We start from the raw sequence: 144,179 nt of genomic DNA on the forward strand, positions 1-144,179 counted from the left end.
CCCTCAGGTTGAAATGCTTGGGAAGATTTCCAGAAGGGGAAGGGGAACAGCACAGAATGGAATCAGAAAATCACACAATTTCTGTAAATGTGGCAAAACGATTTAATTTCTCTGGGTCAATTTGACCTGCTTGTAAAATGAAAGGCTATTTCTAAAAATGAAGAAATGGAGGCTTAGGAGAGGCAAGTACTTGTTCAGGCATCATTTGATTGGAGGGAGTAGAAACCAAACAAAACTAAAGAACAAGGAAAATCTTAAGGAATAGAATGACAGAATGTTGGCTGGGGTGTGGGGGTGTGGGATGCTGGGGAGGGCAGTAACAAAGTGACCAGACTGCTCTACCTGGGTCTTCTCCCCCTAGGCTGTGTGATCGATTGGCTCATAATTTGTGAAGTTTTTAAAAATATACTCACCAGCCGAGGCCGGTTTGGCTCATTGGTAGAGCGTCGGTCTGCGGACTGAAAGGTCCCAGGTTCGATTCCGGTCAAGGGCATGTACATTGGTTGCGGGCACATCCCCGGTAGGGAGTGTGCAAGAGGCAGCTGGTCGATGTTTCTCTCTCATTGACGTTTCTAGCTCTCTATCTCTCTCCCTTCCTCTCTGTAAAAAAATCAATAAAATATATTAAAAAAATAAAAATATACTCAGCAAATATTTATTGGAACATCTACATTGTGCCAAAAACACGGATGTGTACTTGGGATCCCCTGGCGTACATGGATGTGGTATAAGCCCTGACAGGTTCCTCGGTTTTACAGAACAAATGCCTGACTTAAGCTTTGATTGCATCCACTTCAAAGGGGCTCTCTTGAATAAACACATTGGCAGTTACATGCAATGCCCCCCTCTCTTACACCCCAAGTTTCCTTTGTTTTAAAGATCTTGATTGGTTTCCATAATTGAGAATTTGAGTTACTTTTTTGTGTTTTTTTTGTTTTTGTTTTTTCTTCCCAAGCTTTAAATTCATGCTCTTATGTTTTAAATTCATCAGTAAAAAAGTGAGGCCATGAAACCCTAGGCCCAACCCTTGAACCTAGTAAAAGCAGAATCCCAGGCCTGCGTATTCATTCTCTCTCTCTCTCTCTCTCTCTCTCTCTCTCTCTCTCTCTCTCTCTCTCTCTCTCTCTCTCTCTCTCTCTCTTTCTCCCTCCCTCCCTCCCTCTCTCTTTCTCCTCTTCCTCCTTTCACCTCCACCCCACTTCTTAATGACCTGGCTATATGGCCTCAGGGGTGCCATGCATTTTTGAGGACCTGTTAGTAATAAGCCTTTAGTATTCAAAGTTTTATGATGCTTATTGTTGAAAGGTGTCTTACAATCATAATAAGAACCACAAAGGCGCTGAAACCGGTTTGGCTTAGTGGATAGAACATGAGCCTGCAGATCGAGGAGTTGTGGGTTCGATTCCGGTCAGGGGCATGTGCCTTGGTTGCATGCTCATCCCCAGTAGGGGGTGTGCAGGAGATGGCTTGTTGATGTTTCTCTCTCATTGACGTTTTTGAATCTATCCCTCTCCCTTCCTCTCTGTGAAAATCAATAATAATAATAAAGAACAAAGGCTGGTCCAGCCACTACACTGGTTATCTACAGGCTGAGACAGGCACAGGTTGGTGAGCTGCTGTTATGGGAAATGGGGAGAGACAGGTGATACCCAAAATAAACACACAAGAAAATCTCAGATAAAAGGGAATGCCAAACAGAAAGGATTTCATATTAATGAGTTATTAGGTTACTTCTGATATTCAGGAGTCAGTGATAACCTCTTTACATATTTAACATTTAAGATAATTAAATATACAAAGGGAGAAATTGGAAATGCAAGCAATATAGAAATCAACTTGGAATAAAATCCCTGAGATAAGAGAGTTTCTCCCTTTCACAAAGCAGCAGCCCTAGAAGGCTCTTGGTTTGTGTCCCAGTGTACCAGGCTCTCTGCTTAGCTAGTCTGTAGCTTATTTCCCAACTTAAAAAAACAAGAGGATCTCTTTAGTTCCATATAGCAGGTGGCTTTGTGGAGCAGGGTCTTCATCCATCAACACAAATGTGTAAAACACATGTGGCTTCTTACTGTTTATCTGTATCATAGGTGTGCTTTTTTATTTGGATAGGGATTCATCAAAAATGGAACTAATTATAATAAATATAAAATGCTTATATATTTTTTAAATTTTATATTTTGATGACAGTTTAAATTCATTATTATTATCCAGAGCAGCCAACTCCTAGGTAGTGGGGAGCACAGAACAAACTAAAAGACAATCATGTTAGCACAGCCAGGATAGTCTGTTTGGTGCAATGATGGACATACAATATTTTACACTTGATCTTAGCCAAAAGGCTGAGAAGCGATGGACATACAATATTTTAAACAAGACATCCTTGTTTGTATAGATAAGACATCCTTGTTTGTTGGAACGAGATTAAACACTAGCTATTAGAATACTATAATATTATTATAATTCATCATATTATAATAAAAATGGTTGAAGAGTATTAAAATTTTAGTATTGGAAATATGATCGCCTAAAATAATTAAAACATAAGAAATTAAAAAAAATAATTATCTGTACATTCATTGAATTTTGTAACATCTCCCTTTCCTCAACTCTTTGAACAACTAATATAAATTCTTGGGTGATTAAGCTCTTGAGAATGTTGGCTTGTCCTCAAATTATGAATGTTTAGTTACCTTGACCCCCCAATTCCAGAGGTCCTATATGTGTTACTCAAAAACAATTCTTCTCTGTAGTGGTCACCACCAATGATGACGTCTCTCCTATCTTCAGTTGCCTGTGGAGATGATCATGCTTTTTTAGGATGACTATGGTATGTGATCAGAAACACTGTCCCTAAGAAACAATAGGCTCAGAATTTCACCCACCCTTCTGTCTTAATGTCATAAACAACGTAACTATTTCTCCTTTCTTTATTGTGAATATTGCTATAACAATTTAATTCCTTGCCATCAACTTGTTCTGCTCTGTGATAGCTGGATACCTTGGACCCACCAAGGAGTATGTCAACTATAGGCCAATGTTAAAGAGAAATGCAAACGATATATTTTAAAACATCACCCTTTTTTATATTGTTTCTATCAGGAATTGCCTGATAATGGGAGAAATTATTATATAAGGTTACTCTTTCCAGGCATTAGACAGGCAGGTATTTAAAAAAGATATTCATTTGGAGAGAACAATATGGGCATATGAAGTTCACTGTTTTTTGTTTGTTTGTTTGTTTTGTTTTTTTTTGTTTTTTTTTAATATGTCCTAGTATTGCCAAGTGATTAGAAAAGCCATAACCTTAGAAATCATCACATCTGGCGCTAGATTTTGCTATTAAATTGGAGTTCTCACAAGAAAATTTCAGACCATTAGAGAGCTGGACTTCTCCCTATGGTTATTCATATAAGGGGTATGCAATTGGGAGTTGGTAATTAAGAGGTTTCCAGGGCAGGGTGAATGTGGAGGGGAAAGAATGCATTGGAAAGGGTCAGGTATTCCCGAGGAGGACAGAAGCTGAATAGCTGACATTCAGGGTAGTCAAGAATTTTGCTTACTTACAGTAGGAATGAAGCCAACTCTGCACCAAACTCAGAGGTTTTGAGCAGTAACCTTCTTGTTGTTTAAAAGTTATCAGGAGCAAGATTCTTCCTCCAAAGAAATTGGAGCCAAGAGACTGTCTGATAAGAGCTGGAGAATGCAAGTCCCTTGGGTTGACAGGAGCAGATTAATTAGCATCTCATTTTCTACCAGAGCTAATTAAGGGATAGCTTGCTGCATTCTGCCTCAGCACCCTTCTGTCTCAGAAGCACAGGGCTGCCTGTTGAGCCTGAGGCCTGATGTCCTTTACCCTCTGCTTCCCTACAGCTAGAAGTTGATTTTCCCCTTGAAAATAATGGGGTGAGACAGGCTCCCGAAGGGCTGGGAACTTATATGTGATGAAATCCTTTCCTAGGCTGCTGGTTCCCACAGAGATGCAGCAATTCAACTGAGACTGGGTCAAGAAAGGATGTTAAAGGCAAGTTTGATGTTTAATTTCAGGTCACCCCTCATCCTTTCATATATCTGGGTTGGTTGAATGCTTAAATAATGTAGTGAACACTGTACTAAGAGTTTTACATTCATGAGGTAGAGATTCTCACTTGTAGTGTTCACAGCACTAGGAAGTTATAGCTTGAATTCAAAACCAAATCAGTTTGAATCCAGAGTCAGTGCTCTATCAAATATAGTCATTGCTCTTATTATCAATTAAAACTCCCTTTCTCCCAGTTCTCTTTAATCTGAGAGGCAATGACTCTTTTTCTGCTTTTTAGTTCACACCTAATAATGATATACAAGAACTGGTAAATCCACTCTATTTAGCCATTTAAGATCTATCTACCTACCTACCTATCTATCTCAAATAATATTTTACACCATATATACGTATATGAATATGTATATATTTTTCCGGTCACATTTACAGGGGAAAGAGGTAAGAAAAATCACAGCCACATCAATGAATGCAATTTTCATGATGACTGGGTAAAGTCAACTCCTTTAGGTTCACACTGAGTACTTACTTCTTCAGGATGATCCAGTTCCAGCTCATGTTCATGATGACACTAAGGCTTGCTAAGGTATTTAATCATCAAAGATACTATTGAATTCCTTAGAAGAATTTCAGCATATGACTATACAGCTTGTGAAGATTTTAAATCATAATTATTGAAGGACATTTATAGTTATCTCTTCAAGACTCTTATAATCTCATTCCCACACTCCATTTCTAAAGCATTCTAGAAAATTAAATCTTACTGTAAATAATTTGAATAATGCATTAAAAAATCTTTCCTCTTCCTTTAAATAAAAGGTTCCGTGTAATAAGGATATACACACATATATACATGTATAAATAAGTGTGTCTGTGTGTAATAATTAAGTGATCTAACTCTTGACACTATCGGATCTCAGCATAAATCCCAGCACTACCACTTACTTGCTATGTAAATTTGGGAACATTGCTTAAACTTTGTAAGCTTCACTTTCCTAAAGCTGTGAGAGCCACTGGAGGGATCAAATAAAATAACTAAATGCAAAGCACCGAGCTAGTGTCTGGCTCTTGATAAGCAAACCTTAAATAAGCTGTTGCTATTAATTGTACTTTTCCTTTGGAATCACAGCTTGCTCAACTGGTCCACCTTATTCATCCTATAAGAACCCGGAAAGAAGAAAAAGGGTTTCTGTATTTTGTTTTTTATTTTTATTTTTTTTCATTTGTGATGGCATCACTCCTCATTTCTTCCTTCTCTGGTCATTTGAATGATCTTTATCTCTCTGCCTATAGTATTAACAATTTTTGGTATTGTGTATAAAGAAGAAAAACACAAATGAGTTTATTAACCATGTTGTTTTTCTTCTTCTTTTTTTTATTCCTGCATTCTGCTGCTTTGACATCAAGGATCTTGCTGACTCTAGAGCAGTTGTTCTCAACCTTTCTAACGCCATGACCCTTTAATACAGTTCCTCATGTGGCAACCCCAACCCTAAAATTATTTTCGTTGCTACTTCATAACTGTAATTTTGCCACTGTTAATGAATCATAATGCAAATATCTGTGTTTTCTGATGGTCTTAAGCAACCACTGCTGTAAGCCTAAAGCCATCAGAAAACACAGATATTTACATTATGATTCATTAATAGCTCCCATACTCTGGGCCACTATCCACTTGCTTTAGATACCTCATGGGCAGGTAACAGATGACTAGGGACATTCCTATGCCTTAGAGCCCATAAAATTATTCAGACTATCCAATCTTAAGCACATTTCTTCTGCCTCTCCCATTCCTTCCATTGAAAATCTCTATGTAGATTTAGGTAAGATGATGCAGACTAGAAAAAAAATATGCACTAGGAATTCAGACAAATCTGCATTAAGCTGCACTGACATTAGTTGTGTCATATTGGTCTCTGGCTTCACAATCCCCACCTCAAACATGGAGATGATGAAAATAATATCTGGTAAATTCAGATTAAATAGAAGAATGCAGGTACTTAAAAATTAGATTCTATATATGGAAAATTTGAGAAAGAATGGATCAAAAAGATTATTGAGTGTCCTGTCTAGTCATCCTCTCCAGATTATGTTTAGCTTTTCATTCTTTTTGAACTGTGTTAAAACTCTGTCAGTTCTAGGAGACTGATAATTATGCAGACTCTTGTCTATAATAATGTAAGTTTTCCAGTGAAGATTCAGTTGGTTGAATCCATGTGGAGATTGACAGTTTTGCCAATTCTGCATCTATTTAAGCACATTAATTTCAGCATTTCTGATTGCCAATATAGTCACCTTCTCTTTAGATTTTTCTTTGAGAATTTTAATTAACATATCACTGTTTTTTCCCCTTAATTAATGAGTTTTATACAAGCTTTGACATGTGTTTATTTTATAGCTTCATGATTATACCCTCTTTTGAAAATGCATCTTTTAAATACCAGTACTATAAAAACAAAACAAAACAAAATGCCTGGGGAGGAGATTAGATTAGTAACAAAGGCATGTCCCCTAGTACTGATGCCTGTCTAGATGACTAATGTGATGGACTCATGGACTCTCCTAAGGCTCAACTCAGGAGTATTTCCTCCTACTGAACAGTGAGGCTTTTCCATTCATTCTTCCAAGGAATGTTCATTATTTCCTCAGCAGCTTCTTTCTAAAGGACTCCCTGAACTAAGCCCCTGTAGCTTCCTTCCCAGGCTGCCCCTTGAAACATTTCCTTTCAACCCTTTGAACAACAACTTCTGCAATTACCCTGCATTTAGAAGATCCCACAAAAAACAATCAAACAAACAAACAAACAAAAAAACTGCATTGCATTGCTTTGTGCACAACACTCTTCTATTTCAGCAGGTATAGAACCAATTACCAAGTCAATTCCCCCAGCATATTTGTTTTAGAGATGAAACATAATAGTATTATTTCTACTTTGTATAGTATATTATTATTATTAATATTATTATTATTATTCTTTTTGTATAGTATTTTAAACTGCTGTTGTATTCCACTGAATTGTGCTGCGAGTACTTATGATGATCTTCAAGGCTTTATGAAGTGGTGCATTATTTGTTCAATGAAATTCAAGGTCTGTTCTAAACAACTTCAAATCAGAAGTTGCTGACCACCTGAAACAGTGACAAATACTCCTCTGTCCTGAGCTGATTAGTGAACTAGACAGCCACCTCTGGGCAGGATAAACTACATTTCCCTAAAATACAATGTGCTTTTGCCTTAAATGGAATCAAATAATTGAAAAAAATATTAAAACTAACCAGAGGCTAAGAGAAAGAAGTAGCAATGACTGCTGAAATGATATACCAAATAATGCAATATGTTTACTATATTCTGTTTGGGAGTTAGTGGGTATTGACCTTAGGTGATCTTAGATTTAGTTTAAAAACCTTCTGTTTACTAGCTGTGAGATAAAGATGTTTCTAACTATTTTAAGCATCAGATTATTCATCTGTAAAATTAAGATAACAATATTAAATTCCTGAAGTTTTTTACAAGGGTGAATTTAAATGAGGCATGAAAATGCTTAACATGGTGTTGGCATACACTAAATGTATAATAAACACTAGCTATTTTAATTTAATGTATTAATTAAAAATTCAGATTTTAAAGTCTGATTATATGTCTCCACAGATTTCCAATGCCCAATGCAATACCTGTACATAATAAACAATCAGTAGTATTTCTTGGCCAAATAAATGATTTACTCCATTCCTGAATATAAGAATACATTTTATTCTTGAGTATAAGAGGCCAAGCAGTGCTGGGGAATGACATTAAAAGAAGAGAGGGAAAATGAGACAAAATATAGTAGTAAGTCCTCAATGTTTTGCCACTTTTAGCAAAAAGATGTATAATGAAATCAATTTTACAATAGGCTAATTGATATAAATAATAGTTAAGTTCTTATGGCATCGCATTAACTTTATGACAAAACAACTTGAATGAAACTTTATTCAAAGACTTACTGTACAAGTGTGAAGAGCAAACCAGTTGGTTCCTATTGAGGCTGGAGGCTGAATTTCCCAAATTACCCTCTATGTGTAATTGCATGTGTCAGAAAGTCCCTCCGAAAAAAGATATAAATGTGAGTAAGAGGTGGGTGAAAGAGAAAGAAAGGAATGAAATACAAAGCATTTCTATTTTGGGAGTGAAACACTAAAACAGCAAATGACTGACTAGATAAATTATTATAGACTGTAATCAGAGCAATCTTCATGATTTATAAATAAGTTCATTGGGTAATGAGGCCTACACATTAGAGCTGACAGAGTTAACAACTCTCTGAAAAATCCTTCTTCTGCCTTTTGAATTTGTGTGGTAGTGGTCTCATTTTCCTATCCTCAACAGAACACACAGGTAGGACTCTAAATAGAATGTTAACAAAATAAATGGTGTCTGTATGAGTGTGTGTGTGTGTGTGTGTGTGTGTGTGTGTGTGGTCGTTAGAGGTAAAGGAATCAGAACTACAAGTATCCTCTGTCCCCTCCCCACTTGTACCATTTAATATACTTCAATTTCAGGAAAGACCCTGGCAAGGACCAGAATATAGAAAGCAGTAATAAAGGGTCACCAAAGCAATAAAAATATTGCCAGAAATAAAACTGCATGTCACTGTGTGGGTGGAATGGATAGTTGATCCCTTGTTTCTTCTTTGTCGTTTTTTCAAAAAAACTATATTTCGATTTCAGAGCAGAAGGGAGAGCGAGAGAAACAGAAACATCAATGAAGACAGAGAATCATTGATTAGCCGCCTCCTGCATGCTCCACACTTGGGATTGAGCCAGGACCCAAAGCATGCACCCTGATCAGGAATCGAACCTTGACTTTCTGGTTTATAGATTGACTCTCAACCACTGAGCCACACTGCCCGGGCTACTTTGCCTTTTTAAAGAGGGTCACAGCCAGCCTGGCAAAGAGAGTGCTAATAATAATGGTATTGTTACATAATATGAGATGTTTTAGTCCTTTGATTCTCTCTCTCTCTCTCTCTCTCTCTCTCTCTCTCTCTCTCTCTCTCTCTCTCTCTCTCTCTCATATCTCTCATATCTCTCTCTTTCTCTCTCTCCACCCCCGGCCCCTATCTTCTGGGGCATACACTCAAACAAAACATCTTACTTGGTTCTCCATTATATTTCCATTGCCAACATCTAGGCCCTACCAGATATGCAGTTTTTATTGACTGAATGAATTGAATGAATAAAATGGCAGTGCTTTGTCTCAAAGCAGGTGTTGCAACAAACAGAAAACCTGTTCCAAATAGGCCTCAATGGCTAGTTTGTTCACAATAAGTTCAGTATTACTGAATAGAACTTCCTGTCAAATTCGTACTACAGAAGGAAAGTATGGCCTTTGCAAAATATTTATTACAGCCCACAAAAAGGGAAAAATTCTAAAGAAGCAGAGGAAAACTTTTATCTGAAAATGATTTTGTTCTAAAATAAAGAGGGAATATAAATGATGTCTAATCTGTGAAATTAAAGCAAGCAGATGTGAAGTGGGGAGAAATGTAAAATTTAGAAAACTATATTCGATGAGCACATAATTACCAAACTACAAATAAAGATAAAGTTAAGCAAGTATAGAAGACAAAATTGAAGTATTTACTGAAATCCACAAGATAAGAATCTATAATAATAAAAGTGTAATATGCTAAATAAACTAGATGTCCTTCCGGATGACCTTTGGACAAAGCATGGCTGCCAGGGCCAACCCCTTTGCATGAATTTCATGCATTAGGCCTCTAGTAGTGATATAATAGTTAAAAGGCATTACCTGGCTGGTGAGGCTGTTGATTGGCTGTCATTCCATGAACTGAAAGGTTGCTGGTTCCATTCCTGGTCAGGGTACATGCCTGCATTGTGAGCTTGATTCCCAGAAAAAGGTGTGCAGAAGGCAGCCAATCAATGTTTCCCTCTCATGTTGAAGTTTTTCTCTCCTTATTCCTTTCTCCCTCTCTAAAAATCAATTAAAAATATATTTTTTAAACAAAAGAAATGCATTAATAGATAAAGGACTTCTTGTTTCTATGTAGGAATTACTAGATTTGGGGTAAGGGTAGTGTTGGAAATAATGGACAGAGTAGGTGAAATACTCAGTGAAATAATAATTAACAATATGGATAATAATAAAGTTTATCCTGAAATATATGTAGATAAAAAAGAGCCCACAAAGTTAAAAATATTCAGACCTAAATATTACATTCAAGTATAAAAAAATGTAACCTTTATATATCAACAAGGGGGAAAAAAGCTATATATATATAGGGAAAATAGCTCTCTTATATTTTTTCTTTATAGTATGAAACACCAGAAGGCAATGCAATGATGTTGACAGTTTTGAGGAGGAAAAATAATTGTTACATGTGCGCAATATGTAAAGCATGTATGTGTTTATTTGCAGAAATCTTAGGAATAAACAAGTTAACAAAATCCTTATATCTGCTTCAAATCCTTTACAATAGAAACACAAACACATGCATATATATCGCTGTCTTTAAAAATGAATTTGAATATTCAAGATTAGGTTAAGTGACAGTTTAAAATAATTGATGGTTATTTTATTTGAAGCCAGCTATTTCAAGTGTAATGTTGTAAATCTGAATCTTCTCTAGATACAACTGTTTTAAATTCAAGAGGAGAATGGAGGAGGAAGCCTCATTTCAATTTCCAACTTAAGCCACCTTGTCCAACATTCAGAACCCCCTTGTTTAGTGAGCTAGAGAGTACTGTTCTAAAGTAAGAAAGCAGAATTCTATTTCTCATTTCCATATTCATCCTTAAATATACTCTCTCCTAATTTAACAATTCCAGGGAGCAGAAGGACTCAGTGTTGCCCACCTTTACTGCAAGCATGCAGCTGATAGGGGACTGTTCTTTTGGAAATATAAGTAACCTGTCACTATTGAATCAAACCCCTCTCCACATCACTCTCAATATTAAAAAACAACAACAAACAGCTTTTTAAAATTAGAGCTTTAAGTTATGCATTTTGAGAGTATGTTAATTAAAGCTGGGGACAGTGTAACAAGGGCCTAGGTAGAAGAAGCAGCAGGAAAGAGACTAAGCAGGGCTGCTTCAGCTCTCTAGAGATGTTGTAGGAAAGAAATGAGCCTAGGCTGGGCTGCGTTGGCTCACTGGGAAGTCAGAGAAAGGGGGCCTTGGGGACAGATGCAGGGGGTTAGCCCAGGATGAGCTGCTGCCGCCCATGGCTCCCCTAGCTGCAAGTCTCATGGGATCCTTGAGAGTTTAGAAGATGCATGGTTATGGGGGAAGAAGGAAGGGAAGGGGAAAGCACAGTTGTGCTCCCAGGAAGGAGAACACACCTAAATCATGCATTTTTTAAAATGTAGCCTTTTCAGTTTCCCTGAAACTCTAGAGGTCTTGCCATGAGAAAGGACACTTTTGGTTCATAGGGAACTGAAAATGCTGCATTGATGTCCTCTGGGAGTTCTGTGAAAAGATAATTAGCCACAAGAGTACTGTATAGAAAAGGGCTTTAAGCATTTAGTTAAAGTAAGAGATTTCTATGAAAAAGAGCTTGTTCACTGTATACTTCTGAACATGGGCATTTGTTATAAAACTCAGCCCAATAACTTACCTGAATGTTTTGCATTCATGGTGACATCATACCAGGCTTCAGAGTGTGAGAATTCTTGGTTATATAAAGAATTTCTTGTTCTTTTCCGAAAGCTAAATAAATAAGGAGAGGTATACTAATTTCAGAATCCAGAGAAGGCAATTAATGCAAGGTTTCTGGCTTTTAATAGAATTGCTTTTGGATGAAGAAGATAGAAAATGCTGAGGGAAAGGGAGAGAAAAATGATGGAGAAGAAAGTTGTTGAGAAAATAATGATGATTCCTGTTGGTAAATAGCTATGCTTGGTCAAAATCCAAAGGAAATATTTTAAAGCTGGGCTTTATTTAACACTATGAAAACTAAAATACTAAAATGGACTATAACAGAATACACTGAAAAATGTGAATGGAGGATAACTGCACTTCACTTCATGTAATTAATCTTGTTAGTTTTAAAAGCAATCCTGAGGATCTTCATAAGTCTTCTCATAAACAAGAAGATGATAGCTTTCCAATGATGTTTCTTAGCCTCTGCTGGATTTAATTGCAGTTGGGCAACACTAAACTCATTGGCAAATGATTTTGATATATCATGCATCGGTATACGATGTAGTGAATGATGATGTTGACCTTCAGCCTTTGAGATGGGGCGGGGGATAGAGAGAGAAAGAAAGATGTTGTGTTAATGAGGTAACTTTTGCAAAGCACCTAAGGATAGGAGCTTGTGGCCAGGAGAACCACCCATGTGATTAGAGAGTTAAAACATTCAGTCCCTACCACCCCCTGTCCCGCAACTCTGAGGAGGGGAGAAGAGCTGGAGATTGAGTTCCATTGCCAGTGGCCAATGATTTAATGAAATGTGCAATGTGATGAAGCTCCAGAAAAACCCAAAGGGCATGGGTTAGGGAGATTTGCGAGTTGCTGAAGATGTGGAGATTTGGCAAGAGTGTGCACCTGGAGAGGGCACAAAAGCCCTTTCACCACACCTTGACCCAGGCATCTCTATGTCTGGCTGTTCCTGAGTTGTATCATTTTATTATAAACTTGTGATCTAGTAAGTAAGATGTTTCTCTGAGTTGTGTGAGCTGCTCAAGCAAATTAATCAAATCCGAGAGAAGACAGTAGTGGAGACTTCTGATTTACTGGTACACCAGGTAAACCAGTTAATAATGTGGGCTTTGTAATAAAAGAAAACACAGTAATTTTAAAAGAAACCTCAAAAGTGCTTTATTAAAAGTAATGTCCATGACTAGCTACACATTTCCCCCATCTTTCAGGTAATTTGTGGATACCGTCCCAAATAGAACTTTTCTTATTTTGAGGCAAACCATTCAGAGACCCAGTTTTCTGATTCATATGTTTTGAAGTGCTTCACTGAAAGTGCATGTGCCATCAATCAGAAGAAATGGTTAACTGAAGTAGCAAGGTCTGATGAATATGATGGGTGGGTTCATACTTCCCAGGCAAAATCTTTTAAGGTGTCTTTAACTGGTTTTGAAGTGTGTGATGGTGCGTTATCATGAAGCAAAATTACTTTGCCCTGCCTTCTGGTACATTCTGGTCATTTTGTGATCAAAACATGTTCAAATTTGTTGGCCATAGGCACCTGGTTTTAGAAGCTCATAATCCACCACACCTTCCTGATTCCACCAAACACAGAACACTGTCTTCTTTCCGAAGCGATTTGGACTTGTGGTTGATGTTGATGGTTGACCTGGATCAACCCATGATTTTGTGCATTGAGATTGTCAAAAATAAATCCACTTTTCATCACCAGTCACAATTCGATGCAAAAAGACTTTCTTTCATGCCATTGAAGCAACCTTTTACTGATGACTTTTTAATTTTTCATTTGTCTTTCGTTCAGTTGACATGGCACCCTTTTTTCTTTCTTTAAAAATCTTTCCCATTGCTTGTAAACAATAGGAAATTGTTTACTGAGTAATGTTTAATCTTTCTGCAAGTTGTTTTGAGTTTGACATGCATCTTTATCCAATAATGTTTTAATTGTTGGTCTTCAAACATTTCTGTTTGACCTGGATGTTTTTTGTCTTGCACATCAAAATCATAACTTTTAAAGTGTTTAAATTAAGGTTCACAAGTATCTTGAGATGAAGCACATTCATGATAAGCTTCCTAAAGTATACAATAATTTTGAGCAGCACTTTTCTTCAAAATAAAGTAATGAATTAAAACTTCCCACAAATGCTCCTTTTTTGGCACAAAATTCAGCATTTTTAAGACTAAAAATATCTATGATGTTAACACCTTCAGAAAATTTAACATATGAAGTGTTGAAGTTTACTGTCAACACAACAGAATAGCATAGGTATCAAATCGCATATATATCAATATATGTGTACCTCCAAAAAAAAATCCACATTATTTACCAGTACATCTGGTAGCTGGTTGGTCAGAATCATAAGTAACAGCCTGGGCTTGCAATTGACAGCTGAACTGGGAGGAGGAGAGGAGGGTTGCAGTCTTGTAAGACTGGACCCTTAACCTATGGAATCTGATGCTCTCTCTGGGTAGATAGTGTCTGAGTTGAGTTAAACTCTTGGGGTTAAAGGTGTAACCTTCCTCCAACATTGGGGTTTAATGATCAAGAACCCCAAAAACTCCCCAACAAAATAAAGAGAATACCTCTGCCCTGGGATAAGCTTTACTTACTTTATCATGGTGGAAAGAAGAGAAGATATTGTAAGGATGTAAGAATAGAATATGAACAGGATATGTGCAAAGAGGGGCAAGTTTAAAACCTGCTCTATGATAATAATAAAGACGGTTTATTTTGTATTTATTATATGTCATGGATAATATACTGAACTTAGCTTATGGTCTGGATAGAAAGTAACTCCTAAGTTTGGACAATTGGAAATGTTAGTCTCCTTCTGTTTTTATAGCTAGACTATCCCTCCAAAGTCACATTCTATGGTTAGTATTTCCTAGAACCAAAGGGAGAGCATCTGACCTCTTTGTTGATATCTATCAGTGTCTCTTTAAGGTGGGACTAGCTCTGTATACCTTGAAATTAATCTATGAAGCAATAGATGAAGATCAAATTTAGAACCTCAGAGTTATCCAACAGAGAAATGGTTTCTGTCTCTAGTCCTAGTATTTTTCTTGGCATCTATTATTCTTCAACCATGGAATGTCTCCATTTAAAACTGCATGACTTTCATCCTCAAACATAGATGGAGAATATGTAATATCTAGCAACAATACTAGCTGTGCTCGATCAGTTTTATAGGACTATAAAATATTTCCTGGTGATTAATTTTATTGTTTGGTGAGGTCTATAGTATTTTTTATAAAACATGGTAATCTTACAGAAGAGGAGATTAAAATTGACTCAGCCCATCCAATGATTTTCCTGGTGAAGATGAATAAATCAGTTAAGAGGCCTGTAATACAGACACATAAGAATTAAAAAGGCATAATTTAATTTATAAGAATTAAAAAGACTCATAAGAATTAAAAAGGCATTCCCCCCCCCTTACCACACACACCACACACACGGTATAATTTTTAATAATTGCAATTCCATCATAAAACCTTTTTGTAAACAATTTCATAAGCAGTGCAGCATGTAGGGATAGAAAACAATTAAGTGGATGCATGTGAATTGGTCCCCTTTCTGATTCATGAGTTACACTGTCTGTGCTGTGTAGCTTTCTTATGCCCTTAGATCATTCTCCACTTCCGTGCTCTCTGCCTCCAAAGGCTGGCCTTTATGGGTCGTTTTGTCTCTTCCATTGGATTGACAACTGAAGAGATAGATAGATGATAGATAGATAGATGATAGATAGATAGATAGATAGATAGATAGATATCATTCAGGGTATTTATTCTTCCAGCTGTATGGTTTCTCATTGGCCTGACTGCATCCCTTAATTAAAGGTCAGTCAGATCTCCTCCCCAGGTAGCCTTTCCACATGGTTCTTTAACAATATCTATAAATGTTCTGCCTACTCCCCACTTCAGGGGTGCAAACAGCCCTGGTGTTGACCTGATCACATCTTTGTAAATAGTCCCTTTGGTAAACTCCTTGAGTTATCCTAATTTGAATGTGCCATCTGTTTCTTGCTGGCACTCTGACTATTTCCAGATCTCAAAAATCAGTGACACTAGGTAGCTTCTGGGTGAAAATGGAGAAGGGATTATGCAAAATAAACAAAACAAATAAAAATACATCGTAGACACAGACAACAGTGTGGCAACTACCAGAGGGAAAGGGGGAGTGAGGATAGAAGAAGGTAAAGGGGGGAGAATTGATGTTGGAAGGAAACGACTTTGGGATGTGAACACACAATACAATATACAGATGATATATTATAGGATTGTACATTTGAAACTTACGTAATTTTATTAACAATATCACTCCAATAAATTCAATAAAGCATTTTAAAGAGAATTTCCATAATAAAAAGTTTAAAAAGATGTATTTAATGAAGTTATATGTTAAGGAATAAAAAATAAAGGATAAGTTAAAATGCATTATTTTCTGGGAGAGAAAAATACTTTGTAAATGAGTATATGTATTTATCTTTCCAAAAGTAAGGTGAAATAGCTTTGCTTAAATAATTCATAGACTAACTATAAGAGGTTCCTTATATTTCACAAGTCATAGCTAATACAGCAAGGGTCTACTTGCTTTGCTAGTTACATACTAACATTCTAGTCTCTTTATTTTGGTGTTACAAGGTTTTTAAAAGTACTCTTTTGAAATAAAAAATAATTGAATATCCTACTTCATGCCTTCTTATACCATCCACAGGCCCCAAACACCAACCTTCACAATTTTAATTCTTTCTCTTCATCCTTTAGAATTGGTTTCAATGTTCCATGTATGAAAAACCATATCAGATTTTGTTAACCAGTCTCACTATGATAAAGTAAAAAAGAAAAACCATGACAGACAGCATAATATTGGAATCTGTGCAACTTTTTTGTGGTTTTTTAAATATGTTATGTTTACTCCAATATAGAATGTATTTAAAAACATTGAAATTATCTATTTAACTACTAGTTCTATCCAGATATACAGTGAGACCCTTGAAGACAAGAACCCTATCTTACTTATACGTGTATCCATTATATCTACCCCATTGCCTGACTCAGTAGTCACTCAATATCGTGGGATGGAGTCCTGAACTTAATAAATTTGGATTGGGTTTAACTAGAATTAAACTACAACTCAAATTATTTCCCTTAACTTGAGAAGACACAATGGAGATTATAGAGCACCCCAAGTCTTATTAAGTAATCTTTCACACTCCCCATGCCTTATATAATTATGAAATATTAAAAAGTGTGACACCTATGTGTTGGGGGTTCTAGGCGAATATCATAAATATAGTTCATCGAGCTAGTGTTGAAGTAATAGAGAAAATATAGTGATTGGATGATTGTTTCTATAGGATGTTAATTCTGTTACTGTTCCAAAATTTTCTGAACGAATTAGAATTCCTATATTTCATGGGGAACATATTTTATTTTCAGTTCCTGCATAAATATTAAAATATATTTAATCCTTAATGTGAGTTCTTCTTTCAATAGCTCAACAGTTCATTCTGCCTAACCAAACAATAGATAAACATAAGTGTTATTGAAAGGACAGATTTCCTGCTATTTATCAGTTTAATGTACTGTAATAGAGGTCAGGGTTCAGAGGGTTAAAAAACAAGAATGATACTGAAAACAGCTAATTGTCTCTCATTAACTATGGTCAGGGTATTAGGGTTGCTGATGAGAATCAAGCTTGATTACAGTTATAAAAATAGAACTAATGACAATGATCAATGCTACCATACTCTTCTAGCTTAGTACAGCACAGGAGATTGGGGCTTAAAGTTGACATTAATTCTAATGTGTCCTCACTTATAGAATACAGAGCAATGCAAGAAGCCATCAAGGTGGGTGATCCCGCAGTGCAGTTCCTGTGGCAATAGGGTGGGAGATGAGTGGCAATCAGCAAGGAAGGTCTCTGTTAGGCCCCAAAATGATACTCTGTAGTTGGGAAATCTACAGAAGAGGCTGTTGTCAAACTTTCCCCCCCACCTGTTTTGTTTTGCTAAGATACAACTTTTAAAATTAAATGTGTTGGGGTGACATTGGTTAATAACATAAGTTTCAGGTATACAGTTCTATAACACATCTTCTATACATTGCATTTTGTGCTCACGACTCAAAATCTAGTCTCTTTCCATTGCCACATATGTGACTGCCTTTAACTTCTTTCTCTTCCCTCCATCCCCTTCTCCTCTGGTATCTAGCATACTATTGTCTGTGTTTGTGGAGTTTCGTTTGTTTGGTTTGGTTGTTGCTTTCTGTTTTATATCCTAGATATGAGTGAACTTATGTAGATTTTGTCCTTTTCCATCTGACTTGTTTCATTAAGCATGATAATTTCAAGATTACATTTTATAATTCTCAACATTACATCATTTTTTTATGGCTGAGTGTATTCCATTGTATATATGTACAACATCTTCTTTATCTAATCACCTTTCAAAGGACACCTAGGTTGTTCCCATGTCTTGGCTACTGTGAATAATACTTCAGTGAACATAGGGGTACATATATTTTTACAAATAAACTTTGCTGAAAGCAACTACATAGGTTAAAAGACAGAATATTGCAATCACATTTGAATAAAAGGAGCCCAAATATTCTAAATATGCATGATGTTTGAGGCAATTCTGGGTGCATCTGGCTAGGACTTGATTTAGGAATCTTTGGTTGTATGCCTAGCAGGAGTTAGCACTAATAAGAACCAGCAGTAAAAGCTAAATATATTTAGAAGGCATGCATGCTGGCTGGGACTTCCTCTTGCAATGGGCATAGGATGAATGATAATGCAGTGGGAGTTGTGGCAACAAAATTGTAGGTAGGAAAATTGGATTAACAGTGTGGTTGATATAACTTGATAGTGGTGATAGTTAATATAAATACCAATTTAATTTTATTAGATATCACATGTTTAAGTGCCAAATGAATGTATATTGATCATAACCTATGTAGATTCTTAACATTAAGTTTATATTTTGAGAAAGTTTTAAGGTCAATAATTATTAAATTTGAAGATGCTGTCCTTCCTGAGAAATAACACAATAAAAACAAAAGAATATTTTTTAATTGGTCTCTCCTTGAAGCATGACCAAATGTTCAGCACATAGTATTTACAATGTTTATTTAATGATGGAATATATTATTAAAATATCTGATATATCACAAAACTGGGATGGATTGGCTAATTCCATTTTTTACTTTTAATGAGCTTGATTACTAATATCATTAAGGACCCATCCATTAATAATGTCATAATGTTCACCAATGGATTATGTTTCTGTCCCTCCCTCATCACCCCTTGCTCATGAATGGCTTACAAGGTATTTAATTATTCTGGATTCTGTTCTCCACTGAATATAACTGTTCCTCCTCCACCTCCTCCTTTTATTCCTCCTCTTCTTCTTCCTCCTATTCCTCTTCCTCTACCTTCATGCCTTTAACATTTGTTGATCCCTACAGTTACCCATGTTGCATATTCTATTAATCTCTTTATTTATATTACTTAAAAAAAAACAACCACATAAGGTATCTAAACATGTGCTAAGACAATTATGTTTAGGAAAAATCAAGTAGTAGTCCATGGTAATAGTACTCATCATTAGTTCCCAGAAAGCACAATTTTGCTGGATCAATCTATGTGTCATATTTGTAAGGAGACCTCATTGAAATAATTTTCTACTTTGAATGTTTTCACATATTAAGAGAACAACATATTGCAAAAGAGAGGAGGTGGGGATCCTTTTTTATTTAATAAATTTATTTACCCCTCTGGCTGTGAAAACAGGATCTAAAGCTATAACAAGTATTTAATTGGAAAAAAAAAATGTTTCTGGTTCCTGTTTCTTCCTGGGCACAATATCAGTTTCCTCTGGGGCATTGAAAAAGCACCAGTTGGGAAGGCCAGAATGAACAAATAAAGAACTGGCAAACAGTCTAATCATATTTTTATATTGTGTGAGTGTTAGTGAAGCCATCTAAGAAAATGAAAATTGATCTCTGTGGACTCTGAAGTCCATCTTGGTACCCACAGGCCCTTTGTAGAGGCATACTTGGCTGTTAGGTATTGGGAGATGTAGTTCAACAGCATTAACTGAGTCAGAATACAACTCATCCTGGCCTGGCAAAGGGAGGAATAGGGGTCAGTTAGTTACTGCCAGAGGTAAAACCATGACCCTGACTCCCCACCCTCCCAGAATTCAATCCATGTGTGATAGTCTAAAGCTGTGTAATCTAACTCATGTGCTTGCCCATGTAACTTTGGAAACCATAGTGTCATTTTACCTACAGCTGAGCAAGGATGAGGTCCAGCTAACAGGGACAAAGGGAGAAAGACCACACTATTGGAATCAGTGAAAAGTGTAGCTTCTGGGGAAATATGTTTTTCATTTCCAAAGTGTTTTCTTCAGATGGTATAGAGCAAAAAAAATTTTGACTTTTTAATATTTTCTTGACAAAAAAAAAAAAAAAGAAGCTATTTCAGAAATCATCTCAATGCTGTTTGCTCAGTCAATCATTCACACCAGGCAGAAATTCTGTCAGAACTTGTCACTTTTATTTAAGCAAGACCCTGACACCGAGCAACTTTATTCTAATCATGCTCACATTCAATTTGACAGTTTTAGAATATCCTGTATGTCCGTTGTGCATGCTCAGATAGATAATTTATCACCAAACATTTCTCTTTTGGCAACTCTGATAGATTCTCACCTTCTTTTAGCTCAATTTCTGGGGAGCAAAAAAGCCTACATTAAAAATATCACTATTTTCCATTTCTTTATAGATAGTGTGAGAAGACATATTATAGAGACAAACACAATTTAGTGGAAGGGAGAAAGCCAATGCGAAGTAGCGTAAAAAGATATAGTGCTCACAGGGAATTGAATCCTGAACTTTTTGACTTTCATTCTGAATCTGATTTATCCAAAGGAATAAATTACATTCACCCAGTTGGTTATTTGGAGTTTACAAAACACCTTAAAATGCAGTTTTAAGTGCTATATTAACAATTATATGTAAAGTTAATCTTCTAACCACATTTAGCATATCAAACACTAAAGATTAGAGAAAAACATTACTGAATAATTTGCCTAATTGGTGTTCAGTGAAAACCATTGTCATGATCATACTATTAGCAGTTCTTATTTTTTGAATGTGTATTATAGTTCAAGCATTTGATTTGTTCTAGATATATTATTGTATTTCATATATTTCTAACATCTACCCTAGGAAGCCTTCTCTCTCTTTGCAGTAGAGGAGAATGAGCCTCAGAGAAATTAAACTTCTCAATGTAGTAGTATTGAAGATGGACCATTGGGATGGTGATTAGGTCATGAGCATGGAACCCTCTTGAATGGAATTAATGCCTTTATAACAGGGATCCCAGAGAACTCCCTTGCCCCTTCAGCCTGACAATGCAGTGAAAAGATGGTCAGCTATGAATAAGAAGAGGGGTCTCAATGGACAACTCTACTGGGCCTTTGGTCTTGGATTTCCCAGCCTCTAGCACTCGGAGAAATAAATTTATATTGTTTATACACTACCTAGCCTAGATATTTTGTTATAGCATCCCAAACAGACTAAGATACTGACAATGATATTAACAGTCTTTATATTTATATGGATTGGTAAATTTGTTGACTGAAAGCTCTCTAAAATGTTAATTAAAAAGTAAAACACTCTCCTTCCAAGATCTATCAGTTATGTTATTATCTTCTCGACAAACCACCTTCCTATTTCATCACATCTGCACTTATTTATTTATTTATTTATTTATTTATTTATTTATTACTCCTTCTTAAGTTATGATATGAAAGATGTTTTTCTTGCCCCTGCACACAGGATCCCTCTGCAGTCTTCTTAAGTTTGGATCTTAGTGATAAGATTTTCTTTGTCTTCAACTTTTATTTTTTTCTCTATCTCCTTCCCAATAGCACTTAAACCTGTGAAATTCTCTCCCATCTTTAAAGGATAAATATTTCCATTCACCTCTTTTAAACCCCCTGGAGCTATTTTCTTATCTCTCTTCTTTCCCTTCAATACCAAGTGTCTTAAAAGAGATGTCTACAAGTATTGTCTCCAGTTTTTCACCTTCCATTTGTGCTTCAGACCACTACTACCACCTCCACTAAGATGAAATTGTCATAGACAAAATCACCATGACTTCTTTGTTACTAAATTCAATAGAAATCTCTCAAGCCTAGTTTTAGTTAGCCTTTCTGCAGAATTTAATCTGTCCCTGAACTTCTCTTTGCACTGCCCTCTATTTTAGAGGAGGCAAGGGTACTCCGATACCACACACTTTACTATGTCCTTATTGGAACTTCTTTTTGTTTTCATCCTAGTTATATTGTTTCTCTTTCTCTCTTATTCTAAACACTTTCCCTCACTAATACTATACATTTTCTGATTTTCATGTACTATTTTATATCCTAACTAGAGGCCCAGTGCACAAGATTTGTACACTGGGTGGGGGAGGAGGGGGGTTCCTCAGCCTAGCCAGTGCCTTCTTGCAGTCTGGGACTCCTTGAGGGAAGTCTGCCTGCTGTCTTAGGCCCAATCCTTAGGCCGGCAGTCAGATATCCCTCTCACAGTCTGGGACCCCTCACTCCTTACTCCCTGCCATGAGCCCAACTTCTGGCTGAGTGGCACTTGAGTGCCTGTCCCCTTGTGGTCAGTGCGCATCATAGCTGCCATTTGGGCAATTTGCATATTAGGGTTTTATTATCTTACCTAATAACAGAGAAACATGTAAATTGACCATACCTTCAGTACTGCCCACAGCCAGTCAGAGTGAGTAAGCAAATTAACTCAACAAAGATGGCAATTAATTTGCATATATACCTGGTTCCTGGGAACCTCCTTGGCACCTAGGTCACTCCCAGCTGGCCATTGGAGGGGTGGGGGGCGGAGGGGGAGCCCTTCCCAAACCTAAAGCCTCAGGCAGAGGCTTTAGGCTTAGGCAAGGCCCAAGCCTGGGATCAGAGGGAAGGGCAAAAAATCAATGGAAACATATCTTCAGGTGAGGACTAAAAAAAAAAAGAAAGAAAGAAAGAAATGTCATACTCTATTAAAGACACATCTTGAAAATGCCTAAAGAAAGTTGTCCTTTTTTTCATGGTGAAGAGACTGGAGTCTGTGTTGATGAAAGTACCTTGGTGGCTGTGGTGACTGGTAGTGGCAGCAGCAATGGGGTGATGTGGCTGGTGCTTTCCCCTGATCAGCCAGGTCACATCCTGCAAAGGGAGCAGGCCTAAGTCATCAGTAGGACATCCCCTGAAAGCTCGCAGTATGTGAGAGGGGGCAGGCTGGGCTGAGGGACCCCTCCCCAGTCCATGAATTTTGTGCACCAGACACCTAGTATACGATAATCCTGTATGAAAAATGGGTTCTACTGAAAGTAATCTCAGAGTGGTTTGATCATAAATTTCTAACTGGGCAGGTCATTGTGGGTGGTCATGCCCCTGGCATATAACTTCTTTGGTAAAAGGTTTTTATCTTTGGCTTAAGCAAATCCTGTCCATTGTTTTTGTGCATCTGTGCTAACACACCTTTGAAATAATCTAACCATCCTTAAGAGAGCACATAATCTTGTTAACTCTCCTGTAATCCAGTCCCTGCCTTGTTTTATTCTGGACATTTCTTGTAATTTTTCTTAAGGCCCCTCCTTAATTTCAAATGCCTAATAGAAATTGCAAAACTTTTATTCTCAGGAGCATTTGAGATCTTGGTTCCAGGTAATTATTATCAGTCTAGCTAACATAAAACCTTATAGAAATTGTTTACAGGTTTGGACATTTCTTATGTAAATATACTGTAGATGACATTTTCAATTTATATTTTTCTTTGGCTCCGCTCTAAATAGCCAAGTATCTAATGCATATCACAACCTGGATCATAATACCGCTATTAAATGTAAGGATCATAATAATTGAAAAATACCTGTGGACGAGCCATTCTGCTAAATCTATTCTATGAATTATCTCAAAGTTAAAAAAATAGCTTCAAATATTATTCCCATTTTAAGAGGAGTAAACTGAGGCTTAGAGATATTTATAGAATCCCATATGTGCTTGATCCCTAATCTCATGCAGTTAACCATTTTTTATACCAATTTGACTCATATATATGTAATGCATTCTCCACCAACATTCAAATCCAGCAGGCCCTAAACTGAACTCTTTCATTTGACTTATTAACCCAATGATTTTTAAACTCTGAATCAATTTAGACAATGAAGAAACTGTTCTTTTTGTTTTATAGACCATAACTAATAAATCACAAATTTTTGCTATTTATTATAAAATAACTTCTACTTCTACTCCCCTAGCACCTGAAAATACAGCACTTTCTACCCATCTCTGCTGGCCAGAGCACCAGAATCTTCCCTTGAATCAATGTAGCAGCTTTCTGACTGATGTCCCTGCTTCAGGTCATGGCCCCTCCCATCCGTTTCTCTCCATGCAGGCTGACTGTTTTTCTGAAGTCAAATCTGTTCATGTCATTTCCTTGCTGGCTTAAAGCCTGTCAATGCTATTTGGTCCGCTCTCAGGATAAAGTCCAAACTCAGGGCATGCAAGGTCATCTGTGACGGAGCCTCTCCAAGCCATGGCATCTTCTATTCAAGCTACTCACGTCACTCTAAATTCCAATTATGAACAGATCTGTGAGCAGGCTATGCTTTTATTTTGATTCTAAGATTTTAAAAAATTATTTTTGTCTTGCTGAAAAATTGTGTCTTTCTTTCCCCATTTCTTTCCCCAATTAAAATGAGTTTTAATTGCATCTCATCCTTTACATTCTGCTTAGATGGAACTTACTCTTGTAATCTTTCTCACTCCCACCAAGATCCTTCTATGTTCTCCCATGGTGCTTAGGCATAATGAGCTTAGACATCATCATTACCCATTTGCTTGCCTGACTGTCGCTACACTTTACTATGCCCCTTCAAGAGTAGCCATCATGACTTTATTTTTGTTTTCTCCACAAGCAGAGTCTGAGGGAATGGTTCAATTATAAATAATTTTGGAGGTGATCGCAATAAATACTGGAGGCAGGCTGTAAAGAAGTGAGGCGGGGAAGGAAAGGTAGTCCACGAAGAGCTCAAGCCTATTACCAGTGTGGGTTAGTGGAGCTTAATATCCTGAGGCACTCTGGGTCCCAGTGTTAATAAAACCTGCACTCAGAGTTACCCCACATGAGAGAGTTAGCATTTTCACACACTATCCTGGTTCCACTGACAGTTATGGTTTTAGCCCAGAGTAACCCCTGTCCTGAACAAACCATTGTAGTTAATCACCCTACCACCAGCTACTATCAATTACTGGTTGAATGCAGCTAAAGGGAGAGCAGGTAAGTGGAGGAGAGGGTTTTGATTCTCTGACACTTCTAGCCTGCTATGTAGGAAGCACAATTAACTCCAATAACACAAAGGCCCCAAATAAAGAAATCTAAGAGCTGGCAGCTGAAGGTTGAATCCATAGCATCTGCTGCACCCTAGTTTATGGTTCTAGACTTAATGCCTGACAGTGTTTGATATATAGTAAGTACTCAAAAATATTTATTAAATAAGTGATTGGGGTTTTTTTCTAAAAAAGAAGGGAGAAAGTTTTGGTGACTTGTTTATGGTTGAATCCCCAGTTTGTAGCACTTAGTAAGCTTAATAAATATTTTAAATGAATGAATAATTGGTTCGAGCTCTCACTGAATGAAGTAGATGATCTTCAAGGTTCTTGTAAGCTGTGAGATTTTATAATAATAAAAGAAATCAATGTGCACCTTGCATAGAGTCCTCTTGAAACATGTCACTTTATAGTCTTGGTGTGGGCACTGTGGAGAGCAAAGCACTCTACTGAACCATTCTTAACCTCAGGGAAGAACACTGCAATGGTTTTTCATCACTCTCACAGCAGAGTAGCTCTGACTAATTGGAGGACGACCACCATGACCCAGTTTGGGACCCTGTCACTTGAGAAACATTTAAAACCACATTGTGGAATGGTGCAACATAGACTGACTATTGCCTCCTGAGCTCCAATAATGACAGAAATGTAAAGATCCATTGTTCTGACACTCCCCATGAACATCGTCTGTTTAGAAAATAAAAATAAAAAGGAATTGAAAGTGAGGTGTGGATGTGGAATGGGCTAATATTTCAAATAGCTTCCTGAAATAAAAAATTTTATGGGGTGTGTGTGTGTGTGTATGGTGTATATGTACCACTGAGGCCTGCTTTGCTAGTAGTAATTTTTTAGGTAGAATTTCTTGTTCTCTAAGCTTTCATATACTGACCACATATAATGCATTTTTTTTAAAATCCAGATAATAGCAATTTTCTAATTTAATAGCATATCCCTTTTCTGATTACTAAATTAATTTATCTGTATAACTGAGGAGTTTAGGAAATAGTTGAGGATTTTTTTGGGGAAAAAAAAGCACCAATAATCTCTAATGCTCCAAACAGCATAAATATATTTAGCTTCCCCTCCTCATACCTATCTGTTTATTATCTATTTATCTGTCTATCTATCATCTATCTATCTATCATCTATCTATCTATCATCTATCATCTATCTATCATCTCTGTCTATATCTGTATCTATATCTTTCTATCATCTTTTCTTTCATTTATCTAATCCATGTACCAAATTTGGAAGCTGTCTTTATGATTTTCTGATTTAAAATATGCTAAGTGGCATAGTTAAAATTTACTCTGAGGAGCCCAGGGTTAGAAACCCAGAGAGATTGCAGGTCATAATTTGCTTCACACATGCATGACTTTTGTAGCCTGTTCTCAGACGGGTGGCAAAATACTTTAGATTCTCATTGGAGAGCTTTCTTTGAGAGCTGGCTTTCAAAGCAGCTGAGATCTAGGCACAGCTAGAGGGCCATGATACTCTGGTCAGAGGACCTAAATAAGCATAACAGTTCTACTAATACTCAACAAACCATATATATTCTTCATTCTTTTTCAATTGTTTATATAAAATACTAGTGGCCTGGTGCACGAAATTCATGCATGGGGAGAGGTGTTCCTCAGCCTGGCCTGCACCCTTTCTAATCTGGGACCCTTTGAAGGATTTCCTACTGCCGGTTTACAGGGATCAGGCCTAAGTCTGCAGTCGGTCATCCCTCTCACAATCCAGGATGCTGGCACCAGCCATTCACCTGCCTGCCTGATTGTCCCTAACCACTCTGCCTGCCAGCTTGCTTCTCCCCTACTGCCCCCTGCTGGCCTGCTCACTCCAAACTGTACACCCCGCCCCCCGTCCTGATCACCCCCAACTGAACCTCCTGATTGTATGCTTACCCCCAAAAGCCCCTGCCATCTCATCCTAGTCTGATCACCCCCAGGCAACACAAGGTCCCAGCCCCTCCTTTTTTTCTTTTTCTTTTTTATATATTTTTTCAGTGCCTCCTTGAGCAGAGGCCAAGGCTAGCGGGAAGCAAGTATCTAGGGTTTATTTATCTTCTATAATTGAAACTTTGTAGCCTTGAGCATAGGTCAGGACTGGCCAGGGCAGGTGGGAAGCTTGGCTTCCTCCATTGCTGGGGAAACCCAAGCCTCCTGCTTGCTCCAGCTCTGTGGCCAGTGCCATCTTGGTTGGCTTACTTTGCATACTCACTCCTGATTGGCTGGTGGGCGTGGCTTGTGAGCATAGTGCAGTGATGGTTAATTTGCATGTTTCTCTTTTATTAGTGTAAATAATAAATAAATTTCAAGTTAATATGGTCCAAATCCCTCATGAGAACATTCTGATCCCCCTGATGTCACAGTGTCAGATAGTTGCAAAAACAGAGCTAGACTAAAATTTGTTTTTCTATTAACATTTTTTCTATTGTGCCCCATGACTTCACAGCCAAAGGATTAATAATGTTTGTAGATAGATAAGAATGAATATGAAATATGAATATGTATAAACATATCCCTTTAAATATTTAAAAGTATGTATAATACTAAAAGTATATATTTTAGTATATATATTGAAAAGTACACTGATAAATAATTTTCACACAATGTCCAATCTCTGTACCCAGCATCCATATAATGAAACAGTATTAACAGTATCCCAGAAGCCTCTCTTTTGCCCAGGAATTCTCTCCTCCTATCCTCATACACCCCCTAACCCCACAGATATACACACACACAACACTCATAAGAATATTCTCTATTAGTACTTCTGCCCACAGATTAGTTTGGCTTTTTTTTTGAATTTTATATACATTGAATCTTACAGGTGCTTTCCTTTGAGTTTGTCATTTGGCTCTAAATCACAGATGTGGATTCATCTGTATTATTGCTTGTAGTTTATTTAATTGTTGTGAATTCTACTGTGTAGAATGTGCTATGTGAGAGTATATCAAAGCTTTTTTTTTTTTTATCTGTTCTGCAGTTGATAGATATTTAAGTAAAGCTATTAAAAATAGTGGCATGATGAATATTCTTGTAACCATTTTCGTCTTAGGGAACAAAATGCTTTTAGGAGCAGAATTGCTGGGTCATTTGGTTATGAATAGTTTATCTTTAGTAGATTCTTTAAACAGTTTTCCAAAGTGCTGTGCAATTTACACTTCTACAAGCAGAGTGTGGGAGTTTCTGTTGCTCCATACTAGCCAATGCTTGACATTTTCTTTTTTTAAATTAGTTTCAGCAGTTGTTTAGTTACGTGGAATTGTAGTTTTAATTTACACACCAGTGTGGACTACATAAAATTATTTGAGTATCCTCATTTGTGAAGAGAGCCTGTTCACTTTTTGCCCATTTTTTTTTATTGGGTTGTTGTTTTCTTACTGACTTATTTGACCTCTTTTTAGAATTTGAATGGGTCATTTGCCATAGTAATGTATTTCAAACAATTTCTAGTTTCTCTATAGGTTGCTTTCTTAAATTTGTCTTTAGAAAAAAAGTTCTTAATATAATTCAATTCGTCACTGTTTATATTATGGTTAGTACCTTTAAAAAAAAATCTTAACTAAGACATCTTTTCTTCCTTCAAGACCTCTTAAATATTTAAAATTTTTGTCTGAATTACATAACACAAAACTCTACAAGAGATTATTTGTTAGGAGAAAAATAGAATACTTTGGGAATGTGCAAAGATCTAAAATATCAATGTCTGTGAACTAAACTGTATAACAATAATGTGTATCAAAATATAGTGGCATATCTGAAATATAGAAATATGTGTCAACTTTTGTCATTATTAATTGTCACTAAAGCAGGCATTTATTGAGTAACATCTTTGAGCAGCATACTGTGATTAAGCTTTATGTCATAAATAACAGAACATTTTGAAAAATTGTGAAATATTTTCTATTAAATATATAAATATAAGTGCTTAAATTATTGCAAGTGGTAATATGTAAATTTTAATAGCAAAAAATCAAATCACATATGACAGAATTATTACATTTAGAATTCTAGTTAGATTACTCCCCACATTAATGGATTGATAGTCAGGAAAGTATGGATATCTTTATCCTTCCCCCATCCTTCATCTTTATAACTTGTTATTAGTCTTGTTCTTACTGTCACTCAGAAGACATAAAGGTGACCTAATTATTATATCTCATATAAACTGTATGATGTAGTAAAAATAATTATTTGATACGGAAGTTATATAAAATAATCATTAAATAATCATGTCTTTATTTTCTTATTTCTGATTAGATATTAGAACATTAGGTATGAAAAATAAGAAGCCCATGAAATTGGTTTTACAATTACTTAAAAAGTTAATTAAGAAAATTATAAAGAATAGCTAACTTATCAGGAAGAAAATAATTTCTAGTTTTGACTTTTTTTTGGACAGACTCTTCCTGGCAAAATTTAATTTAAGAAAATATTACATTTAGTTTTCCCCAAAAACTAATTCAGTCTATTGGTTGTCATTGATGAATAATTAGTAAATAATAAAAACAACACACATATTTTAGGAAATCTTATTGTTTCTGTTGCTAGATATTGGCTTTGATGGTGGTTTTAGATTATGTGTGTTTTTTTAAATCTTCATCAAAGAATTATTTTCTCACTGTTTTTTTTTAGAAGTGAGAGGGAAAACCAGAGAGAAATACTAATGTGAGAGAAAGACATCGATTTGTTGCCTAATGCATGGGTCAGGGCCCAGATCAGGGAAGAGCCTGCAACCTAGGTATGTGCCCTTGTCCAAAGTTGAATGCAGGACCTTTAGTCTGCAGGCCGATGCTCTATACACTGAGCCAAACTGGCTGGGGTGGAAGATTACTTTTGATGTTATTCAAGTTAGTGTACTCTTCTGAGGGATGGGTTGTGGAAGGAGTGCCTTGGAAGATTGTAGAATTATGTAAATACTAGAGGCCTGGTGCACAGAATTCTTGTATGGCCAGTGATCAGGGCTGATCTGTGGGACAACCTGCAGGGCTATTGGGGGCCCCTGCTTGCACCTGCCTTGTCCTGGTACCACCCACTTGCTGGCCCTACCCCTATCCCCTGCCACTGATCACCATTAGTGGGGGGACCTGCAGGGCAATCAGAGTCCCCGCTGGCACCCTCCTTGGCCTGGCACCACCCGCTCACCTGTTCTACCATGCTGCCACAGTCTGGCTCTTGTTGGGGGCCACTGGGGCTGACAGTGCCTCCACTGCTGCCCCTGCCAGAGCCATATTACCAACACCTGCCATGTTCTGCACTGCCCCCTGGTTGTTAGTGCATGTTTAACTCCTGCTTGGTCGAACTCCTGCTCATGGGGACAATTTTTATCTTAGCCTTCTATTACATAGGATAAATACATGAATAAATAAATAAATACATAAAATTATATATATATATATATATATATATATATATATATATATATCACTAGTATTTTAAGTGGAAATGTCACAAATAATAATAAGTAGCATTCATTTTACAGATTTTGTTTTGAAAACTCTCCTTCATCTCTCAAGTGCCCATTATGGAATAGGACTTTACTAGGCATTAAAGATTCAGAGGTGAAAACTATAGCACCCACTCTTAAGGATTTTATAACTTTACATGAATACCATAAGAAGCTTTATAAGGAAGCTTTACATAGAGAAAATTTATAAGAAATTATGTGTATGCATGATACACATCATGTATTCATTTTGCAAATTTGGTGAAGAGCAATAAGAATTTTGTGATCATATATTTTCTTCTGATTTAATAGTTCTCACTACCTACTGAATTTAAAATCTAATACTTTTATGCCGTTATATGGTATGTAGTGCTTGTGTATTAGTTTGTAACATAAAATGATTTTTGTTTTTTTACTATAGATCAATACAAACTTGAGCCCAGCTGGTGTTGCTGAGTAGTTGAGTCTTGACCTATGAACTAGGAGGTCACAGTTTTATTCCAATGCCCCAATTGTAGGGAGTGTGCAGGAGCAACCAATCAATGATTCTCTCTCATTTGATTTTTCTCTCTCTCTCTTACCTCTTCCTTCCTTTCTATAATCAATAAAAGTATATTAAAATATATAAATAGAATTATACACTATATACTCTTTAAAAAAAATACTAATTGAGAGCCCCAGCTTTCATGGTAGCAGCAGGATTTTTTTTTTTTTACTTCAATAATTGCTACTAATTCTCCATTACCAAATGGGGGAGGTCAGCAACTTAATTTAAAACACTTTTCAGAGCACTTTAAGAATTTCTATTGCTTATTTCCTAAGTAAAAATCACAAATCCTGAAAACCAAAAGAAATGCATATTGGCTGTATACTTCATCTATATTCCAGAAGACTTTTTTGAAGGAAAAAGAGATTAAATGCTGTGTTATATATTGAAAAAGATTCTCTCCTTGACTAAACTGTAATCATATTCTTCTCAACCCTTTGATCCCCTAGGACCAAGCATTGGACATCTGTAGTCATCTTTGTTTTGCCCAGTTTCAACAACAGCCCTCTTGAGTCCATTTAGGAAAAATCCTGCTAGCCTTGCTTGTTTCCCTTTATGTGTTTTTATCCACTAATCCCCACTGTGCTCTTTGTTATAAGTCTCCATTTGTCCTATATTTGAAGTTGAGTCCAATCTCTCTCCCCTACTACAAACCCTAGGTGCAGTATTGAATAAAGTTTTACTTAATGTCTTTAAGTGATTTTTTTAATTAAAAATGTATAATTCTAGTTTAGGGAAACCCTATAACCCATCACTTTTATGCTTCTTTTTTATTTGTAAGATATAAACATATTAAAATTAATGACAGAATACCAGTTTAAGGCAATTTTCCCATATTTATAGTATTGGGGAAGAGATAACTATTTTGTGATCACATCTTTACTTATGCAGTAATAATTCTCACCACCTACTGAATTTCAAATTTAATACTTTTTTTTTGGCATTATATTGTAAACTCTGTAAGGTTAGGCCTATACCAATAGTTTTAACCACAATATTTCTAAAGCTTACTGCATTGCTAGGCATATGGTAGGTGCTCAATATATTTAATCGAATGGAATCACATCTTCATTACTTTGCAAATGCATCAATTACCTTTATTTTTGGGGGGTGGAAAAAAGTGAAAGAATAAAGATAGATTAACTAGAGCCTTAGAAAAAGAAAGGAACTAAATTTAAGTACCAAGTAAAATTGCCCTATACTTCTGTTCAACAGAGTTAAATCAGGTTCTAAAGAGGACTAGTTCCTCCATCTTTTATGGGAGTTGAAGATCTTCAATGAAGATGTCATAATCTTGCATTCTGTTGTACACTGGGTTCAGAGTGTCTACTGAGCTGATCTGGTCCAGCGATAGTCACTTTAGGTTAAGTTGTACCAGTTAAGTTTTAATTGTCCCTGAAGTCATATTGTTTACAAAACCAGGACTCTTGGTATTGCTATTTTTAGCCTTAAACCCAATATAGAATTATACCCTCGGGTTCCCACTGACTCAGAAGGCCTTTCTCTTTTAAAACAGAGCAGATGAGAAGTATTGGCTCAGAAAGTCCACCCTTTGTTACAACAGCTCCAGGCTGCTCTGACTGCAAATCACTGACTGACTTGGCACCCTTGCATGGTGCTCACCAGAGGGCCACAGCTATTAACCCACATTAACTCCCAGAAAGCAGTATTCTGGAGGCATTTGCTTGACTGTTATAAAACCAATTGGAAAGTCATTCATGTTGAACCGAATACATCATATAACATATATAAATCTCTAGTATTCCAATGTGATTACTGTTAAAGACTGCTTTTTTCATGAAACAGGAATCAATTAAAGACCTAAATTTTACCTTTATCATCAGAGTTAATATGACTACCATGCAAATAAAAGAGGCTCTGTCATTCACTGTACGTGCTAATTTTTGGGGAGATAAATGATGTGCTTAGTAGTTAACTTTTTCTAGTAGATGAAAGATGATGTTTTTGCTCTTTAAAATGCTCTATAAGGTTTTCATTTATAGTCTTACAAATGGAAGTTTTAAAGCAGGAATGGGAATTCTTCACATATGGTGGAATGCTCTGTGTGCCAGAAAAAATACTTTATGGTTTCACTAACAATTAGAATAATGATTTCTTTTACCTATAACTATTTTTATGCAGCCCCGTTAGGAATGCTTATATTCTTATCTTACTCCTCTATCAAATTATGGGCATCTTACAGCAGAGAATGCCCTGTATTTTATTTTGTCTTGCACTCATGGTGCAGGTATGTGAGAGTTGCAGTATGTGTTTACAGAAAGCTTTATACTGAATTGAATTTATAGATGCTTAATTGAAACATTTCCATATCCATAAAAATGCAAGTAACAGAAGGAATTATGAGGCAAATTTATAGGAAATACACAGAAGATTCTTAAGATGCAAATGAATGGTGAATTATTTATATCATATTCTTGTCATAGAATTTTTCATTTAAAATATGTATACTGAAAGGATTGGATGAATGTAAGTACTTAGCTGAGGTAAACATTTGGGATTAGGCTACTCAAAAATCACATCAAGTACTGGGAGAGAGAAAAGAAAATAGCCTATTGTACTTTAAGTGAAATTGGAAAGTTTATGGACCAGGTAGAATCTTTAATTAGTGACTATTCTGCCTATTGAGCAGAGAGAGGCATTCTAGGAATATGACACTCTTGGAGAAAATTGAAGGAGAAAACAGGACCGATGAGTGAAGATAGCAGTGTGAAGATATGAAAGAGTTTAGGAGGGTCTGAATGTTAGATGATGATTAATAACATCATACCATAAAAAAGCAACAGAGGAGAGATAGAGTTAAGATATGTTAGAAGAATTTGGAGATAGTATACAAAGGGGGGATAAATGGTGATGGAAGGAGACTTGACTTGGGGTGGTAAACACACAATACAATATACAGATGATATATTATAGAATTGTATACCTTAAACCTATATAATTTTACCAATATCACCCCAACAAATTCAATTGAAAGAAAAATAAAAGGCAAAAGATTTATACGGTCTGAAGAGAAACCAGAGCACCCAGCAAAGCTATCACTCAGAATCGAAGGCCAGATAAAGAGCTTCACCAATAAAAAAAAAGCTAAAGGAATTCATCACCACCAAACCAAAATTATATGAATTGCTGAAGGGGGTTCATTCGGAAGAGAAAGTAAATAAAGATAAAAATTATGAACAACAAATACGTAACTATCAACAAGTGAAACTAAAAACCAAGGAAATTAAAAAAAAAAAATCTGATGAACAATATTAACTGGTGAATATAATAGAATCAGAGGTATGGAAGGGAGTGAACTAACGATTATTGGGGGAAAGGGAAGAGGAGGATGTGGGAAGAGACTGAACATAAACTGTGCACCTATGGATGAGGACAATGGGAGGTGGGGAAAGGGCAGAGGGTGGGATGGGAACCTGGTGGAGGAGAGCAATGGAAGGGGGGGCTGGAGAAAGAGGAACATTTGTAATAATATTAACAATAAAAATTTATTTAAAAAATAAATAAATAAAAGAAAAATAAAGATATGTCAGAAGGATAAGTGACTAAATATCCTCATTTATAGATGAGACTAAGTCTCTTGAGATAGGGATATTTAGGAAAATCCCAGGTGTGACTTGAATTATCTACCTCTAGTCCAGTGCCATTATTATTATTATTATTATTATTGTTATTATTATTATTTGTGGAAAGAGTTCTCAGTAATGATTAAGCATCTTCATGTTCATTTCATTAAGAATTTTGCAAACTTAGCTACAAAATAATATATTGATGTAGTTATATTCCAAAAAACACTACATTAAAATGGCACTACACATCTATTTGTAGTGTTATTTATTTACTTAGTAATTCAATTCAGCATTTCTGTATTTTTAAGGGAAGTCATAATGTTTACTTTTTAAAAATATCTACTTTTGTATTTTCTTATTTATCACATACAGTAATTTAAATGATACACAGTTCCACTTGGAAATGGTTACTTAGCTCTATAATTTCCTTTATGTACATGAATTTTCTAAGTATGGCATAATGTCAGTAAAGATGTTTATTTAAATGCATTCATACATAGTAGAAAACTGTAGTAGTTAAAATAATAAATACTAATTCTTAAACAAGGTAGATTATGATTCTTGTGCCCTTTTATTTCTGATACTTCATATCTGTGCTGAGGAAAATTACTAACATTCAATCATCCTTTAGTAGTAACACAGTTGTCCCTTACAATAAAACTATGAACCATCATTATTCCCATTTTTCAGATGAAGAAACTGAGGCAAAATAAAGTTGGACACTAGGTTTGAACAGTGTCAGGATTTGAACCGAGGTAATCTAGGGCAAAAGCCTTTGTTTTTTTCATTTTGTTATACAAACAATAACAGGGGAAGACTTTCCTAATTAGATGCCAGGTGCATGAAATTTATGTACTGTGGTGTGAGATCCCTCAGCCTTGTGTGCGCTGTCTCAGAGTCTGGGATATCCACCTTGCAATCCGAGATCCCTCTCAAAGTCTGGGACCCCTCACTTCTTACCACCCACGTGCTTGCTGCTCCTTAGTGCTGCTGCAGAGGCAAGAAAGACTTCCACCACCACCACTGCACTCACCAGCCATGAGCCCAGCTTCTGGATGAGCTGGCTCCCCCTGTGGGAATACACTGACCACCAGGGGGCAGCTCCTGCATTGAGCGAGTCTGTCCCCTCATGATCAGTGTGCATCATAGAAACCAGTCATTCCACTGGTCATTCAGTCGATTTGCATATTAGAGTTTTATTATATAGAATTATAGCAAAAGTAAGTGACAATTGGATTTTGTAAGTAGCCTATAATTTCTAACATTAGAATGAATAGTTTAGATCGCTCGCACAACTTTCCTGTTATAGTAGAAAGAATGAGCCTATAGACCAGCCAGAGGAGACTGCATGGTTGTCTAATGTCCCAATCCCTGAGGGCCAACTCTTATGCTGCAATTTTTCATACCACTGTAGATCTCATCTTTCAAACAGAATTTTGAAAACTGTGGGTAACATTCAATATTGACTAGTTATTATATTAGAGAAGAAATGAAATCTGTTAACTCATTTCTGCTGCTAGGTATTTTAAAATTGGTCTTATTGAAATTAAAACAATGAAAGTGAGGTCAAGATCAGCAAATTTGGCAAATCCTAAAGATAGAAGAATAAAGTGTTTCAGAATTTTACTTCCCAATCCTGAGGCACTATGAGGTTCAGAAGAAAGATCAATGCCCAGGTGGCTTTTTCATGTTTGCCATTAACTGGTTGTGTGACCTTAGGAAACCTAACGTGTACTGAGAAAATATAGCAGAGCTCTTGGCCTAGGTCAGTCTCCCTTTTTCCTACATGTTTGACAAGAAACCATAGTGACAAAGCATAAAGAGAGCAATTTTTGACAAAATCCCTAAAGGCCACTTCATTTGGTTGATGTAATTTGACCTTCACCACATAAAAATTGTTGCTATTTGTCAGAATAATGTTGCTACCTTAAAACAGTGTGTGTGTGTGTGTGTGTGTGTGTGTGTGTGTGTGTGTGTAAAGGCCATACCATGAATATCAACTCAGCTAAAGATAAGGGCATTAACTAGAGAACAGACAAGACCTAGCTAAAAACTTTTTCTTTACATGCCTGAGAGGTGGGAAATAGATGTTTAAATTGGATGCTGGAAGCCATGTGGGACCAGGATAATGTCAGGCAGAGGGAGGTTAGAGCAGCTGTGTTTGTAAAAAATGATGCTTTTTTTTTTTAAATTTTAAAGGACTTCAAGAAAATGGGGTTCTGGAGGATAGCTCTCTATGTTTCTAAGTTTCAGGGCTACAGAGAAGGGCTCTTTAGCCTTAAAAAACAAACAAACAAAAACAAACAAACAAACACACAAAAAACAACTAATGTAATGTGTGAGGGGTTTTTTCTTTTTCTTCTTTTCAACAGTAGACTTAGATTTTCAACCTAGATTTTTAAAGAACGTTCGCAATGCGTACTCTTTAAAGATCAAACATTGTGACACAGAGTCACATTAAGGCTGCGTTCCTTTAGGAGAGCTGACCCAACAGAGTGCATGGTTAGCTGAGCACTATAGGCACTAGAAGTGAGGGAAGGGACTTTTGCCCCTTTGTTGAGAGACACTACATTTGTTGGCATTATTGTACCTAATTTATAGCAGGGAAAATGGATCTTCATTAAGGCTGAATTGACAATTGTTAAATAACTAGTAAATGTAGAGTTGGGCACTGATTGGTTCAGTTCAGTGAATAGAGCGTTGGCCTATGAATTGAAGGGCCACAGATTTGATTCTGATCAATGGCATATACTTTGGTTGTGGGCAGGCTTGATCTCCAGTCAGGGGCATGATGAAGGCAACTGGTCAATATTTCTCTTTCATGGGTATTTCTAATTCTCTATCTCTCTCCCTTCCTCTTTGTAAAATTCATAAAATATATTTTTTTCAAATGTAGAGTTGGGATTCCAACTATGTCTGACATTGTGTCCATATTCTTAACCACACCACAAGTTTTGAGGTACAGAAGGCCTGAGCTTTATTACATCATGACCTTTCTACCTTCTGTCCCTAATGCCACACCCAAAATGCATTTCTTAATTCTTGTGAAGTGAAGGGCATCATGATACAAAAAACAATTCACTGTTCACGAGAGAAACTCACAGAAAGGGAAGGCAGTGTTGGGGAATGAGCCAGGAAGAAATGGTCACACTCTTTAAGACATACACGTCCAATCAGACCACTGGGATGCCACCATGGATGAGAATGCAGCATTTTTATTGTAAAAGTCCACATAGTAGGCATTTCCCTTTGCAAAAAGGTTTTCAAATACATAGACAGGGAACAGTTGATAATGAATATTTAGGGTATGTATAATATATATTAATATTGCCAATACTATGCACACATTGGAAAGCCAGCTTTTCTGAGTTTCCCCATTATGGAATACATTTCAAGTTGACAATAATAACGTGTCTCACCATTGAAAATTTGCCAACCACTCTCCCAAGGAGTCAACATTTAATATGTTAACAATCTAAAACAAGAAAATAATTGATTCTATTTACATGTGTTTGAGGTTACACACTAGAGCACTGGTATATTAAACATTTGTAAAATTGGCAGCTAGATGTGTTTCAAGATTCATCCAGATGACATTACATGGATTTATATTAACAAAGTCACTGTCTCTTTTTTTCTATTCTTTTCTACACTTTTTTACTCTATAAAGATTTACTAGCTCTGATTGAATTCTTACTTAGAACAATGATTGCCATAAAGAAGAACTGGCAAAGGATGCTAACTTAGAAAAATAAGGATTCAGGATGAATCCACAAAGATGAAGCTCTACTCATGATGTTTTGAAGTCTGTGACAACCACTTTATGTGATTACAATCTACCTGAATGATTGCGTAGGCTCAGCCTCCTTGTAAGTCATTCATTTGTTTTTTCATTTTTTAAGTTTAATCTTCAGTACATTAAAATTTCCTTTCACAGAGTATAGAATACTATATTCTAAATACTAGTCAGGTATGAGTATTGATCATGCCTGTCATGTGTCCTCAAGGACAATTGTCATAGGTCAAGGTTGACTCACTTCTAAACATGAAGAAATAATATAGAACTTTTAATTATTCTCTAGCAGACTAATTTTTGTATACAAATAGAGGACGTAAGTATTGTTTTAAAGGAATATAGACATTAGCTAAAATAAACTTTTGAAAATGAATATAAATAGCCTAAGTTCTTTGGATCCTTCTGTTTATATCTACAAAGTCAAATATCACTTGACATTGCCAACATGCAAAGATGAGTCACTGGTTCCAGGCCAGCACAGAGAAATACATTGGCATGATATGGGTCCAGTTCACTCCAAACCATACTTGTTGAGCACCGTGTGCCAAGCACTGTGCAAGGTGCTTAGGACCCAAAGAGGACATTGAAAAGGACACTGCCACCGAGGCACTCACAGTCACTACAAGCAGATCTTGCGATGGAGAGTAAGTTCTGTTAAGATCTATAGTCCTAAAAGGAAGGAAAAATAGCAGCAAGCACATACAATCACTTTATACTCTATGAAATTTGGCATATTTAGAGGTGGCAAATATTCAGTCTATATTTTACTCAGAGTGCTTAATATGTCATACGAGGAAGTATAAGCTATTTCAATCTTTATGCAAGAGGGAAATGATAGTGAAAAATTTCCCCTCCAATTCCAATCCCAAATCTTTATAATTGCATTCATGATTCTTTTGTAGCCCAAAGACACAAAGAGTAAAAGACAATGCTTTAGGATGTTAACTTCAATCCATTTATTTTGCCTCTAAAGAGATGCATGCATTAAACTTGAAGCATTCTAAGTTATTGAAATATTTACATCATTGTACATGTGATATGAAGGGAATTTTCTTTCTATCTTGCGATCGAGGTATAATAGGTTTCTTGTCTAGGTTCTTATATGTAAAATGAGTTGTGATTTGTCTCAAATGTGGGAGATATTCTGTTGGGATCAGTTCACTACAACTTGACCCCCCAATGGTCTTAGGGAACAGTTTGGGATATTTTGCATCTAACTGTATTTTGAATGGGATGAGGACACCACCACTGCAAATACTCATTGCTTTTCCTATTTCAGTTCTGTAGCTGGAAATACCTTGTTTGATTTCAATGTTCTTGCTCTAATTTCAACTTGCCCTGCAGGTTTGCAACACAGAAACATTATAGTTTAAATTACACTTATCAAAGGCGAGTTGAGTGCAAACAATATGACATTAATACAATTTACCAGGTTAGAACAGAGAAACAAATTCAGATTATTATAAACCGCACAGAGGGACTATTCAAGTGGACTTTGAAATGACACCTTCTCTCCATGAGATTTAGTAAATAAGACCCTTGTTAACACTAAGACCCCTATCTCTTTACAGGTAGAGGTAGGAGACCCAATAAACCAAATTGAACAAGCAGAAGGCGGTGGGGAAGAAGATCCGTGCATATGAGTCCATCTTGGCAATCCGGATATGTATCCTCCCATGTCTCCAAGCTCCTGTTCGGCAATCTTCAAAACAGCAGAAAAAGCTGGCACAGTCCTTGCCATCCAGACACTCATACCCATACTCTTCATCTCTCTCTTGAAGGTGCGTGGCATTGTTCATTTGAATGGTTGCTGATCTTGGGCGAATATCAATCGTAGGGGCCTGAGGCAGGGGAGGGACAAAGAGGGATCAGAGTTAATTCCACTTGATAAATCCTGGGCTATTCCTCCACGATGTTAGCAAAGTGAATGATGAATCTGAAAATGAGTACTCAGGAAATTGCTATGACATCGTGATCTACAATGGTGAAATTAAACTCAGAAGGATAGCACATTTGCAGATTTTGAATTTTGAGTTTAAGCAGTGCAGCTGAAAATAATACCATCAAGCTTATAGCTGGAGCAAGAAGATTAAACACCAAAAGAACGCAAAGTTTAAAGATTTAAATCAAACAACTACATGGAATCTTATCCTAGTAAATATTAGATGGGAGCTGGGTTACATGAAGGCATTAAATGGTTTTGCATGTGAGTAGAACAGAGAAATAAAAAAATGTATCAATTTTGAAATCAAATTTTGTGTAATGCTTACCTATTGGCAAATAGTAAACCCCATTATACTGAGCAAATTTATTAGATGCTTTTAATATAAAATGTTAAAAATATGAATACTGTAGAAGTTTCCTGAATTTGTACTACAAGAGTATGGCTCATGTTTTAGAGGAATAAGGTACTTTGTGTAATATTCACCATCTAGAAGTTTCAGAATGTCAGCAAGGTTTACCTGCTAGTGAGTGAGATTCAGAAAAATATTCTACTGCCTGTCAAACATTATTTAGCATTTGAGAAAAAAATTAGTACTAATCAGCTGAATCCTGATCTAACTTATGTTTTGGGATGAATTATAAAATTGTTTTAAGACTCAGTGGTCTATTTGAAGTTAATATTGATGACTTAGTTTTACGATAATATAAATATAAATCCCAGTGTCTCTGAATCAGCTGTCAGAATTCAACTGGGAATAGAAATCTTATAATATTGCAAGACAGAGCCAAAAGGCCATCCTAGAAGGAAGGGATAGGTTTTTTAACTAAAGCATTTTAAAGAGAGTATTATTTTTACAGAACAGACAGGTAAAGCTTAGGCCAAAGGAGGTTATTTTTGCATTAGGATTTACAGAACTAAAATTTAAGGGCACATAGGTTATATGTGGTATATGGCAGATGCAGGCAGTGACACTGGATTTCATTTTCATCTGCGAAGAAAGGGTAAGTTTTGGCTTTGATGTTTAAAGAAGCCTTCTTCACTAACAACATCTCCTATTGCTTATAGCTTTTTAGCTTCATGTAAGGTCAAAACCGCTGTGAATTAGCATAGGGTTGTTGAATCAACTCTAGAAATAAACAGAACTTTCGTATTTTCAATGTTTTATCTTTAGTAGAATGCTTAAATGTCTATTCATAAAAAACAAACAAACACCATGTAAGCATTAATACTTAAACTCAGCCGTTGCATGCAGTGAATTTCCATTCCAAAAACATTATACCTTGAAGGAAAACATCCGAAGAAGCTTTGGGTTTGTAGACAGAAAAGAGAATGCATTTCATTTCATTAAAAGAAGAGGAAGAAAAGGGAAAGAAAAAAGAGACAAAATAAGATAAATTAAAATGCATTTTGAAAACATAGTAGGTGAAATAAACTAAAATTATAGGCACAGAAGGACAATTTTGAACATGGAACAAAGTATATGCCTAACGTTGAAAAAAGAGAATTTGGTGACTGCTAGTTAAATCTTTCATAAATTAACCCACAATTATCTAACTACAAAAGCCAGGGTTATTCATTTATGAGGAATCTTCTTATTTTATTTTCTAATTATCACTAAGAAGGTCTTATTAATTGAATCCTGACATAATGAATCAAAGCACATATTAAATGGGCAAATTAAATTCAGCCTCTCTTTAGTACCTTATGTTCTTGCTGCTCTGATAAAGCATCTAATTGACTTAAAAGGGAGAAATGCTTGAAATTCTCAGGTAATTTTATTTTCTCAGTTTCTTTCATCTTTTTCTCTTCTGCCTTGTTTTCTTCTGTCATCTTCATGACCATGGATTAAGGAATCCATATGTTTCTATTTCTGAAACAAAATGCACTCTGCAGTGACCTAGCTATTAGAGAGGGGCAAAGGGTTTTTTCCCAAGGACTCAGAAAAAGAGAGGGAAGGAGGGAGGGAGGAAAAGAGGAAAAGAGAGAGAGAGAGAGAGAGAGAGAGAGAGAGAGAGAGAGAGAGAGAGAGGACTCTTTAGATTTGTTTGAAAGCTAGTCCTCTTGTACCCTTGTAATTACTGGCAGGTAATAATGCTAAGTATCAGTAGAACCATCTTCTTGGGTGGGGGAGTGGAGGGATGAAATGGAAAGTGAAGGAGAGGGAGAAAACAAAAACAATTAGAAAACGAAAATAAGGAGAGAGAAGATGTGAAGGCAAAGAGAGGCAGAACACACAGGGAAGAAAAGGACTGAATAAAGTGTAATGAGTATTTGGGAAATTAGAGATAAGCATTTATTTTTTTATTAATCATAAAAAATGATGCTTCTTTCTTTACCTGTTATAAATTCTTATATTCAAACAAACATATACCGTGTAGAGAATTTCACTGGTGTCCTTGGAGATGCATCGGGATACAACCTAGAATCAGCCAGACTTCCTCATTATAATTCAGTCTCCCAAAGTCCATGGGTCAGAGAGTTAGCCACTATCATATCTCTCATGGCCCTTAGAGCAGATCAGGAAAGGCTATCAGTGGGGTGAATTCCTTGGCCCCTGCCTTGGAAGGGACTTTGACTTTCATGGGCCTCCTATGAGCCAGATATTGTGTTTAGGTAGGTAATTGGGTAGCTATATGCTCTCTCAACATTAATAATAAAAGACAATTGCTTTCGGCATTCATGTTTGTGCTTCATCTTCTCTATTTTAAGTTTGATGGCAAGGTGAAGTCATTCTCTCTGGTTCCAAATCACTGAAATCAATCCAGGTTAGTACTTATATAATCACCCACATCAACCATCATCATCAACTAGGGAATGATAAGAACTTTTATGTGTAAGGTACTATGTAATGCTTTTTACCATTGTTATAGTTATTTTTCATAGTAGCCCTATAACATATTTTATAATATTCTGTTATATATGATTAAAGAAAAACATAGGAAGGCTAAGTAACTTGCCCAAACAATAGATGAGATATTTCTTTTAAAATAAACAGGTGCACAGAGTATGAAGCCAAGAGAAGTCCTCTGGTGGCAACACACACACACACACACACACACACACACACACACACATTTGCAAAAGTGTGATGATTCTTGAAATTTAAAGAATCTTATGGCTTCCTGGTAGAAAGCTTTGGATAGAAAATCTTAATTTAAAATATCAATAATTTTAAAATCTTATAGTAAGGGGGCAGAAAGGTGAAAATAAATAAAAGCTGGAATAATAGCCGTTAGAAGAGAGATGCATCCCTCAGCAATGGTTACAGCCCCCATGAAATGAAGAGAGCAAGAGTCTGCCTTAGTGAATCAGGTATCTCTTAACTAATAACCATAATGAATCCTTATGTTCTGGTCAAAGTCACACATTCAGTTTTCATCTTGGAGCCCAAAGTGTTGAGCCATAACCTGAACATAGACTAACCAAGACAAAATCCAAACAAAACCAGGTGATCTTTTCTGCATAAAAACTTCAGTGGTCCCAGTAGGAAATGATACATACAGGGTTTTTCTTCTTTTTGTCTTTATCCTTGCTTGGTTTCCGGTTGCTGACAAAATAATGTAGGGTGCCATACTCCACCAAAGCAGAGAAGACAAATATGAAGCAGACAGACACAAAGAGATCCATTGCTGTGACATAGGAGACCTTGGGCAGTGACTTCCGGGCGATGGTGCTTAGGGTTGTCATTGTCAGGACAGTTGTGATACCTGAAGAGAGGCACAGTAGAAAAGGTTATGTGACCACATTAGCAAGCTGGGTGACTTAGTCACGATGGACTAAGTTTTGTGGTTTCTGATAAGCAACCTCAGTAATGGGAAAGAAAGTGTAATTAGAATCATAGACTATGTCCACAAATATTTGTTGCCTCTTAAATGCCATTTAACATTGCTGCACCTCTGCTTCCTTAGTTCTAAAAAATGTGATATTTTTTGTAATCATTACAACGACTTCTACATGCTTTAGTTGTGAAGAGTAGAACAGGCAGGGGGTCCATATTGAATATATCTGATTTGTCCTCAATGATCAACTTGTAGTCAATGACTGCTTTTTGCTTAGGGGTCTCTCCCTCATTCTTAGCTTACTCACCTTGCTGCCTTCTCCTACCATGGTCTTTTGCCAGTGAGCACTCATTTAATGAGTAATTAAATGAGTTACAGGAGTGGCCATAAGAGGGATTTTGATAGCAGAACTGTGTACTTCAAGAGAGGAAATCAATTTGAAATATTTTTCTTAAAATATTTGTGGGATGGAAAAATTGGAATGCAGAAATGTATTTGTTCCATCCTAAATAATAGAAGGGTAATATGCAAATAGAACAAACTGCAGAACAACTGAACAACCAATCAAAGTGTAATATGCTAATGATATGCTAAGACTGCTCAGCCACTCACTGTGATGTGCACTAACCACAAGGGGCAGACAGTTGAGTGACTGACCAGTTGCTATGGTGTGCACTGACCAGCAGGGGGCAGATGCTCCAACCAGTAGATTAGCTTTCTGCTAGAGTACTGCTGATCAGAACTGAGCGAGATGGGCTGGACATACCCTGAAGCCCTCCCATGGTCCCTCTCCAGTCTGATCGTGCACCAGTGGGGTCCCTCAGCCTGGCCTGCACCCTTTCACATTCCAGCAGCATAAGCCTCTCCTGATCAGGACTGATTGGGCTCAAGCCAGCTGCAGGCACAGTGGGGCCAGGATGAGTGGGAATGGCAGGTAGGAGCTGCAGGTGGCATTGGTCTGTGGGTTTCAGCCTGATCCCTGCAGGCCACCCAGAGGTGCCCCACCCTTGCATGAATTCTTGCACCATCCTCTAGTTTATTCGTAAGTATACATATATTACTCAAAAATAATCATTGTGCTACCAGCTATGTGCCATGCACTATACTGGGAATAAAAGATATTTGTATGCTAATGTGAGAGACAGACATAGCATGTTATACAGCACATTCTACTCACAGTGACAATTAATCATCCTAAAGTAATAGGCTCACACTATTTTGGGTTTGTTTTAGCATGTAGCATTAGACACTATTGTTGAATAGTACTTGTAACATAAAGTACCACATATAATGGGAAAATCAAAATAACTTTATTTTGAAACAGATGGGAGACTAAATTAGATTTGGCAGAGCACAAATATGCAAATTACATATTTAAAAAAAAATTCCCCAGGAATCACTCTGCCCTCAGGTTTAGTAGCCTGGGACAGATCATTTTGTCAGAAAATGACCACAGTTGCTAACATTGCTAGATCTTACTATGGTTTGTATTCTTTGCATAGAATAACTTATTTAACCTAATAAGTTATTCTATGCAAAGAATACAAACCATAGTAAGATCTAGCAATGTTAGCAACTGTTAGGTAAAGAAAATTATATGTTTTACATGTGAGGAAACTGTAAGGAATAGAGATTAAAGGATATTTCCGGGTCCATACTATAATTCTGAGTTGCCATTCAGGTTTATTAGATATCAAAGCCGCAGCTCTTAGCTATTCCATGATACTGCCTTCCCAGAAAAGACTGAGCAAGAGATGTGGTTCTAATTTCCTCATAGAGGATGAAAGGGATTATGGTTTAATAATTCATCTTTCAATAGCTTTATTCTTAGTTAAATCTTTAGGGAATTTTATGTAGCATAAAATTTTTATTCATGGACCTAGACTCCAATGTCCCTGTGATTATGTGGCTTTCTTATAATCTCTGTGCACCTTCTTCCTCATGTGAGAAAATAAATATTTGAAAACCTGAGACAAATATCACCATTATACAATAGATTAAGAAAACTGAACATAATCTTAAAAGTGGGGAGATGGGTTCTCAAAATTTCATAGGTGATTTTGTCCTCCCCAAAATAATCTTCCTACTGGCTCATAAGTAGCCAATTAACATGTATGTATGTCCTCTAATGTCATCATGATTGTGCATGTTGGAATTAATTAACAGCCCATGGTGTGCTGGTAAAGATGTAACAAATTACTTTAGAAAAAAATGAATGCTTTGATTTTTAGTGTTTGCTTATTTCGATGATATTACTACTTTCACCTTGGCTGATGTCAAGCTGCCAATGTGACATCACTAGAAACACTATTGCGAAAGGACAAATTATCAGTTCTCATGAGTTGGTGTCAGTAGTTCCAGCTTACAGAACTGCCCAAAGACCACAACGAAAAATCTATTGAAATTAGAAGGGTTTTTTGTTTGTTTGTTTGTTTGTTTGTTTTTAGCTAATTTAAATTTATTAAGATAATTTACTGAAGGGGGGGAGCATATTAAATTTGTTAAGAAAAACAGAATTAGGAAAATTTAAACATTTTTCCCTTTTTTAGTATACTAGTTTTCTTTAAAATGAAACAAAGAGCATTTCTATATAGCTGCTGATTGGATTAAAAGCAAATCAATTTGGAAAGGGGGATAAAGATTATGCCTTTTAGGTACTTACCTTGACTAAGTGATGTAAGATGAAGAACTGTGTCTTACCTAGAGAAGTTCTGGCTGGCACAGCATCCTTATTGATCCAGAAAGACACCCAGGATAGAACAACAATGAGTGTGCAGGGGATGTAGGTCTGGATGGTGAAGTACCCCATTCTTCTGCTCAGATCAAAGTAGACACTCATGACCACATAGTCTCCTGGGAACAGACCAGAGATAGCACCATGCAACCCCTTATCAAAAACTGAAAAGCATTTAAAAATGAGCATATGTTCAAATTTCTCACTTTTAAAATGAGAGTTCCATTCAGGGGTATGTTGAAAACCACCTTCTACTAACTTGGGTTTAAAAAAAATTTAAAAAAGCAAAATCTAGCTGAAACTGAAATCTGATCTTTCTAGAAGCAATGTGACTACTAGAAAGAAGGAAGCATTTTTGAGCATATTCATCATATTTTCTTCTTTTAAGTGATTTTTGATGGTGCCTTTTCTGGCTACGTAATAGACACAATATACTTAGTTTGTTTGTTTGTTGGGGAGAGATGGAGGAGAGCTTTTATACTTGCCTAAAATGAATCCTAAGATTTGTAACAATTTTCTCTTGTTCTCACGATCTATCTTCATACAAACCAGAAGGTAATATGTTGGTGCTTAAAACTAGTAAATAACTAGTTCACAATGAAATTCCTATACTGAGACATTTTTTTTCTCATACTTTCATTGAATCATATGGTTTTACTTCGTAGCAATTACTTCAATTAGTAATTTCTCATTTATTTGTGAAGTTGTTTTTGTAATGTTTGTCTCCAATATTAGACTTTAACTGCTTGAGTCCAAAAAGTGCCTATTTTAGCCCATCATTACACTACTAATAATTAGCATCCTGCTTGATTCTAAATAGGTATTTCATAATATTTGTTGAGTAAATGATCAAATAAATGAACACACTTAAAAATGTAAGCATAAAGCAAAACAAACAAACAAACAAAAGCAAGATATCTAGAGTCTGTATTTTTGAACCTTGGATTAAAAAAAGGAGTTTATGTAAATAATCCAGAATAGAGTCATAAAGGAATTAAGGAATGAAAGCTATACATGAGAACAACTTAATAGGACACGATTTGAGGTTTCTAGTTTTTTTTTTTTTTTTACAATCAGGAGTCATGCATTGCTTTTAAAAGTCCATGCCCTGCATTTTACATGGTTCTAAGTGAAATTTTAGGAAATTTTGATTTTTAAGTTTAGAAAATGTACTAGGGGGATATATCCCAGTTATCACAGATTTATGTTTTCTTTATGTGCTTGCAGAACATCAGTTTTAAAGACTATATCTACTCTTACAATGGGAAATGAACACATGAGAGACTGGTTTTCAAATATTGCTTCTTTTCTCTTTACCAAAGTATAATTTGTCTTAAAATGCAAGAAGAATGAAATCCAAATTATGTGTTTCATTTTAATTATTTGGCTTCATGCCCACGTTTCCCTGCTTACTTGGCTGATTTAGATCTGATTTGAAAATAAGGTACTTTAGAAGCCTCTTGCAGACAAGACTGATTTAGCAGGATGAGATATTACTGCTCAGCTCAGTTCCTCCTCCCACTCTCAAACACAAGGCCACACCCTTCCAAGCTGCTGAGACAGAAAAGTCCTCATAGCTCATTTTCAAGGAAGTAAAGACTCTTCCCTTCTAAGTGGAGTTATGAGTAGCTGCTAACCTTGCCTTTGGTGGATTAATGCACTATTGTCTGAGTCAGGCCTGGCCAAGGCAGTAACAATGAGCTGGACACTGGGGAATTTGGCTCTCATTGGTTGAAAGTACAAATTTATTTTATTATTTTTAAAATCCTCTCCTGAAGATATTTTTTCATATATATATATATATATATATATATATATATATATATATATATATATATAGAGAGAGAGAGAGAGAGAGAGAGAGAGAGAGAGGGAGGGAGGAAGGGAGGGGGAGAGACACACAGAGAGAAACATGGATGTAAGAGAGACACATTAACTAGTTGCCTTCTACATGCACCCCGATCAGGGCCAGAGATCGAGCCTGCAACTGAGGTTGCTGCCCTTTACTGGAATTGAACCTGGCATCCTTCAACCCACAGGCCGAAGCTCTATCCACTGAGTCAAACCAACTAGGGCAGTAGTCGGCAAACTCATTAGTCAACAGAGCCAAATATCAACAGTAAAACAACTGAGATTTCTTTTGAGAGCCAAATGTTTTAAACTTAAACTTCTTCTAATGCCACTTCTTCAAAATAGACCCGCCCAGGCTGTGGTATTTTGTGGAGGAGCCACACTCGAGGGACCAAAGAGCTGCACGTGGCTCGAGAGCCACGATTTGCCAACCCCTGAGCTAGGACAAAGGTGCAAAGTTACAAATTCCTTATTGATGTCAACTAGATTTTGATTAGTTCCTTGAGATTATACTTCTCTGTATTGATTTATCTGGACTAAAACTATTTAAAGTCAAACATTTTATAAATGAGTTTGGGCCTCACTTTTGTTTTAATTTAGAATATAATATACAAAGGCTATGATTGAGGATTAAAGACATTTGGGATAATCCCTACTAATGGCTATCTTTTCCACACTCTGTTTCTCTTATCAGAATACCAGAGGCAAATTCAAGATTGGAAAAAAAAAAAAAAGTTTCTTTTAAAATAATAACATTCAGGAGATACTTTTTCTCCCCTTGAGAAAGATTATTTTCCAAGTCCTTGAGAGTGTTCTGCATATTTTAAGTGTGTTAAATGACACTTTAGAAGTTATACTATTTTAAATAAATCTGGACAATTTTAGTAACTTCTTTTTACTCCCTCTCATGAAAGAGAATTTACACTTTGGCATTAATGATTTGACTCTCTGAAAGGTGAACTTTAATTTTTCCTCAAGTAACAAGATAATTATCTCAATTCAATTCTCCTCCTCCCTTTAGGCCAGCTTCTAAACTCCCCTAGCTTTTTAATCCATTGATTTCTATTTTAAGATAATAGCTTCTGAGCATCTTTCATCTTTACCAGCAAATCCAAAACTTTTTTTTCCACTAGAGTACAGATTCAAATTTGGGAATGGCCCATTTAAAAAGAAAGCAGCTTCCCAGTGATAGCCTTGATGCCTGTCTTATCTCTAGGCCTTATCACTTTTTTGTATTTTTAAAAATTCTTGGGCCCAGGAGCCAATGAAATCAAATCCCCTGAGGGTGCTGCATCAGTGATTCACCAAGTCAAAGGGTTCAGTGTCAATTCAGTCTAAGGTAGCTGTTTCAACCACTGCCAATTTATTCTTTTTATTGAATTATTCTAACATAAATATTTAAAGTCATAGCATATTATAAATTATTGTGTTCCCTGCTTTTGTCCCAAGTTAGGACATAATAGGCAAGCTGTGATTGAGGAGAGAAGACATAGAATTTGAAAGACACCCATTAATGTCTATTCTTTATTTTTTGTAAGCTTCTTATGTCTAGTCTCAGGAAGAGACTGTCAACATCAGTGAATAATGAATACCAGTTATTATTTTCTTGGAGTGAAATAACCCATATGAAAGTTTTAAAATTCAAATTTATTAGAGAATTTAGGCTCTATTTCATACATGAAACTACCTCTTAATAACTTGAAGATTCCATGATAGAGAAATATGACCCTCCATTGAACACCCCAAATCAGAAAAAACTAATTACTTTCTAGTTACCAATAATGTAGCCCTACTATGTGCAGACACTGGGCTGAATGATGTGCATATATTATCTCTAAACATACTAATCACTTTGCCAAAATACCCTGTTTCCCCAAAAATAAGACAGTGTCTTATATTAATTTTTGCTCCCAAAGATGTGCTAGATTTATTTTCAGGGGATGTCTTATTTTTTCATGCGCTAGGTCTTACTTTCCGAGGATGTCTTATTTTCGGGGAAACACGGTAATAATAATAAAGCTTTATTTTGTTACTCTCATGATTCTTCCTCCACTTAACTATAGTGAATAGAGTACATTTTATTCCACCAGGTTAACTTTGAAGACATAATTACTATTGTACTCTTTTTTACATTCCTTTCTATAGTCTCATCTTTATTTAAATCAACATATATTTTTAATCTCTGCTATACATAGAACATTTATTTTAGGTAATGTGGAGGTTGGCACCAAAGGAACTGCACAACTAATTCTAAATTAAATGGATTAAATGGGAACAAAAGTATTTTATCTCTGACTACAACTTAGTTAAGTACTATGCTGAGACAATGCATTATATCTACCTTTAGTCTTTCTTGTTAAACTCTTGAATCTAAGGCATAATTCTTAGAAGTTTATTCGACCACTAGCAAGTAGGAGAGTTGGTTACATTTTCATTTGGGGAAATTCTGAAATTAGATCTATACCATACCTAACACACAAAAATAAATTAAAAATGGATGGACCAATGACCCAAAATTATCTGTGAATTTAAATACTGCACATGGAAAATTAAATATTTTTATTGCATGCTTCTATATTTTTTCTGTCTTTATCTGTCCTGGAATCATATCTCAGCTAGATCCCTAACTTATCTCCTCATTCCTTTTCCTCATTCCAACCTTTCAACACTTCCCTTCAACCAACAGACATGTTACTCTCTACTGTGACCAAACCTGTGCTAAGATTAAATAAAAGTTAAAACTTTATTTCCTCAGTTGATTAAGCTTCATTTTATGTGATCCATAGTTACATGTGGCTAGTGGTATAACACTATATTGTGGTATCACAGATTATAGAAAAATTACTTCATTGTGGACAGCTCCTCGCACAGTGCTGGTCTAAACTAATCTTTCTGGAATGAATTTCTGCTCATTTCCTTCAAGTTCTTGAGTATAGAATCCACACTGCTTAGAATATATGATTGTAGTTTATTTTGCCCTGATCCATATTGCACCATCCCAGCTGTGTCTGACATCACTTATGACCTTCCCCATTTTATGATTACCCAACCGGATTTACTTCCTGCTGTCCCAAAGGACCTGCTCATTCGCTTGTCTATCATAGTACCTTGAATTTCTACTCTACTCCTGCTCCTCTAATCATGTCAGACATATGCACACCTTTAAACTGTCATATAATTGCCAGTTGATGTCAGTATACACTAAAAGTCTTTAACATGTCCCATAACTCTCTGTATGGTCATTTCCCTGACCACACCTCCAGCCTAATCTTAAATAGTATTTCTTCACACTCCATCTGTAGTTTTCCTAGTTCCTCCAATGCCCCCTGCCGCCTCTTGCCTTAGAGTCTTTTCACAGGATCATTTCCTTGGTGCAAACTATAATACCTCCATCTTGACTATTCTTTCTCAGATGTCAATTAATTTATCTCAACATTAACAATCCTTATTAGATCAGATGTCCTTAGTAAGATCTCACAGCACCATCTATGACCACATTAAAGGAGATTATACCTGTAGGTATATAAGTGTTGTGCATGTTGGAATAAACTCTAGTTTATAATTAGTCCATGAACTCCATGAGCAAAGTAGCTGTATCTTCTTTGCTCACTGATTTTACTCTCAACATATAGTACATGCCTGATATATAGAAGGAATTCAACAACTATTTATTGAACTAGAGGCCTGGTATATGAATTCATGCACAGGTGGGGATCCCTGACAAGTGACCAAGGTCTACCTGGGCCATCTCTCCCTGTCCTGAACAGGGCTGATCAGGGCTGGCCGCCTAGGGGAGGGACCACAGGAGGTTGGCTGTGGGAGTGCACTGACCACCAGGGGGCAGCTCCTGCATTGAGCGTCAGTGTGTGTCATAATGACTGGTTGACCTGTCATTCTGTAGCTTAGGCCTTAGGCTTTTATGTATATAGATGAGTAAATTTAGCTAAAAGGGCCTTGAAGAAAATTCTGGGTAAATTATACACTAGAAGCAATTAAAATCAAGGCAGAGATCAACACAGACTTCTAAAATATCAAACTTTTACTTTAGAAATTATTGCTTCTGGAAATAACATTACTAGGTACTTTGCTGAAGCCTGCAGATGTACATATAAGGTCAGAGAGAGCTGTTAGCAATATTAACTGCTTGCCAAGGAGAAAAGAGGGAAAGGAAATCAGCTACATTAGAGTGGCTACATTATGCTTATTAAAGAATCGATTGGCGATTTCAGCTTCTCAGCCAGATCCAATTAGTGCCAGACGAGAACAAAGGGCTTGGCTGCTGAAACAGAACCATAAGTCTGCCACATCAAGCCTAATAGGTATGTTTCCATCTCAGAACTGCACCATTTTTATTTCATCTGTTGCTTGCTTAAGCTCCTATGTGAGAAAAAGAACAAAATAACAATTGGGGAAATACATTGGAAAATTAAAGTATAAAATATCATATTTTCCAGGCTAAACTATCCCCAGTGAGGAAAGAGAGCATAAGATGGTGATGAAAAACAGGGGCCACTTCAGGTTAAAGGCAGAACTGAAGTCCAGAGTTCTTTCAAGGCTGATCTGTCACGAAAAGGGGATGAAGGAAGCAGAAAAGATCAGTGGGAAAAGCTAAGCATGATTTATTTCAGCCTATGCAGTGGGACTTTCAGGAGGTTCTGGAACAAACTGCACCACAGAGTTAGTCTCCCCTTCAGGCAGAAGAAGCAGTCATTTGTATTCTGAAGGCTGGATGAGATGTTTCTGTGGTGGCCAGCGGCAATTCTTCAGAGAGGGAGTCAGTAGCAGGCTGGTAGAGACCAACCTCTGCAGCTGCCAGGGTTAAAAAAAACCCTAGTCCTTCACTTCCTGGTTGTGTGACTTGGGGTACATTCCTTAATGTTCTGTGTCTCAACATCTTTGCTAGAACTCAGGGTTATTGTGAACATAAGAAGAGTTAACCACTCTTAGTATAATTCCTTAGTGTAATTCCTGACTCATAGTAAAAGTCCATGCATGTCAGTTATTACAAACTAGTGTAATGTTATATAAAGGAAGCCATTGAAATTCATGGAAAACGATGCACGTTTTATCTTAGGAGATGAAACTGTCAGACCCAAGAATCCCGCTGCCTAAACCAGTACTGCTTCTGGCGTCAACAGCCTGTTCTGATCCCGTGATCAGGATCATAGATGTAAAACAAAGGTGGGTCATTATTGAATGCGGTTAATATACAAAGCTGGTTTGGATAACTGGACACACCAACCACACAGAGAAAAATTCCTTTCATTTCTTCTTGAACCTTATGTAACCACTGTAGTGCTTTTAGGAGGACAAAAACTCATTTGTCTGGAATACCAGACTGTCTGACTCAACAAACCATACTAGAGATTTTTTCTCAGAGAATAGCTTTAGACAGAAGGAGGCTCAATATTTACAGCCTCCAGAGTTTAGTGGTTTTCTCTAGGTTCACAAAGTGAACCTATTGGCTAATATCTCAGTTCTCTACGCCTTTACTAGAGAAGTTTATTAGTGTAATAGCTTCTCTTCCTTGCCCTATGAAAAAGCCATCAGATTATTAGCTCAGGGTGGCCTTTTGTAATACAATTCATTATTGTGAGCCCATCATAAAATTCCAGCAATACAATGAATAAACTCACCTTGGGATTTATAGTAATAAAACAACTTTGGCTCAGAAGTCTAAAGTCGAAGCTACAAATGAATGCATTTTCCACTTTGATCCATCCAAAGGGAACGCTATTTCCCAGCATAATTAAATCTGACTCCTACAAACATCTGACTAGATACTGAAACATGTGTTTATGTAGGAGCAGAGTGGTTTATGGTGGCAGAAAACATACAGGATTCAAGCCTGTGATTCAAACACTAGTGCCATTAACAAAGTGCAAAGACTTGGGTGAGTTATATCCTTCCTGTAAATAGGGATATCATACCTATTGCTAAGGCTCTTGTGAAAAACCACATTTGCTAATGGTTGGGAAAGTGTTTTGTAATCTTTCAGAGACACTGTTTCGATGAGGTGGTACTAGTAGCTTCCTAAGGACAGTTGTTTGTTGTGGAGGGCGGCTACAGTGTTTGGACAGGTTCAAACTTCGAACTAATGAAAGGGCACAGTCCTATCATGGCCACGTGCAAGTCCCAGCGTGGAGAGCAGAGCCCTCCCAGCACAATTAAAGCCAGAAGCTGTAGTTGTAAGCTTGAACCTATGGCCCAAACAGGTGGTCCCACGTGCCTGAGTGATGTGGGCTTGATAGAATTCAGGTGAATATAATTGAGTAGGATGGAAACCCACAAGAATATTGTAAACATCTTGACCACGCCCTTACTTTGCCTCGTGAACCTGCTATAAAACAAAGAGAGGGCTTACAGGCCATGGCACTGTTGCTATATCTCCACCAGAGAAGACAGCGTCTCACCCAGAGCCAGCTTTTATTCTCTTGTCTGTCTTTCTCAATCTTTCACCGCCCCCTCACAGGCTCACTGAACCTGGCTGAGCTGGCGTGGCACATAAGGTGCCCTGGGGCTGCGTATGCCATGGCTGCCATGCCATAGTTTGTAAAAGCGCTTCCATGACATTAGTAGGTAAGTTGCCTGTTGAGTGTGTTTTTGTTTTATTTGTTTGTTTGTTTTCAGCCCTTGTTAAAAGGCTCCCTGGAACTGGTCAAGAATAATAGTAAAGCAGTCAATTTTGTTCTTGTTGATATGAACATCAATGTACCCTTGAACACCATTAGTACCATCACTTAACTATAATTCATAGGCTGGGTCACAAAAATTATATATTCTTTTCTGTTCAACTTGAACTCTGAAGCCTAGAAAAATAACATATGAAAATGGTACTAAAAGGCAACAAAATGTCCTTTTATGTGTGGTTAATCTCTGCTTAGAGTATTATTGTGACACCAGCAGATCTGTTATACATTTGGTAAGCTCTTCTGAATCAAGGCCTGGGTTCATTTCCAAAAGCTAATCTAAAAGTGGTTTAATTTCTAAAAGCTAATCTAAAAGTGATTTAGCCGAAATCGGTTTGGCTCAGTGGATAGAGCGTCGGCGTGCAGACTGAAAGGTCCCAGGTTTGATTCCTGTCAAGGGCATGTGCCTTGGTTATGGGCATATCCCCAGTAGGGGGTGTGCAGAGAGGCAGCTGATCGATGTTTTTCTCTCATCAATGTTTCTAACTCTCTATCTCTTTCCCTTCCTCTCTGTAAAAAATCAATAAAATATATAAGAAAAAATAAAAAAATAAGTGATTTAATTTCTAAAAGCTAATCTAAAAGTTTGTCTTCCTCAATCCTCTCTTTAATAACTCAATAGGTGCCAGCAAGCTATTCGTAGCAAACATGTCGGTCTTACACCCTCACCTGTCCTTTGTATGTTAATACCAAAGATTAGATTTATATGCTGAAGAGTAAGAATCCCATCTGTGACAATAGACGTATTTTCCAAACCAATACTACTAGGAATGAAGATGGCATTTAAACTCTGTTTAATTTATGAATGTATTTTACAAATGGTTCCAAAAATAAGAAGACAAAAAATAGAAATGTTGTTAATGATTATAAGTCAAAACTCAGAAACCTCTTCTGGAGAAAGAAGCATGTTAATAGAAATACTTCATTTTCTCCTTATTTTCACTCTTTCAATGGGCGAGGCATAGCTTTGTGTTTGAAGTGAGACCTGGTTAATCTAAGCCAGGCATTGACATTTTCTTAAAGAAAAGAATCCACAGAGCTTGAGCAACTTAATGCTATCAGAATACCATGCTTTCTAAAATGGCTTTGAAAGCAGCTGGAAAGCGAATGTTTAAATTCAGTATAACTGCAGGCAATGGTTGCAAAAGGTCAAATCACAAAATGTTCCCTGAGATGTGAAGCCACTGCTGGGGATACTCTGCAAAATTATAGGCCTAACACTTGACCTTACTGGCCCTTTCATCTTTGCCCAAGCACTCGATTTCAAAGTATTTTTTTTAATTTATATATATATATATATATATGTATATATTTATGGCTGTTGTTGTTGTTTGTTTGTTTGTTTTTCTCTCTTGGAATTCCCTCCACTAGAAAGTCTTTCATTTTGTAATATTCAAGGTATTTTTTAAGATGTCTATCAAAAATAATTACTATTGTAAAAAAATATATTTGTAAATCACATCATACTACATAAAGTTGATTCTCAAAAGGCTCAACTTCCCCCAATGAAGAAACTTTCTATGTTGATGGGGAAAGGACTAGACTCAAGTCACTAGGCCTGGATTCTGATTTCTGCCTGGCTATGATCTTGTGTGATCTTGAGTAAATCCCTACTCCTTTCTGCTTCTCTTTACTTCTTTTTTACAAAATATAACTAATTCACTTAGATAAAGGATCTTGAGGAAAGCAGACAACTACATCCATTTTCTGGTTACATTTGGGATTCAAACCTCAAGGCTCTTTGAGTTTTCAATTTATATGTGAAAGAATAGGTTCTAGCATTAGCCTGTTTGCCTCATGGTGTGTTGTGTCTCTTTCATTTTATAAAGGTCAGTCTAGATCAGGAGGTTGATGTCCAACATTCTCTGTCCACAGGAAGGATAAGGACAGTGTTTTATTTTTTGAGTAAAATGGCCCTCTGGAAGCAAATGCTTTGAGTGAAGGATCATGTGAACCCATGTATGTGGTATCTGCCTCACATCTGGCTTCTGCTATTGCCAGATTGAAAGGAAATTATCAGAAACCTCTCCAAATCCTCCCTCCCCACCCCTTTTTTTTTCTTTAGTTGGCATTTGCTTTATTTTCACAGCTGGTATTTCATCAAGAACAATGGTATAACACTCTACTCACCAAAACTGACTCATTATACAGGACATTTTCAGTGCTTCTATTATTGAATTAGAATTGGGGTTTTGATTCTGGGTGTCAGGGTTGAAAGGGAATGTGGAGATTTGGCCAGTGTCTTTGCTTTAGATGCAAGAAAGGAGAACTTTGAGGGACCACAGGAGCTTGCTAAAGGCCACCGTTCACCCATAGCACCTGCACCAGAAGCTGGGTCTCTCAGTTTCCCACTGAGTGCTTTATTATACCCATTAACATTATCATTTAAGTACTAAACTTTGAGCTATAAAGTTGATCTGTGGTTTATGCATTAAATATTTAATTAGGTTCTCTCTTTTCCCATGCTTGAGTTCCTGAATATAGTCCAAAGTTAAACAACCATTGCTATGGAGTAAACTGCTCTATGATTTGCAAAGATTAAGATGGAAAACTAATGATACTACTTAATTATAAAATCTGTATTATTTGCTAAAGTACTACTGTTCTCCCAGCACCGAGACAACTTCTCAGCCAGCTGGCCAGGAGAGATTTTTCAGGGAAGATTTGACATTGGCACTAATAAAAATGTAACCTGCTTCAAATCTGTTTAAATAGTGAGAAAAATGTTTTTTTTCTTCCCTTTTCTAGTCTTCCTTAAAGGGGGAAAAATAGCTCACTCTCTTTTCAAGCAGTTTCCATAGGATGTGCACTTTGTAGAATATATTAACACTAATGTATAGGTCTTTCACGCCAACCAATTTCTTAACAACCTATTTGATTTGATGGCACGGAACTACTAATGGAAAATGTTTGTAAAAACCGGTTTGCCGGCTTAGGACATTATGGAACTGAATGAGGCTGCTTTAGGTTAAATATTAGTATCTTCAGTTTTTTAATGAAAGATATCCTTGGTGATGTTTTCAGACTTGTGTTCTGAAAAAGGAGCAGATCCTCCTTTCCATGTCAGCCATCTGTCAGCTTTGGTGAACAATCTGTAATAGTCCCTGATGACAAATTCACTGAGCTTAGGTGTAGCCCGTCTTTCATAGAGCAGCAAAGAAAATTCTAGTGAACTAACATTCCCCATAAACTCTCATTTCCCTCCTGTAGTGTTTGGCCCTTGTTCACACTAAAGAAAGACATGAATAAATACAGAATAAACTATAAACAGACTGCTTTCATTGCAGTTCTGAAATAATTCCTTTTACCACTATCACTTAAGAGTAAATGAAGTATATGTTAGTAAGAAAAAGAGAAAGCATATAGTTTAAACAATGTAGAATTAGAGGGGATCTCCAAAATCACTTAACCCAACTGTAACTAATCAGAGTTAAAATTATATACTCAGGGTCACACCGTTAATTACTGGGAGATACAAAATATAAAATTCCAGTAGCTTGAATCTTAAAAAAATATTTTTTGGAATTTGAAATGTTTTCATAGTGACTTCCCATTAAAAGCATGGCATGCCACTGAAATAATAACACGCTAACATAATCATAGAGATACACAATGTTAGTTATCAACTTGTTCAATTCTTTCATCTTGGGAATGAGGAAACCGAGACCAGAGAGACTGCTCCCTCCCCACCCTTTCTCCTAGAGAACCGAGAGCTGTCAGTGTCCTTGTCAGGCTGCCATGTGTAATGTGGCAGAAGCAGGAGAGTCGAAGAGAGAGAGGAGCTTGGCATTGGGGAAAATTGATGATCTGCCTGCTGGAAACGAAGCTTGGAGTAACAGCATTTGCCAGTGCCGAGGTCTCCTTGCTATGTGTCAGGAGAAGGAAAGCCAGGGCAGTTTCTAGCATTGCTCTTTGAAGAGCTGTGGCATGTTGTTATGTAAAACAAACCCAGACAAGGAAAGGGATGCCAACAAACAGGCTCGCCACACTTACTCAGCTGCCCTCCGGGGAGAGACTGACAGTGTCTCTGCCTGCTCTGCCTCTATGAGTAGAAAGCACGCCACTTGCTGAGTGTAGGTTGAATGACCCTGATGAGAATCTGAGCTGAAATCAATGCACCTCCTTGCTGGGTCTCAGCCAAGGAAAAGCACTTGGGATGGCTCAGCAGAGGAGCATCTTGGCTTGGCATGGAGCCACGTTCTTTAATCACCAGGAAAGGAAGGGCATTCAGGAAACTGGACCGGACTGGCAGTTATAAGAAAATGATGTTTTTCCCCTTTTTTGGTTAATTCTGTGGATCTAAGTAAAAGCATAGTAAAAGCTGAATTTCTATTTCATGGTTCCCCGTTCTCTGCTCTCTTGCCTCGTTGTGTGCTCTGTCCTATGCGATCCACCATCTCCTTTCCTCCCCGCTGCCTAACTTCACACATAGCCTCTTCTTGCTCAAGGCAATGCTTTGTGCTCAACTCGTGTTAATGCAATGAGAACAGTGTAGTCTTTGAGAGCAAATCTGGGCGTGCACCTGACTCTAGTTCTTACGCTATGTATATCATGTTAGGAAAGTTACTGAGCTCCTTGGAGTATCAGTTCCCTCATATCTACACTAATTTCTTCTTCATGTCACATTCCTTCCCTCTGGTTTGACCTCCTTGGTGAATCCCAGTTTTCCAGGCAGAGCTGACCTTCTTGCTGTTCCTTAGACAGTCCAGACATCCTCTTGCCATAGTAATTTGGAGGCAATCAGCAGATAGTATTTAGAAATCTGGGAATCCTAAATTTGTAGAATGGTCTACAGCAGTGGTTCTCAACCTTTCTAATGCCGCGACCCTTTAATACAGTTCCTCATGTTGTGGTGACAAAATTGCTTTCGTTGCTACTTCATAACTGTAATTTGCTGTAACTGTAATATTACGATTCATTAACAGCAACGAAAGCAATTTTATGGTTGGGGGTCACCTCAACATGAACTGTATTAAAGGGTTGCGGCATTAGAAAGGTTGAGAACCACTAGTGTACAGGGTCCCGACAAGCCTTACAGTGCCGCTGTTCTGGGTGTTTGCACTGAGGGCTCTTCAGTGTCTGTGTCACCCACAATGTTGGTGGGAAATAGCTTGGTCACTAGAACCCAGATGCCCATTGATTATTTTATACCCTCCTAAGAAAAAAAAAAGAAAATAAAATCCAAAATGATTTATAAAACTTGATTCTAAGGCAGAAAGGATAACATAAGACAACTAGATAACATTAGATATCCAAAGGATTAAATAGAACTCCAGCAGCAAATACAGCTGGCCCAGAAATTCAACCTGAAGCAAGTAGATACACATTTTAGGAATTATCAATAGAAGAAAAAAAATTAGAGGCAATAGGTTCTTGTAGTTATTTCTCCACCAAAATGTGCAAGTCTCTGGCATCTCAGGATACAGCATATTTATCCCAAGGTCTTATCTTTCTGGCTTTATTTATTCAAACTATTGAACACAATGAGGTATAGTAAGAAAAAAAAATAACAACCCGCCCCCCCTCCCCCATGATCCAAGGTGAGGATCCTTGTCTTACACACAGTTTTTCATATGCTTTGGTGCAAACACACACTCATATTCCTCTATTGCAAAAGGAACAGACTGTTCCTGACTTCAAGACTGTACTTATGTTTATGAAACGCCCTTTCTAGGTGACTTAGAAGCACTCCTGAGCCATTTTGCAGAGAAGAATTTCAGTTCTATTTCATAGCTACTGGGAATTTTTAAGAGGAGCCAGTGCAGCTTGGTTTTCTTATCTGATATTTTTCTAAAAAAGTAATCCAAATCTACAATGGGTTGAAGTCAGTCTTCTGCTAAATAAAATATAAAATGTCAAGCACTGTATTTTGCCCTCCACTTATTTAATCCAAGTAAACTTCCCAGCACATATTTTCTCCATTTTACAGATAAAGGGATGTCTGTTAAAAACAGATAAAATGAATGACTTACTAAACAGCTCCCTTGTGAGTTTGTGGCTTAAACCCCCGTTTTTCCAGCCACTGAGCCATGTTTTCCTCATGCTTGTTTGAAGAACCAGGGCCTGTGGGAACTTAATGACTCTAAGGTAAAAAATTAATACCTATTTAGAGGCTTCCCTTGGAAACATTTGAAGCTCCATAGTATTATTGGACTCCAGAGACCACTTTCTCACCACATGCCTCTTAATAACTAAGAAAGGAAGCACACCTTTTGTCACATTCCTGCTGTTGCTAAAAAGAGAATAGGACTTTCCTCAGTCCCTTGATTTCTCTGAATTAATTTTCTGAAAAAGGTCATGCCTTTTCCTTCTGCAAGGTGCTTTATCAAGACCTCTATTTGGAAACTAAGCCCAGGTGGCAAGCATTGGTGATGAGAAATGTCCAGATAAGTATGTCAGGAACTAAGTAGCATATAAATGCAGTAGGCATCCAGTGGTACTCCTGGGTATAGGAATAGAGAATGCATTCACAGTGTCTCACCTGCAGAAATGTGTTGTGGTGAGATGGAATCACTTGTGTAAGAGGAAATAATGAGGCCAAGGCCAGTGTATCCTTAATATCTGAGGCAGCACTTCTCAAACTTTATGATGCCTAAAAGTCACCCTGGGTCCTGTTTCAGATGCTGATTCTAAGGCTACACTTCTGGAGCTTTTAATTCCACAGATTGAGGTGGGGCCTGGAAATCTGCACTTTGAATAAGGAACAGGAATGATGTTCAAGTACTCATACCGTCCTGTGAGAAACCATGCTCTAAAAAGTCAGAGGGGGAAAATCACATCTGTAATAGTGTAAACATTAAAACTAAAGTAAAAAGAAAACCAGAGGGGTAGAGGACCAATTAACAAAGGTTAGGAACAAGCCAACAGCTGAGGGATTCCAATGCTACCTTTTTCTTTCAAAGCCCCATCATTGCTCTAAAGGGGAAGAGAATCAGCTGTCCCCATAAGTCATTTTAATGACCAACAGGAGAGGATAACACAGTCATCTGGATCAATTGCAGAGCTTTAAGTAAAGACATAAAATCCTTTATCCCATACCTCTTGGGGATTGTTGTGTTTCTGAAGCATTTTTAAATTGATTTTAAAATGGTAACACTATGCATGTGACATGGGTTATGTCTTGTTCACAATTCAGGAAGAGTCTGGGATAGTAGCCATACTCAAACATGCCAATGCTTCTGCTGGAAAATGTATGAATATACTAACAGAGATAAAGTCTATAACAAGTTTTATGTCCTTTCAGGTCAGTTCTTTCTGCCAAATGTGTTGAGATCAGGTTGGTTTAATGGCAATGAAATAGAAGATTTAATATTCCGATTAATGCTGTCACTTGAGATTGAATATTGTGGATAAAACACTATAGAGTTTTAATAGCAACAGTTTATTAAATACTTAATATTTGCCCGGCATTTTATTGTGTTTCACATATGATTGGTTGTTGTTGTTTTCACAATATTCCTCTGGGGGGAAATGGCTTATTGCTCTCATCTCCTCACTCTAAAAGTGAGGAAACTGATGCCCAGAGGGTTAAAGGATTTTCTCAATGACAGGCAAGGGAGGGGCAGAGCAGGATAAGAACATGGCTAATCTGACTATAAGAACCATGAGATAGATCCTTTATACTGTGCTATACTGCTGGCTCCAAAATTGTTTCCTTCACTACTAAATTAAGAAAGAAAAACTGTACTTCAATGGCAATATAAATGCAACTTTAAAATTTCTTCATATTAATTCCTAAAATGTTTTGCTTGTATGCATTCATGTAGTTATTTAATACAGCTCATGAATATTCACCTTCTCTTTGTATTCTGGATCATGGTAGTAAACCCGATTGGAGTTAGGTGTGGTCATGTGGTTGCTAAGGTAGCCTAATCCTGATTATTACAGAACTCACTAATCTGCTACTCTGTTTTATTGCTTTGCATCTATATTATTAACTTCAGTTTCCATTTATAATCTCTAAAATGACCGAAGTAAGCATCCTATAAAATAAAAGCCTAATATGCAAATCAACCAAAAGGCAGAACAACCAGTGGAACGACCAGTTGCAATTATGCGCACTGACTGCCAGGGGGGAGACGCTCAATGCAGGAGCTGCCCTCAGCACACAGGCTCCAGGCCAGGCAGAGCCGGTGCCAGTGGGGGAGAACCCCTTATTGTCCCACAAATCAGCCCTCATCACCCGCCAGGACTAGGAACCCTATCCATGCACAAATTTCATGCATCAGGCCTCTAGTCAATTAATAATGTTGTGTATTAATTTTTCTGTGTCATTACCACTGTTTCCTATCCTGGGCCATTTCTACCAACAATATCTACACTAATAGTAAAATGCAAAATAACCATACCTTTGTGATGCCCACCAGTCAATCAGGAGTGAGTATGCAAATTAACCCAGCAAAATGGTGTTTTAATTTGCATACACAGGTGCCAAGCTGCTGAGGGCGGGGCAGGACACTTGCATCATCGCCATGGCAATGACACAGGCATTATGTACCACCTCAGCTGCTCCAGGCCTCTGGGCAGTGTGGGAAAGCAGAAAGGTAGCTCCATGCAAGAGCAAAAGGCAGCTCCAACCAGAGCAAAGGCGGTGCTGGCAGCTAGAGGAAGGAAAGCCCATTCTTGCATGAAGCTTTGTGCATTGGGCCTTTAGTAAAAATATATTCTGATATATTTTTGGTCTGATAACAAAGATTGCTCCAAACTCTAGGCTTACTTTTAAATATTAAGACAATGTAAAATTGATGATAAACTATTTTTACACTGATTTTTATTATTTATTTTTCTTCATATTAGTGAAATTCATTCTAATCTTTCCTAGATTTAAGAAAATGAGCACCATTGTAATGGAAGTTTACTGGTCATTTACTCAATATCTCATTCTTTCCTTTCTCTTTGGCCAAAATACCCTAATTTCCCTTTAGGAATTTACTTTTCTCTTTTCTCAGCCATTGAATTTGTATAAGCATCTTACTCCTGTGGCTAGAGTGATTCAAGGATGTGAATCAGAACAAATTCAGAGCCAGTAAAGAGACATATCAGAAGCTACAAGCAGAGGCTCTTTTGTTAGTGTGGTGGGAAGATATGAGATCTGGTCTCATTGGATCATTATTACTACTAAGTGAGAAGTTGGATCTTCATGGTGGATCATCCACAGACTAGAGGATGAAGCCAAACCATGGATAGAAGAGGAAAGACAAAGACAGAAGTCAGATCTTTGATAACATTTTTTTGAGTAACTGAATTTGACTTAAATAATCCTCCTGTCTGTCACATACGTTGATTCTCAAAGTAAATTTTGCTTAGAGTACTTTGAGACAAAGGGAATGTGACTGTCTTTAAATAATTTGGAAAATGTGGACCATTCTTTCTTGAGTGGAACCAGTGACCAAGTAGGCTTTAGAACTTCCCCAAGACTGCACTGAGCATCTCTTATGTATTTACTCAAATTCGTGCCACAAGCAGGGGCGTCACTGAATGCATCTTTTTTTTTTTCCAGTGAATTTATAATTATCTATTTGGAGAGGCAACAAACATATATGCAATAATTAAGGAAACACTAAGTGCTTAGCTAATGGTAGTGACTATCAGTGTAATAAAACAGCAGTGTAATAAAACAGCAGTGTAATAAACAAGAGTCAGGGAAGATTTCATGCACACAGTATCATTAGACCTTCGCTTTTGAAAGGCTGTGCATGATTTGACCAGAAAGAAAGGAGCTGAGTATTTTAAGGAGGAGGAATAGAATTGTAGTGGATGGTAATGAAAAAACCAATACTACCCTATCATTCATTCAGTCAGGCCCATTCCCCACATCTGAGGATAATCCTGTGATGTAGACAATATTAATTATATTTTATAAAAGAATTAGTTTAGTTTTGCTTTGGTTTGATTTGGTTTTTATAGGCACAACATTGCACTAGAGATCTAACTCTATGAATTGCATTTAAATATTCAACTCCCTGCCTAATTTTGATCAATGTAACTAATAAATAATAAAATTCGGTGCAACTCTCCGCATAAATCAAAATTACTTCAAAATATGTAAATACATTTTGTCTGATGTGTGTGTGTGTGTGTGTGTGCATGTGCACACACGTTCCTTAATATGTCAGCAAAATATTTCAAGCTCTAAGATAGTGGAATAAAGATATATATGAAACTAATCTCACTCAATCCCACAAATTCTATTATGCTTCTCTGTATAATTTAAAGTTAACAACTTTTTAAAACCCGACTTTTGCCCTCAGTAACACTAAGACATCACAAAGCCAGTAAAAGCATTAATTTATTCATCCGTGCATAGTTCTATCTGACCCTTTGATTGCAACTCTTACACATTTTACAAGCACAGACATTTAAATGCCAAACTAAGATCTTTCAGCACAAACAGGAATTAATTTTCCTGATGTCACCTTCTCACTCTCTGTTGAAGCCAATACTGGTGAGAAGTGCAAGCCTGGAATTTTGAATAGTTTTCTGTGATAAGCCTACAAATAATTATATTAAGCAATACTCCCTTGAACTAGTCTAGAGAGATCACATTGATATTTTTTCTGCTCTGTCCACATTTCTATGCAACCCAGTTTCTCCCTGTTTTCAAGATTCAGTCAAATGCTTGTTTATCCACAATTCTTTGTTTTAGCTCCCTTCCTTTAATTCTACAGTGGGTGGTCATAGAACACCTACTATGTGCCAGGTCCTGAGCTGGCTGCCAGGGAGATGACCATGAAGTTGGGCTTCCATGGCATTTCATCTGCACTCAGGCTTATAAAGGAGATGTCCTGTCATCCAGTACAAAGAGTCTGCAGTAGGTTGTTAACTAGAAGTGATCTATCATCAGGTATTAGTAAATATGATTTATACAATGTTTTAAAATGCATTTTAACCTTAAAAATATACACTTTATCATCATTGAAAAAACAAACAGATCCAAGGCTTTTTTTCTTTGAATAAGAACCTGCCAATCATGTATCACTTTTCATACATGAATCACATATGAATTCATCCAGTTTTAAAATATCAAATGTAAGATTTAAAAAAATATATGTTTATTTTATAATAACTTATAATTAGCCAACAGCTAAATGTATGCCTCTCTGTAGTATTTAATATATTATTAAAATAGTTTAACTTTTACAAACAGATCTGGTTAGAAATTCAGCAGACTGGCTAAATATTAAATTCAAAGAATTTTAAGGACATGTAATATAGTAGCCCATAAGCCTCAAATATTCAAATTGGCTTGGACATCAGTCAGTACTTGCTGCAGAGATAATAGAGAGGGCAGCTGCATAGATTAGTTTGAAGTGAATTAAATAAAGGGAGTAAAGAGCACTTCTACGGTTTTATAAGTATTTGAAGAACTAACTAAAATAAGTAGTCCTTACACTTCCTAAAAGTGAGATGCATGCCTCATATTACTTTTAACCTGTTATCTCCTGACACAGTGTTTTATTTATCACATGTGCTCTGGAAATACTAAACGAATGATGAACAAAGTAACTAACTGAAGAACACCTTGGTTAATGAGAGAAACATTAGATTTTATACCATGTTTAATAGGGATTCTTAATGTAATTTGGCAAGCTTCTTTGCTGTATAATGCTGTATAAATGATCCTATAGAGTTATGTATAATGCTTTGCAATTAAAAAGTCATTTTCACATACATTAATCTCACTTAATTATTATAAAGATTCTAAATAGAATATTTTAGTCCTTATTTATAAGCATGGAAACTAGCTCAGAAACTTACGCTTGTCCATCTAGTTTGCAAAGATGGCACCAGAGCTCTGGGTATCTGCCTCCTCATCCAGAATTCTCCCAGGTCTCCCTCTTTAGCTAGAAAGATGAATCCTTCGAGTAAATGCTACAGTACCAGAGTGCTGATTGCAACTTCCTAATGTCACCATTGCGCATAGAATTCTAGTAGGTATGGTTTCATGTCAGGCATGGGATTTCAATCCTAGAGCTCAATATATATATATATATATATATATATATATATATATATATATATATATATATACACACACACATATATACATACTGTCCTTGACTATGATCTATTATATTCTCCCAGGCCACAGACAGGACTCCTGTGGAACTGATGGTGGATCAAAGGTTGACTGTAGCATCAAATGACTATCATATCTAGAGATCAGAGTTCTTTGGATGCAAAGCTCATTCCTGGAACTTCCATGGGAGAGAAACACAAAAAGCAGGGGAAGACAAGCAGAAACCTTACAGCATCTCATTCACACAGCTACAGAAACCTAACTCTGGCTGAGTTTTTAGTGAAGGCTCCCCAGGCAAACTCCATTTCTCAGAGTGTGGCTGGCAGCTGGTCTCTGCAGACACTTCTCTCCCACCAGCTTCTGCCTGGGAGGCACTCAGCATTGCAGGCCTGGGGGTGAGCATCCCTGTTGCCAGAAAGAGGAATAGGTGGAGGTAGGCACTTCACAAACATAAACCCCTGGAGCAGTCACGATTAAGAACTACAATAGTTCTTAAACCGGTTAATGACTATACCAGTACTTTCCAATTATATTCCAAAGGTGTACTAAGGTATTTTAAAATTTTGAGATATTTTTAGGATAATAGTTTCTTCATTCAGGAAGGAAAAAAAAAAAGAGTGAGGATGACATACCGTGCTATTGAAGCATGTATGCATTGATGTGCTCTGGTGCAGTAAAAAGTATGAGTTTCTGTGCATGATGCTTCATTAGGTTTGTCACAGAGATTCATGTAAAATTATTTAAAATTCACTTAGATACAGCTCATTGTCATCCCATTAGACTGTCAGCTGCTCAAGGGCAAGAACCATGTTTAATTTATCGCCTTGGACCCTAATAACGGTGCTGAAACATGGGAGGTCCTGAATGAATCACAGTGAAATGAACTCAGTTGATATCAGAGAGAGGAGCTAGCCAGGGCTTCCTTCGGTCGAGCGGAGCCACAGTGCACAGATGTATACAGGCGGGCTTTGCGATCTGAACTGAGTCTGACCCACTCATTAGACCTGTGACCTTGGGCAGCTTACACCTCCTTTGTGACCCTCTATTTTTATTTTTCATTTGTTAAATGGCTGTATTAACACCCACTGCCCTGGGGTCATTGAGAGAGAGAAATAACATTGACACTATTTACTATTTCAATAGCAAAAAATATCTTTAATTTTTCTTTTTAATGAAGTGAGGTACATTTTCTTTAGAGCAATAAAAATCCTGAGCCAGTTAGAAGAAAACAATGAAGATAACATTTCTTCTGTCCAGTACGTTTTGAGTGGGTTTGCCCACTAATTTGCATGCATCCTATACTGCTTATCTGACTATTCTGAGAGTTGCTGAAATTCAACAGTAAATAAGCCTCTCAAACAAAAGGAAACCGACACATTCAGGTGCCTGTGAGGCGACCTTTTCAATGTTTCTTTTCATTAGTTACCATATGGTGAGGGAACGAGATAGAAACTGGAGCAGCACTGTTGAAACTGCATTTAGCAAAAACTAGTCGCATTTTGACATGTGCCTTTTAGGCTTGCTGGTCTCGGATTATAGTGCTTTTAAGGTACATCATCACTGCAGAATCATTTCCCCCCATCTCTTCACCCCTCTCCCTCACCCAAGACATCCTCATGAAGGAAATGTACAGAGCAGAATGTTTAAGAACCTGGTTTGCTCTGATTTCGGACCCTCTATTTCTCTGACTGAATGTCACGGCTTGGACTGGGTACCTAATTTCCTTGAGTTACAGTTTGTTCTCTCTCAAAGAAGTTAGTAATCATATCTACTTGGAGTTTTTTATGGGGATTAAGAGATATACTTTATAGAAATTGCCATGTGCAGTTCTGCCATTTGCTTTCAATAAATAAATCATGTTATTCATTATTTCATTGACTAACTGTATTACCTTAAAATAAACAGCAATTATCCTGAGAGAAATGTTCAATGAGGCCATCAGTTTTAAAGAACTAAGCACTTGTTTCTCTCATGCCAACCAGAACAGAGCCTAGCACTCATACAAAGTTTGGTAATGCTTCTTGCATCCCCTCTTAGAGGCAGGAGACTGCACTCAGTGTGTCAAAATGAAAGCAGGCTTCTCTTAAAATGTGTTTCTAAAATGCTACCTGAATTCTATGTTTGCACCCTACATTCCTCATGTAAAGGTTTAATATTTCAGTCCCAGAAAAGTTAAAGGGCTGAGATTAGCCCTGCTCAGTTCTCTTGCAAACCCCTAGGGACTTCAAAACTGTCAAATGCTACAGGTTCCTTCTTGGCATGAGATGACAATGCATTAGTCCTAGGGACTGCAGAATCCATTCTTCCGTCTCCCTTTGTATGTAACTTTATTTACCATTTCATTTCCAAATTCAGCCTTGATTTTTTTTAAAAAATAGCAATCCCCCTGCCCAATATATATATCAGAAGTTTACCTTCTGTGTTGCTTTAATAATTCCTCTGATTGTTATTGGATTGTTATTCTCATGAAGTGCTAATGACAAAATCTGATCACAGTACCCAAAATGAGAACAGAACCCGAGTCACACTCCCAGCCTGCTCCTTCTGGAGCTGGGATAAATGATTCATTTTTTTTTTCAAGTCTTCATTTCCTTACTGGCACAAACATTAGTATATATATGTATGTCAAAGAGGAAAGAAAATAAGTAAAATGTATATGAAAATCTCCCTCCTGTTAGAGTCTGGAGTGTGCCATGGGACCTAGAGTCAAGTCCCCATCCACTACCTGCACATGCTTTGAAAATGCAGGAGACTTAGACCTGGCTGGCCCTACTCCCATTGGATGAGACCCAGACCAGCCCCACCCTCATCAAGCCCGTCAGATCCCCCAGCCCAGCGCTGGGAAGGGGGCACAATCTCAGGTCCCTTGTCCACCCCGCCAGGCGGGGGGCATGGCATGAGATCTCTCAGCCTGGCACCAGGGTGCAGGGCGCAGCCTAAGGCCCCTTGTCAAGCCCTGCCAGGCAGAGGGCACATCCTGAGGTCCCCTGTCAAACTCTGCCAGGTGGGGGACATGGCCTGAAGTCTCCAGTCAATCCCCGCAGAGCAGGGGGTATAGCCTGAGATCCCCCGGCCTGGCACTGGGGTGAGGGGGTGTGGCCTGAGATTTCCCAGCTTGGTGCTGGGGTTGGGGCACGGTCTGAGGTCTCCGTCAAGCCCCATGGGGTGGGAGGTCCTTTTCCCCAGCCAGGCACCATGTAGCCTCAGGTCCCTGTTGTTTGGTTGTGACGTTATGGCATCCTGGCTAATTTGCATATTTCTCTATTTTATATGTATATAAAATATATTTATATGGCCCGGTGCACAAAATTAGTGCATGGGGTGTGTCCCTCAGCACAGCCTACACTTTCTCTAATCTGGGACCCCTCAGGCGATGTCCATCTGCCAGTTTAGGCCCGATTTCTGAGTGATCAGGCCTAACCTAGCAATCGAATATCTCTCTTGCAATCCGGAACTGCTGGCTCCTAACCACTCACATGCCTGCCTGCCTGCCTGCCTGATTGCCCCTGACCACTCTACCTGCTGGCCTGATCACCTCCAAATGCCCCCTGCCAGCCTGCTCACCCCAACTGTCCCCCCACTGTCCTGATCACCCCTAACCACCTCTGCCTTGGCCCTGCCACCATGGCTTTGTCCAGAAGGATGTCCAGAAGTTCTCCTTCCCAGTCTAATTAGCATATTACTCTTTTATTAGAATAGACATATCTTAAGTCTTAACTCCAAGGCTTTAGACATCAGATTTCCAGGAGCCTTATAGATAATTAGTAAAAAAGTGATGATGATGATGATGATGCTTTGTTATAAATCATTTTCACATCCATTGTCTGATTTGACTCTCTCTACACCTGTCTGAGAAAAGACGCCTGCTATTGTCATGTATACCTTACTGACAAGAAGCTGATGCACCAGGGATGAAAATAATTTAATCAAGGTGATGCCAACAAGTTAGAGGCAGGCCTGGGAGTGAAACTGGATTTTAAGAAATATTAAAGCTTTTCTTTCAGACTCCATGATATTGTAACTAATAATTTAAATTTCCAAGCTACTATGAAAAATACTAAAGCACATGCCGTTTATCCTACAGAAAGCATCGAATGCGCCAAGGTTTTCCAGAAAGCATAGAAGTAGACATACGTCATCTTTTTTAACTCTGCTGCATGTTTACATGAATCTTTGAAAAGCACCTAGCACAGTGTCTCACATAGATGTAACATGCTCAATAAAAGCTGGCTTTAACACCCACAAATCAACATCAAGTCATTATCAACATGATTTCTCTGTGTATAGATTAATAATTAATAGTAGCAGATTTCTAGGACCAAAATACCTCCTACTACTGACTTGTCCAGTGGGGGCCAGTGAAATGGAAGTCCCTTGTTAAAATTAGACTAGAGGCCTGGTGCACAAAATTTGTGCACTGGAGGATGGGATTCCTTCAGCCTAGAAGGCACCCTCTTGCAGTCCAGGAATCCTCAGGGGATGTCCCTGCAGGGAGTGGGCCTGAGCTGCTATTGGACATCTTTAGTGCTTCTGCAGAGGCCAGAGAGGCTCCCTGCCACTGCTGCTGTGCATGTCAGCTGTCAGCCCAGCTTGTGGCTGATTGCACTGACCACCAGGGGGAAGCTCCTGTCTTGAGTGTCTGACCCCTGGTGGTTGGTGCACATCATAGCGACTGATCATTCCCTGTTTGGTGGATTTGTGTATTACCCTTTTATTATATAGGATTAGTCTTACACAATGACAAGGAGACAGGGGCTTGGGGACTTAGATGCTATTGTTTAATCCTAGTTTTATTAATAATTGGACAAAAGAAAATGTTTTAAATTATTGATAGATAAAGTACTTCATCTGTCAATAGAGAAATAATTTAAAGAATGTTTCATAGAGGAAGGGTTAAAATTTTAGCTCATTGTTATGACTAAATGAAATAAAACAAATTTTACTTGCAGCTACTCTATCTCCACTCTTTCCTAGGGCTGTTAGGGACATTCAGGATTTTTTTCCATGCAAAAAGTAACAGCAATCAAGACAGACTGACCTCTGCATTATTTTATGGCCATTCTTTATTAAATCGTGTTCAATTACTTTCTCCTGACATGAGGATGATTCTGGTTTATTGTTTCCTAGAAGTCACCACTGCCTCATATCTGTAAAATTGAATTTAGTAAGGGACCAATATTTATGGACTTGTTTTTTGTTGTAATTAATAAGCTGTCCCAGCAGTACAGCAGAGGAAATCTTGCCCATGTTTATAAAACCTGACAGTTCCTATCACCCCACAGTCATTTTCATGTTAATATTGTGTCTTCTCACCTCTTCTTCTGAAGCCAATTTTACATAAATAGGAATCATGGCTATAGGACATTGATAAAGTGAAGCAGGCCTAACCCCAAACATTTTTTTTTTTAAGAGGATAATTCTCAGAGTGAGAGACATGTTATACCTGGGCTCTATTTTCTTTGCCAGGTAGTCATTCTTTTCCCTGGCTGGGATGACATCCTGCCATATGATCTTGAGCTACACTTACCTACGTGGCTAGGTAGGTGGGCTAGGTGTAGGATAAATGATTATTCTAATGGTAAATGTTGGTTATAATTTTGTAGTTCAAACTATTTTCTATCTTTTCTACCAAGTTCATACCACAGAGGCTTTTCCTGGTGGCCCTTTGCTTGCCCCTGTGACTTGTTTTGGCAAATAGAATGTGTGTCAAGTGACACATGCCTATCATAGCAGACATTTCAAAAATCATTTTTAAAAATTATTTCTCCCTTTGACAATGAGAATCACAAGCCACAGAATGAAAAGAAATGGAGAAGAGCAATATATTACATATTAGTTTTAAACTACTGAGATTTGAGGGCTATTTGCTTAAACTGGCCAGTACTATATAATTTTGCCTTATTTGTATACAACCAGCTTTGGATAGACAGATGATAAATAGAAAGATATACAGACAGACAGATGGACAAATAGATGCCATAACAATACAAAGAAAACAAATTACATACAGATAAAGATAAATGGCCAAAGGCAAGCCTTTCTGCAAATACAAATTCAGAAAAAGCTCTAGCTTTCATGTCATCACTGGATTGGAAAATCAACCTGTTAGGAAAATGGGTGTCTGTTTAGTAACTTGCTCTTTGGTTTTGAACAAGGTCTTTATTGTCCATGGGTACAGGTCTGCAAGATTGGTTGTATATGATAATATCTCACCTGGAAAATGAGCATTATATTATAGAATTATTGTGCAAAGTTATTGAGGTGATCTATATAAAAAAAACCCAGTGGTTGTGATGCCATAATAACCAAAGACTGGTCACGAGGAGGCAAATGGGCAGGGCCATGTAATTTTACGTGCTGGGCTTCTAATGTTTATATAAAGGGCTTACCAATGCTGGCACATCATGTCTGTCTTATTATTGTAGAAGGGTTATCATCAATACTGTTTTTTTTTGTTTGTTTGTTTTTTGGTGTGTGTGTGTTTTTTTTTTTTTTTTTTTGTGTTTTTTTGTGTGTGTGTGTGTGTGTGTGTGTGTGTGAATCCTTACTCACCCCAGGATACTTTTCCATTGAATTTTAGGGAGAGTAGATGAGAGAGGGAAAGACAGAGAGAAACATCAGTGTGAGAGAGACACAGCCATTGGTTGCCTCCTACATGAGCCCATCCCCCACTGGGGAGGAGCTTGCAGCTAAGATACTTGCCCTTAACCAAAATCCATCCTGGGTCCCTTTGGCCTGAAGACTGATGCTCTACTCATTGAGCCAAACCAGCTAGGATAGCATCAGTACTACTTTAATGGATTGCCAATTCACAGCATATATATTTCCGTCAAACTTATGTAATTAAGCTTTTAAAAATAAAATAAGATTATGCTAATCTCTGCTGATTACAAGTATTCTCTCTATTTAGGGTCCTAATTACTGTCCTTTCTCCTTTTGAAAGCATTGTCATAATAATTGTCCTATCCTGACCCTCTATCAATTTCTCATTCACAGTAAATTCACTTGACATCCACCCTTGTTCCTCATACCCACAGCAGGCCTATTTTTCCTGTGACAAATTCATTTTTCAGATCTTAACTAACTTATCAACCATCTCTATGGCAACACCCTGGGCCTCTTGCTCCCACAGTTGCCACCAAAGTTCTCTATACAAGATAGATAAAATAGATCTGTTAAATTTATGAGTTCCATAGAATCAGAAAACCAGAGGAAATTTCTGTTAGGAACTCATGGGGATATAGCAAACCTAAATATCCACCGGAAGTTTGCTTTTCACAGAGCTGCTAAATATCGATATAAGGAAAAACAACATAACATTTCAGTGGCAAAAACAACCTTCAATTTAAATCTAGTCTGTTGTTTTATTTTGAGATGAAGAAATTAAAGGGCAAGAGAGAAAAATCACTAGTTCAAGGTCACTCACCTATAAGGTAGCACAACCTCAAAGGCCACTCTTAAAAAGCAGTCAGAGTCTTTTGCTTTATGTCCAGCTATCTCATTTTATCAAAGAAAATGGAGAACAGGGATTTATTACATAATGATAACTGTAATAGTATTCATCTTCAAAAAAGTATAATGGGAAAAGTGTTAATTGGCTATACGAAACTGCTAATCAGTAATGTGCAGGAAAATTGCAACAAAGCTTTTGGTTGCTTGGATGTGGACTGAAAAAGCAAAACACAGAGAAGGCTAGATGCACAGATGTTTATATAGGAAACTTCAGAATTATATATTTACTTTAAGTCCATCTTCCATGAAAGTTGATCACATAGCTAATGTGAATGAACTTAAAGTCAATTTGAATTGTATGTACTAGACAGTTATGATAAATAAACCCAGTTTTGGAATGTAAAAATCAAGTGAAACCTAGGTCAGCCAGGTTCTAGCACTTCTCTGTAACTCATTATATATTCTCAGGCAAGCCTTGGTTGAGTAATAAATATCATATTCATCTCTTAGAGCATGGTTTCATGATAGAAACTCCCTTTGTCTATGAAAGGGAAAACTATTTTCACATACACATATGTTTTCTCATTTGATCTCATCTTTCATTTTCCCTATTTTTAGGAAGAGATAGAGGCACATAATTTTCTAAAATAAGGAAATAGTTATTTAAGAAGAAAGACATATAGCCCTGAAAATACAACAGGAAGTGGTAGGGACTCTGGGAAACCCAAGATTGTGCCTTACCTATTGGGGCAGGTCACAATTCTGCTCTGCCCAATCATTTTCAAATGCCAGTGAAGACCCCAATGTTGACAATGGAAAGATGTTTAAAATTCCCATGCAAATTTTCCCAATTGTTCAATGTTGACTAAAATAAATAAAATTTAACTCTGTCCTTGTCTAATGATCGGTGATCTAGGCTAGAGTTAGACAATTTACTATAAGCAACTTTGTCTCTTTGGAGTAAGTTTGTTGTAAGTAAAATTAAAATTGGGCTTGATCTTCAAGATTTAGCCCTAATTTTTATTTTTATATTAGTATAACTTTAGTCTCTGTCACTAATCTTAGTAAGAAACCACCAACTAAGAAAAGCAATTATTAGGTGGTTACAATTTCTGTCCATAATTGCATTATCTCTTATCTCGTTAACAAGTAGCTCTTACACAGCCCATGAATTACACATTTCATTTTATATTATAATATATGAAGCAATGAACAATAGATATAATGATGGAAAACAAGGTGTGTGATACTGTAAGTAATATGAGTGTAGGAAGATTAAAAATTGTTTTTGGAAATTATTCCAGTGAACTCAGTTTTCTTTTAAATTGCAGCTTTCATATTATCAGCAATACCACTTATTGTACTTCAGTATTCATAAATAAAGATATATTGCTGGTAGAAAAGCAATTATGGGTAAAACAATTAGGTTTGTGGTGGGGATAGGAGAACTGTAATTTCAAAAAACACTTCTTGTTAGGATTTATTTTTGTCATAGTTCTGAAAGATGGTTTATAGCAGAAGCAGTTAATTTGGGGTGGGTACATAGGAAGACAAATGTGAACAATTATACATTTATGATGTGATTTATTTGTTAAATGTGAAGCATTGTCAATTTTTGAATAGCAGAAACACCCACATTCATAAAAGTAAACAAAAAATATTTATACTACCGTAAGTCATGTTTAACATATTTGTCAATCTCTTTTCTTTGAACTTTTCTGCCTTATTGAATGTACTAATTGATTTTCTAAACCCAGTAGATTACAGGATTGGCAGATGAGGGTGGTAAACAAATTCTGGTCAGTCCTAGTTTGTATACCCAGTAAATTCTTTCCTGGTCTGTTAAATACTGCTATGTGCTATGATCCTCATAATAGCTTCCTTTTGAAGAAAGAAATTTGTTTTAAAAAATGAAAATTATTTTCCTTATTGCTATTCACTGCCCATTACAGTCTCTGACATGCTTAAATTTACATATCTCAATGCTGGAGAGCATTCTTTTCTGAAAATGCAAAACTAAGATGAGGAAATTATTCGATTGTGTCAAATAGAGTAAAAGAAATGAGCTGAATACACAACATGGTGTCTGTAGATTCATTCGGTCTCCATAATTTCACTCACATTTCTATATTTTTTTAAAAACACTGTTTTACATTTATTTTGGGGTAGCAGCTGGACAGGAGGGTTCTATTATATCAATCACACTGATGAATGTGTCTTTTGAACACAGAAAAATGAGATTTTTAATTGAGTTAGGAAACACCAAAAACTTGGATAAAAATTAATGTTATTTCCATCTGGTTGATTTTGATAGACTGTAAAAATAAGATACTAATCCTCGGAACTACTGTAAATACAGTCATGCAAACCTTTTATTGTGTTTTATTTCTGATGAGATTTCTCTTTGGAGAAAAATTTTATACAAATACAGTGGATCCAACAGTTCATAAAGTCCAGATTTGGGTGGTAACCCTTAGGTCTACTTAGCAAGTGAATGATAACATCTCATATGCAGTAAACATGTTTTGGAAAAATGAAAAAAAAAATATCATTGCTTAATTGTTTCTCACTTGATCTTATTTCTATGTGTAAATATAATTGCTATTTCTACAAGTTAACATTTAGTTGATGCCTGCATGCATTTGTCATATTAAGAGAGGTTCTTTCATTTGCCTTTGTAAAATTAGCTCTTATAAAGCTTAGAAATAACTTTCAATTAATTCATCTTTTAATCTAATTTGGATCTGGATAAATAACTATTTTATTGAATATCCTTGGAGAAATTACTTAGCCCCTATCAACTTAAGTTGCTTCATCTGGCAAATCTTTCTTAGAAGTTTGTTGAGAGAAATAAAAATGATATCATGCATGTTGCACAGATGTTAGGAAGTTATAAAACCCATTGTCCCTTCCTATAATAGCACACAAATGAGCTACACGTTCCAGCCCCATTTTATCTTGTCAGAACATGCAACTAGTTCTTGCCAATGGAATGTAAGCCGAAATGAAACAGGTCACCTCTACACCAAACATTTTCCAAATTTTAATAGGACTTCTCTATGCAACCTCTATCTTCCAACTCCTATTTCCAGTGGGTAATGCCAGAAAAACCTTGGAACTTAAAAATTCCAATGTGAGATTCTTAAATGTCATATATGAATATTGCAACTGAAAGAAAATAACAAAAATATTTGGGTATATATAAATAGAGAGAAAAAAGGGTGTCATTCCCCCTAAATTAAAAACTTAATGGAGTTTTGCATTAGACTTGCTTTAAAAACATGTTGAAAAGTTAATGAAGGAAAACATTTTAGGAGAACATTAATTTATAAAGAAAATTCTCCTACATTATACATGTATTGTGTGACCTTGGTTGCATCAGAGGTTATGGGTAGCTCTAAGAACAAAGACTTTAAAGGGGTATCTAGTCAAATGCATTTATTTTAAAAATAAGAAAATTTCGCCCAGCTGGCATGCCTCAGTGGTTGAGCATTGACCTATGAACCAGAAGGTCATAGTTTGATTTCTGGGTTGCAGCCTCCCTCCTGAGAGGGGGGCATAAAAGAGGCAGCCAATCAATGATTCTCTCTCAATACTGATGTTTCTATTTTTCTCTTATTCTCCCTTCCTCTCTGAAATAACTAAAAATATATTTTAAGAAAATAAACTTTCATCTTAAGGTTCTTCCCATGGCTGTTAGAGGCTCAACTCTCTTTATATAATTTATACATTTTCTTCTCCTGAAACCATACTAATTTCTCTAAATTAAAGCTTAAAGAAAACAACACTATATTATTATGCAGTCTTCCACTGACTTATTTTAAGATAGTATGCTGCTTCAAGTAATTTGAAAAGTTTACTATTGGCTAAAATGGGCTTACAACTTACCGTGACTTAGAAGTGCTGGGAGATTCTAGGATTTATGCTGTAGTTATTTACTTCTTATCACTTAGGTTCCTAATTTATTTTCTTTCAACATCTTCAGTGGAAAAAATTACCATTAATGTGTATCTTTTTAAAAATTTCATTTTTATTTCTTCCAACTAGTTCACTTCAATAATGAGTAAAAATCATCTTAATTAAAATACAGCCTGGCCTAGCTGGCATGGATCAGTGGTTGAGCATCCACCTATGCACTGGAGGTCACTGTTGTTTTTTTTTTTTTAAAAATTTATTATATTTTATTGATTTTCCACAGAGAGGAAGGGAGAGGGATAGAGAGCTAGAAATGTTGATGAGAGAGAAACATCAACCAGCTGCCTCCTGCACGCCCCCTACAGGGGATGTGCCTGCAACCAATGTACATGCCCTTGACCAGAATCGAACCTGGGACCTTTCAGTCCGCAGACCGACCCTCTATCCTATGAACCAAACTGGTTTCGGCTGGAGGTCACTGTTCTATTCCTGGTCAGGCATATCCCATGTTGGGGGCCCGATCCTTAGTGTACAGGAGGCAACCAATCAGTGAGTCTATCTCATTATTGATATTTCTCTCTTCCTCTCTAAAAAAACAAAAACAAACAATAACCGAGAAACATTCTAAAAAGAAACTATAAGCCTCTTAATTCTTAAAAAAACAATACAGCTTAGAAGATGGGAGCTTTTTAATTTTTTCCTATTTGGAGAGTTATTTGAATTATTTGATCAGTATACTAGTATATACCCTGACATAAGCAGAGAAGTTTGGACTGAGCTTTGTATTAAATAAGGCAAATTGGGCACAAAGACCTGGAGTATAACTTACACAGAAAAGGGAAGGAAGGTGGGAGAATAGTACGAAAGGTTAGGAATCAAGGAGTGAACAGGGACTTATTCATGGAGCTGACTTTTCTAAAGTTGTGGTCTACATGTTGCTGTTGGAAAGTAAGATGAATTTAGTGTATGTGAACTTTTTAACATTTATGTATTTCTTGCATTGGAAACCAAGAAAATATAACTAGGATGTGGAATCTAAGTAAAAAAGATGTTAAAGACAAAAAGGAAGTAAATAATAGTTAATGTACATGGGTTTGTAAAAAACAAAAATTATGAAGATGTTTCATGAAATGCTGATGTTTGCATTGCTAAAGACAATATGGGAGTTTACATTTTTATTCATTGACTTTTAGAGAGAGAGGAAGGATGGGGGAGAGAGAGAGATTTGTCGTTTTACATATTTATGAATTCATTGCTTGATTCTTGTATGTTCACTGACTGGAAACTGAACCCACAATGTTGGCTTACGAGGATGATGCTCTAACCAACTGAACTACCTGACCAGGGCCACAATATGGAAGTTTTAATGGCATTTTTATATGGGAAGACTGGGATGTAATATTTAATACTAGAAGCCTGATGCACGAAGATTCATGCTAGAATGGGCCTTCCTTTCCCTGGCTGCCAGCATTACCTTTCCACTCTGGCCCAGCCCTGGAGCCACCTCTTTCCACTCCAGTCCTGCCTTACCATGCTGCCCAGAGGTCCTGAGAGACCAGTTGTAGGGCGGAATGCCTGTGTCCTTGCCATGGAGATGACAAAAGCATCCTGCCCACCCTGGTATCTCAGCACCTCTGTATGCAAATTAACCCCATATTTGTTAGTTTAATTTGCATATCACTCCTGATTGGCTGGTGGGGTAGCGAAGGTATGGTCAATTTACTCATTTGTCTATTATTAGGTAAGATGGGAGATTGGGATACATTATTTTTAAATCATTGAGATGGCATTTGGATCCTAAAAACATAGGTTCCCCTATAAAACTAATTTTCCCTCTTTTCTAGCCCACATTTCACATTGAAAATATGAAGGAACAAAGTTCTGCTTGATACTAAACATTGAGTTAGATAATTTAATGAACTAGAAATGGGAGCATGACCAAAAAGAACAGTCTTCTACTTTAGAATAATCATTGAGTGATAGAAAAATACACATTAGGATCCTGCCTTGTTTATTAAATTGAGGGAAAAATGTACAGTTTTATACATATAGTTGTCATAAACAATCAGTTCTATTTATCTATTAATTAACAACAACTCTTGGCAAGCTATGTGCTAAAAGCATCATAAATATGGTAATTTTTGGAGTGATGAGATAGAAAAGGAGAAAAATGAATGCCCAGCAACATTAAGCAGAAATTATGACTTTATATGGTGGGTGAAAATGCTGTGAGGGGAATTAATGGGATAATGATGATGATAATGCCTTTCATATACTGAGACATTGTATGTGCTAGACAGTTTTCAGCATTTTAATGGAGTACCTTAATCCTCAGAGCAACCCAGCAATATTATTGAACTAAATTATATTAAATCGTGTATACAGGAAGGACAGTATTAAAACATGAGCTGCTTGACTCCAAGGGTGCGCATTCTTAAAAATTGTTTTACTTTGTTTTGGTGAGAGGGTGAGTGGAGGCCTCACTGAGGAGATGCTGTTTATTTAAACCTTAAAGTCACAAAGAAGGGATGAGTGGGGAAACCATTTAAAAGAGAAAGGAGGCTGAGATTCAGTGAGATTGGCTAGTTATAGTCAAGAAAACATAACTGATTAGTTTTATCACATGCTGGCAAATTATACAAAACAAAGCTGGGAAGTTCTTGAGATCAGGTGCTCACATATTAGGAACAATAACTTGTGCTTCATGAAATGTACTGGATTCTTGAGAAAAGGTGCAAATTGCGCCTGGGCCATGGTGGGGGTAACACAGTGTAGTGATGAAGAGCCTGAGTCTGCCAATAAGCCTCTTGAATTTATATCCCATCTTTCATAATGATCCTTGCTCGTCAATGAAACTCTAGGCGTCTCAGTTTCCTCACCCACAGTGTTACTGTCAGTGTTAATGATAGTAACTATGACTGTGATTATGAGAATTAAAGTAAGTCATTTATGTAAAATGTTTGCTATGGTGCATGTAGTTAGTATTCAGTACATGCTAGCTTTTATGGTTAATAAGTAAACAATAGATTGTAGAAGAGATTGAAAACAGGGAAGGACTTTATAGGCTACCAACGCAGTCCAGATGATAACAGACGGCATTGTGAACTAAGATAATGGCAATGGCAACTAAAAGAGGACAGTTACACAAGATATTTCATAAGCGCCTTCATGATTCATTAGGTGTGGGAGGCAGAGATGTGACTCTTTGAGTGTTCATGCCTGGCTCGCTATTTCCAGATATAGACTAACCAGGAAGACATGATGATTGGAGAAGAAATTATGGACCCATAATCTGTTTTGATGTATTGACTATGGATTAAAGATATTCTTCAAGTTTTATCAAACTGTCACCAAGACAATGTTTTAATCAAGTGTGATACAGATCAGCTGGTGGTAGGAGATGATCCGGGTGGTGGGTGCATGGGTTTTCTCCATGGTGAGAAAATTATTTCCTATGAAATGCTCTCTCTGTCCTGTTTACATCAAGTATGTTTTTACTTTCGTAGTAGCTGCATTTTCCTGTTGTTGTGTTTTCTAATACCTCTCTTTCTGTTTCTTTTTCAACATATTCCGAGTCTGGGGAACACAAATGTATATGCACTTAACATTTAAGAACATTTAAAAAAATATAAAAACATTTTTAATGAAATTTTGATACAAATTTCTATTTATATCAAATGCTTCTAGTTTATAATTATGGCCCTAATATGAACTTTTCTTTAAAAAGCATATAACTAAAAACAATGAACCAATTTAAAGAAAAAAATACTAAGGAACCAGCAGTAGAGTCACTTGGCTTAATAAAGTCATGAAAGATAGGCTTGAATGACTGAAGTTTAGAAATTCCCTACAGTAAACTAAGTACCAGTTCAAGCAATATTCCCACAGAGGCTCTTAAAGGAAAACATTTCTTATAAGTCTAGGAGAAAACCACATTGCAATAAATGGTTAAGATGAAAAAGGACTAGAACTAGATATTATTCTTGATATTCCAAGATTGTTGTTAGCATAACGGTAGATGTTAACTAATTATGTAGCTATGCTTGAAAAGAAACGAATGACATCAGGCATCAAACAAAAGAGCATGTGGAAAATTCCAGTCATTACAAAATCAACTGTCACAAGAATCAGGCTGCCTCTCGGCATTCGTGTTCAGTTTCAGTTCAGCCCTCTTCACAGAGGCAACTGTACAACAGGACTGCCCACAAAATACAAACCAGCAAGAGCACGGAATGGACAAGAAGACCAATGCAAAGGCTAACTAATATATTAAAATTTGCATTAAGTAGAAGTGATCAATTAGATGATGCTACTCAGTATCAAATCTGATCTGAATGCAGTATTGCTTTGATTTCCCTAGGAAGACTAGTAGCTTTGTGACACCTGGATGATGTTTCTTGCTCTGCTCTCAGTAAGTGGATGACTTACTTTTGGCAGCATCTCTTAAGAGACATTAAATACTAGATCATCCTCAATATGAGACAGTGGGAAGGGGCTGATGTTAGGCCCTTCCTCACCACCTTTTGGTTTTAATGCAACTCAGCTCAAATGACTGAACAAAAGATTGGATAGTCATGACTTTGTAGGTTCTGTTTTAGGGTGCTGAAATAATTATAGATATGAACATACAACAGAACTTGATGTTCAATTTCACATTCTGGAAGTGTGCAGACTTGGAGATTATTTTTACACATGTTCTTCCTTCCACAGATGGAAGATTTTACTTCTAAGGCAATCCTGAATCTTTTTTTGGCATGAAATGAAACACTGTTCTAGTACTTGATGGTCAGGCTTTTTAGTGAATAATGGAGTAGAAAGCCCTTTTAAAAAATATGTATTTGAGCAATTCTTTAACCCTCATTTGGGTTCCTTTTTCAAAATAAAAGAGTATTTAGGAAAAATCTGAAAATACCAATAACAATGTGAGGGCCAGATAGCTCTTTGAATTTGAGGTTGGTTTTTATGAAGGTAGAATGCTAAATTTCCATTTTTTATTAGGCCTTAAATTTTCTTCTGTACAAAAGACCAAGGCCTTATTCCCCATATGTCAGCACAAAACTGTGTCACTATGTCTTACAAGTTCCAGGGAGGGGGGGTGATTTGGGGAGGGGGAGAAAATCAGGTATATGTAAGTAAATCAACAGAAAACAGCTCACCTTATGGAAAGACATGTCTTAATAAATGACATCTCAGAACACAAGGTTTATATATGAGATTAGAAGCATTTTACTATTTTCCTCCTACATATAGTAAGCCTGTTGCAGCTCTTTTTGTTCACATTGGTTATCTGGGAAAACTGATGCCCTGAGAATTTCAATAATTTTCTCAATATCAACAGCTGGTAAATGATGGAGTTGGGGTTTGAACACAAATCTATTTGATACACCAGTGATGGAGTCGTTCAGAAGATTAACTTATTGAATGGAGAATTAGTCCATATTCTCCATGGTCACTTTTCTATATTTTTGCACAATTGATTTTTTTCTGTGCAATTACTTTAAATGCTTCTATTTTAATATGTTATGAAACATTTCTTAAAAGAAGAATTATATCTATAACTAATATTTTCTTTTTAAATAATTGCTGCCTATTCTTACTTAAAGAAAGTAAGCAAATAATTTACTAATCCAATTTGAATTCAGTTTGCTTCAGATTGAAATAATCTATTTATATATATTCTATTATACAAGAATACCAATATAATTTTCTCTAGTAAATTAAAAGACTTTAATTTTCTGAAAAGCACCAGTAGACAACTACTGAAAAGCCTTCTGGATCAGATAGACCAGAATTTTAGCTCTTAAAGGGTCAGTTAGAATTCTGTTTAAATGCATCTTACCAGAAGTTGTCTTCACTACTTCTGTGGTATTTCTCAGTCCAACAAATGAAAATTGATAAAGCCTCCAAGATCTTGTGTCACCCACTTCAACAGAGTTACGCTTCCATTGATAGATAATTTCTTCCCGTGGATAGCCATCTACCAAGAGGTGGGAAAGCACCCGTTTAAAATGATTATAAATGAACAAATGTAGCAACCACCTTCCAGGAACAAGACACTAAGGAATGTGCTGAGAGGGATAAAATTATGACTTAAGGAGAACCCTGGACTAAAGAGCCTCACCGTAGGAAAAATAAAATACAATGACATCCTATCCTAATGGGAAGAAGTTAGATTTAAAAATTATGAGGTTAAAATCTTCCCTGAAAGTCACTTAAATTGTATAGCAAATATACAATACATGGTTTAATATATACTATAATATATATGCAGTCTACATTGGTGTAAGATGTAATAAGTGATCAGTATGAATAGTACATATGTAAGATATTGTTTTAGCATGAAGGGACTCAACCAAGGCAAAATTTTGAGAGTCATGCAGAAACAGAAAATATTGAGAGAAGAGCAGCCTTAAGTTTCTCTCCAGAGCATGTATCCTTAGAAGAAGATGGTGGGGGGAAAATAACCTCAACATTTACATTAATTATTCTCTCTTTCTCATTTTCTGGGGGGATTTCATTTTAATGTACACAGAAATCTATAATGATAATGCAATGACTATCAGTACCATTTATTTGCCCAATACCCTAGACAAGTTTCTTAATGTTTTTTCCAAATCATTTGCTTCCTTATGGTGGTTATAATAATACTTATTTCATGAAATGGATGATCAATGTGTATTTAATGGATAAACATTACTATTAAGTAAATTATACAATAAAATCTTTTAAGTAAAAATTAGTTATATAGGGAGAGATTTAAAAAAATTAGAAAGCATCTCAACTATTTGTCTACTAATCATGCTATGGAAAGATGAGTCTTGATTATGGAGTCTGACTCACTACTTAGCATAAAATTCTTTTTGTCTCCCTTTTCTTCATTTTATTTTTCTTTGGTCCAACACTAGACTGTTGTGTACTTATTAATTAAGAAGAAGGAAAAGAGAAAGCAGTATCCCCTGATGGAGCAGGGGTTGGAGGCAGGATGTGCTGGAAACTGAGGAAAATAATGATATTAGGGAACTTCCTCTGGATAATGTAATTATGATTTAATTTTTGATAACAATAAGTAATATTAAGTTGTGTTTGGGTTCAGAAGACAGTTGACAATTGGTGACGTAATGACACAGAAATCACCAGTTATTAAGCTTTAGCTGATTCAGGAGTAATCCCAGTTGAAAGATCAAAAGAAAATTAATCTCCTAAAGCTTGGGGAAGCTTTCACTTAAAAAATATTCCATTCTTGGATGAAGTAAAACATATGAAATAAGTTTTATAATGAAACCTTTCTAAATACAGGGTGGGGCAAAATTGTATTTACAGTTGTATCAAGGAAGAGGTTATTCTTATATTATTTATTAATTATTGTATTTTTATATGAACAACTTTAAATATACTTTGGCACAATCCTGTTTATATGATACTAGAGGCCCAGTGCATGAATTTCATGCACCCTCAGCCTGGCCTGCGGGATTGGGCCAAAATTGACTCTCCAACATCCCCTGAGGGGTCTCGGTTTATGAGAGGATGCAGGCCAGTCTGAGGGACCCCACAGGTGCATGATTGTGGTCTGGGAATGATTTGGGAGGTTGGCTAATGGAGGAGGAACCACGGGAATGCTCTAGGGCATGTCCAGCCCATCTCACTCAGTCCTGATCTGCTGGACCCCAGCAGCAAGCTAACCTATCAGTCTGAGTGTCTGCTTCCTGGTGCTTAGTGCACATTATAGCGAATGGTCTACTATCTGCTCCCTGGTGGTCAGTGCATATCATAGCGAGCAGTTGAGTGGCCTTAGCATATCATTAGCATATTATGCTTTGATTGGTTGAACTAACAACTGGACCCTTAGCATATTAGGCTATTATTATATAAGATACAGAGATATTTTTCTTATATTTAGTTTATCATTACATCTGGAATTGATGTAATGATAAACTAATGATGGGTTCTTTCATCACTGATTTTTTTAAATGATGGTTATTATGATTTAATTGGTTCTTAGGAGTCTCTTCAATCTCTGGCTGGGAAATTATATTTATGAAAATAAAAAAAATTAAATTCATAATCAGTTTTCATTGAATTATATGTACAGTTGGCAGATCAATAAAAAGGGGGAGGTGAGCAACCTAACATATTTGCTGAATAAGTGGTGAGACAAATATTTGTTTTTAATTCAGGCAGGAAATAAGTGAAAGTTACTAAAGCTTAATGTAGTTTGTGCTAGAAACATCATGGATCTTTTTACTACAGTCTATAATCTGATTATGGTAATAATAACTAAGAAAAATAGAGCTTTTTATTGAATCTTGTGTATTGGGATAGCATTCCAAATATTTTACAAACAAGAGAGTATTGTGCTGGGCAGGCCTTATAAGCTCTGTTGGGTACCTGGGAATGTGGACTTACTGACTGAGAGATTTATCGATAGTAATTTGCTCAAGTCTATGATGATAGAGTTGGAATTTGAACTGGACCTATGGAATGACTGTAATCTGTCTTTTACTCACTGGTGTATATCTAGTTCTAGGTATTACTAGAACTCTAGGACTGGGAGGTAATTATTAATTTTGTTGTCTTTAACAGATATATAGAATTGGAATGTGTAAACCACGCTGTTAGATCTCTGCATCTTGACAGGTAAGGGAGAAAATAAGTTACAAATGTGCTGCTACTCTTCTCCTGGGCCCATGGAGGGAGGTAGATTATAATCCATTTTACCCCTTTCTATTCAGCAAAGGCCTGGTTTTACAATTCTTTTCAACTAAGGTCTTCTAGCAACCACTGCCAACTTATTAAATGTTTATACATCAGTGAAACTTATTCGTAACTCCTGATAAATTAGATCATTTTCTGCAAAAATCACTCTAATAGGACCAAGCTGGTATTATGATGAAAGAAACTGTCAAAATCTTCAGAGAAAACAACATTGCTTAACGCAATTTTGTATTTTCTGTAAATCTCCCAATTAATTGACAATGCAATTAGACTATTGGTGAGAGGAGATGCAGACTACAGAATGAGTGTTACTTACAACTGGAGAATTCCAAGGGGCAGGAGTGTTCATCCATTGGGAAATTGTGCAACTGTAATTGGCACTCAGCATCAATCGTCAACCTAGACAGAAATACATGAAAGATAACTAAAAATAATTTAGATATAGTTTTAAAAATGTACATTAGCACATTTTCTAATGACCATTCTTCATCTTTATTCCTGGGGAGTATGTCTTACATTCTTATGGATAACACAAGATGATTCTCACTGAAGAAATCCACTGAGTCCAGTGGGATAGCACTAAGACTTACTCTGGTCCCTTCACTTTCACAGACTGAACAGTAGGTTCTCATTGACCCCAACTCCACTTTTTTTTCAAACCTTAGTATCACAATATACATATATATATATATATATATATTTTTGCAAATTAATTGCACACATGAAATTGTTCATTGACTATATTTAACTTAACAGAACAAAATGTTTTAAGGACTTAAGTTCATTTACTGTTTGCATATAAATGAATGCTGATAATTCTCAGATCTCTGCTAATTAAAGAAGAACCTTCTGTTTGTAAGTGTTTGTTAGCTGTTAGCATTCAAATTACTACATGTGAGTTTTAAAATACCTGTTTCACAGAAGGATATTAGACATTTTACAATGGGACACCATGATGCCATTAACTAGGGTTTTATAGAGTAGAAAAATGTCTAATGGTAAACAGGTAATGTTGAATACATATACACAGACATACTAGAAATATGCCTGTCAATGAGTTTCAAATAGTTTACATCTGGGAATACTTATTAAACAATATAGGTTTTCTGGATCTCAATGGGCTGGAACTCTAGAAGGGAGAAAATTTGAAGGTGTTCAGATGTTTTGATCACTTTAGGAGAAAGTATGAACATATTCTAAAATTGTACTAGTGATAGATTGATATTTTAAATTTCACATTTGTTAGCTATATTTATTACAATGATATCTACCTTGAAGTAATAAAAATGTTATTTTTGATCATTTGTTAATTTAAAATATTTTGCAGTTTAGCATGATTTTTAATTTGTGAGATTTTATTTTTCTATAGTATAATAGAGCAACTACTGATCTTGAAATATAACTGATAATCACTGAGCCATTAATTGTTTATATGGCATGGGGTAAAGGTGAATTTTTCTGTCATTTAATAAGCATTATTATGGCTTTATTTTCTTTGAACTTGCCTGAAGTCACAAAGCTAGTGGCACAGTTGAAATCTGAACCCAAGATTATGATGTGTCTCCAAAGCTGGAGGTTTTAATCATTGTCACTCAATAATTATATGCTCTTGGAGAAAAGATTAGTTTTAGTCATATGTAAAACTTTAATTAAACTTGGTATATTTAGTATAATGTTTCCAAATTAAGTTAGAATTATTAAAATTGAAAACAATATAGATCATTTGCAGAAACAAAGATAAATACATACATATCTGCACACACACATTAATAACGCATTATTGATAAGAACAAGAATAAAATCATCTCAGTATAGATTGGCAACTCATTCAAACTTTGAATTTTATGAATGATGTTTCCCATAATTAAAAATTGTGTAGTGATTCTGCAAATCAAGGGAAGTGAGAAAAATGACTATACTGTTATGAGAATATAAAGTAACTTGAGATAGTGTCACTTAATACTTCAAAAGCTAGACCAAGCCCTGTTTTATCAAACTTTGGTTTTCACTAAGTTCTAATTACAGTCATTATTGTATCTCCAATTTAATAAAACTCATGATGAATTCAAAATATATATGATGACTTTCTTCTATACTTGTAGTCATTTTTTCCCTAGTGATCAACTCTGTTAAACTGATATAAAGGTTTCAAGCCATTTTATTTAATTTTGTATGTTGACTATTATGTAAGTTATTATGTATATGTCACAAGGGCATTTAACATGAATCATTAGTATCCTAAAAGTTCTAGGATACTAAGACCTAGAAGAATCATATTTATATTTTTTACTAAAAATATTTTGAATAAATTTAGTATTTGCTGTGCTTACTATATATCAGAGCCTAAGCATTTTCCTTATCACCCCTTTTAGTCCTTCTAACAACTCCATAAGATCAGAATCATTGTCTCTATTTTATATAAATCAAAGAAATTAGATGTAAGAGTTAGCTCAGTTGGATGGGCAGTGTGTTTAGGGTGGTTATGCCTTTGTTCCCAATAATCCCCATTATTTCCTACCTAAATCTTCTAAATAAAAAGGTAACCAACTAAAAGCATCAAACTTACTGTACAAATAAGGCTATGAGATCTATCCGTTATCTAGCTCTAAGACCCATGCTACAGATAGCTGCCCCCAAGTCCTGTACATAGAAATTCTGAAGAGTTGCCCTAGTGCATATATATAGTATGCTATAGAGCTAGGAACTGAAGCCACGTTTGTCTAATTTTTAAGCCTATGTATTTATCTATTATATTGTTTTGTAATATATGCTCACCAATGGAAAAATTCAGCATAGAATTATTTTAAATACATATAATATGCTAAGAAAATGGCATAAAAAACCTCCCAAATATTATATGTTTAACTTCAAAAAATAAAAAATGCTCCAAGTTTTCCCTAAAGATGTCTTTCAAAATAGCCAGTAAATTAATTCAAACAGCCTACCAGTATAGTGGGGAGTTGGTGCTGGGAGATGGAATTCATTCTAGGTGTTTGCCATTGTGTAGCTAAGAAGCGAAAGACATACAGGAGACTTCTGCATAAAAAATAAATAAATCTTCTTTTGCAAGTTTCCTTGGAAACTGAGACATTTCCAAGCATAACAACTGGTAGTCCAAGGATGACTATGTTTTAGTTTCCATATTTTAAAGTAGCAGGACACACACACAAAAGCCAAGATTGATGCAAAAATCAGGTGATCTTACAAAGGCAAGGAAAATTGCATGTGCTTGTGAGGGGAAAAAAGAGTTCTCACATCAATCATAGAAAATAAGTTTGGCCCATTCCTAGTCCTTTGAAAAAGCTTACTGACAACAGAAAGAAAACTAATTTTGTACTGCCGCATACTATTTTGTTCAAACATGGCAATCCTGATGTTGGCTTGGTGTGTGTGTGTGTGTGTGTGTGTGTGTGTTCTTAAGGAGAGTTTGGTTGATCTTTGTTTTATTCCCAGCAATTACTCCTTTTTAAAAAGAATACCTTAAGGTGTAGAGCACTCGACCATCATTCCAAATTCTCAGCATCCTGTTGGGGGTGGTTATCCAATGTGCATCAGCCTTTTTTGAATTTCTGAAGAAAGTATCTGGAATCCAGATTTTCCCCACCATGTTGCTATTCAATCGGAGGACTTTAATGGTGCTGTTAAATTTCAAACGTCTGTCATACCATGTTTGGGCAAAAAATATATCAATTGTATATTCCTGTTACAAGGAAAAAGATGAAACACAATATTTGTAAAACAGTAGGGTTATATTATAGAGCATTTTTTTTGTATTTGTCATCTTTGTTCTCATTACTATTTTGAGCTACATTTTGACTTTGAATAGTCCAAAATAAAGCAAAGACTTTGCTAAGGAGACCCACAATCTCTTGTAGATAAGTTGATATTTCTATGAGAAAAAGAAAAACAATTTAAAAAGACTAGTCTAGATGAATTCTGGCAAAAGGTCAGAGCTCTTGTACATTTGTTTGCATTGATAGAGCAGAGTTTCTCATGCTATTTGGGCTAATTTTTTTGTTGTGGGGACTGTCTTGTGTATTTTAAGATAGTAGCATACGTAGCCTCTACTCACTAGATGCCAGTAGCACCAACACAAACCTCACCCACCAACTTGTGACAACTGAAAAATACCAACCTGTAGACATTGCTAAATGTCTCAGTGAAGACAATCACCTGGGTGGAGAACCACTGCTATAGAGTAAAAGTGAAGAATACTTAAAACAGTCCTAAACTGGAGCTGTGGAGCCTCAGTCACCTCATCATAATATGGGGACCCTAAAGAATCTATCTTGCTAGGTAGTATGAGGACAGAAAAAGAGAACACACACTGAATGCTTTACAGTGTGTCTGGCAGGTAGCAAACACCAATACAATGTACAAGGTAACCTTTAAAAAAAACAAACACAAAACTATTATGGTTGTTGTCTTTTCCTCCAAACAAGGAAAAATGAACCAATTGCAAATAATTTTTAACACTTTACTAATCTCTATCACAAAGCATATTCTCAAAATGCCAAATTACTGTGGTGATTAATCACTCCGCAATGATTACCCTCAAGGACATACCACCAAAGTGGTGATTGACTGTTATTAAAGAGAATTAAATATGATGTGAATTCAGACCATGAATGAGGCCTGGCATCAGAACTCCCAAATTCTAGTTTGACTATCATTACTTTGCCTCATCCATACTGTTCTGTATTATTTCCTAGTACCTCCTGCTGCCACACCACAATGCACTTGACTACATTTCCACTGGGCTAAGACATGCCACTTGGTTCTCCATTTAATTCCATATTTGCAGTCTACACATAATGAGAAGGGATCCTAGATAGTGAAATTCTTTGTCAATGAATTAATGATGTGTCAGTAAGTAGAGTAATTAAACAATTTCTGATGTACACTTTGTTAAAACACATACAAACAAATAAGGAAAATTCAAAATAAGAGCTTTAAGATTATTCAAACCAGTAGCTCTGAGGACTAATATTCTGGAAAGTAAAAGTTCTATGCCTTCTTCTTCTTAGATTTACAGTTTGCATCAAAATGCTAAATATTCTGTGATTTTTAATTGGAAAAAAGAAATTGGCATTTGTCTAATGGTTAAATAAGTAAGCTTATTTTTGTGAATTATGAGAATAATTAAAGGTTCTCATATCTCTGACTCAATAGAGTGTACTAATTGCTAGCTTGGTAACACTATTTTAAGGTCTTAATATATGATGTTATGTTTTACTAGAGGCCCAGTACACAAAATTTGTGCATGGGGTGGGGGTGTCCATAAGCCCAGCCTGTACCCTCTCCAACCTGGGACCCCTTAAGGGATCTCCAACTACCCATTTAGGCCTGATCCCACAATCCAGGACTGCTGGCTTCCAACTGCCCTCCCCTGCAGGCCTGACCTCCCATATCTGCCCTCCCCTGCAGGCCTGGTCCCCCCCAATTACCCTCCCCTGTAGGCCTGGTCCCCCCAACTGCCCACCCTTACTGACCTGGTCTCCCTCAATTGCCCTTCTCTGCTGGCCCAGTCACCCATAACTGTACTTCCTGCTTGCCTGATCACCCACAACTACCCTCCTTTGCAGGCCTGGTACCCCCAAACTCCCCTCCCCTGCAGGCCTGGTCCCCCTAACTGCCCTCTTCTGCAGTCCTGGGTCCTACCCAATTACTTTATTCTGCTGGCCTTATCACCCCTAACTTTCCACAACTGTTCTCCCCTGCAAGCCATCTTATGGCGGCCATGTTGTGTCCACATGGGGAAGCCATCTTTGACCACATGGGCAAGGCCGTCTTGTGTCTTGGTGTGATGGTCAATTTGCATATTATTCTTTTATTAGATAAGATTATATAATGTTATACTATAGACTCCAATTTAGTTTCTCATTTCAGATATGGATAGAAAGTGTTATAGAAAAACAATTTGCATTTATTGTTACATCTAATCAATTATTACCTCTGAGAAACAGTTCTGATTTTGAAGCAAACTATGCCTTCTCCACACCAACACTATTCTAAAAAATAGTGGAGCCCTATATTGTATTTTGTAGTAAGTAGTACTTACCAAGTAAACAATTACTGAATTTTAAGTATAAGATTTTACACAAATTAATTTTATACATATGATCACATTTAATTCTCATAACAAATCATTAAAATTATCCTTATGTTGCAAAAGAGAAAAATGGAAAGATTCCCCCTTCTGAATTTTTTGTTGGCATATTCATTGCTATTTTCATCATACCACATGGGCCTTTTAGTATGCTAATAGTACAAACTAACTATTAGAAACTTACCATATTGATAGCATTCACTGGACCAATGCTATTCACATACATGTCTGTGTGAATTAATGTTGGCTTCACTGTAAAGAGAACCACAGAAAAGTACAGTATTTTAATCTGTGCTATTCTAGAAATACATTTACTTTGCCATTTTAGAAGTGGTTTATTTTCAACTAATTTGGTGCCAGTGACTAATTCTCTTCTTTGAAATGATTCTGTTTTCAATGAAATATCTCCATTTAACATGTAAATGCTATAACTAAGTATAGTAAAGTTTCAAAACTAGTTATCCTTTCAAAACTATGTAAAGATGGACAAATAAGGAAAACTCCTCAGATTTTTTTTTCCCCTCTTCAGATATTCTGAATTTTAACATTTTTCCCTTCAATCTCCATTTGGGCATTATTACCTGACTTGCCCTATATAGAAAAAAAAATAGCTAATTAGTGACCTAGAAAAAAAAATGCATGAGAAACATTAAATAAATATAAAGAGCAACAAGTATTGTGAATTGTTTTTGGAATAATTGCACCTGTTGGTTCCATTTATGACTGCTTTATCCAAACATGCCTCTAACCAACACTAAATCTACCTTCCTCAGTGTCTTCATGGAATCTGTGACTTATCAAATAATATGAGGAAACCATAAGGAAACCCAACACACACCTATTTGTCAAAGAAGACTGATATTAAAAATTATGAAGTGTTACATTTATGACTAAATGCAAATGCTTATGCCCCAATTTTCATTTCACATTATTGAACAAGAATTCATATTATCATTCCTGGCCTCAATTCAACACGTGTCTCATTTTTAGCCACTTTCCTTGAAAGTGTGCCCTAATTCTCAGTGGTGGATTGAATTCTTTGCTAGTCCCTATATCTACAACTTTGCTGTCACCTCATTGAGGCTACTTCTCTCCTCCAAACTTTGGGCCTGACTATCTGATTGGGTTTGGCTAACAATATATAGACAAAAGTGGGTGTGCTAGTTCTAACCACAAGCATTGAGCTTCTACTTTCTCTCTTTTCTATTATCATGAGAAGAATACTCCTAGCTAGTGTGCTGGTCCCAGGGGTAAAATAAGAGAGAGTACAGATCTCCTTAACGAACAGCCCCAGTTTGGCTTACATTAAATCACCACCCCTCACAGGTGCTAAGAAAGTGCCCATTGTAATTTGTCATTGAGAATTTGTGGTTGTTTGTTACACAGCAGTAGGTAATAAGTATATCCTTCCTTTATTACAATATACTTGTTTTTGTTTTTTGGATGTCTCTTCATAAAGAACTTGTCACTTTTCTTCTACAGCCTTTGTCTGGGATATCTAGAAAAAATTGAATTTCTAAGTTCTCAAGTCTCACTTGAAAATCATATTTCCTCATTTGAACTTATCAATGCCCATCATATCCTCAAGCCAGAAAACTATATATATATATATATATATATATATATATATATATATATATATATATATATAATCTATTTTTATAACATGTGAAGGTTTCATTTAAATAATTCTGGTTATTGAAATATGCTGGTGTTATCTTCTAATGTGGCAGGCATGTGTATGAGTTTCTATCCATACCATGGTAAAAAAAAGACTTCAACATACCTCCTATATCAGGTCGGAGTTTATTGTCATATCCTTCTAGGAGGTGGTTTAAGATATAAGTGACATCACCATCAGGAACTTTTGGTGTCAAGACCCACGTTTTGTTAGAAGCATTATCTTCATAGTCATCATCAGATTTTTGGATAGTAAGGCTATGCAAACAAAAAATATTGGTTAAAAACATATAGACTATCCACATTAACTTTTACCTTTGGTGGAAAAGAGAAATGATACTAGATTATAGGAATCCATTAAAATGGATTAGAGTGAAACTTTTCACCTGAGGATTCATCTAGATAATTGAACTGCACTGATGTACATTATAATTTATAAAAGTTAACTCTTCAGTTTTGCAGAATGCTCTGCCCTCCCATCTCTAAGTAGACCATGTTTTCCAGTTTGTGCCTTTTCCATAGTGGTACTTTTAGCCTACCTGCCCAGCCTTATGAAGGATGGATAAAACCCCACACATTATTTTTGTGAAAGTGATGCTTAAACAATCATAATGTAGTCTAAGAATTCAGGCAGAATGTCTACTTCTTTTTCCTTTGAGAAGTTAACTTGCTTCAACCTATTAATGAAAGTAAGAGACTGATAATTAGATTCACTCCCACAAACCGCCAGATGAGCCTATCCCTCCTCAATTGAACTACTGAGGAGAGCTCAGGCTTGCTGCCTTTTCCTCCCCCAGGGTGTGTGTATGTGCATTTTTTCTCCTCACTTGCACTGAAGGCAAGGGCGGTTCATTTATCTTGGATTGTTAAGAACCTGGGACTATGAAAGAAAATGTAGTCACAGACTTTAAACCACCTTTTACTACAGCAAAAGTTCCTTCATTGGAAATTCATACTATTGCTTAGTGTACTATAATCGTAGATATGAAATTACCTATTATGAGTGATTAGAAAGCCACAAAATATCCTGACTCAGTTTTCTATGACCCAAAAATTCCCCACAATTAGGCCAGAAGTTAAGGCTGACTTTGGAAAGATATTAGAATTTATATAGCCAAAACCGGTTTGGCTCAGTGGCTAGAGAGTCAGCCTGCAGACTGAAAGGTCCCGGGTTCGATTCCGGTCAAGGACATGTACCTTGGTTGTGGGCACATCCCCAGTAGGGAGTGTGCAAGAGGCAGCCTATCAATGATTCTCTCTCATTGATGTTTCTAACTCTCTATCCCTCTCTCTTCCTCTCTGTAAAAAATCAATAAAATATATTTTTTAAAAAAGAATTTATATAGCTTATCTCTCCAATACTCCAAGTTCCATTTCCCGTCACTCCCCGCCCCCCAACAAGATATTTTCCAGACCTAGGGGCAATGCAAAACCTTGTGAAATCTGCTATTTTTATTTTTATCAGCACTCAGTGAATATAGATACTTTCTATGATTTATTATAAACATTTACATATATAGAATATAAAATTTCCCACCCCATCATCAGTTCCCCCCTCCCAATTATGTATGGTATAGACTGGATCTTGTTAGAAAATAAATCACTGCCACATTACTATGAATGAAAAAGGTATATATATATATATATATATATATATATATATATAGTCTCTGAATGCATAATAATCTGGCCACTCAGTGTATATCGTATATAATAAAAGACTAATATGCAAATTGTTCCCACAACTAGGAGTTCAACCAGCAGGCAGGCCAACTAACCGCCCATGTCCCCTCCCCATGGCCAGGCTGGCTGGACCCCACCTATGCACGAATTCATGCACCAGGCCTCTAATCTATATATATATATATACTGAGTGGCCAGATTATTATGCATTCAGAGATCATCATAATCTGGCCACTAAGAATGTGTGTGTGTGTGTGTATTTTTTCAAACCATATTTATCACCTTTCTTCAGTCATTGTCATGTATATGGCTATGCTTTATATATGTAGCTTGGATATAAGTAGATAGTTGGATAGATAGATGGTTGAATATGGTAGATGAAAACTGATAATTAATGTGGTTTGAGAATGAGTAAGGGAGATGACGTTTTCATTATTTTTAAATACATCTTTAATGATTTTAGAGAGAGAAGGGAAAGGAAGAAAAAAAGAGAAACATTGATGTGAGAGAGAAACATCAGTTGGTTGCCTCCTAACCAGGGATCAAACCCACAACCTGGGTATGTGCCCTGACTGGGAATTGAACCCATGACCTTTTGGTGTATGGGAAGATTCTCAACCAACTGAGCCACACCAACCAGGACAGAGAGATGATGTTTTAAGAGTAAGAACTGGCATAAATAAACTTAGTAAGCAAGTGATTTCTTTTTATATTCTTTTAACCCTTTATGAAAAGGAAACAGAGTCACACATCTGCATAACACCTAACATAGCCTGTGATTTTACATCTTGCGCTTTAGTAGCATAGGAACTTTAAACAAAATGTGAATTTCATAGCATATTTATAGAGGATATGAAGGTCTGGACAAGCTCCAACTAGCAGAGACCAGTTCTCTTGCCAGGAAAATCCCTCTCGGGCCTCAATTCATCATTTCTACAAAGCAGTGTGAACTCTGCCTAATGGAACGCTAATCCTATGACCTAAATCTTACTATTTTAATAAGAAAAAAACTGTCTAAGAAAATTTTAAATCTTTTCAATAAATCACCAGGGAAAATAATATATTTGTCCCCATTAGATGTCATTATAATGGAATTTTACTCTTGTTTAATTTGGTCATGCAACAGGCCTTTAAAAATTATCCCTCATTCTATACCTTTCTCCCTCTGTGTCTTTCTTGCTGCCTGCCCCTCTTCCCCTCTCTCTCTCTCTCTCTCTCTCTCTCTCTCTCTCTCTCTCTCTCTCTCTCTCTCTCTCTCTCTCGACAAATACACCCCATTAAAGTTTCTCCAAGGAAAGGTGACATATATAGTAAGTTTTTTGGTTGGCTTGTTTATAACACTGCTTCATACTAAGAAAGAAATGTTCTAAGTCTCAACGTGCTGTTTTACTGACATTGCTATTATTGTGTCAACAAGGAGAAAAAATACATCAAAAGAAAAGATAAGGGATACTTGCTTAGAAGAAATGCTACTTTCCAGAATTGCACCAGTAATTCTCTTAATATTATCACCTATCAGATGCCAGAACTGTATTTAAATTGATTGCACTTAAAAGTGTCTGTGATGGGATTTTCTTTCTTTTTTTCAGACTTTAGGAAACCAATTTAACCACAGAGTGGTTAAACAGAGTGGAGAAACTAAGGACTTATTCTTGGGATTGAGAAATTACAAGGTCTGTTTATTGGATTCATGTCTTGCCTCTGTCACTATTTTTATGCCATTGGGCAAATTATTTAACCTAGCTTAACAAGCCTTCTTATTTTATTTTATTATTATTATTATTAGTTAATCTTCAACCGAGAATATTTTTTCCAGTGCTTTTTAGGGAGAGTAGACAAGATGGGGAAAGACAGAGAGAAAAATTGATGTGAGAGAAACACATCTATTGATTGCCTCTGCATGAGCCCTGTCCAGGAACTGGGCTGGAGAGGAAACTGCAACCAGGGTACCTGTCTTTGAATTGAATTAAACTCAGGGACCTTTGGTCCACAGGCCAACACTCTATCCACTGAGCCAAACCAGCTAGATGAAACATTCTCATTTGAAAATAAAGTTAATACTAGAGTTTATATCGAATTTTGGTGTAAGGTTAGCATGATGCTTGACACATAATTTTAAAAGCAGGTGTATTATAATTATTATTATTACTATAGACCCAGTGCACAAAATTTGTGCATGGGTATGTGTGTCCCTCAGCCCAACCTGCACCCTCTGAAGTCTGGGACCCCTCAAGGAATGTCCTAATGCCCATTTAGGCCCGATCCTACTTGGGCCTAAATGGACACTCTGATATCCCTCTCACAATCCAGGAATGTTGGTTCCCAACTGCTTGCCTGCCTGCCTTCCTGATTGTCCCTAACTGCTTCTCCCTGCCAGCCTGATCCCCTCTCAATCACTTCCCTGCCAGCTTGATTGATGCCTAACTGCTCCCCTGCCAGCCTTATTGCCACTAACTGCCCTCCCCTGCAGACCTGGTCACCTCTAACTGCCCTCCCCTGCAGGCCTGGTCCCCCCACAACTGCCTCCCTCTGTAGGCTTACCCCCCCAACTGCCCTTTCTTGAAGGCTTGGTCACCACAACTTCCTTCCTCTACTGGCCTGGTCACTCCTAACTGCCCTCCCCTGCAGGCTTGATCGCCCCCAACTGCCCTCCTTTGCAGGCCTGGTACCTCCCAACTGCCCTCCTCTGTTGGCCATCTTGTGGCAGCCATCTTGTTTCCACATGGGGGCAGCCATCCTTGACCACATGGGGACAGCCATCCTGTGTGTTGGAGTGAGAGTCAATTTGCATATTACTCTTTTTTATTAGATAGGTTAAAGAAACCCTTACTAGGTTTATAATAATACTTCCAGCCCTAACCCATTGGCTCAGTGGATAGAGCATTGGCTTGTGGACTAAAAGGTCCTAGGTTCGATTCCAGTCAAGGGCATGTAACCTGATTGTAGGCACATCCCCAATAGGGGGTATAAAGGAGGCAGCTGGTCGATGTTTCTCTCTCATCAATGCTTCTGGATCTCTATCCCTTTCCCTTCCTCTCTGTAAAAATTTTAAAAAAATAATACCTCCAACCATGTAACTAAAACCTGATTTGACAGATGCTGCCTTTTAACTAATATGGTCTGAGAAGGACTATAAAAACAGGAGGAAAAATAGTGAGCCCCTCCATTATAAATAAATGGAGTTACTGTTCTTTAGAGTTTTCCCAGCTGAGATATAAATTAATAGGGCTGATACATAATCTGGGATTGTGTCCAGATTTGTCTTTTAAAAAGCAAAAGAACCTCTCTCATTCAATGTTGCCTGTTTCTTTATCATTCTTTGGAGTCAAAAACATCTACATTTACAGGTGAATAATCTATGAGGGTAATGAGGTCTGACCATTCAAGAAGGCATTCTTTAGAATTGTGAACATCATGAGATTTCCAGTATAAGAATATATTCTAATAAAAAGTTAATGTGCTAATTAGACTGGGTCGGCTGGACATCTTCTGGGTGTCCGACTTCTTTCTGGACAAAGCCATGGTGGCAAGGGCAAGGCAGAGGTGGTTAGGGGGCAATCAGCTGGCAGGGAAGTAAGCAGTTACAGGGGAGATCAGGCCAGTGTGGGGGAACAAGCAGTTAGGAATGATCAGGCCAGCAGGGGAGAGCAGTTAGGGGGTGATCAGGCTGGCAGGGGAGGGCAGTTGGGAGCAATCAGGCTGGCAGGAGAGAGCAGTTGGGAGCAATTATGCCAATAGGCAGAGGTGTTTAGGGGAAGTCAGGCAGGAAAGCAGGCAGAGGTGGTGAGGGGCAGGCAGGCAGGCAGGCAGGTGAGCTGTTAGTAGCCAGCGGTCCCGGATTGTGAGAGGGGTCCCAGATTGGAAAGGATTCAGGCCGGGTTGAGGGATACCCCCTCATGCCCAAATTTCATGCACGGGGCCTCTAGCTGAATGATAAATATTTTTTAAAAATCCACTTAGCATTTGAAAGGGCTAAGAGCAAACACAGATTCAAACTTCTAGCTGAAGGCACCTATTTAAATAAATAGCCTCTAGAAGTGATTACACGTAGGTCTTCTTGAGTGATAATTTCTGAAAGACAAGTGACAGAAAATGTATGAAAGCTTTCAAAAAAATTGTTAGAAAGCCATCTGACCCAGCACTTTGGACAGCAAAATGGGCATCTCTTGGAAAATTGCTAGGAATTCAGAACCCTGAGCCCCACAAAGATTTCTGAATCAGAATCTTTGTTTCAACAACATCTTTAAGTATTAAAATTTGAGAATCCTAATAGTAGAATGTTTCAATAAGTGGTTTTCACTCTAGGGTGTGTGTGTGTGTGTGTGTGTGTGTGTGTGTGTGTTTGTGTGTGTATGTTGGGATGATCTCTTTTAAAATGATAGATTCCTAGGTTCATACCTTAGATATTACTCTGGATCACCATGCTATAAGTAAGATTATTAATTTTTATTTTCACATTTACAGTTTTATGCATGATTTAAATTTATGCATGAATACTGACATGTAATGAGTTCATGTTTATAATTAGAAACAAAAATGATTTTATTTAGGACAAGTGGCTTATAATAATAAACCAAATACTGCATAGACATAGTATAATGAGAAATTGCTCTCATTAATGTAGACAATTCTAAATATTTGAATTTTGTTACATTTTTTGAATATTTGCCACTGTGGACATTAATAATGCAGTTAATGAAATTTTCAATTTAGGTATTTCAGATTACCATAGATTAAAAAAAGCCCTAAGTTTTGCAAGGGAAAAATTTAGTCATTGTACTCTCCCCAAATAATACAACAGCAAACATTTGGATGAGTATAAAAACATTTTATTTAGGTACCTATAAATCTATAGTTTGACTTCATAAAGACAGAGTACATATATATTCCCCCAAATTTATACACATCTTTTGAATAATTATAAAGGCAGTGTTTATTAAAATATATTTCACTTTCAAAATTGAGCTATCAGCTGTTAAAGTATGGATACGTTTTTGAGACACCATGTATATATAGATATAGATAGATATTCTCTGACACAAGTAGGTACGTAGTTGTGTAAACAAAAACTCATTTATTTTTATACTTGAAATGTTTTTAAATGATTAGTATTTGATTACTTTGAATCATTACTTTTTTTATTGGTACAATTTTTAGATTACTTTCATTTTATTGGTGTAATGAGTCAAAAGCATAATATTTTAGATGTCAACATAAATCTTCCAATACATATACTAGTATGTCAGCAAAATGAAACCTTTTGAAAATTTTATATTAAACATTCCTGTGCACTGGACTTTCTGTTCTGTCAGTATTACCTGTAGGCAGTCCTTGGGTTATGTCAGACTCCATGTAGGTCGTTTCATGGTTACATCGCCATCTCCCATTTACAGTATTTATTAAAAAATAGTTCTGTCATTTCAACGTATGTACATATGTGCTTTATGTTTTTTATTATTTACCACAAGTAAAGGTCAGAAATTGTGTATGTGTGTGTGTGTGTGTGTGTGTGTGTGTGTGTGTGTATATACATATATATATATATATATATATATATATATATATATATATATGTATGTTGTTGTTTTTTTAACTGTTTCATTTCATTACTGCTGTGCATGTGCTCCACGTTAGTGACTTAGGTGCTTAGGTAGGCGGGATCCAATTTATGGCAAAAATTGCATTATGTTGCACCATAGGAATGAATCGCCGATGTAACCCGAGAGCCTACTGTATTGTGTATGTCTACTATATAACGTAAAATACATTCTTTCCTTTTACTACAGCCACAGGGATCCCTTGCTACCCTAAATTCTCATCAGGCTATAAGATCCTGTTGGGATTCTCACGGTCCTATAGCATCAGTAACAGGAGGATGTGTTGTCCCTTACATCAGAGCGTTACCTGAGAGTTTGTGGAGCTCCAGAAACCTGGCCAAACTCCTTTGGCCTTTGCATATATTGTCTTTCCTACTGATAATATTTCCTTTTCTCCATTTTCCAAGACAATATTTGGCATGGCTTATTCCTTCTTTACTTTCAGTTTTCAACACAAGTATCACCTTCTCATGGAGGCCATCTGTTACTGTTTAGTGACCTGTGTCAACTGTTCCACCTTTGTATACTCCATCTAATCCCTTATTTGCTTCTTAGCATTTGTCATAATATATTTTTTTATTGTCTGAAGTTTTACATATATTTCATTTTTCCCTGATTGACACCCTCCCCCCAGCCATTCCCACTCCGGGCAAGCCCCCACCACCCCCGTGTCTGTCTCAATTGATTATTCTAATATGCATGCATACAAGTCCTTTGGTTTTTCTCTATCCCCCCACTTCTCCTGTCATTTGTCTCTGGGTCTATTTGTTTTTGTTCATCAAATTATGTTGATCATTATATCCCACATATGAATGAGATCATGTGATATCTTTCTCCAACTGGTTTAGCATAATGCTCTCATAATGTGTATTTTGATTGGCTTATCTATTGTCTGTCTCTTTTACTATATTATATATTTCATGAGTACATGCTTAATTAGGAAAAAGCACTTTAAATTGGTGAGAGAGAGAGAGAGAAATTTATTTGTTGTTTTACTTATTTATGCATTCATTGGTTGATTCTTATATGTGCCTGGCCTGAGGTCACACTTATAGCCTTGGCATATTGGATAACACTCCAACCAACTGAGCTACTTTGCTAACTAGTTTTCCTAAGGTAAATAATAAAACCAACACTAACTACTGGTAAATATTCGCTGTGTTTTTAAGAATAAGTTATGGACTCACATACATTTTTCTACTTAATCCTTAAAACACTGATATTTCTATTATTATCCCTATTTACATACCTGTGTCAGAGAAATACATGTATTCTGTCTTCATGATGCCAAACACCATTAGATTTGAAGGAAAACAATGACATTTACAAACAGTCACTTTAGGTTGCCAAAACCACAATGTCATACCATTATGCCACAAGGCTTTGAAATAGGATTTGGGGCCAGAGAATCTGCCACTGGACATTCATCAAAAAATAGGATCAACCAAAATGAATGGTTGCTTGAGCTAATTTTCCCTTAGGGTAATAAATTAGTTTATGCCTGAGCTCAATAAAAATATGGCACCCTCAGCACTAAGTTAATATCATTCGAATTTCATAAGCTTGCCATTGCAGATAGCAGTGATTTGATTTCCCCACGCTGAGGAATAAAAGCAGAGCTCACAATTTACACTTAATGGATGTGATAAGATGCCTCACTAAAACAATTTCTGGGCTTAGAAAGCAATGCACATTGCAGGGGCAAGGCATACATATAAGATAGGTCATTTCATAGGGTTCCTCCAGCCACTGCAAAAGGTGGGTTTTAGTAGGTTGTTTAGGAGCAGGTGTGTACTAGTAAGGTGAGTAGACATCATCAGAGTTCATAGGTCTCAGAGTCTGATCATGGGAGGAGGGGACTCTGTCTGTACTCTCTGGACTCTGGAGGACTGGGGGCTTTTGAGGGACATCATAGTGTTGTTCAGTAAATAGGAGCATTGGGGCACCCATAGCACTCCCATACAGGCCCTTTGGTAGCCCTTGGGATTCTATACCTCCCAGGAAGGACATGCATACACTGCATAGAACCTCTTGGGAAGGTGCTCAATGCACAGGTGGTCATTATGCAAATACAGTAGAGTTAGGGCAGGGAAGTAAATCCCTAAGTATCAATTCTGATACTGATTTATCCTACTTATAATTATTTTCTTAGTTCATTTCAAGGTCATTTTTTTAATGTTTAATAACAGCTGTTGCCAAATGTGTTTATTTGACTCAGTCCATTATCAGAACTATATATTTCCAACATATGCAAACTGTGTATTTTACTAGCAATGACGATTGGCCCATATCAAATAAATGTGTATGATTTTATTAGCTAAGATGAACTTTATTGCAAGAATGAGGACATCCAAACTAAATTGAGAGGCACTGGCACATATAATTACAGAACCTATCTCATTTTGAATATCATTAGCCTGAATACTTTGAAACTGATATGTGTGTTTACAGTATGGGACTATATTAATTATTTAGTCTAATTTCATTTCCCACCACTGGTATCAAAGATGGAATCACCTTCTCAAAAAGCACATGGGTTTTAAAAATATCAAATGAAAATTGGGATAATTAAGAAGGTGAGAATGGAAAGTATGGAGAAGGCAACTACAATATTCACTGGGAGCAAGAGATATAAACAAGAAAAGACCATCAATATCAGGTCATGTTCTAGGATTATTATTGAAGTCCATTTTCTTTGGGTTAGCCCCATTTTTGTAGTTTTGTTACTATTTCTTGTTTGTTTTAGCCTTCTTAAATAGAAGTGGGAGAATGTGGAACACCTAGGACTGCAGCGCTGTTGGAGGGACAACATTTTGGCATTATCTTCTAATGATGAGCACATGGGTAATCCAATCACACAGAAAAGCCATCCCTAGGTTTCTAAAAGAAATGCATGCATATGTCTACTCAAAAACATGCACAAGAATGCTCACAGTTGCATTATTGATAATAGAAATGACTGGAGTCCAAATCAAGAGAATAATGGACAAATAAATTATGGCATATTCACACTGAAATATTATATGACAATAAAAATTAGTGAACTACTACAACATGCAGCAAAATGAATCTGAAAACTAAAATTTTGAGTAAAAGATGCCACACATACATATGAACACATACACAGTATGTTTCTGGTTTTGTACAATTTAATAATGAGCAAAATTCAACTATAGAGCTGAAATCAGAACAAAGATCCCTTTTTAAAAATATATATTTTATTGATGTTTTACAGAGAGGAAGGGAGAGGGATAGAGAGCTAGAAATGTTGATGAGAGAGAAACATCTACCAGCTGCCTCTTGCACAACCCCTACTGGGGATTTGCCCGCAACCAAGTTACATGCCCTTGACTGGCATCGAACCTGGGACCTGGGACCCTCCAGTCCCCAGGGTGACGCTCTATCCGCTGAGCCAAACCGGTTTCAGCCCCATCTTAATCTTTTCCGAAGTTGATGGTACCTGCCCCTGATTCCCAAGACAATTTTAAATGTCACATAGGCATTGCATTAAAAGACATGAAAACACATAATTAGAAAAATGTTCCCTTTTTAATTTTTTTCAGCACCTCTAATTATATTAAGGACAGAGTCTCATTATATTTGCAATTTGCCTTTAACCACATTTTCCAATTTGCTAACCTAATTTCTAGTGATAGCCAAATCAAGCTCAGCACTTCTTATAGAAAACAATATATAATTACAACATGATCACATTATTCTGGTTTCATTGTATTTACTTTGAGATTGTCTTCTGTTATAAAAAATGAAACTGTGGAAGTGGCCAAACTTGGGTAACAATCCCTTATAGATTTAGATTTCTTCACCCTTCTGTTAATCAGTGTATATTTTAGACTCTTTTGTGCAAGTTGCAGTCACAGATGGGAAGAAGTGCAAACTACAATATTGGTATCAAAACACCTCTCATCTATTTGAGGAGACAAATACCCTAACAGCTAGAAAAATGAAACACGCATCACAATATAAGGCCATAATAGAAAAACATTGTCATAGGGGAGACTATGACTAATCTCTGTCTACCAGCATCTCCAACTTGCTATTAAGGTTATTTCTATCAGCGTGACTCTGTATTCACTTCCAAATTCCAATTTCTGAGTTAAGAGGAATATTTTTTTTCTAGAACATAAAACATTTTGGGGAACTGCTAAAAGTTCTTATTTCCTCTTCTAGAAAATAGAAGGTAATATAGTACACATAAACATTTAAAATAGTTCACTTAATTATAGGGAGGTCACAGGTGGATAGAAGAATCACTGTACTTTCCCATGGTCCATGAACAAAAGGTGAAACTCTCGCAGATTTAGAATAGTTTAAAGGTCACTGAGAGCCTTGGAATAAAAATGAAGGCTAATTCTAATGCATGAAGTATCTACATATATTTAGATGTATATTCACCTGTATCAAACTCAAATATATTAAACATATGTTAAAAAGGAATAATATGTTAGGTCCATGTTTAATCTTAAACAAAATTGCAAGTTTTTTCTCCATTTTTATATTACTACTTGCTATGTTTGAAAGTTCCAGTTGCTCTACATCCTTACCAAAACTTGGTCTTGCCAATATTGTCTTTACTTTGCTCATTCTGATAGGTATATAATGTTATCATATTATGGTTTTAATTTGCAATTATCTAATGCTATTAATGTTGAACATCTTTTAATGTGCTTATTAACACCTCAGTAACTTAGATGAATTTAAAAGCACTATGCTGAGTGAACTATATGATTCTACTTTTATATATAACATTCTTGATAAGAAAAACAACTACAGTGAGAAATAACACACCAGTTGTTGCCAGAAGTGTGGGAGAGAGTGTGACTACAAACAGGTGGCAGAGGGAACTATTTGTGGGGAGGGGTGATAGAACTGTTTTAGTATCTTGACTTAGGATACTGAACTACAGAATTTATATGTGTGTTAAAATTCACAAAACTGTACACCAATAAAGGTCATCTTGCTCTGTACAAACTTAAAAATGAAAGCCCAGTCAGTGTGGCTCAGTGGGTGAGTGTTGATCTATGAACTAGGAGGTCATGGTTCAATTCACAGTCAGGGCACACACATGCCTGGTTGTGGGCTCAATCCCCACTGTTGGGGTGCAGGAGGCAGCCAATCCATGATTCTCTCTTCATTGATGTTTCTATCTCTCTCCCTTCATCTTTGAAATCAATAAAAATATATTTAATAAAGAAAAACAAAACTATCATGTTGTAAAGTTAATCACTGAATTTTAAAATAGACTTTGACATGAGATTTTGATGAAATTCCCTGATACTAAACTATGAGATAATTGAGTCTATAAATTTAAAAATCTCCTGGTGAGAAACAAAATGGTATTTATTTTCTTTCAATTTGGTACATAGATTTTTGTGTCTTTGTCAGGCTTATATGGGATATTACCCTCCCTGGTTCTGCTGTTCACAAATTAACTCCAACAACGTATGCTGTGGACAAGAAATAAGGGTGCTTTTGTTAATTTTCTGAAAATTTGTTAAAATTTTAAAATCAGTCATTCAAACAATTGCTCCCAAATAATATTGATTAATTTGGAATTTAGGAACCCTCTTTGCCATTTCATAGATGCAAAGTATTTATGTTCATAAAAATATACCATTTTAAATACATTAGTTACATGTAGTACAATAATTTCATAACAATTGCATAAAATAATTACTATACTTTAAATAACTAATTCATGATCTTGATAAAATTTTGTGATTGCATATATATATATATATATATATATATATATATATATATATATATATATATAACTGTATAAAATCCTATATAACTATATAAAACCTTATATATGTAATATTATATATACCTCTAAGGAAGCTAAAAGTCAACCATTAAGTTAATTACCAAGCAATTGAATACAGATAGGTAAATTGCAACCCTCACCATTTCCCAGATTATAAAGGCACACTTCTGCCTTAAACAGGAAACTGAAGTATTTCTCATGATTCCAATCCCTTACTGGAATATAATTCAAATTCTTCACTCTGGCTGCAAGGCTGTGCAATAGGAAGCAGCTTTTTGTACCCCAAACCCTATATCCTGACTTCTTCATTCTTAATCATTGTCCTCCAGCATCTGGGACATCTTTTAGTTCCTTAATCAAACCAGGCTTTCACTCCTTTCCGGGTCCTGGAAACCTGCTGCTACCAATGATGAGAAAGTTCTTCCCTTCAGCTTTTTCCTGGCTGATTTTTTCATCTCCTTATAATCTCAACTTCTTATCCATTATTCAAGAGTCTTCCATGATCATCTATCTAAGTACCCTTTTATTGATTTTTCTCCATGACACCCCACTTTTTTGGTGATTTCTTCAGCATAGATCATATTTAGAAGTTTGTTTACTATCTGCCTGTCTTCAAACTGCAAGGTCTAAGGGGATTAAGAAGATGTCTGTTTTTCTCACTGCTTTATCTCCAGTACAATGCAAAACAAGTATTAGGAACTCAATAACTATTTATGACAAAAGGCCAGAAGCATAAAGAAAGAAATTTGTCCACTTTGCATTGCTTTTTATTCCACATTTAACAACTCAACAAGAGTCCAATGATATCCCATGTTAGCCCATTTAATAGGGAAAAAGGACAGAATCACATAAATTTGTGGGTTAAAAATGGTTGAATATAAAAGTTGTATCTGATTATATCGATACAACTTACAACAGAGGTAATAAGTGAAACAAATCAATATAAAGCTAGAACAGTGTCTATAAGTAAAAGTATGGTTACAATATATAAAATATTTTACCATCTATAATAATAAAAGCATATTATGCTAATTAGACCTGACATCCCTCTGGACAAAGCTGGGGTTGTGAGAGAAGCCCAGGTCCCAGATACCTGCTGGCAGCTGGAGGGAAGCCCGGGTCCCGAGTGCCAGAGGGAAGCTGGTGCAGGCAGCCCAGGGAAGGAAGGCCTACTCTGGCACAAATTTCGTACATCAGGCGAAATTATAGTGTATTAAAGTAATATAGTGTATGTTTTTTAAAAGCATGTCTTTATTCTAGATTACAAATTCCACAGAAACAAGGACTCTTTTTGCCTTGTTGAATGCTCTTTTCTGTATCAGGTATAGTTCCAGGAACATAGTGGATGCAAATTAAACCAATCGTGATTCACAAAATAAATAGGAATTAAACAGGTCACTATTTAGATCACCTAAATCAGAGTGTGCAAACTCTCTACTGTTTTCTGCTTTATGTTCACCTGCAATTTTCTGATCAATTTAATTGATACTGAGGCATCTATTAAGAATATATTTGAGAGATTGTACTTAAAGTCTGAAGGCAAGGAGAATAAAATTGAATGAGGAACTCTCTTCCCCCTATGATTCTCTGCTGAGTTTACTTTGATGCTCAGTCATCAGGGAAATTGATCTGCAAAAATACAAATGGCAGCAGGTCTACAAAAAGGAGCTCCTGGCACAGACCTTGGAAATTCTGTTCAGGGCCTATTGCCCACAAGGGTACCTGGAAAAACCTAGTCACTGTGATAGATGTTTCTAGCAGTATTTGTGTGCCAAGATATCCTTGGTTTCATGGCACTGAGCTGAATCTATTTCCTGTTTATCTTATTATATAAAGGATTTTTTGTCAAGTGGCATATGATATGAGTGGAAAAAATCATGTAATCTATTCAGAATCACTTTTCCTGTTGAATATTTTTCATGCTCTCAAAAATATTAGCTTAGTTTAACTTACTGTGATCTCTCTCTTTGTAACCACAAACAAAAGATTTATAATAAATATATCTCACAGATCTTAAAGCACCTCTCAGATAAAAATTCTGTATTAAAGACTAAAAAGTTTAAAACAAAATGGAAGAAGGGTTAGAAGCTCTTAGCTGGAAAGAAGTTTGGAAAATATTGCTGATATTTATAGGAATATAATGAAATACAGTGAGGTGACAGTTAACTTGTGTCTGAGAGAGGGCAGGAGATGATACTGGAGAGGTTGTCAGGGATCAGATCATGAAGGACCATATTGAGTGATCATATGCCCAGTTTGCTTGGGAAAGTTCCAGTTGGCACCTGTGGTTCTGACATAATTATTCATAATGATGCCCTCTTTCACTAAAAAAAGTTCTCCATTTTTGCACAGTAAATATATGGTTATATTGCCTACAACTCTAGATAAGACAGTTGGATCTTAAGGAAGAAATGGAAGTTATTGAAAAGCTTTAGTACAACAATATAACATGACCATATTTATGGTTTAAGAAGTCATTCTGAAGTGAAATTGTCTTTATTTGCAGATGACACTATCTATAAATATATATAAATGTCTAAGCGACCAGTAAGACTGGACAACTGGATGACCGGATGACATGCTGGTAGCTGACCACCAGGGGGAAGACGCCTAATGCAGGAGCTGCCACCTAGTGGTAAGTGCACTCCCACAGGTCCTTATGCATTGGTGAGGTCCCTTGGCCTGGCCTGTGCCCTTGTGCAATCCAAGGCCCTTGAGGGATGTCAGAATGCTGGTTTTGGCCCGATCCTGCAGGCCAGGCCAAGGGACCCCACCAGTGCACACCAGACCTCTAGTATGAATACAAGATCTTTGGTCAATCTCTTCCTGCGCTCCCTTTTTCTCCCTTCCCTTGAAGATTCATCAGTCTGCTCCATGTTTACAAACCTGTGCATTGAGCATCTGCCCCCTGGTGGTCAGTGAGCATCATGGCTACTGGTCAAAGGTTGCTTAGGCTTTCATATATATAGATAATTACTAAGATCTATATTCCTACCAAAGATTATAATATATCAATACTGAAAAAATTACTGAGGCACTAAAATCTTTTTTCTGTATGGATTTTAATAGTCATATGCAGTGTATTTTGCACTTAATTTTAAGAAGCTTCAAAATGTTCACTGTGTTTCTTTATCCTATTACATCTAAGTTTTCAAGCCCTAATATTTCTGAAATTAATTGAAGCTCACAACTTCAATTAATTTCAGAAATTTAATGGTATTTATATTTAATGTGGTTATGTTTTTGTTTTGTTTTACAGTTAAAATTTTTTATATTTAGAATTAGGCAGCTGGACTCAGTTTAGATTATCTCAATTTTGTTGGCAACATCCAAAGCATCATAAGAGCCAGTCAAGCATATGCTTTCTTCTCTCCATAATGCCTGATCAGGGTGTTGAACTTGGCCACATCAATGTCATAGATCTTCTTTACAGCATATTTGACTTGGTGCTTGTTGCTCTTGACATCTACAATGAACACAAGTGTATTGTTTTCTTCTGTCTTCTTTAGGGGAAATTTGATGATGGCATAGTGGTCAAGCTTGTTTCTCCTGGGTGTGCTCTTCTGAGGATATTTGGGCTTTCTTGGGAGGCTTGGTGTCTTTGGCCATCAGAAGGTGGGTGATGTGCAGATCTTTTTTGTGTGGCTGTAGATGCCTTCCAGCACTGCTTTCTTTGTCTTCAAAGCCTTTGCTTTGGCTATAGCTATAGGAGAAGAAGGGGCTTCTTTCTTAGCTTTTGGCACCATCCTTGTAGAAAGGGCGAGGTGGTTATGTCTGTGTTGTTTTCCCCACTGCTTAATTGTTTTTGACTACCTATATTGACAGTGACTCAGAGAAGGTGAATCAGTTGCAGGTAATGAGGTGGGGGCGGGGTAGTGGGGAGGTAGAGTGGAGATAGATCATTTTTATGCATGTACCTTGAATACCTATAAGACAGGGAGTAAATGCAGCAAAAATCTGTCAGCTGGCATTGATTTGTAAATTTAGCCTATGTTAAAGTAGTGTCATATATGACCATATTGCTTTATTTAAGTGTTTTTAATATGGTCTTTGTTTATTATGTAGGTGATGTTAAAAATACTAAAAAGAATAAATCGTTCTCAGAACCTTAAAAAATTGCATCACTTTTTTACTTCTTCAAAATACCATTCATTTTCAAGTGAAAATCTCTCCAATTGAAGCTAACAAATTCAGCAAAAACTACTATAACCAAGAAAAGTGATAGACTATTAAAAAATCAACCAATTTGATGATTGTAGATCAGTTTCAGCAGGATTGTGGATCTCTGTTTCTCTGTCCTTTGCTTTCACTATGCTAGAGAGCTGTCATAGCACCGTGTGACTTTCTCATGTGGTATTTACCTGAGTTAAAATTTAATAATTATTTCTACATCTCTTTGATCATTGCTATCACCTGAGATTCAAACTCCATGATAGCAGAAATCATGGCTTTTGCTGCCTCATAATTATTCATGCAGTTCCTATAAAAAAAAGAATTGATAACCTTCCACATATAATATAAATAAGTCAGGCACTTATTTTTCTACCAAGACTACATTGGCAAGTTATAGTCAGTTTGTTTCAGCCATTTTATTCAAATACATCCAAATAAATTATAGAACTCAGTATGTATTTGTCTAAGCACATTTTGGTTGTATAACTAAACTTGAGTTTGTGGCAGGATTTCAGTAATTACAGAGATCTTTGCTTTAAAAGACTTCCTTGTTTTTCTTACTATGTTATTTGGGATTCATACAGTTTTCTTTATGAATGGGTGGAGAGAGTAATATCAGCACTACTTATTTAGCATTTACATAGCACTTTATCTGTAGAGTTATACAATGAGTTTCATAATGACATAGAATTATTACCATATTTTGTACCCATATCATAAAAGTATACAAATTAATATGATTTGAAGTTAAATTTTATTTTACCCGAATGTGTAACTTAAAAGTACTTTTTATTTCCTCTTGAAGGATATTTTTTCTCTAGAATAATAAAAACATGCATAGCAAATAACATTCCACTAATGCAAACTGAAGAGGCCTTTTATATCTCGAGACAATCCAACTATTTCCTTGCTTTTAGAAAGAAAAGGGCTGATTATACTTGTGTGATATGGCATACAGACTAAAATGACACTGGGAAGGCTAAAATCTGCTTTCCAAACAATATTCAAGGAGCTGTGGACAAGTCCCTGAGGCTCTTTGTATTTCATTTTTTATAGCCATCATCTTATTTACCTAACTCATAGGGTATAAAGAGAATAAGAACATGCATGCCATCATTCTCAGAAAAAAAAATAAGGCTCCAGTTTCTAAAAATTATATCTTCTTATTCCTCTAAGATATGTACAACAGAGGCTTCAAGCATTAAATATTCTGTAATTCAATGTTTTGAGTAGATTAGCTCTTAGCTCTTCTAAACCAAGTTTAGCATATTAAGCAGATATTTATTTATGTAACTATTTAAATTAAAGGCCAAGTTTTAAATTCCTGCCTGTGATCCAGATGTTGTCTACAGGATAGTAGGCTGCTGGATTTTGGAAGTAACTGGTGACACTTTTTTTCCCTTTGTGTTTTGTTTTTCTTTTTTTCAGGTAGATGTTTGCCTCAGTGTAGATTATTTGCAATATTGTGTCTACAATATGATAACCTATTCATATATATATATATATATATATATATATATATATATGAATAGGTTATCATATCTGGAATGCTCATCCCAATTGAAATACTGAAATTTAAGCACATAAATTGTGCTGACACCCACGGTGGTCAAACAATTTAGGAACTGTGCTAATTATAACTTTTAACCAATTTTCTATGATCTGCATATTTGGCAGAAGTACTTCGGAGAAATATGCAGGGGAGGAAAAATAACTTATTTTCTTAACTCTCTAGGTTCTTGACTGTAATAAAAAGATGGGTTAAACAGATTTTGATAACATGTATAACCTACTGTATGGATGGGAGATATCCAGGAAAAATGAGTAGGTCTTTGGAATGCCCATTCTGTCACCTTACGTATCACCTCCAGCTAAAGACAAAAGATTATTTTAGGGGGAAGGCAGATATAGGAGGTTACTTAGCAAAGCATAGTACACTAGAGGTGTGGTTATTTTGAAGATCTAAATTTCTACCTTCTCAATTGATAAGATTTCCTACAGATTTAGTCATTCTTCTCTTCTAGGTACTGGGGAAGGAGACACTCTTACAAATGGAGATTTCCCATATAAATATAAATCCTCTTCCAAAAAGGATAACTTCTACTGGCTTCCAGAGCTTCTCCTGAATCTGCTACTTATTAAAAATAATCAGCCTAAAATATTCCTTATGCTAAAGAGGCATATTATGGGATGGCAAAGCCTCCCTTTCACTATAGCTAATTGTAGTTACACTGTGGAAAGTCTATCTTGAAATGGCTAGGGCATTGTAACTGAGAAATAGCCACAACCTTAGTAATATAATATTTATAGCAAAGATAAAGTCTCTAAAGTTAGTCCTAACTTCATTTGAACTTGAGCAGAAATCCTTGCATGAAGCACATTTTTAAGATACTATGTACAACAGAGGCTTTAAGCATTAAATATTCTGTAATTCAATGTTTTGAGTAGATTAGCTCTTAGCTCTTCTAAACTGAGTTTAGCATATTAAGCAGATATTTATTTATGTAACTATTTAAATTAAAGGCCAAGTTTTAAATCCTTGCCTGTGATCCAGATGTTTTATCTACAGTGTAGTAGACTGCTGGATTTTGGAAGTAATTGGTGACACTTTTTTTTCCCTTTGTGTTTTGTTTTTCTTTTTTTTTAGGTAGATGTTTGCCTCAGTGTAGATTATTTGCAATATTACATCTACAAGTAAGCAATTAAATTTGCTGAGGAAATATTTTTTTTCTAAATAAAACCAAGTGGAACATTAGGAAAGATAGGAAATAACAAGCTTGTCTGTAAAGATTAATGCTGTAAATGAACAGGGTTATAGTGAAGAGTCACAGTATTCCCCTACATGCATGTTAAAAGTTAAAAATTAAAAAACTAGTTATGGGATAAAATCTTTAGCCACTTATAAGAAAAGTCACCTGAAGTATTTCTGTTCAAGCAATAGAAAACATTTACAAAATTGTAACTCAGGGTATTTTTAAAATTAAGTGCTAGCACTTCAAATAGAGTTAGATTATCACAATTTAAACAATTTCACCTCTGCTCAATCTATCCTTTAAAATTAGTTCTTTATCACTCAAAGTATACTATAAAATCTAATTTTTTTCTAAGAAAAAAATAAATCATCTTTATTTCTAGTATTTACTTCTGTTTACTCTAAATAATTTTGTTTTATCTCCATTTTTTTTCTTCTTCTATTCTGAGAAGAGATGTAGTTACATCAAAAAAGTTTATAAAAGTGGGAAATTTGTCTTAAAGCCTAAGTGTATGAATATTTGTATATGGAGTGTGTTGGGACTATAGGGACCTAACAGAGTGTATATAGTTTGAAAATTTATATACACATGCATACATACTTTTAATGAGAGAAGTCTCTATTTTTCAACCAATATGGGTGTTTTTTTTTGTTTGTTTGTTTTTTAATACATGAGGTGGGTTTACTAAAAATGTTATAGCTATTTCTGACCCTTATGGTTTGTATAATATACTCAATGACTTATATACAAACAAAAAATTCTGAGGTGAAATTGACTCATTGTGCTCAGCTGATGAAAAAAAGTGGAAATACTCCAAGCACTTGTAAACATTGAATATGGTGGCGAATAACTTTGGAGATTAGTGAGGTATATATCACTTTTCTTCAATGGTGGTCTAAGGTACTTGTTGAAAATGAATACTCCTGGGCTACACCCCGGACATAATGGTTCAGAATCTTCCAGAGTATGGTCCAGAAATCTCCATTTCAGCATGTTCTTCAGGCAAAGCTAATGACAGCACTATATACAAGATAACAGTTTAGGTAATTTTGAGTTTTAGAAATCAATGATTTCACACATAAGAGGAGATATTAGCTATTTTTATCTCCCCTCCAACGCTTCTATTCCTCCTTAGGTGAACACAAACTAATGAATTTAGTCAATTTAATGAGGAGGAAAACATATTCTTTGGAGTTATATAAATGAAAATGTCAATTAAATATTTTTTAAAGTGGCCCTTAAACTTTTCTACTGCCACTATTTATCCCCAGAGCCTTCTTTATTTTTTTTATTTTTTATTATTTTTTAAAATATATTTTATTGATTTTTTCACAGAGAGGAAGAGAGAAGGATAGAGAGTTAGAAACATCGATGAGAGAGAGAGTCATCAATCAGCTGCCTCTTGCACAACCTCCACCGGGGATGTGCCCACAACCAAGGTACATGCCTTTGACCGGAATCGAACCCGGGACCTTTCAGTCTGCAGACCAATGGTCTATCCACTGAGCCAAACCAGTTTCGGCCCCAGAGCCTTCTTTAGATTGTCTTCTAGGACCCCATATTTTCCCAGTTACTTATGGTTCTTTAGGAGCAGCGTCAGAGCAAAGCCTCGATTTCCATCCATCCTGATTCAGCCACGTGACTGGCTTTTTTATGGGATTGCAGCAAACTGAAACTCTGATATCATTCTCTGCACCGACCTGCCATGCCTTGTTTCTGTCATCACTGAGGAAATGTGAAATCCCCCTATGGGAGAGCTCGCATGTCAGGTGGCTACCATTATTTAGAGCTATTTGAAATAGTCTGCCAAGAATTGGAAAGCAAAATGTATTTCTAAGTGTTATGTTTTTTATATTGGGAAAAGAAAAAGTGGTACTGTTGCAAAAAAAGTAAGACATCTTAGATATTATCCATTCACTATAGCTGTTTGTGGTTAAACTGTGGAAAGTCTATCTTGGAATGGCTGGGAAATTGTAACTGAGGAATAGCCACTATTATGAATAACTATAAAATTACAGATTTTTTTTTGTTAGAGTAAGGCCATTAGGATGAAATACATAAGGATGCCCTTATCTATTTAGTTGCAAAATTGTTTATTAAGATGGATGGAAGGTGAATATGAAGGAAAGATCTATTCCCCTCTGTCTTGTGTAGATTTTAATCTACAGGTTTTATAAAATGTAGGAATCTGAGAATGATTTTCTATTCAAAAACCACCATCAAGTGTCTAATTTCTGAAGCAAATTAAGAGGTAGACAAAACATTAGACAGAAAAACCTGCCTGCAAATTTTGAATAGGAAAATGTATTTTCCAGGATTCCACTAAAATGTATTTGCCCATAAACCATTTCCAGCAAATGGACCTCTCCTCCTCTAAGAAATATACTTAATATTATATTCTTAATGAAAATGAACTCTATTTTTATAGTGGAGGAGGGAAGTGAGAAAAATGCTGGAAAAATTAAGTAGGTCCTCTCTCTGCTTAGAAACTCCAAGAGAGGCTTTCACTCCTTGTTTTGCCTGAGTCTCTTCTTTATCAGAAATCTGCATCTTCCATTACCTGCCCTAAAAATGAAGCATCAGAGAAGTTAACTCATTAATTTTTAATAAAATCAAATAACAGTTTATGTTCATCCTTCTTATCTCACATCAATACAACTACTACACAAGAGTTTCAACTCCCACAAAAACCTGAGGGCAATGGCTAGCTATATTCTGTAGCTACTTTTTAAAAATTTTCTTAGAGGGGTATAGAACTACCCTAAATATAGAGTTTTATTTCAAAATGGCAATACAGGAGAGTTCAAGTACTGTAAATAGTGGATTTCTAACCTGCACTTACTCCTTGCTGGAAATCCTGAGGGGTGTGTGTGGGGAAGGGGGGGAGAAGGGGGGTTGTGAATGTGTAGGTTGGTAGATCAATGGTGAACTATAGTTGGAGGAATATTCTTCTGATACTTGTGGTGCAAGGAAATTAAAAAAAAAAATGTAGGTGAAAGCACTCCAGATCACACACCTGCTCATGGTTTTGGGGAATCCATACTCCCCTCCCATCTTCTCTGTTCAGTGAATCAAGGCTCTAGGGGCATTAATGCATACTTCACAATGTTGGCATCACATCCCCTTGGTTCCGCATAGTTTTCAATACTGCAGCAAGACCAACTCTTTCCAGATTTATATTTTTCCATGCATTCATCCACTAGGTTTCTTAGCTCATGCCCCAGAGCCCCCCTCCCATCTCAAGGAAGAGGCAGGAATAATCAGAGTAGGGTCCTCGGATGTCACTAGTGCTCCATGGCTCCGTTGGCCTTCTATCTGCACTATATGGATGTCCTGTGTGAATTTGGGGATGTCCTATGGGCTAAGACAAGCCTCTTTCCATTTGGCTGTAAGCGGAACTGCTGTCCCTGGTGCTGAACCGTGCTTGTGTGTGTCGCGGAGCCTGCTGCCAGGTCAGTGGGGCTGGATAGAAAACTGATCTTAAGAATGCCAAAGTGCAGGAGCAAGCGATACTTGGATGTTTAAGAACAGAACCCCTCCCCCAAACGTGTATCTCCCAGGTGTACGCCAGGACCCGCATTTGCAGTTTTCTCCTCGAGACCCCCTCCCCAAATGCCTCCTCCAACATGGCCTCAAATGCCAGCAGGTATCATCACAGCCCACCTAGACATCATTCTGCAGCAATATCAACACGCTACTCCTCACACACCAAGTCTTGAATACATCAGCTTTAAGACAAAACGAAGCAATGCGATACCTTCACGAATACACGAAAGTGACCTTCCTTTTCTCCCCCTTCTTTTCCCTCCCCACACATTCACATCCCCCTAATTTACAAAGCCCCAAATCCTAGAACACTGTCTTAAATCTGGGTGGTCTCCTCCGTAGTGCCACCTCCTCACCCTTCCCCCATCTCTCCGGCACAAAACGAAGCTGAAAAAACGGCACATCTTACCCTGGGTAGAGCGTTAGCAGGAGCAGGATCCACGCCGTCATTTTCTGTGAAAATACAGGAGTGCAGCAGGCTGAGCTTCCTGTGCTCCATATATTTGGCGAACTCATCGCTCCCCCCCCCCTCCACTCCCTCTGCCTCTCGCCTCTTGGTTGCAGAAGAATCCCTCCCCTTTGTATTATTATTATGCTTATGATCTGGTGGTGGCCCCCCCCCCCACCTGCCTCTAGTAGGTCCCGTCACTGGGGGAGAGATATTGCTACCAGCGTCAGGAATTAATATTCAGAGGGCAGGAATAAGATCAGCACACACGCTTGCAGATACCATCAGAGCGTCAGCTCAGGGAGCGGCTTCCAAGTCTGGGGGAATAATATAATTGAGGTAGGGGGAGGGTACAGGGAAAGACACTCAGAGAAAAATAGGGAGGCGGGGGAAAGGTGGTGGTGGTGAGAAAGCAGGGACCCTGATAAACACTCTCATGTCCCTCACATTCACACATACTCCTCCTGTTCCATCCTTGTAGGTTTATTTATTTGCTTTGCTTTTATTTTTAGAGGGGGCAGGGCTGTGTGTGTGTGTGTGTTTAAGACACAGAAATCACGAGAGTCTCGGCGTGATCAACTATCACGCAGATTAACTGTGAGGTCAAAGTGGAAGTGATGCATACTGCTGCTGCAGCAGGAATTAACACATGCCTTGCATCTCTCCAGTGCTTTTTAACCCTTCACTGCACGCACAAGTATGCAAGGCTGGCTTTCATCCCCATGAAAGCCAGGAGATGCTTTAGCAAACCCAATGGCAGAAGGTTTTTCTCCTCAGATCTGCCCTTAATCCTGGTTTAAAATCGAGCAGTGTTAGAAATCCTGATTATATTGTGGGGGAAGGGAGAGCCAAGTGGGGGGAGGGAGAGCGAAGCTGAGGGAGGGAGGATGGCTGTTTCACTGTAAAACCATCCTGTTTCAGAACAGATTTGATGGGTTTTCAGTTTGACTGAAGGAAGCAAACATTGATAGATTTGAAAGACATGAAGAAATTCTGTGTCCCCAGGATGCACTCCTCCCTTTTCTGCTCTCCACCCCCCATTGACAATGTAAAGATGCAAACTACTTGAAGGTTGAATAATGTAATTGCATGGGGATAGCTGCCTGGGTAAAGAATATAAACCATAAAACAGGAGGGGACTCTTTGAAAGGAAGTTGGATAAAAGGAGAAGGTCAAGAGGGCATTTTAACAACATAAAGAGATTTCTGCTGTGCAGGATTGACTTTCTTTCTTCATTCTGCTTTGTGACAATCCTGAAAATGTCTGTGGTGAATGAGTGGTGGTGAGCATACTTCCTTCTTACTGAGGATGTTACCATGGATACTGATACCTGGGAGACACCCCTCTATGACAACCTTCTTCATCCACCACAGAGGGGACTCCATTTACTGACCACGGAGAAGAAAGTAGAGGTGTGTTTCAAGATTCCTGTGGAGTCCACTCCAGAGCAAAGATGTTCATGTAGAGATGCAGGTGAAGAGAACCAATTGGATTCCTTTCTGGAGCATAGCAGGAAGTTCTATCAAAGCCAGTGCCTTTTCTATATGAACTAAGTCTTCCCAGGAGGCGACATGAATAAGGAGTCCAGGAGGTTTAGGAATAGAACCTGAAATGAGTAGGTACACACTCCATCTCCAACCCTAAAATATTCCCAAGAAAAGCAGAGATAATTACTGGTGACTTCTGCTCATGACAATAGGCTGAGGAAACATATTCTGACTAGGAAGCAAAAAGGGCCTAACAGACAACCTGGACTCCTGCATGTCTTTAGAATTCTGCCTTAGACCGTTATTTATGGGATTAGAGAATAATCCACTTAAAGCAACAACATTCACCACCCAGCCAATTTACTTCTTTCTATAATGATTTAATTGACGTTAATACAAATGCAAGCCCCTTTCTTCGTACATTTCTTGTTCCTTGCTGCACTGTGTGAAATTTTAGCCCTCTTTATATTTAAGCTTTGTTTGTTTTTACAGAAAAACCCCACAAAGCATAGTTGGCTTATGGCTCTCTCTATATTTTTTTTAGTGACAGGCTCAAATTGAGGGGCAAATCATAGAAACAAAGTAACAACCAAAAGGTAAATTCACATGCAAACTTTCCTTAGATGTTTGTTTTGGGGTGGAAAGAGGGGAAAAAAGACACCAGAAAACCCTGGGATAAAGCAAAAACTAAAATACTGAAAAAGCTGAGCCAATATTTCAGCTGCCACTCATTGCAGGAGGTAATGGGATTGGAGTTTGAATCCCACCAGAGAAAGGGTCTTAGTAATAAGCATTTCAGACTTTCCTTTAAAACCCTGGAAGTACTATAACCCTTCTCTGTTTTAGAACTAAGAATTTGCTGGAAGCCTAAGGGCAAGACTGGAATTAATCTGGAAGCAGTATAAACTAATCCTGTGCAAGATTAAAGTGATTTGTTAATATTTTAACTCTTGTTAGAATGAATACTGACATTCTTCAGAGGTATACTAAAAATCAGGATGATGATATAACATATTTGACACATGGTAAAAAAAAATGAGATATGCAAAGTACAACATAAAAAGACACATTAAAAAATAGCAGCCAAGCCTGGTAAGTGTGGCTCTGTAGTTGAGTGTGGATCTATAAAACAGGAGATCATGGTACAATTCCCAGTCAGGGCACTTTCCAGGTCACATGCCAGGGTTCAATTCCCAGTGATGGCATATGCCAGCAGGAGGCCACTGATCAATGATACTCATCCTTAATGTTTCTATCTCTCTTTCCCTCTCCCTTTCTCTCTGAAATCAATAAAAAAATATATAAATTAGCAGTCATTATAAGCCAACCAGACCTGAAATGCAACCAGCAAGTAAAGACATTCAATTAACTATTTCTAATAATAATAGTTCAAGTACTTAAAAGAAAAATGGTCACATGTTTATATGATCAATGAGTATACAGTAGAGAATCTCAGCAAATATATGAAAACTATTTTTTTTAAAAGCAAAACATAGAATTCTAGAACTAAAATTTAGAATGACCAAAAGGACAAGTTTGTGCATGGGTTTTATTTTTATTTTTTAATATTTTTGAAATCACAGTTGACATTCAATATTATATTAATTTCAAGTGTACCACTAGTCATTAGACATTTACATAACTTACAAAGTCACATACGGAGAAAAAATATGCACAATGAAAATATCTAACAACAGGCCCTAGCTGGTTTGGCTCAGTGGATAGAGCATTGGCCTGTGGACTGAAGGATCCTGGATTCAATTCCAGCCAAGGGCACCTGCCCGGGTTGTGGGCTCAGTCTCAAAGGGGGGCGTAAAGGAGACAGCTGGTCAATGATTTTCTCTCATCATTGATGTTTCTATTTCTCTCTCCCTCTCCCTTCTTCTCTGAAATCAATAAAAATATATTTTTTTAAAAAAGAAAATATCTGACAAAAGAATATATTTAGTATACATAAAGAAATTCTAAATCTCAATGATGAACATGTAAAAAAACAATGAAAAGGTCAAAATATTTGAACAGATTCTATGAAAAAAAGTCATGTGTGTATCTAATAAGTATATAGTAAGGTTTTAATAATGAGCTTTCATTAAGGAAATGCAAATTAAAATGATAATGCTATCTTTTTATATGCACTATAATGGCTAAAATTAACAAAACTGATAATTAATAAAAGTTACAAAATTAACAAAAATTTTTGAGGATATAGGGTAAACAAAACTCATATTTTCTGGTGAGAATCTAAAACAGTACAGCTACTTGCAAAATATTTTATCAGTTTCTTACAATGTTAAACATTCTCTTTCCATATGACCAACTGATTCTTTCTCAAGATATTTATCAAAGAAAATAAAAATATGTGCCCCAAACAAAGCATAGAACAAGAATTCTGTAGAAGATTTATTCAATATTGAAACAATCCAAATATAATCAATTGGAAAGTAGATAATTAGATTCTAAGGTGTTTTTAACTAAAACACATATATTATTACCCAATATAAGTAACACATATAAATAAATGCATACATATAAATATGTAATATACATATGCATACAAAAGTATATTCAATAACATGGTCAGATTTCAAAAATATTTTAAGCAAAATAACTCAGACAAAAAACAGTACATACTGTCTGATGATGCCATTTATATTGTCTTCAAGGGCAACAAGATAATTCTATGTGATTAAAATAGGAACAGAGTGTGCCTATAATTGTTGAGGCACAAGATAAATTTTGGAGGTAAATTAAGTATTCTATATCTTAATTACAAGTCTTATGCACTGATAAAAATTATGAAGTGTTATACTTAAAATCTGAAAATGCTAATTTCACCTTAATAAAAATTCTATTGATAAATATTATTTTTATCAATAAGCATAATCAGGCACAGTGCTCTTTGACAAGCCTTATGGTATCTTCATTAATAAACTACAAGGTGGGTACTGTTAATATCAACATTTTATATCTGGGAAGATTAAAGTTTAGAAAGGCTATGTTACTTGCCTAATATAAAATAGAATTCATAATGTAGTTCATGGCAGAACAGACTTTAAATCCAGGCAATATGATGAAAGAAATTGAACTCTTATGAATGGTTGTAAACCATTACTCAATAACATGATTCTGGTATTAAATAACATAGCTATTAATTCACTTCTTTAGTCATCAGCTATAATAAAACTTTAGAGGCAACATGATAGATATAATACAAAGAGCATACAGTTCAGAATCAGAAATCTTATCTTTGTCATTAACTCTATGACTTTGGAAAAATTACTTTATTTCTCTCTGTCATATTTTTTCATCAATAAAATGATGGGTGATACTTTAAGTTTTAACAGTTAGTGACTTACTTGAATAACATTTTCTTGTGAGTGACATGGGAAGAGATATCTATAACTCTTTCAAATGTTAGCTTCTTTAATTGCAGCATGATATTACAAGGGTTAATGTTCATGTTATTGCATACAGTATTAAAATAATTGAAAAGAAAAAGTTTGGCTTAGTTATCTCAGTTTTAATCTTCTCAAATCTCATGGGATAGTGAAAATACCTCATTGCCCAGGATACTAGATGAACCAGATATAGAGGTTGGGTCTGTTTCCCCAAGCTTGAATCGGGCTGGCCTTATGATTCCTTTTGTGCAGTAGAATGTTTGTATGTGTGAGTTCTGAAGACTGAGCCCAAAGACATCTCCACTTCCATTTCCATCCTCTTGTAATGATGCTACCACCATGTAAGAACAGCAGTTCTCCGTGACAGCAGGGTATTCACTTGCCATCTCTAATGCACTTTCCTCAGCACCCAGAGGTCCTGGCACATTAGTAGATGCTCATTGAAAATCTGTTGAAATCTAAAAGTTGAATCTTATAAGGTATCTTCCAGAAGTTTGTCATGCATTTGAAAGCAAAGTATGGATCTTAAGATCCTAAGTTGACCAGTCTTTTGAAATCATTATGTGTGTGTGTGTTTGTGTGTGTATGTGTGTGTGTGTATGCATATATATATATATATGCATATACAGTATATACACATATATGTATATATGTATATATATTTTAATGTCAAATTGTGGTTTAAAAATTGTAAACATTCTCAATATTTATACATGATGTAAGAACTTTGATCAAGGCTGTGAATTATCTTGAAATGATTCTCAGATGTTCTTGGCAATCATGACATGGCAAAACCTACTTTCCTCAGGCAAATGTCTCTCATTGCTAATAATATGCCTCCCAGGGACTTTCTTTGAGACTTTGGAGTCACAGGAGTGTCATTTAGTGTGACACTGTTAGTGGATGGGACTGTTAGAGCAGGTGGCCTGGAACTGGAACACCAATTTCCTTCTCTGTTGGCTTTAGAATCCCTTCAAATATTGAAGGATTGTAAACTTCGAGTAAAAGGACATGTGAATATGGCAGTGATAATTTATAATATTCCTAGAATGTTTTTTAAAAAGTAATTTAATATTTTTGTAGTTCCATTGAAAGGTGAATCAGTTCTTAAATGATTGACTTCATTTTTTAAAAGTTTAATTATGGTAACAAAAACACACCTATATATAAAATCATTTATTGCAACCATTGCCATTTATTTGACACAGTTTGCATAAACAGAAAACAAATGTGAAAACAGAAAATACAATATGGATCTATCAAACTGTAAGAAGACTTTCAGCTTAAAATCATAAGACCATTTCATTGAGGAAACTAATGTTAGTATCTCAAATTAATACTTTAAAGAAACAGATGTTTTTTAAATTTACAGAAAATATATTTTAAAATTCTCTCTTTGTCAAAAAATGAGAGTTTTGAGCAAGAAAACTGACTCACTTTTTAAAATATGTATCATATTGTTTTTTATAGGGAGGAAGGGAGAGGGATATAGAGTTAGAAACATCGATGAGAGAGAAACATCGATTAGATGCCTCCTGCACAATCCTTACTGGGTATATGCCCATAACCAAGGTACATGCGCTTGACTGGAATCAAACCTGGGACCCTTCAGTCCACAGGCCAACACTCTATCCACTGAGCCAAACCAGTTAGGGCATGATTCACTTTTTAAGTCTTATCAGAAATTTTAATATAATTCCCTGGTCACAATCGTTAAAGATTCTTTTTATATTTCTCTCATCTACATATAGCCTAATCCTAATAATACTGAGCTCACAGAGCTCTCTGGATTAAATGAATTAATATATGTAAACAATTTATAAAATTTCTGGCTCATATTAAATGTTCAAAATATTATCTATTATTATTATTACTTATTGTTCTATTATTCAACTACAATCAGCAACATTTATTAATACCTAATTCCTACCAGGCCTCAACTGAAGTATCATTTAAAGTTTTATTAAGCATATTTCTTACTCTTGAACAGATAATAGTTCAGTCACTTAATTTTCTATTATTCTAATTTTTACTGGAACACAAAATAAGCCCTTTCTCAACACTCTTCCAGGTCTCATAAACAAATATCTAACTGCCCCCTTCACTTAGCAGCCTCCCAAAACAACTAACTCACTGTATCTAAGACAGATTCTTGCAAGATCTTTCTCTCACAAAAATGCATTTCAAGTCTCTCTGTGGACGCTCTTCTTTCTCCCACATGAAATCTCAGGCATATCCCACAGCTCTTCCTATTCAAGCTAATAGACAAGTAGGTTATTTATCAAGTATTAACATGTGCGGTTCAACTTAGCATGACTCTAACATTCGGCAATTTAAAACATTCTTGTGGCATTGAAAATATTTATTTCAGGATAAGAAACCTGACAAGGGAAGGGAGAAATGATTTCTCTCTTGGCATACTTTCCCTCATTCTGCTGCTAGCTCAGAACCCTCTGCCCTACCACCACATTCACACCCAAACACATACGATCCCTATAGCTGCTTTTAACAAGGGCGAGGAGGAGAAAAGATACCATTTGACTGGTACATTATAATCTGGTGTCAGGGCCTGAGATGCGCAATTACTGTCTCTTGTGAGGCTCTTATGACAGTTCCCAGAAGACACCCTCTAACAGCCACCAAAAGCAAACATCTGAGTGGTAGCGATAATCTCTCTCGTTTCTGTGCCTCTTAAGTAGATCCCAGTACCTTCGTCCTTTATGTGGACTCTGTCAAGATGGCCCATAGCCAACCCCCTTTCCTGGGAGTTACATCTGACTCATGGTAAACACAGTTTTGTTGCCAAGCTCTGAAAGTGCAGAATGTTTCCAATACATCCAGTCTCTCCCTCTGTTACCAGAAAGCTCTAGCCACAGCCTCTTGCCTTTAGACTATTACAGTTCTGAGTCATGTGTAGGTCCCCAAGTCCTTCACATTTGCCAAGGGGCACATATCGTTCTCTTTGAGAGGTTCTCTTGAACTCCAAATCTGTGGCTTAAAATGAAAGGAAGCATTCTCAACTAAAATGTTGAAGCCATCCAAGTGTTCATAAAAGGATAAATGGGTAAAAAAAAATTGTAGTATATGCATACAATGAAATATTATTCAACCTTAAAAAGAATGCAGTTCTGACATATGCAACAGCATGAATGAAACCGCAAGGTTGTTTTGCTAAATGAAATTAGCCAGTCATCAAAAGACAGACACTGCATGATTCCAAAAACATGAGCTACTTAGAGCTGTCAGAATTATAGACAGGAAGTGACATAATTGTGAAAAGTGAAGTAAGTAGCTGCCTTATTAATATGAATTGAATTAATGACAAAGGAATTACCTCTCCTATTTATTGTCATAATGTTGTATGACCATCACCACCATCCAGCTCCAGAACTCATTTCATCTTGTAAAACTGAAAGTCTATACCCATTAATCTTTATTCCCCCCATACCACTGTCCCTGGCAATTATGTTCTGGAGCTGGATGGTGGTGATGGTCATACAACATTATGACAATAAATAGGAGAGATAATTTCTTTGTCATTAATTCAATTCATATTAATAAGGCAGCTACTTACTTCACTTTTTAATAAGGTTTATTTCTACTTGATGGAATCCTATTTCTAATAGAAATCATTTTACACTTAATCTTCAGAAACCAAGGCAAACCAGATCAAATCAATTCATCAATCCATTCATTCACCCATTTAACAAATACTACTGATCTTCTGTTACAGTTTCATATGCTTTGCCACGTACTGGGGATATGAAAGGGAGAAAGGCATGATTTTTTGTCCTTAAGCCTCACACAGATTCACCAGGAAGGAAGTCTGGTGTTCACTTTTAAGGTGCTGTATACACATTTTGAAAAACAAGATGGTAAAATATTTGTTGGCCTTCTAAGAAATTACACATGGCTGGCTGTAGGATTTGATATTGAGTAGAATGTCAATGAAAAATTTTTGAAAGCACTGTAGTTCATTGATGTTATATTAGTCAAATTACTTTCATACTTTTGTTATTCTCCCTCATGTTCATTAATCAATGTCAAATTAATTACTCAGTAAAAGTTATGTTAGACCTGATACTGACTTTAGAAAATACTTAACCAATGATTCTTTTTTTTAATTGTTTATTTATCTTTTTAATTGATTTTTTTACAGAGAGGAAGAGAGAGGGATAGAGTTAGAAACATCGATGAAAGAGGATCATCGATCAGCTGCCTCTTGCACACCCCCTACTAGGGATGTACCCGCAACCAAGGTATATGCCCTTGATCAGAATCAACCCGGGACCTTTCAGTCAGAAGACCGACGCTCTATCCACTGAGCCAAATCAGTTTTGGCCCAATGATTCTTTTTGTAAATAATAATAATAATAATTTAAGTCCAGAGAAATTTAATGACTGATACCAAATTACTGAATTGATTTATAACAGAACCAGGAAGAGAAATGCAGATTTTCTGTTTGCTAGGCCTCAAATATCCACCCCCGCCCCCAACTATTTACCCCCAAGAAAATAACTTCAATTTGTAGTTTAAGACAAAGATAAAGATTATCCCTGTAAAGTATATTTTAGTTCTTATTTTTTAGTCTTTTTATATCCTCACCTAAAGATACGTTTTTATTGATTTGAGAGAGAGAGACAAGGAGCAGGGGATGAGGAGGGGGAGAGAGAGAGAAAAATACATCAGTGTGAGAGAGAAACATCAATTGGTTACCTCCTGTTTGTGCCCTAACTAGGGGTCAAACCCACAACCTGGGTATGTGCCCTGACCCACGACCTTTTGGTGTACTGGTGTACAGGACGATACTCCAACCAACTGAGTCACACTGGCTAAGGCAGTTCTTATTCAGTACTCTGCAATATAGGAGATTGTTTCCTATTTATTTAATCCAGTCTTCAAAGGAAGATTTTCTTTATTTGAATCCTGACATTTAACTATTTGAGTAGCAGTATGATGATTATCAACTATGATACTGGGGATGCAGCAGAAAGGAGTACTTATTGTGAGGCATGGGGGTGGGATTCAGTTAGATGGTGTTGGTGGGTTAAAGTCTAGTTTAGTGAGAGAACTTGATTTGAACCATTGAGTTGGTGACATTCTCAGCCTCCTACTCTTCCCTTCAGAGAATTTTCTTTCTTTCTTGGAATCTTGATTCTACCCAGGTAATTAGTGAACTGACAGTCAAACCTTTTATTGTGGATACTTTTTAAAAAGTACTCTGTGTACCTTACATCTATAGAAATGTAAGCAGTGATTTTAAGTTTTATTTCTATTTGAGAAAAATGTGTTCATTTCAACTGGGGTGGCATAAAGTAAAATGAAGAATAAAAATTCATGCTTTCAAACATTTTTCATTTTTCTTTAGATCAGATTAACTTTGTCATCTCCATCTGCCTGAGGAGAACCCATTTTAGTCATTTATCATTTTATTTTAGACTTTGAGCTTCAGTTGTAAATGAATAAAAAATTCCTAAGAATGTCAAACTCTATGTGATATGTAGCTATTAAATTAAAGGGACTATTTTAAATGAGTTATGTATTTATAAATTTATATTTAATATATGATTACAGAATTAAATTCAGGGCCATATTTGATTTGTTTTATGAATAATTCTTGAGTAAAATTCCATGCTTTTCTGTTTATTTTTTAAGAAGCTAAAATATTAATTTGTGTATTTGTGTTGAGATAGCTTTTAATTAAGAAGAAAATAAAAATAGCACAATCCACTTTGATAAGAGAAGTAAGATAATCTTAAAAACAGGGAAATATATATATATATATATTTCATCAAGACTATTCACTAATTTTTAGAGATATGGGAAATGTTTGTGATATTTTCCTATAGAAGTAAATAGGATGAAGGAGGTATGCATTATATAATTATATATATTATTATATATTATATAATTATATAATATATATAATTATATTATATATAATTATATAATCAAATATATATATATATGATTATATAATTATGCTATCCCATAATATATATAGTATTATGGGATACCATTGAGTTCTTTGGAGTACTATACAAAGATGAAAATGAGTAAGGTAGAAAGAACTATTATGTTTAGGTTGAAAAGTCTTAATGTCAATACATTTATTTAGTTATTTATGGTATGATCTCATTTTCAAATAGAATCATGCATTAGGAGAGTTTTTAAATCTTAGACTTAAAGGAAAAATTGTGATGAAATTTTGAACAGGGTTTAATTTGAAGGAAATCTTAAAGATCATCTGCTCCAACCTTCCTATTATATGAATGGGGAAATTGAGTTCTGAAACAGGGGATGTGACCTGCCTCAGATCTTAGTATCCTGAATTTCACATTGACATATGTCAAAATTTCTCCCTGGTGGTGTGAGAAATGTGGGGCAAATTGGTTTTCCATACAGGGAATCACAACAATATTATCTCAGGGTTCCAGAACACCTCTTCCACATTAGGTGCCTCAGACAGGTTAAGAAAACTAACAGATTTCAAAACTGAAAATGGCCAATCCAGAAATCCAATTAAAATGTTTCTCATTCCAGCACTCAAAATCTTAAATTCTAAGGCACGATGATTCTGGTTATAGTTTGTGCTATGAGTTTGACTTTCTTAGGAATTTTTCATTCATTTACAACTGAAGCTCAAAGTCTAAAATAAAATGATAAATGACTAAAATGGGTTCGTTATAATCAACTATAATGATGATTCTACAGAAACTAGAGGCACCTAATGTGGAAGAGGTGTTCAGTTTTGAAATCTGTTAGTTTTCTTAACCTGTCCGAGGTATGTTTTCCTGTTGTATATAATGGGAATAACAATCAGAGTATTCTGAAATAATTGTTTCAAAGGCTTAATTAACATGGAAACATTGGAATTTACCATTCCACAGTTCTGTAATGCCATTGTCCACCTAATTTTTTAAGAAGTGCAGGTTGCAACCAGAGATTTGCTTCAAGTTCTCAGTTGGCAGAGTAATCTCAGCACAAGATAGGTCTTCCCCTATATTTTTCTACACTTTGGAGAATACTTATAATTTTAATACCTGATTATCCTTTGCTCATGTATACAGTCTATGTGGAAGTTGCAAGAATCATAATCATATGTACTTGCTAGTAGTTTACCCAATAGCTGACATTACCACCAGTCTTCATTTTCTGGGGATTTCATAGCACAAAGTATAAATCTCATCATTAGACCACGAATTATGGGATTAGGCATTCCATTATTTGCCTTTTTTTAAATATTTGTTTAATGTATTTAATCCACCCAGCATCTTAATGTCATTTAATTTGTTTTATGTACTTGTAGCAGGCAGGATTCCTCCTATTTTAGACATAGGCTTTATAATTTGTGCCTACCCATCCCCAGGCAAGTAGGGCACAAATGACCCCCAGGTAAGTCCACACATGCCATCACATTTGGTCTAAAGATTAGTGGCTGATTTAGAAATTAATTAATGTGGTAAATAGTTACTATCAAGTACCAAGCCTCTTCCTGAGATATGATCTTGGTTGTATTCATTATTGCTGTAACTTCTTGATATTACTGGAATATAGTGTGACCAGAAAGAACATTACTGTGGTATAGAATCCAAATAGTGTTAAATCTAAACTCATCTCTTAATGTTAATTTCATTTAACCCATTCATTTTATGTGTCATACTATCCCCTGTAACTTTATACAGGTTATCTAAATTTGTTGTCTTGCACATTCCAGTCATTGCATAGAAATAATAATCCTATATATCTATATCCTAAATAAACTTGTGGAGGAAGTTGGTGGGCATGAAATAACTTTAAAATTCTGAAAATCCGTAAGTCATAATAAAAGCATGATAGCTTATTTTTACCCAAATTTCACACTTAAAGCAAAGTTCCATGGAGTGTAAAATAATGTTTTATTTCATTCCATTCAGAACATGCACCTGACTTTTCTCACCTCTTGATCTTATCCTTTTATGAGGACTAAGATTCTAAAAACAACCAAGTAGGATGTGGGTCTCATGATATTTGTACAGAAGCACGAGTGAGACACATTTCTATATTTAAAGTGAAAATCCTTTGGCCTGATTAAAGAGAAGGTGAATCTTTTCAAAGATTTCTGTTTTTACTTTTTTTTTTCTTTAGCTCTAGAGACCAGATTAAATTTAATCAATTAATTTAGAATCTTGATGGTGGGGGATAAGGTGAGAGATAAAATAGAATGAACAGGTAGTATTACAAAAAGACAAAGAGAACCTTTAATAGCACCTTATGTGATAAAAATATAAAATACGCTTTTATAAAATGATTTTTCTAATGAGTATATATATTACCAGGTTCATTTCAATTTGCTTCTCTGCCCATTCTGCCATCGCAAATAAGTTCTAAAAATCTGTTGACATGGCCTAACTTTCTTAATTACCATATATTTTTTTAAAAAAGGTGGAGGCTGAAACTGCTTTGTCTCAGTGGATAGAGCGGCGGCCTGCGGACTAAAAGGTCCTACGTTTGATTCAGGTTGGGGGCATGTACCTTGGTTGCAGTAGTGGGTGTGCAAGAGGCAGCTGACCGATGATTCTCTCTCATCAATGTTTCTAACTTTCTATCTCTCTCTCTTCCTTTATTGATTATGTAAAAAATCAATAATATATATATTTTTTTAAAAGAGAAAAGGTAGAGAACAGAATAAGATAAAATTTAGCAGCATTTCTCAAAGTCTAGTACATAAATCACTAACCCCATAGTGTGATTCTCCAAGGAGGAATAAGTCATCATAATCAAATGAATTTGAGGAATAATGTGTATAATGTCTCCCACTTAGAGGAGACTCACTATGCATTTTAGATTTTCACATCCTCTAAAATATGCTGAGGTAAACACTGTCTTTGTTTGACAATGTATTTCCCAACCTTACTTTGGAAACATTTTGCAAAACTTATTTTAAATGGAATCAACTTTTTGGTAAAGAACTAGCTGGTTGTGAGTATGCAGGAAGTAGTGAGGTGGACCTTGCACATTTCATATATAATATGGGAACAAAAACCTCTGTGAGTTGATATTACTACTTTCTACTTCCCACAACTAACTCTTTCTGGGAGCCTGGTATTGATGACTCCCCTTGCAAGGGACAATTCACAATGTAATAATGGTGATATATCATCAAGTGGTCAGGTTTCATTCAATTCGTCAAGCATATTTCATAGCTCCTGAAACAAAAATAGCTTCTCAAATGAATCGAAGTGTTAAACCAGTTATAGTGTTCAGTGCCTTGCTTGCTTATGGTGTGTGTGCATGTACATATAGTATGTGCATGTGTGCATGCACACACACACAAAATCTACCCCCCAAAACATAGAGACTTAAGCTTGTCTAAAATCCTACCTTCTGGGGGAGTCAAAATGATAGCATTTATAATTCCTAACAGTTTTCTCTTTTTAAAAAAAATCTCATATACGCCACAAATAAGATCTAGAGATAGGCAAAGGTTGTGTCTTCACTGCAACCATATCACAGGCAGCAAAGATAGTAGCTAAGGCCAGGAATATCAATACATACTATTTGTTTTGTTTTATCTCTTTTTTAGATTTTGGTTTAAATTTTTATTTACTAAAATAAATACCTATTTTAAACAAAACTATTATACTATTTTCTATTATTATTCATTAACTGATTTTTAAATTAAAGATTGAGTAGATACAAAAGAATATTTATGTAATATTTGTAAAGAATAAAGAATAAAGATGTGGTAATTCTCTGTGAGCACACCATTCAATTTAATTAAAAGATTATTATCATCAGCCTGAAGTTTTTTATGTACCCAATTCCTTTTTCTACTTCCTTGTCTACATCCTCAGAGTAGTCACTAAAGTATGCTGAATTTCTTTATTTCTGTATGTATATTCTTAATTTTTTTCTGTTTCATTTGAAATATATCTTAATAGGAAAATACCATATATTTTTTTACTTTTCACTCACTTTGCATATTGTGGTTTATCCATGTTATTTATGTAGCTATTACACAATTAGCTCTGCTGTTGACTAGTCCATTGAAATAGTATACTATATACCATTGACCTCTTCTAAGATTGGTGGTTATTTGGAAAGTTCAATGTTGTTGTTTTTTCAATTCAAATAATCATTTTATAAACGTTTTAAAAGTCTTTTTGAGAATGTATAAGGCATATACTTAGGAATGGAAGTGCTGAGCCTCAAAAGGTATGTAATTATTCTTTTTATGAGGTATTTACTAAACTATTTTTCAAAGTTATTTCATCAATTTACTTTCCCAAAAGCAATATATATTCTAGTAGCTCAACACTGTCACTGACATTTGATATCTACTTATGATTTTTAAAGAGGCATTAAGATTACCCATTTATAGTCTCTAAGCCATGATTAAGTACATAATCTTTATTGTTTTTAATCAGTGATTAAGTGCATAATCCTTGTCCTCTCATTTAGAAAACTTTTACATTCATCACATATTCCCTCACAAAATATTCACATGGCAATTTCTGTGAGTGCATGGAGCTAACTTCCCACGGTATATGTATCACCTTTGTTCATTTAACTAATAAATGTATCATATATAATGATTGAGATATATTTAATTGTTGATTACTAAATATACCCTAAAAAATCAAAAGACACAAAATGAGAAATGAAAATGCAAGGTTAGCAAGCATGTGTATTTAGCATGGAACAAATCACAATCCATAAGTATTCCTTTGTATCTGCTTTAAAGACTTTTGTATTAAAATATATTTAAAATGATGTTTAAAAAGATGTTTTTTTTTAAATTTTCTTACATCTTTTTAGCCATAGATATGTTCTTAAATGAACTAATGATGCAATTATGGCTGGTATGCCTTATAATTAATGTCTGGTAAGAACATGTTCTACCTGGGGAGCATTGCTCAGTGGATGAGTCTTAGAGAAGAAAGTCTCACTTTTTTTTTTTTTTTAATTCTCACCTGAGGATATTTTTCCATTAATTTTTCTTTTTAGAGAGAGGGAAAGACAGAGAGAAATATTGATGTGAGAGAAACACATCAAATTGGTTGCCTCCTGCACACGTCCCAAACAGGGCTGGGGCTGGGGAGGAGCCTGCAATGGAGGTACATACCCTTGACTGGAATTGAACCCACAGGCTGACACTCTATCCACTGACTAGGGCAAGAAAGTATCACTAACTAACACTATTACAAAGAGACAGCAAGTGTGTGGCTTGAGGAACAGGAAACGTTTATTCTTCAAATAATCATCCCTAATGGACTTTACAGGAAGGTACAACAGAAACAGAGGACTTAACATCTGTGGAACAAAAACTCGGTGATATAGAATGATTATTCAAGCAAGATATAAAGGAATTAACAAAAAAGTAATTTTGGTTATCAAATCCTGCCTTCAGCAATCATGCATTGTATATGGCACCTGTCATATCTTATCTCTTTTCTAGATATTCAGCTTTGTTTTGGAAATATAGCTATTTCAAAATGATGTACAGAAACCATAGAGAGTTCAGGTTTGGCCATGCTTACACAATCAGACCTAAGCTGCAGTGAGGTGAAATTGTTTGCAATAAATCTCCAATAACACCTTGTCTAAGCTAACACAAAATAATTAAAGGAAGTGAAGAAAGCAGATGGTTCTACTTGCACCTTTAGAGATTATATCACTTCAATTAATAGGAAGCAGAAGAAAAATGTGCTGCACTTTTTTGATAATAAGAATATAAATATTATTTTAATCATAGTTTGCCATAGCAAAGCAATATGTAATTACAATTTGCAATGCTATTTCAGAGTTTTAATAGGATATCTTGTCCTCCAAACAAATAATATTCTTAAAGCCTTTCTCATGAGTGGTCCATTCTCCCCAGTATTAGGCACATTTCTCACTACCTCTACAGACAGCTTTTATTTGATACTATCACACAACATTGCAAATAAAAATTTAACTCAAAGGTTACCTTAAGATAGTAAGCAGACAATAAATTTGGCAGTGTATTGTTATAGTGTTAAGAATTTTGTGATGTCTTTATTTTTTGTAATTTTAGCCTATACTCTTTTTTGTTGCATTACAGGTAAACATTAGGGAAGAGTTTGGTTCATACAAGCTATGAACAATTACTCAATTTGGGAAAACCAATTACACAATAGTGCCCAAATAACTATTGGGTATTCTGACTACATTCCCCCCATTTTCTTAGTTGATTATCACTTTTCCTAACATATCAGTAAAAAAGAAACTCACCATCATGGCATGAATGGACACACCTCTTCCACTAAGCAGATCACTCTCTTTGTTTGAACCATGTTCAGAGATTAATGATGGGAGAAGGGGGCCTTTCAAATGGTAAGGAACAAGTAAGGAACAAATATTCTCTTTGAAGCTACACTATCATAGGAGCCAATTATTCTTTTCAAAACATGTTCTTACTATAAAGCAATAACCATGATTAAAAAGAATACTAGCAATAGAAGGTTGCATCTCTAGCTGAAGAGTTCAATGACTCTTCCTCTGAATCAATTTTAGAGAAATAGGTAGTAAATTTGAATTTGAATGAACCAATCTCCAGGCTTGACAGACATAGAATCCAGGCTTCAAAATGCTCAGTGTGTTATGCATTTTATCAATTCCAATGTTAATTCTGCAAAAAAGGAAGGGTGTCTCCTTTTTTGCAGAATTAAATAAGATGTCATTTCTGTTTTAAAGAGTGTCCCAAAAATGTATATACACTTTAACAACTGATAGCTCAATTTTTAAAATGAAATGTCTTTTAATAAATACTACTTATTCAAAGTATGTATATTCATTTTCTGGGACACCCTATATTTAATTATTTCCATAAAATTTATCACTATTGGAAATTATCACATTTGTTTATTTTTCTTTATTCTCATAGTCAGTCATCCTCAGTAGAATGTGATTTCCAGAAAGCAAGTACTTTATCTGTTTTGTTTTAAATGCCTAATGTCCAAGGAATCGGCACTCAATAAATATTTATTAAATAATTTAACAAATGACTGAATAAAATAATAAAAATGAGCACCACTTTGAGGTAGATTAGAATTAGTCTCTCTCTGAGCTTACAGTTTAATTGCTAGTCAAAAATTTAACTGAGTTTGCATAACTCTTTTTTAATATTGTATGCCAACTATATTTTATTTTAGTTATATACTAATCAATCCTGCTGTTATTGATTATTTATTGATTAAGATATTACATATGTATCCTTATCCCCTATTACCTCTCCAACCCCCCCACTCATGCCCTTACCCCCTTGTTGTCTGTGTCCATTGGTTAGGCTTCTCTGTATGCATAAAAGTCCTTTGGTTGATCTCTCCCCCTTCTCCCAACCCTCCCCTATCTTCCCTCTGAGGTTTGACAGTCTGATCAATGCTTCTCTGTCTCTGGATCTGTTTTTGTTCATCAGTTTATGTTGTTCATTATATTCCACAAATGAGTGAGATCATATGATATTTATCTTTCTCTGACTGGCTTATTTCACTTAGCATAATGCTCTCCAGTAACATCCATGATACTGCAAATGGTAAGAACTCCATTTTTACTGCAGCATGGTATTCCATTGTGTAGAAGTACCACAGTTTTTAATCCACTCATCTGCTGATAAACACTTAGGCTGTTTCCAAATCTTAGCTATTGTAAATTGTGCTGCTAGGAACATAGGAACATATATCCTTTCTGATTGGTGTTTCTGTTTTTTTTGGGATATAGTCCTAGAAGTGGGATTACTGGGTCAAATGGGAAACTCCATACTGTCTTCCACAGTGACTGCACCAGTCTGCATTCCCACCAGCAGTGTTTGAGGTTTCCTTTTTCTCTGCATTCTTGGCAGCACTTGTTTGCTGATTTGTTCATGATAGCCATTCTGTCAGGTATGAGATGGTACCTCATTGTCGTTTTGAATTGCAGCTCTCAGATAATTAGTGATTTTAAACATGTTTTCATATGTCTCTTGGCCTTCCTTCAGTCTTCTCTTGAAAAGTATTTAAGTCCATTGTCAATTTTTTGATTGGGTTGTTTATGTTCCTTTTGTTAAGTTGTATGAGTTCCCTGTAAATGTTGGATATTAAATCCTTATCAGTGATAACATTGGCAAATGTGTTCTTCCATGCAGCGGGCTTATTGTTTTGTTGATGGTTTATTTTGTTGTGAAAAAAGATTTTTTATTTTGATGTAGTCTCATTTGTTTATTTTCTCCTTAGCCTCTCTTGCCCTAGGAATAGAAATTGCTTTGGCATATGTCTGAGATTTCGCTGCCTGTGGATTCCTCTAGTATTTTTATGGTTTCCCATCTTATGTTTAAGTCCTTTATCCATTTTGAGTTTATTTTTGTGTATGGTGTAAATTGGTGGTCTAGTTTCATTTTTTTTGCATGTATTTGTCCAATTTTACCAACACCATTTATTGAAAAGACTGTCTTAACTCCATTGTATATTCATGCCTCCTTTGTGGACTATTAATTGGGCATTGTGGTTTGGGTCAATTTCTGGGTTCTCTATTCTATTCCATTTATCTATATGTCTGTTTTTGTGCCAGTACCAGGCTGTTTTCAGAACTGTGGCTTTGTAATACAGCTTGAAATCTGGTATTGATATCCTACCTACTTTGTTCTTTCTCAGGATTGCTGCAGCTATTCTGGGTCTTTTTTTATTCCATATGAATTTTTGGAAAGTTCGTTCTAGTCTGTGAAATATGCCATTGGTATTTTAATGGGGAGTGCATTAAATCTATATATTGCTTTGGGTAGCATGGACATTTTGATGTTGTTGATTCTCCAATCCATTAACACTGTTTGTTCTTCCATTTGTTTATGTCTTCCTCTCTCCTCTTATATTAGCTCAGAGGCAAAATGGCAGAGGCATTGAAATCCTTAGCTTTGGATTCTGAGTGACCTGGGATGAGCATTGCTTGCTCAATGACTAGCTCCCAGAATTGTTTAATTTGCTACAAAATGGAGATAACTTTTTTTTTGATATTTTTTAAAATATATTTTTATTGATTTTTTTACAGAAAGGAAAGGAGAGATAGAGAGTTAGAAACGTCAATGAGAGAGAAACATTGACCAGCTGCCTCCTGCAAACCCTCCACCAGGGATGTGCCCACAACCAATGTACATGCCTTTGACCGGAATCGAACCTGGGACCCTTCAGTCCGCAGACCAACGCTCTACTGCTGAGCCAAACCGGTTTTGGCTGGAGATAATTCTTTATAAAGACATAGTGGGAAAGTTAAAACAGTCACCTATGTCTTTGACATAATAAATGTTTGGCAGTGTATGAAGATTCAGTAAGGGTAAATCTTGGGATTTATAATAGGAAATCTGTGGGGCTCTTCTCCTGTACACAGTGAATTCATCTGTCCATAGATTATCACTTGCAACAAATGTCAAATAGGATATTCCTTTATATCCTTTAATCTTTAATTCTACATGTCAAAGTTTATATTTAGAATGGGAACATCAGTTATATGACAAGTAAGGATTTGACACTATACTCAGAGAGATTCTATATACTTTCTTCTCAGAGGCAATTTGTCCACCTATATTTTAGAAATATTTCAAAGCTTTCTTCTCTATAAATATATCACAGGCAGTTGCAGCAAGGAATGTCTGTCTGTATATGCCAATTGAATACCCTTTATTTCATATTGGATTGAGCTCACTTGAAGTAAATTATAAATCAAGGACATTTCCTTGCAATAGGTTTGTGATTTTACAAATGTAGTTCTGGCAGATACAAAACACTTGGCTTTATTTTAACATTCACAAACATTGCTTTAGAGTGGAGAGAAGGATGTGAGTTGAATTAAGTAAAAATCAGAATGCTGCATGACCTTGAGACATAAATATTGTCTATAAATTTTGTGAGTCATTTCCCCAATACTTTCCATAAAGCTACTTAGGAAATACTATCACTTATTTTCTTTTCTTTGGTGTTAGAAAATATCCTTCAGAAAAAAATAAATTCTATGTTAAAATATATGACTTTTGAATGAACTGAATTGCCCTACCAGGTTTAGCTCAGTGGATAGAATGTTTGCCTGTGGACTGAAGGGCCCTGGGTTTGATTTCAGCCAAGGTCACCTGCCTCAGTTGCAGACTTCTCCTAGGCTTAGGCCCTGGTCAGGCAGTGCAGGAGGCAACCAATTGATGTGTTTCTCTCCTATTGATATTTCTCTGTCTTTCCCTGTTCCACTCTCTCTAAAAATAAATGGAAAAATAAGCTCAAGTGAGCATTAATAAATTAAAATAAATAACTGCATTAAGTAACTTTTATTCTCAAATATTATTATTTAAATCCTAGAACAGAACACTCTCAGAATACATCTTTCGATGTATTCTTAGATACAGATACTCTTGCAGAAAAAAATATCAAGAGACTATACCAGCCCCTAATAATTGAGTACCTCTTAATAATACATGTTAATGGAAATGGGAAATATTTCAGAGAATTTCAAACTTCAAGCAAGCTTCAAATTATTTATATATTACTCTGAGATATTTATATATTTCTCAAATCAGAGTGTATCTAAGATTTGTTGTGAATTGAATAAGAAATTACTCAAGCCAAATTAGAAAGCTAAGCAAACATACTTGCTATTCACATAAATGTGCAATTTGACACAGAGTGACAATGTAACTTCTGTGGTTGAAGCAAAACCAATTTTTATAGGAATTTCCTCACTTCTTTTTTCATTTCCACCTCTTTCTCTAAACTTTATGCTTCAAATCTGCCTTTGAAATCAAAGCAGAAATTTATCACTACAGTATAATTGGTATTTATTTTTGTTATAATTAAAATATAAACTTCACATGTAAATAAGAATAAAAAGAAAAGATTACTGGTCCTGACAAGATAGAATCTGTCCAGACCATCTCAATGTAAAAACAAAACAAGAATTTAAAAGCTAAATGGATATTAAAAAATACCAGTTGTTTGTTCTTTTCCATATTCTGTATGGCATATAAATATTTTGATAGAAGGGATATGTCAGAATTGAACTCCATTTTTACTTTGATTTCTAATCTGAAAGCATGTTGTAAAAAGGGGGTCAGCAAACTATAGCCACCATCTCCATTCAGAATTTTCCTCAAACCCTATTCTAAAATGTGGTTTCAAGTAAGTAGTGGGCACATCAGGAAGAGCAGGAAGAGTTGGAGTTGCGGACTGCCCAGAAAGCTGGGATTTGGGAAACCTGGACACAAAGGGAAGGAAGTGGGGAAAGAGCTTCAAAGGTCACCTTGGCTTCTGTACCAACTCCTACGCGATATACACACACACGGAAAGATGACTGCAGGCTGGAGAGCTGGGCAGATGTGTCATTGTTTGCTCATTGTTGGGTGATAGAACTTAAAAACTGAGCCCAGCTCCAGAGACATCTGGTAGAGGCATAGTTTAGGAATAAGGATCATGATATAGTTTTTAGGAAAAAACGCAAACAAACAAACATGAAATAGGCACATCAAAAAAAGGCTAAAACCAAAGTTTGACTTGGTCAAGGTGATGTCTATAATTTAATTGCCTGACAGATTATGATACTTTTTGAACATAACATAATATGTATCAACCATGTGTCTTTCATAATGCCTAATTGTTGGAGTAAGTTCCTCCTTGATCCTGCTAAACTATGCCAACTGTGGGGGCTTTAGTTCCCCTGCTAGGAACTGGACCTTCATGGACCTTCATTAGACAGAGAAGATGGCAGAAGTTATAGTCCTATAGTAGAGGCTTATTGTAGGCCAAGTAGCCATTCCTGACAAGGACTCCTCAGACAAAAACGGTTCTTTTAAGTAGTTTACAGAGCAGTAGCCACACAAAGCAGCCTCCGCACACATAGGAGCCATTGCAGACACAGCAGCCCAGAAAAGCAGCCTCGTATCAGCTGGTCAGCAACACACTTTCTACCACCTTGGACACAAAGAGGCTTCTTGCCACATGGTGACATCAGTATTTGGTTTATAGAAAAGTAGGCCTGTGCAGTGTGTACAGTACAATCACTGTGTCCTTGTTTTTGCACCTGTGTATGGCAACTTGGCCCTGAACATCTAGCGTACTCTGGACCAGGCCCCCACACTCAACTTGGCCTTGAACATCTGGTGTACTTTGATTAGAGTTCCTGCACTAGTGAACATTAAAAAAATGTATATATATATGAGAAAAAAATAAAAAAAAATAACAAGTAATCAAGAGGGGCATTGTGATAAAAGAGGAAATTCTCTAAGAACATGTAAACATTCCTAAGTGTGTATGTACCTAGCAACAGATGTCAAACAGCGTGAGGTAAAACTGACAGAAATAAAAAGAGAAATACACAAATCCACTATTATAATTGAAAACTTCAACCTCCACTCTGTCAGTAATTGATAGATCAATCAGACAGAAAATCAGTAAGGATTATAAACAAAGTGAACAAACAATACTACCAATCAGATTGATATAATTGACATTTAGTGAATACAACATTTTGTAACATTTTTTTTCTTGCTTACATGGCATATTCACTAAATGTCACATATTAGGCCATACAACACACATTGACACAATTAAAAGGTAAAAATCATACAAAGTATGATCTCAGACCCAAATTGAATTAACCTAACAATTATTAAAAAGAGTTAGAAAAATCTCCAAATATTTGGAAATTAAGACACACACTATTAAATAACCTATGGATCAAAAAAGAATTTCAAAGATAAATTTTAAAAAATGTTTTGTACTAAATGAAAAATATATAAATAATCACAATTTGTAGAATGCAGTGAAAACAATTCTTAGAGGGGAATTTATAGCTTTAAGTACATATATTAGAAAAGAGAAAAGATCTGACATAATAATCTTATAAAATCAGGAGAAAGGATCAATTTAACCCTAAAGCAAGGAGAAGAAAGTGGATATTAAAAAATAGTGCTAAAATAAATGAAAACAAGAAAACAATAGAGAGAATAAATAAAACCAAATAAAGGAGGATTTCTCATTACAGATTCCATGAATATTAAAAGTATACTAAAGGAATACTACAAACAAATTCATGGCCACAGATTTATTAAAGAAATTGAGTTAATACCTAAAATGCTCCAGTAAGGAAAGTACCAGGCTCAGATAGTTTCACTGGTGAATTTTATTAAAATTTAAGGAATACAATTATTACCAATTTTCTACAATTTCTTCCAGAAAATAAAATTAGAGGAAAGATACAGTTAACATATTTAGTTATAAGAGATAGGATGAATGCATTTGCCTTAATCAGGAACAGTGCAACAATGTCCTGTCTTACCACTCAAATTTAATATTGCTTTGGATGTTCTATATAATGCAATAAGATATCTAAATATAAAAGGTATACAAATTAAAAGAGATGAATTTGTCTTTATTCATAGAATACATGAATGTTTATGTAGATAATCTCAAAGAATCTAGAAAAACAAAACAGAACAAAAACAAAACATTCTCCAAGTATTAAGCATGTATGATAAGACCATAGGATACAAGGCTAATATACAAAGATCAGTTGCTTTTCTGTATGCCAGCGTTTTTCAACTGCTATTCCGCGGCACACTAGTGTGCCGCGAGATGTTGCCTGGTGTGCTGTAGGTGCAGACAAGACAAGAATTTTATAATTTTTCACTATTTTGTTTACTTAATATTTCATAATAAAGTAATTATAAAATACTTTCTTTGTGTTTATTTGATTCCTATTCAAGAGAATTACTTTATATATAGTCAATATAGGCACAGAGTTAAATTTTTTAACATTTTCTAATGGTGGTGTGCCTCGTGATTTTTTTCATGAAACAAGTGTGCCTTTGCCCAAAAAAGGTTGAAAAACACTGCTACAACTAACAGTGGAATTTTAAAAAATTAAAGATCAGTATCATTTATAATACTAACAAAAAATGGAATGCTAAGGTATAAATCCAATAATATGGGTA

General features: G+C 36.2%; 1 protein-coding gene across 2 annotated transcripts; it reads right to left on the bottom strand.

The window, feature by feature from the left end:
* Positions 1 to 37,880: 37,880 nt before the first annotated feature.
* GABRG2 (gamma-aminobutyric acid type A receptor subunit gamma2) lies at positions 37,881 to 119,714 on the bottom strand. Of its 2 annotated transcripts, XM_036424532.2 has the most exons (10): positions 119,316 to 119,705; positions 95,473 to 95,624; positions 93,871 to 93,938; positions 91,057 to 91,277; positions 87,894 to 87,976; positions 84,705 to 84,842; positions 46,906 to 47,058; positions 43,928 to 44,133; positions 41,706 to 41,729; positions 37,881 to 40,322 (listed from the first exon to the last, which is right to left on the bottom strand). In XM_036424532.2, exons 1-10 carry the CDS (start codon positions 119,420 to 119,422, stop codon positions 40,047 to 40,049), a joined length of 1,428 nt encoding a protein of 475 aa, XP_036280425.1. In that variant the 5' UTR covers positions 119,423 to 119,705; the 3' UTR covers positions 37,881 to 40,046. The 2 variants fall into 2 exon arrangements, with proteins under 2 accessions (XP_036280425.1, XP_036280426.1); XM_036424533.2 differs by lacking the exon at positions 41,706 to 41,729 and having other exon boundaries at positions 119,316 to 119,714.
* Between the last annotated feature and the right edge of the window lie 24,465 nt (positions 119,715 to 144,179).

Source organism: Pipistrellus kuhlii, unplaced genomic scaffold, assembly GCF_014108245.1.
Source record: "Pipistrellus kuhlii isolate mPipKuh1 unplaced genomic scaffold, mPipKuh1.p scaffold_m20_p_8, whole genome shotgun sequence".
NCBI lineage: Eukaryota > Metazoa > Chordata > Mammalia > Chiroptera > Vespertilionidae > Pipistrellus > Pipistrellus kuhlii.

Bases quoted from the DNA above. Each gene is read 5' to 3' on its own strand.
- GABRG2 (XM_036424532.2), bottom strand. From the start codon at position 119,422: ATGAGTTCGCCAAATATATGGAGCACAGGAAGCTCAGCCTGCTGCACT. The intron at 87,977-91,056 runs GTATTCTTTTTA...ATTTCTGTCTAG, and splicing joins CGAGTGCTCTACACCTTAAG to GTTGACGATTGATGCTGAGT. The intron at 40,323-41,705 runs GTATAATGTTTT...CCCCTGCCTCAG, and splicing joins TTCGGATGTTTTCCTTCAAG to GCCCCTACGATTGATATTCG.